The 144,179-nt window shown below is 45.2% G+C and overlaps 4 protein-coding genes across 4 annotated transcripts; 1 reads left to right on the top strand and 3 right to left on the bottom strand.

Moving 5' to 3' along the window:
• Nucleotides 1-31,023: 31,023 nt before the first annotated feature.
• LOC146179085 (sodium- and chloride-dependent glycine transporter 2-like) lies at nt 31,024-72,046 on the bottom strand. Its single transcript, XM_084580108.1, has 13 exons — nt 71,825-72,046; nt 66,149-66,280; nt 64,663-64,841; nt 62,857-63,044; nt 58,784-58,916; nt 56,088-56,222; nt 53,276-53,382; nt 50,460-50,584; nt 48,552-48,664; nt 37,535-37,772; nt 36,721-36,821; nt 36,260-36,415; nt 31,024-31,359 (listed from the first exon to the last, which is right to left on the bottom strand). Exons 1-13 carry the CDS (start codon nt 71,991-71,993, stop codon nt 31,144-31,146), a joined length of 1,992 nt encoding a protein of 663 aa, XP_084436234.1. The 5' UTR covers nt 71,994-72,046; the 3' UTR covers nt 31,024-31,143.
• On the top strand, nt 39,295-43,023 carry LOC146179087 (uncharacterized). Its single transcript, XM_084578786.1, has 3 exons — nt 39,295-39,650; nt 40,443-41,127; nt 41,753-43,023. Exons 1-3 carry the CDS (start codon nt 39,445-39,447, stop codon nt 42,440-42,442), a joined length of 1,581 nt encoding a protein of 526 aa, XP_084434912.1. The 5' UTR covers nt 39,295-39,444; the 3' UTR covers nt 42,443-43,023.
• LOC146179086 (uncharacterized) lies at nt 43,888-46,977 on the bottom strand. The gene is made up of 2 exons (XM_084578785.1): nt 46,790-46,977; nt 43,888-45,475 (listed from the first exon to the last, which is right to left on the bottom strand). Exons 1-2 carry the CDS (start codon nt 46,853-46,855, stop codon nt 43,928-43,930), a joined length of 1,614 nt encoding a protein of 537 aa, XP_084434911.1. The 5' UTR covers nt 46,856-46,977; the 3' UTR covers nt 43,888-43,927.
• Nucleotides 72,047-84,533: 12,487 nt separating the features above from the next.
• Nucleotides 84,534-106,425, bottom strand: LOC146179084 (sodium- and chloride-dependent glycine transporter 2-like). The gene is made up of 13 exons (XM_084580107.1): nt 106,257-106,425; nt 103,553-103,684; nt 99,835-100,013; nt 98,191-98,378; nt 96,904-97,036; nt 94,756-94,890; nt 93,177-93,283; nt 91,305-91,429; nt 89,380-89,492; nt 88,697-88,934; nt 87,466-87,566; nt 86,993-87,148; nt 84,534-84,749 (listed from the first exon to the last, which is right to left on the bottom strand). The coding sequence occupies exons 1-13, from the start codon at nt 106,423-106,425 to the stop codon at nt 84,534-84,536; spliced, it is 1,992 nt and encodes a 663-aa protein (XP_084436233.1).
• Nucleotides 106,426-144,179: the final 37,754 nt, after the last annotated feature.

Raw genomic sequence — 144,179 nt, 5'->3', positions numbered from 1 at the left:
ATTAGCGACAGTAAAACTGCAATCCAAAATTTCAGTAGGGGGAGGGTAAACCCCCTCACCACCAAAATTTTAACACAAGGAGTGATTGATAGGACGATCAACATCATCTGGACCCCGGCGCACGAATCTGTCAGCGGTAACGAGGCGGCCCACAGTGCAGCTCGAGATCTCTACCTCCGAGCTGTACAGGATGGCTCGGCTCAGGTAGAACATAATAGAGAAGGGCGATTAATTTCGTATCAAGACATTACAGAACACTACAGGCAATGCCGGAGGCGTTTCCCCCCACCAAACACGGCGTTAAATAGAGGTCAGGCAATGGCGTGGAGACGCCTGCAGACTGGAGTATACCCAAACCCAGTACTAAATAAACATATCCGATCGGACTGCAAGGACGATAAATGTAAAAAGTGTGGGGCGAGAGGAACCCTCGACCATATAATTTGGGAGTGCGCTTACTCCCCAGGCAGGGCGCAAAACATTAGCAGTAGGGAAGCCTGGGAAACCTTATTGCGAAGCTCGGACCCTGAGCTCCAACTCACCGCCGTCCAACTGGCAGCAGAGGCCGCCGGCGAAACCAAACCGGCCAGCACCTAATGCGACCATCCCGTGCGGCTGGGCCGCTAAGTCCCCTCCCCCTTACAGGGGGGTGAGACAGAGCGGCCCAGGCGGTGTGGTCCTTCTCTGTTGGACAATAAAAGTTTTCAACAACAACAATGGGCCGCCGGCTCGCGCGGTCGAGCGCGGCGTCGCTACCAAGGAGTACCACGTGATGCGTGACGTCAGAGCAGAGGAGAGATGGGAAGCCGGCTCGCGCGGTCGAGCGCGGCGTCGCTACCAATGCGCTTCCCACTTCTACCGTTAGGTGCGCTGTAGTGAACACGTGATGCCGGAGCGGCGGTATATAAGGGGGGTGCGTCTGGGCTCCTCCCCCCGAGTCTCCCCTGATGGGGCTGGTACAGGTGGGTCACCGCCGCTTGCGGCGGGGGCTAGCCTGGCACCGAATTTTTATCTGTTCTAGGCCGTCATTGCACACGCCACCGCTGGTGGTGGACGACGGCTGTTGTTGCGGCGCGCGTCTTTCTTTCCCTCTTCCTTTCCTTTCTTATCTATATTCTCTTCTATCTGCACGAGGCAGCGGAGGTGGTGGTGGTAAAAACATTTAATGCCAATGATATGAATAGTGGGGGCGAAGCCTCCTACATGGCACTTGGGTGCTCCCTCACTATGAGGAGGGCACCCTTACAAAGCGAATGATAGTCCTTGGAGCGCTATCCTTCTCATAGCACTGGAGATGATCCGGCGCTGGTCTTGAGCAGAAGTTGTGGTCAGTAGAGTTTCCCAGTAAGACTCCGCCACGGTCGGTGATGGGGGATGAGGGAAGGTGGGGCATGTGAGGAGGGTGTGTAGGAAATCTCCTGGTTTGCCGCAAAGTTTGCATGAGGAGGGAAATTGGTCTGGGTATCTGGCATGTAGTAGTATGGGGCATGGAGCAGTGCGAGTTTGTAGTCGTCGCCAGTGTGCGGCCTGCGCTATGGTAAGGGCCGGGGCTGGGGGTGCGTATTCTCTTCGTTTGTCCCGGTAATATGAGAGAATATCGCGGAAGGAGAGCAGACGCTCCTCGGCCTGTAGAAGGGGCTCATCTCCTCCTGCCCGGAATGTGAGACCTCGGGCTAGAGAATGAGCTTCTTCGTTGCCAGGAAGGCCGGCATGTGCTGGCGTCCAGATAAGGGTTACAGGGTGCCGGGGCTGCCAGAAGCGTAGTAAGCGAGCAGCGGTGCGAGATATGTAGCCATTGGCATAGTTGAGAATGGCAGATTTGGAGTCAGAGATAATTATGTTGGCAGATGTAGAGGTCAGAGCAAGCGCGATGGCTGCCTCTTCTGCCTCTATGGCCGAATTGGTGATGATTGAGCTGGAGGTTAGAAGTTTTGCTTGATTGTCGGCTACCGCCAGGGCCATACGGTGGCCTGACGTATATTCCGCTGCGTCCACATAGACCACCGCATGGTCCTCGCTATACTGTTTGTGGAGGGTCCGAGCCCTTGCTATTCTGCGGTTCCCATCTCGCTCAGGGTGCATGTTCTTGGGGATGGGGGGTATATTGAGGTTAGAGCGGAAGATAGAAGAAAGGGGAACGCCCTTGATAGTGTGTGTAATTGGGTTTAGGTTTAATTTGGATAATAGAGCGCGGCCAGCCTCTGAGTTCGATAGACGGTATATTTGTGCCGTAAAGGTGGCTTCTGTAAGTTCCTCAAAGGTGTGGACACCGAGTTTGAGAAGCCGATCGTTGGATGTGCTGGGGGGAAGGCGTAGAGCCATCTTCGTGCAACTCCGCAGGAGCGGGTTTACCCGGTCTCTCTCCTTCTGTCGGAGGGGTAGGATTGACGTTTTCCTGTTGCTTTGGGCGGTAGAGAAAGAGCTCTGATTTTGAAGGGGAGCAGGTCAGGCCGCGCTCCCGTACGTATGTGTCTATGGTAGTTAGTGCCAATTGTAGGTGCTCTTCTATTTCGGCGTCACTGCCGTGGTTTGTCCAGACAGTGATGTCGTCGGCGTAGAGGCTGAAATGGATGTTGGGGATTTGAGCTAGTTTTGGGGGTAGGTGAAGAAGTGCTATATTGAATAAAATAGGGGAGAGGCCGGCACCCTGGAGCGTACCTCGTGCTCCCAGCGTGATGCTTGGGAGGCGGTGGTCGCCGAAGGTAAGTGTGGCTGTGCGGTGGCTGAGGAAATCTCGGATGTAGTTGTACATCCTGGCGCCGACTCCCAGGGTTCTAAGGTTCTGTAGGATAGCTGAGTGTGTAACGTTATCGAATGCCTTAGTGCGGTCCACACCTAGGATAGCTTTGGTGTCGTAGGTTTGGGAGTCGAGAATGTGCTGTTTGAGCTGTAGAAAGACGTCCTGTGTGGAAAGCCCAGGACGAAATCCAAACATACAGGTGGGCATAAGATTGTTGCCTTCTAGGTACTGGTACAGCCTAGTCTGGAGCACATGCTCCATGACCTTTCCAACAGAAGAAGTGATGGAGATGGGTCTGAGGTTAGAGGTGAGCAGAGGTTTCCCATGTTTGGGTATGAAGACGATTTTGGCCTCTTTCCATTGCGGTGGGAGTGTGCCCGTTCGCCAGCACTCGTTAAAGTGTTCAGTAAGGGCGGCAACAGGTTGAGCGTCGAGATTACGGAGTGTCTTGTTATGAACCCCGTCTGGACCGTGGGCTGAGGATGTGTTAAGTTTCTGGAGTTCAGCCTTAACCTCTGCTTCTGTAATGGGTTGGTCGAGGAGGTCGTTAGGGGGGCCTGCATAATCGGGGTGCGTTACAGGAGGGTATGTAGGGAAGTACTGATGTCTAAGTTTTTGGAGAAGTTCCAGTGGAGGTGTATCGGAAGAATGCATGAGTTTGGTGCGGTTATGTCTTTGGGTAGTCTTTGACTACGTGGAGTCTATTAAGTGTCGGAAGAGGTTCCAAGTCCGAGGTAGACTCATGTTGCCATCTAGCTACAGAGCCAGTAGCAGGCCCGTGCATATTTTTTTCTTTCTTCCTACAGCCACAACAACATTTTCCTCCCCTGACCCTGATGAGGCTGGTACAGGTGGGTCACCGCCGCTTGCGGCGGGGGCCAGCCTGGCACCAAATTTTTATCTGTTGTAGACCGTCATTGCACCCGCCACCGTTTCGGCGGTGGACGACGGCTGTTGTTGCGGCGCGTGTCTTTCTCTCCCTCTTCTTTTCCTTTCTTCTCTATTCTCTCTTCTGTCTGCACGAGGCAGCGGAGGTGGCTCAGCGACAAAGCCAGTAGCAGGCCCGTGCATTTTCTTTTCTTTCTTCCTACAGCCACAACAACAACAACAACTTCTGCTAGGCACACACGGGGTTGAGGTGCCTCCTGAAGACAGGGCTGCCCGTTGGAATGAGAAACGAAAGCTGCGGCGTGCTACAGAGACCGATGAAGAGCGTGAAGAACGTCTAGCCAAGCGGCGTGCTCAATATGCAGCTCGGCGACAACGTTCTACAACTGAAGAACAAAGCGAGGCCTCATAGTGTATTTATTGGATTGAGAAAAATAAAGGAAGAAGCAGAGTAACACATGAGTTGTTATTGTCTATGAAATGGCTAACCAAGTATAGACCAACACCGTGTTTACAAACAAAGGGGGCGCTCGCGGCGCCGCAGCCGACTGGGGATGAAAAATAGGGTTAGCGTCCATAGGAATACAAGGAATCGAAATATTCCAAAGCAGGTTTCTCGTTTCACGGGGCGCCTGTGATGTCGTTATTCGGTACAAAGCAACTATGAACATCCTAGAACAGATCGTCAAAATATGAAATCTCATTACCGAGGCGAAGTATTTTTAAAATACCGCGAAACATGTTGGGGTGCGAGTTGGGAGGGCGACCTGTAGAAATACATGTAAACACAACTTACCGGAACATTTTTCTCATTTCTCAGAGCATCAGAAGTGGTGGCCGGTTGTTAAACTTTGACCAGCGCTTTGAAGAAGTCTGCGATAAAGTATGACGCGTCATTACGGAGGCAGTCTACGCTTAAAATTCCCCGAATAACCTGTGTTATGAATCCAGACACCGCCAAAAGGCAAGCTGGGTGTAGCGAATAGCGCAGTTTTGCTTACAGTCTGATATGCTGCCGCATAGGGTAAATAAGCTTGATAATACTGTCGCTTCAGTGATACGTGCTAGACAGAATTACATTTAAAAAGCAGATGTCAAGCGCCATACGAGAATATGAACCGAACGAGATTCGCGCATTGCAGCAGACGACAGCGTAGCTGGCGATATCCACCGCGGCCGCCTCCAGCTCCGGAGCGTTTGCTAGCGACAGCGAGCGGTGCATGGTCGTCTGCAACTGTGCGCAGTCAGTTTATCGTGGTGCGAGCGATCCCGCAAGTCGTCAGACTTGCATTACTTGCAAGATAATGTAGTGTGCCATGCAGCATGACGTCGGGGCGTCGTACAAGACGTTCACCAAAAAATGAGAAGGGTTCAAAGCTGCTGAACCGAGAAAAATGTTGCGGTAAGTTGTGCTTACATTTATTTCTACGGGTCGCCCTCTAAACTCGCACCCCGATACGTTTCGCGGTGTTTTAAAAATGCTTCGCCTTGGTAATGAGATTTCACACTTCTAGGATCTATTCCAGGGCGTTCATGGTTGCTCTGTACCGAATAACGACATCACAAATGACCCGTGAACTTAGAAAACTGCTTTGGAATATGTCGCTTCCATGTATTCCTATGGGCGCTAAGCCTATTTTTCACCTCCAGTCGAACCACGCTGGCGATAGAAGCGCCACCGCATCGTGCTTACGTCACAGATCGGTGTTGGTCTATATATCTTCTTAATCCTGACAGTTCGAAAACACAGTCAAACACAACAATAGCAAAGGCAAGACACGCGTTCGAGGGGACTGACGCGGAACTAATAACTAAACTCGTAGACACATATGTCGGCGATACAACATCCCTCCCTCTTAGGCAATACGCGGGCCTACCAAACGAGACCCTCGACGCGCCCATCTTAGAAGCGGAAGTTAGAGCCGAAATCCTTAGCTTAAAGACGCGATCAGCTCCCGGCCCCGATGGAATAACAAATAAAATGCTACGAAACCTAGACGACGCTTCCATAACGGCACTCACCAACTACATGCAAGAAGTATGGAGTAGCGGTCGTCTTCCCCAGTAGTGGAAAACTGCAAATGTTGTGCTAATTCCAAAATCTGGCAAGCCCCCGAAATTGGAAAACCTCAGACCTATTTCTCTAACCTCATGCATTGGAAAGCTTATGAAACGCGTAATCAAAACAAGGCTAACTAATTTCATGGAGAAAAACGACCTGTGGCCGCACGAGATGGTCGGGTTCCGACCGGGCCTGTGCACACAGGATGTAATGCTCCGATTACAACATGACATAATTGACTCGAAATCCAGAGACGCGAAGGTAATTCTAGCACTAGATCTAACAAAAGCATTTGACAACGTAAAACACGAGGCAATTCTCGCGGGACTACAGGAATTAGGAGTCGGCGAGAGGACATATAATTACGTAATGGATTTCCTGACAAACAGGACGTTGAAACTAAAATTTCAGGACCTAGAATCCCCCACTGTCCACCTGGGAAGTAAAGGAACTCCGCAAGGCTCGGTGCTCTCCCCCTTCCTTTTTAACGTGGTGATGAGAGGCCTTCCTGCCGCTCTTAAAGTCATAAAAGACCTGAAGTTCAGCATTTACGCGGACGACGTTAATCTCTGGATGAACAATGGCAGCGATGGTAGCATAGAGGAACGCCTACAGGCGGCGGTGGACACCATTGTGTCCTACGCGGCCGAAAGGGGTCTTTCGTGCTCTCCGCAAAAATCCGAACTTTTCATATATAATCCAAAATCAATGAGGTGCAAGGGCGACTTTAACGTAGAAATTAAGGTCGACGGCAAAACCGTACCAAGAGTCCAGCAAATCAGAATCCTCGGACTATTTGTTCAAGAGGACGGGTATAACGACGGAACGATAAAAAAACTCACTACCTAAGCGACGCAACTAACAGGAATATTTAGGAGGATTGCATTCAAAGGCAGAGGCCTCAAAGAGAGAAGCCTCTTGAGACTGATGCAGGCGTACATAATAAGTCGGATATGCTATGCCACACCGTTCCTCAACATCAGGACCAATGAAAAAGATAATATAGACGCACTCATCAGGCGTTGCGTCAAGAGGGCGCTGGGTCTACCCATCTCCTCTTCTACGGAACGCCTGATAGAAATGGGAGTGCATAATAGCTGGACGGAACTTGCTGAAGCGGTGAGAATCGCCCAACATGAAAGATTAAGTAGGTCGCGCACGGGTCGAACCATCTTAGAATGGGTGGGTCGAAAAATAGATAGAGGCACAGCCGACAAGGTTGCCCTACCGCCACAATGTCGCGAGAACATCATTGTCCGCCCCGCAACATGCACCCGGAATACCACAAGGAGAGCCGGGAGAAGAGAGCAGAAGCACTGGTTAAAAGTGCAAAAGAATTCAGAGTAAAAGAAGTTGCCTACGTAGACGCTGCAAGCAGCCTATCAGGGGCGGCAGTCGCCGCGGTAGTCGATGGTAGCGGCTCACCAGTCGTCTCCGCCACCATCCGAAGTAGAAACATAGACACGACTGAAGAGGTCGCAATAGCGCTCGCTTGCATCGGAACGAAAGGCTAGATTGATCTTTAGCGACAATAAAACTGCTCTCTGGAATATCGGAAAAGGCAGGGTCTCACAAGAAGCCGCCCGAATTCTAAAAGCTGCAACTAAAATCGATCGCAAAATTACCCTAATTTGGGCCCCAGCACACACGTCCGTCCCCGGCAACGAGGCGGCCCATGATTTAGCCCGAGATCTCTATTTCCGGGCAAACGCGGAGCCGCCCGACTGCCGGGCGATGGACGAACGTTTGCAAACCTATAAAGAAATAATCGAAAATTATAGATTAGGAAGACGTCTGATGCCGCCACCGGATCCTAGCTTAAACAATAAAGAGGCCATTGCCTGGCGGCGATTACAAGCCGGAAATTTCTCGAACCCTGTCTGGTTGTTTCACACCCAGATAGAGGAGAGAAAAAACGATAAATGTAAAGCCTGCGAAGCGAGGGGGACCCTCGACCATATAATTTGGGAATGCCCTAAGTCTCCGGGCGCTAGGGACAACATTAAAAGTAGAGATGCCTGGGAAACCCTGCTGCGAAGCGACGTCCCCGCTGACCAGCAGAAAGCCGTCCGCCTGGCGGCTGAGGCCGCGAATAACCAATGTATATTCGCCAGTCCTTAGTCGCGGAGGTTCCAGCCCCCGTTCCTCAGGCCTGCGTGCCAGGAGCGGGGAGTAGGGGGCCTCCTAAATCGGTGGAAATTAAAGTTTTAATCAATCAATCAATCAATCAATCAATCAATCAATCAATCAATCAATCAATCAATCAATCAATCAATCAATCAATCAATCAATCAATCAATCAATCAATCAATCAATCAATTGGTCTATAGCCAGGCAATGTCTTGTCTATGAATGGCTAACCAGGTATAGCCAGGTAATGTTTAATTTTGTAGGCTAGTTTGCTTCGCATCCTAGGCTTAACCATAAGCTAAGCCAGACCAATTTTTATTGCTAGCAATAAAAATTGGTCTGGCTTAAATCTCACCCAAGTGGCAGCTTGTACTTACGTAGGACCAAATGATGGCCCGTACTCACAACACAAGTGACTGTTTATGCGATTTTTACAATAAAGCCTAAAAATAATCGAAAATGCTACATTTACAACCATGCATGCTGGTATACTTATGCACTTTGCATGCTTTCAGAGACGGTGCGTTTGTAGTTCGCGTATGTGCCTCTTGGATGGAAGTTTTAATTGGACGCTGCTCTTCAGTGCTTTGTTGTGTTAATATGAGTAAAGCAGACATCAGGAAACAAACTTCTGTTGCAAATTTTGTTTGCTTTACTCTTTCACGAAAAAGGCATTGATCACTAGTATGGGACTGAAATTCCCGCGGCACGTGCTTGCTGAGCTTTACACAAATGTTATTGGCAAGTTTCTACTCCATTTGCGGGCCCTGCGAGCAAGTTTCGGGAAACGCCCGAATTTCCGCCTCCGGTGGTCCGTCGGATGTCTGTGGGACGCGATTCGGAGTCACAAACGATAGTCCGACGGATGTCCGCGGTACGTATGTCAAACATAAGCGGATTTCCGTCAGACGTTCGAAACTCCGCAAAAGGACTTCCGTCGGTCGTCCGTCGTACATCAATGGCCGTTTTGGTATCGTTTGGTTTGTAGTTGGAAAACGACTGTGGTGGTAAAACTGACCCGTAATTATGGCACGCGCTTTCGGAACGTGGGCAGCTTGTTTGAGACCCCTGATCTAGGGAGTACTAAGTTGGCTATCCACCGTCATATCACATTTTGCAACAAAGAAAAGCTCATTTCTTAGCTTTGAAGCGCGGGAAAACTCGGTGCTTTTTCCTTACTACTCAAAACTGAGCTCATTAGAAAGGCGTGAAGCTAGAAGGAAACGCGACATACGCTGATAGCATGTCAGATAAATTATTTTGATTCGTCACATGGTGCGAGGAAAGGGACAGTCATTGTTAACGGCGTAGTCTTTATTGCTGAGTTACTGAATGCGACCTAGCAAACGGAAGTGGGTGCGTGATACGGTGAAGCCCTTGTATATATATCACCCATGAATGCATCATTTTTGGAGAACTTTTTCGCGTCTAACGCGCTCAGTTTCGGTTTTGTGTCGAAAAAGCAAAAAGAGCTATATTTCCTTGCCTCGCCAGGTTGGTGCAGTGGTAAGAAGCGCGACCACTATCCGGAGTTCCCGGGTTCGAACCCGACCACGGCGGCTGCGTTTCGATGGAGGCGAAACGAAGTGGCGTCCGTGATTCCCAGGTGGTCGAAATTACTCCGTAGCCCTCCACTACGGCTCCCCTTTCTCTCTTTCCACTTTCACTCCCACCTTCATCCCTTCCCTTACGGCGTGGTTCAGGTGTCTACATAGTAAGTGTGACAGATACTGCGCATTTCTATCCCTGTGAACCAATTATATATTTCCGTGCGCTATGAGGCTATAGAAAGTTTGTTTTTCCATTTCGAAAACATACGGTGCCGTCGTGCCCGGTTTTTTATTTTATTTATGCATTTCACTTTTGACAGCAGACAAATACAGTGTCTGATACAGGGACAGAAGCTAAAGGTTATTGGTGCCTGATGAGGCCTTTGTCCCGATACAGTTCGTAGTGATCCTGTTACATTAGATAAATCTTTTCTTTTTTTTTTTCTGAACAAGACAAGTCATATAACGCGACACTGTTCTAAAATTACAAAAACGCTTCACCTGCACCATAAACACAAAACCGCAGATCAGACAATAGTTGCTATTATCTTAATTTCCATCAACACATAAAAAAGTGTAACTTTTGTGTAATAGCGCAAACAAAATGAGATGCATTGTATTTGCAGGCGGAATAACACTCATAAGATTCATAACGTAAGATGAATACGAACACACGGTCGCCCTTAGAAAAGATAGAGTGAACTTTCTGTGCTACAGTAGTATTCTATAAAACGCAAGGAAGTTTAATTCTGTGTGTATTTTATGCCAGCAACAATATCGCGTGCAAATACACGTGCTGTGCATTCAATGGGAGGCATTTGATAGGTCATTATTTGCTTTCCACAATTTATCCTTCCTTCTGGTGTTTAGAGTTTTCGTTCTTTATACACTCACCGAGAGTCGCGTGAATACCATAGCAACAAGCAAGCGAGCGAATCAGCTTCGAATGTAATGATAGGTCACTATATATATATATATATATATATATATATATATATAAATCTGAGTTAGGACGAGTGCTGCGAGAGCAGTTTCGGTCGACATCACTGATCTTGCACAGAAAAGAACTGGCAAAAAAGGGGGAGTAGATTTCTTGCGATTGTTCTTTCAGATCAACTGGCAAGATTATATGCTGTCTATTGTATACGCGCTAAGCAGACGTCGGGCGTTTATTGGTCTTACGTTAATCATATATGAGGGAATTGAAGTAGGATATATTTTAACACCGTTTATCTCCCTTATCGTTGGTGTGCAATACAAAGCTTTGTACAGTCACAAAGTTCAGACATGCAGCTGTTAGCCCCGACATGCGGGATAGGAAAGCGGCCCCCGCGGTCGGGATTCAGTCCCACATCCTTGGGCACAGTAGTCGAGCGCCCTAACCACTGCACCACCACAGCGGGGAAAACCTTCTTTTACAGCGCGGTTCAGGTGTCCGGAGAGAAAGGGCGACAGACACTGCGATTTTCATGTCCTGTAAATCAATATACAATTCACAATCTGTTCATGGGCCGCTAAGCCACCGGTCTGCTCATGATTAATACTGCGCTTCGAATGAAGCGACCTATCATTCTCCATCGGGCGGCTTGCGATCAAGGCCCTGGCAGTCGACGTCGACCGCCGACCCTGGGCTTGAGTTGGCGAGCGCCTCCTTGCCTTGGACTCATAAGGCGACACAGGGCCGGCTCTAGCCGGTCTGACACTGACTCGGCCTTGGCCCTCGACGTCGTCATTGGCGGCGTCCCGTGCACTCTACTTTCTTTTTCTCTGGCTTTCGCAAGGTTGGCGCCGACGGCGGGGCGGTGGCGGCGTGGATATCCCGTCCTGTGAGGCGTCTTGGCTCGGAAGTGACGACCACGTGACGATGCGTTCCTTCTGCCGGGTGTAGTCCGGATTGCCCACGTCATCGACGAGACATTCTAAAAATGCGCCGGCCCCCTGCCAAGAAGTTGGGAGGACGAGTGAGGCCTGTCGTCGAAGGGGGAGAGAAATAAACCGTGAAAGAGCGGCGAGAAAAAAGAGAGAGAGGGAGCGAGAAGAGATCCGGAGCAGAATAAGCGCGGTACTTATATAATGGACAGGCGTGCGTCGTTCTGAGGCGGTGAACGCCCAAAGTGCGGATGCGGAGCCGACGCCGCCCGCGCGATCACGTTTTCTGTTTTTCTCTCCGCTGGCTTTCTGTGATGTAAATACGCTGGAATATAAGACGCAGAGACAACGAGGGGCCTTTATACTCTTCTGTCTTCTGAACAGTTGAGGGAGCGGTGGGTGGAGCGACAGGAGCACTGATGGACCAGGTGGTTCGCTACAAAATAATCTAAACGGGAGCGCGAAAGAATGGTGCTTGTATTAATGAAAAAAAAAAAAAAATCGTCTCACTGCATTCCACCCTTTCGACAGTTCTTGTGGGCGGGCTTTGAGCGGAAATATACGTTTGCTTGGAACCGCCGTACTAATGAAAAGTAAAAGCGCGCTTAAAAAGTACCCAGAGAAAATTCAATCACGCAACAATATAAATAAAACCTTGTGAGCAATTAACATCACTTTTACACGAGTTCTGCTAATTAAAACCTGTCTGGTTAAGAATCAGAAGTGATAGCTAGCGAACATTCTTGTTGCTGTTCTTACTTGCTCCTGGAATGAAAATTGCACATAGTGGGAACTTGACCATGAAGGGGGCGGCGGTGACATCGTAGTGGTCAAAATATTTTGCAATAAAACAGTGCAATGCGTAAGACGGCCGTATTATTATAATGCTTTGTAGGATGGACAACGGAATTTGAATGAGGGGCGCTGTGTGCAGGGGATAGGAACATTTGCAAAATGACAGAAGGCAAGTTGTGACAGAAATTGGAATTTAGTAAAACGTTCATTACTGCAGCCGTTTCGTTTCTGAAAGAAAGTTTACTTATGGCGTAGTTCCCATTCCTGTTACCGGGGTAGAGCAAAGAAACTCCAAGGAAAAAACAACTGCTGTAGACACACCCAGGCCGACTTGCTGAAGTGATTATTCCAGCAAGCCTAGAAACGGCGGGAAAACAGCATAAAGGGATCAATACCTTTACGTTCGCTTTAAGCGCAGAAGGGGTACAAAGCAGGACTGCCAGGTGAGACCGGGGGACTGGGGGAGGAGAGAAATTACGAAGTGCTACAATCATAGTCGCCTAAAAAATCCTCAAGCTTAGGTTGCATGCAGGAAACTTCCGTCCTCTCTATCTTCTAGCAGTTACAGTTTAAGGGACACTGCGGGCATGCATTGTGCATTAGGATGTGTATTATCTGTGATTTTCATGGAGCCATATACAGTATGCAGCAGACATGTTGAGCGAGACCAAATTAGCCCTTTTTAAGGCGATAGCCTTTAATGGCTCATGCTGCCGTGGACAAAGTGTGTCCCGCTTTTGAGGCGTTCTGATTGGCCGAGGCGGGAAGCGTCCCTGCCATTTACAATGGCATACTTGAACGCGCGCTCTGTGCAAAGTGGCTGTTCCTGGCCCTACGGGGCTGGGACTGGTAGGTCAACGCCGCTTGCAGCGGGGGCTATCCTGTCACCGAATTTTGCGGCGGCTGTCGCATGGCATTCCTTGGCGCGCGTTCAAATGTGGGATTGCAGATGGCAGGAATGCTAGAGATGAGATTTCTGGAGGAAAGGCGCCGTATCTGTCACACTTTCTCCGACAAGTGTGCGTTTGGACGGTAAGCCATCGCTCCTATCTCGTGGCGTTAATAGGGCCGCGTTACTGTGTGCGATTGCAGATGGCAGGAACGCTAGACAAGAAGAGGTCTCAGGCTTTCGCCTTTCACTACTTTAGTCGCTGAAGTCCCTCGTAATTTTTTTTTCGCTGTTCGCCCTTATTCAGAGATCTTTAAATATGTAAAGAAGACAAAGAACAGAAAACGCTGTGGCATCGCCATCACCATCGCTTGTCTCCGGCGCCCATCTCTCGCGCTGAAGCTGTGCCCTGCGGCTGGCAATTCGACCCTGCTGTGCCCGAATTACTGGCAGCGCTAGATGTTCAAACCATCTATCAAATCCACATTTCAAATACTAGATATAATACAGAAACTGTGCCGACACAGCCGCTAGAAGGAGTGGCTACAGCTTGCTTAGACAAAGTGCAAATGAATATCAGCCGCAGTTAACCTTGCCGCGGGCTAATAGTTAGCTGTGAAGTGCATATACATTGTCATTTCCACGTTACTCATTTTAAGCTGAGCGTACACTGCAGCTGGCTGCTTCTTGGGCACCATGCGAAAGGATTTGTGTACGAGTATGTAGTTAGCACACTTGATATTCATTCTTTTAGGTTGGTTTTAAACAAGATTTCAATCCTACCTGTGTCAAGCCATTAAAACTTGATATTTGATTTTCAGTGCTCATCATCCCACGCTTTCGAGGCATATAGTATTGTTTTTCTAGCGCTGAGGTTGACAAAACTTTATTGAGAATAAGAGTAGATGATTGAGACAAGATAGCTAGCGTGCTGTAGGCCGTGCTGACCTTTGACGACGCCTGCACATTCGACTGTCTTGAATTATATGTCTGGGTCATCGTTAGCCTTAGCCAACGTTTTTAGATTAGGTTGCCTTAGCTTATCCCAAACTCCTTTAGAGGGATCAGGCAAGAGTTATAAGGGAGGCTTATGGATTTTGCGCATCCAGATCATATGGTCGAAGTTCTTTCTCGCCACAAAAGCGGCAGAAGATATTCATTACTGAAAGCACTAATCCCGAGGTTCAGAATTTAAAGTAAGCTAAATTGGTTTAAGGAAAGGTGCAGTATTTGTCACGCACTTACCGCGGACTCCTGAACCGCGCCATAATGAAAAGGAGGGAGACGGGCGTGAGGAGGAGGAGGAAGAACAGTTATTTCCGCCGAATATGGCGCGGCAGCCACCTCCGGGTCCGCACACAGGTGTCCGGAGAGGCAGTCTGTCGCACCGCGGCCGGAGGACACCCTGCTCCGTCTAGGAGAAGAGGTCTTCAGCCTCGGCCGCCAGGCGGACGGCGAATCGCTGAGTTTTTTCGTCGGAGCTTCTTAGCGTGGTCTCCCATTTATCGCTAGTTTTAATCGCGTTGCGCCCTGGGGCGCGAACGCATCTCCATATTATGTGATCTAATGTTGCCACGTGGCCGCAAAATTTACAAATTTCGGTTTCTGCACCGTTCCTCTTCCGCCCTCTGGCACCCGTCCAGCTCCTCCACAGGGGCGAAAAGAAATTTCGAGCTTGGAGTCTTTTCCAGTCGTATGATTCCTTTTTACTCAGGGATCTATACGGTGGCGGACGGGCGTGAAATAATAGACACAGATGAGCCGTATAGTGGAGGGCTGCAGAATAATGTCGACCTCGTGGGGATCTCCTAGCATGCACTGACATCACACAGCACACGGTTGCATTTGTGTTTCGCCTTCATCGAAACGCGACTGTCGCGGTCTCGTTCGAACTCGGGCACTCCGAAGGAAGGAGGGAAGATGGTTTGGTTGGTTTGTGGGGTTTAACCTCCCAAAGCAACTCAGGCTATGAGAGACGCCGTAGTGGAGGACTCCGGAAATTTCGACCACCTGGGGTTCTTTAACGTGCACTGACATCGCACAGTACACGGGCGCCTTGCTTTTCGCCTTCATCGAAAAGCTGCCACCGAGGCCGGGATTCGATCCCGCGTCCTTGGGAACAGTAGTCGAGCGCCGTAACCACTGCGCCACCCGGAAGGAGGGAAGAAGGAAGAAAGGAAGGAAGGAAGGAAGGAAAAATTTATTTGGCTCTGTGCTGTTTTTTTCGGAAGTTTTAGGGCATCCTCAGAGATGTCTCGTTATTGTATCCCCAGCAGTCTTCTCTGTCGACCTATCCACCTCCTCTGAATAATTAACCGGGCGTCTTAATCACTGAACCACCATGGCGGGTCAGAGCCTAACAAGATCGCCTAACATGGTGACTATTTGGGCTAGTTGGCGCGAATTAAACATTTCAAACAAGCGAAAGACACAGAAATACAAGAAGAGAAGTACACGGTGGTCGAAATTACTCCGCAGCCCTCCACTACGGCTCCCCTTTCTCTCTTTCCCTTTTCACTTCCACCTCATGTACTTCCTTCCCTTGCGGCGCGGTTCAGGTGTCCACAGAAACAAGTGTGACAGATGCTGCGCCTTTCCCTTCCTGTGAACCAATTTTAAGTACACGGCACAGCGCTGTCCCGTGTACTACTTCTGTTTTTGTCTTTCGCTGGTTCAATATGTAAGATCGTCTAACGCTTGCATGTCCGATTCCTGTTTAGGTGTGCACCGAGGAGTGAGGAAGACTTTGCGCTTTTCTTCCCTGCAAAAGAAGCTAACCAAATACTTTTTAATTCAGTTTAATTAGTTTGCTGTATAGAGTTTAACGTCCAAAAGCGACTAATTTCATGATGGGCACCGTAGAGAGGGCTCCGGATATTTGGCCACCTGCGGTTCTTTAACTTTTCACTGGCAATCACACAGTGCATCAGGTGCCTTGCACGTTCTGCGTAAATTGGAAATGATTGTATAGCGAAAGAAAGCGCAGTATCTTTTACACTTCTCGCTGGAGGCCTGAGCGCGCCGTATGGGAAGGGAAGAAGGTGGAAGTGAAAGAAAATTATGCCATCGTGGAGGGCCCGCAATAGTTGGCATCACCTAGGGACGTTTATTTGCACTAACGACGCTGCGCCAGTCTTTCAGTGCTAAAATAGTCAAGCAAAACCATCCCAAGCAGTGCTCTTGCTTTAAGGCTAAAGTCTGTCTATGCTCATGAACGAAATCTCGTGCGCGAGAGTTGTGCGCGGGATCTGTGAATGGGATCTGTACATCGGATCCAAAAGTATAAAAAAAAGCTTAGAAACAGGATCGTCACACTCACGAAAGAAATTCAACACCACACCGCAGAACTAGCGAGACAGCAGTGGAGCCATATTTGTGAAAATGTGAATGGCAATCTAGGCACGAGGCAGACGTGGAATCTTCTGCGGCATCTCCTTGATCCGGAATCCAACAAAGCTACCACTCAAAAGGAAATCACCAAAATTTTAAACATAGACCCAGGCACGGATCAAGATATTATAGACACGCTACAGCAGAAATACTTCTGCACAACCCGTGAGACGAAGTCCCTGCCCAATTATAAAGGAGAGCCTAACTCCATCCTGGATGCTGACATAACATTGGCGGAAATAAGAGCAGCCCTCTTTAAGGTACGTACAACATCCGCCCCAGGAGAGGACGGCATTAACAATAAGACACTCAGAAATCTAGACGACGCTTCTATCACAGCCCTCGCGGACTTTGCGAACGAGTGCTGGAGGGAGGGAAAACTCCCAGCGTCTTGGAAACATGCCATCGTCAAATTTATCCCAAAACCTGGCAAAAAGCTCGCGCTCGAAAACCTCAGACCTATTTCGCTTACTTCTTGCATAGGAAAACTGATAGAGCACGTCATACTAGACAGACTCCAGTCCCACATGCAAAAAGAGAATTTATATCCAAACACTATGGTCGGCTTTAGACCACATTTATCAACACAGGATACGATGCTAAGACTAGCAAACGAAGTCCTATCTCATGAGCAAGAAAGGAGTACCAGGGCAATCCTAGCCCTAGATTTAGCCAAAGCCTTTGATAACGTTAAACACAAAGCAATCCTAGAATCTCTTTCACTGCTGAATGTAGGCGCAAGAACGTTTAACTACATCAAAGACTTTCTCTCCGATAGGACGGCTAAAATTCAAATTGGCACTATCAAATCCGACACCTTCACTTTAGGAGATAGAGGAACTCCGCAAGGATCGGTCCTCTCCCCCTTTTTATTCAACATAACCCTAATCAAAATGGCACACGAACTCGCAAGAATCCCAGACCTAGAACACTCTTTGTACGCGGACGATATCACCCTTTGGACCACCAAGGGGAGTATTGGCACGATACAAGATACGCTACAACAAGCGGTAGACATAGTCGTAGAGGAGGCGCAAGCCGCGGGACTCGCGTGTTCCCCCCAGAAATCTGAGTTACTCATTCTACACCCAAAGCGTCAAAGAAAGAATAAAGCGCCTGCGATAAAAATCTACGCGGAAGGTGCAGCCATCCAAGAAGTGGAAACACTAAGAATCTTGGGAATGCTCATACAGTCAAACCAAAAAAACGACACACTAATTAAGAAACTGAAAAACACCGTGAACCAAATTTCCCTCCTCCTCAGACGAATCGCGAATAGGCGTGGAGGAATTAAAGAAGCTGAGACCAGGAAACTAGTAGAAGCCTTCGTTCTTAGCAGAGTTATCTACTCTACACCATACGTCACCCTCACAGTTAGAGAAAGAGACGACCTGGATTCACTAATTAGGCAGTCCTATAAAATTGCGCTAAACCTCCCTCGTCATACCCCAAATGAAACACTACTAAAGTTAGGAATTCATAACACCTTAGCGGAAATGGTGGAAGCACACCTCACCGCACAGTACGAACGACTGTCAAGCACTGAAACGGGACGTTTCATCCTAAAAAAAGCAGGAATACAATATGAAGGGACCCGGGCCCACACTTTGCCGATTCCAAGACACGTGCACGAGCAATTAATAGTCCGTCCTCTGCCTAAAAATATGCATCCAGAATATGATACGGACAGAAGAAGGGCTAGAGCACAAAAATTACACGAAAGATTTTCAGTACAGAAAGACACGGCGCACGTGGACGTGGCAGAACATGCGGACAGAGATGCCTTTTCCCTGGCAGTTGTCGATCATCGAGGTTCTTCCCTCGCATCGGCGACAATCAATAAAACAAAATTTCCGGAGGAGGCCGAAGAGGCTGCCATAGCTTTAGCCATTACCTCCACCACTGCCAAATACATCCTTAGCGACTCTAAAACTGCAATTCGAAATTTTGCAAAAGGAAGGGCCCACTCCGCAGCCATCAAAATCTTACAAAAAATCTCCCATACCCGCCTTATCACATTGATCTGGGTCCCTGCCCATTCGGACCATCCTGGGAACGAGGCAGCGCACCAATTTGCCCGAGGATTCGTAGTTAACCGGGAGGTGCGCTGCCCTGAGCTCAGGTCGGCTAGGGAGCGGATGACAACCTACAAAGAAATCACTACCCACTTCAAGAAAGAAAGACAAATCTTCCCAGAACCACATCGATCACTAAGTAAAACACAACAAGTCACCTGGCGCCAGCTTCAAACAGACACTTTCTTTAATCCGTACATGTACTCCATATGGTTCCCAGAGCAGTTCAGCCCTGTCTGTTCTCTCTGTGGACATCAAAAGGCAGACACACCACACATCCTATACTCATGTAATCAAGACAAGCCATCACAGAGTCTGCAGCTCTCTACCCAATCTCAGTGGGGGGCCGCGCTGCTCAGCTCCGACCCGGAGGTTCAACTCCGAGTCACGGAGCGAGCCGAAGAGGTCGCCGAACGACATCGTCGGTCGGCCACCTGGCGTCCGGCCTAGAAGAGGAGCCCACCGCGGGGACGGGAACGCCAACCCACCCCGCGCCTACGACCTCTTCTTTAATAAAGTTTACCTCCTCCTCCTATGTCACTTTTGATAATAACGGATGTATGAGGATGGAAATTAGGAAGGAAAACGATTGATGGTGATTAGTAATGAATAAAAGTTATACATTAGATATCGATACAGTTAATGAGTAATAATAATTGCTAATAAAATGATCACAAAATTACTACGGAACGACCAGTATGTCGAACGACTTGTAATTGCCGCACTGGAAACGAGTAAATATGCTTAGCTATGAGTGGTAATGACTACAATGACTAGGCATGACATCATGACTACGGAACGACCAGTATGTCAAACGACGACTTGTAATGGCCACGATGACGAGGCAAATGATAGGAGAGGTAGGCTTTCGCCGTTCTCCTGTTAAGAGATACCTAAAAGACCCTCTAACTTTTTTTCCAGTGACATACGGCAAATGTTATGCAAACTCGCACATTCGCGTACGAAAACCTGCAGTATACCGATCATGTGGGTGCTGCAAATTAGCTGAATTTTCTTCTTGACTATTGCTGCATGTCCGAACATTGTATGCGCAATTCATTGTTCTGTTAACGAGAGGATGTTTTGGCTGATCTTATCAGATTAAGACTACGTTTTATACGCAGAAAAAGTGGCCATATGGCGTCCAAATAAGCTTTTCCTTATTTTTATACACACATGCTAATTTTAATACACAGTACAAGAAACAAATCTAATAGCTGAAAATCGGAGATGCAACGGTAATTAGGCTTTACATTCCAACAATTTGTGCAAACGAACGTGTGCAGTCGCTTTTAGTTTAACACCAACGCAAAGCGTCCAAATAATAAGAAAACGCGCCTCTTCCGCCATGCTAGACTTATTAACTCTCAACTCGCTGGGACAAATACTATTATACCGCTTAGAACTTTGATTCAGGTATACTCAAAGGAAATGGAAACTTTTACTGTTCCACTTTACCTTCCATGATATATAATAACCCCAAGGGCTTTTGTATTTCTATTAATGAGACTAATACTATACCACTTTGTGATCGCGACGGCTCTCTCATTCATGATCCCGAACTAGCTAATGTATTAAACGACGCATTTTGTTCCATGTTCACCCATGAGCCTCAAGCAAGTATTCCTGATGTACCGTTTTACAATTATCCTCAGATGGTAAAGATAATAATCAATCCTAGCAGTGTTACTAAAATAGTTGATTCGTTAAAAAATACGTCGTCTGTTGGGGTTGACGATATTAATGCCAATATTTTGAAGAACATTTAACACATACGTAGTTTAGTCTTGTCTCTCATATTTCAGCAGTCACTAACCACTGGTTATGTTTCAGCAGACTGGCGGCTTGGCAAAACAATTCTTACATTTAAGAAAGGGAACAGATCATTTCCAAACAACTATCGACCCATTTCCATCACTTGTATCTGTTCCAAAATCACAGAAAGTGTTATTTATACAAGCGTTGCTAAATATCAATCAGCTTTTAATTTCTCTCATCCAAATCAACATGATTTTTCACGAAGGATGTTCATGCGGCACTCAGCTCGCTTTGTCCTTCATGAATTACATTCTTCCATTGACCAGAACATCCCTGTTGGCGCCTTGTTTTTGGACTTCAAAAAATAATTTCACAAGGTCCCTCGTAAGTGTTTAATACTTTAATCTCCACCCGCCTGTGTTGGAATGGATCCGGGGATACCTAACTAATTTACAACAAATTGTTTACGCAAACTTCCATTTCTCTTCGATGTCTTCCGTCATCTCTGGAGTACTCCGAGGACCTGTTCTTGGCACTCTTCCCTTCTTAATATATATCAACGGCTTACCTTAAAACGCCCCTTCCGAAATTCGCCTATTTACTGGCGATTGCGTCATATGTCACCAAATAACTAATCTTGTAGATGTTTTCAGCCTGCAAGAGGATCTTAACAAAGTACTAGCGTGGTGCGACTTCTGGCTCATGACGCTGAATGTAAGACTTCCCATCTTTATCTCCAATGCCGCCGTAACTATGTCGTTCCTATAATTATATCATTAACGACAACTCCTACAATTACTTAGGCGTCCATATCTCTTATGACGCAACCTGAACATATATCAACATCACTAACTCGGCTAACCGGTTGTTGAGCTATTTGCTTCGCGATCTGGCCCTTGCACCTCCTTTTCCTAAATTACTTTCCTGCAAGACCCTAGTCCGACCGAAACGAATACGCAGCGCTATTTTCGAGCCTCATCATAGTAATATAATTACAGTCCTCGAATGCATCAAAAACTGAGCCACTAGATTTATTCTATCTGAATACTCATACAGCAGCACTATTACAGCATTAAAAACAGCATGGTCTCCAATCCCGCACTTGTGATCCGATATGGCGAGTGTGTGGCTAATTTTTTGGCCACTTCGGCATGTCTTGATGCTGGCGGAGTGGACAAGTGTTCCAGCAGTGTTGCAACGGCGTATCATCGATCCTCTTGATATTCACATCGTCCACAAAAGCGCGCTTCTCTTGCTTTTCCGTAGTCTCGCAGCAAGGCCGCAGCTGTGGCCTATCTTCTGCCTTGATTATACATCGGGCGCACGTTTCGCGGGACTGGGGTGACTCTGATGCCATCCCTGCCGTTTTTCAAGATTGTTCCCTTGCCGCCTTGTTGGCGGTGGTAGCCGATGCCCAAGCCTCTCGAGTATATGTGTCGCCCAGCTACGGTGGTCGTCACCCTTTCAGTTACGATATGTGCTACATCTCTTCAAGTTGGTCCAGCGTGTTTTTTCATTGGTAACCCCACTACTCTTATTGAGCGTTATTGAGCGGCAAACTAAATAAATAACAAATAAATAAATAAATAAATAAATTTAGTCGCAAGTAAAGTGTGCACAACTAAACTGTCCCGTGCAGGACTATATTATGGATAACGGAGTTTTGGCAAATGTATATAAGAAAAACTGACCACGTGTCGCCATCTCCTAGCCGATTTTCAGGACTTACGCAGGATATGCGAGTTTAGGTAATGTTTCTTCAATATGACTTTGGTTCAGTGTCAGGTGCCCGAATCAACCGATCTAAGAGTTGCGGTCCCTGGTTTGGAATGTGGGGATCGATGTCTGCTGAATATGCTGGTGTGGCATGGACATCTAGGCCACCCAGGTACCCTGGAGTTCCTTTGAGTGCCTATAAGAATAGTTCGCCTTACTGGAAAGACCGTGTGCCGACTCTTCAGCGATACGCTGACTTTTATCCCTCATGGTCGGTCTACATTTAGCAGGAATCTGTTTCTAGCCAATAAAATTTATTATGTACTGCAAATTATACACTGCGTAAGACTTTATATTCAGCGTCTACAAGCTCAATATTACTGTAACCCTACCACTTGCTTTGTCAGATAGAAAAAAAGGATACACTAGGTGCGATTCTCCTGTGAGGGTACAGACCTCAACCTGCGACCCCAGGCAAGGCCTCCCGCACCATAGTGTTTGGGGGGTTTTGTTTCGGAGAGCGGGCTTTTCGCAGCCAAGAGGCTGGTGCAATCCGACTTGTACCCATCGGGGCGGGGTCGCAGTGCATCTGCACCACGTCCGCACCACCATAGTGGGTCGAAGCCTGACGCGAGCAAGTCTTCTAATATCTCACCTCTAGTTTTCTGTTTTCTTCTTTGAAGATCCCCATGCGGTGTCCCCATTAATCAAAATTCTTGCCCCCCCCCCCCCCCCCTAAGTGGCGTATCTCTCTCTCCAGGTGGAACCAGAGTAGTTTCTGATTTTAGACTTCACTTCATGGAGGCTCGAAAACTTGTTGGAGAAGGCCGCTTTACAGCGGTCCAACTACACCTGATAGTTGACCTCCGCCAGTATCAAGAAAAAACTGCCGATCAAATTGTCCTCGCACTATATGTCCTGCCCATTTAATTTTGCTAATTTCGACTTGAATGTCAGCAAATTGAGCGATTTCTCTGACCCACTCTGCACGCTTCCTATCTCTTAGTTAATGTTAGTCCTACCATTTTCCTTTCCATAGCCCTCTGTGTTGTCCTTCCTCAACTTAAGTAGAACCTTTTTCGTTAACCTCCCTGTTTTAGCCACATAGGTAAGGACCGGTAGGATACAACTGTTATACACTTTCCTCTTGAGTGATATCGTAAACTACTAGTCATAATGTGTGAGTATACTTCCAAATGCGCTCCATCCCAATGTTATTCTTTTAGTTATTTCCCTTTCGTGATCCGCTTGAGGGCAATTACCGACAAACACATACATAAAACTGCTGCAGTGTAACAAGATTTACCCCGAAGTATACAGCACCTCCACGTGCAAGGTCTGCAAGACAAACACAGCCACCAAAATCACAGCTTCGAGTTCGCGGCTCTGTGCATACCACGAGCGGACGCAAACGACACGGAACAGCTTTTTGCGAATCCGGAACGGGAGAGAAACCGCGATAACGGGACTTCCACTCGCAGAGCAACAATTATATACTTCCTCAATGATAACACTTGCTGGAAGCGTCACACGCGCCGCATTCTGGTCGTCACTGAAACAAGCATAAACACTATTGTGGCTTACATATACATGCACCGCTGGATCAGTGTGCGGCCTTCGTATCAGATGCGTCACCGCGACGCGGGTAATGTTTTGGGCTGGCGCCACATGATATCACGCAGGGTCTTCTGTTGTCGAAGCGAGTTCAATGATTTCCGCCTACAGCGCGAACGCATATTTTGATGCATGCTGTTTGCAACGGGGGTTGCGGCCATATCGCTGTTATCACTTCATGACATAAAAAGGCCCAGCACTTTGTTTGCGTATGTTTATTGATCGTCCCACGAAGACTGTTCGTTGGATGACTAAAGCGGAAGAAAAGACGGAATGACCTCACTTAAGCGGAAAATAACTCATGTTAACAGTTGTTTTCTTCCTAAACATGCACGTGAGCAACACGGAACGCCCGTGTGGAGACTTTAGAGAAGTATCGACTTTCCTGGTTTTTGTTTACTGCGTTCGAAAGCATTACTTAACAACCGTTCTTACATTTCATGTTAAGCTGCCTGAACGCAGCTATGTATACGATCAAATTGATGCTAAGAAGCATTCATTCACAACGCCGCTCTGCGCATTCGCGCTATCCCCTGGTTGAAAACAAACCACCAACCCCAGGTGCGCATGCGCAGTTCTTAACCTCCGTGATCGGCGCAGCTGTAGGGGATCTCGGAGGCTATGTGTAGTTAATATTTGTTACAGGCGTATGCAATAGATGGCGGCAGCTGTCAGAAACACACACCGTAATTTCGCTGGCGGCTGCATCTCCCACTCCCAAGGACATTTTCAACCAGTAGCAGACAAATTTTCAACACTCCCAGAGGGCGCCACATTCTGTTTAAAGGGCGGATTAACAGATGCAGCAGCTAGGACGCCGGTACAGGCCGTGATTGACTTACAGCCAGTTGAAGCTTGAGTAGGAAGTGTTGAGTGCAATATCGTTGGTTGCTTGAGCATATATGACTTAGATGAGGTTTTCGAGGCATAATGGCGGACCAGGCTCGTAAATGCTTACCGCGTCCGTAATCGCGGTGGTGTATAGATGCAGTTCTTTCAGACACAATTTGCAAAGTACTCGGACCTTCATAAAGGCTACGGTTCCTACTGCCGTTTAAAAAGTTGCCAGCTTTTTGAGAGGTGCGCATAATGAGAGGTTACATTTTCGTCTTCTTATTGAATTCCGTCTCCAAACGACCATTGGTTATTATGCTTTGCGTTGCATTGAATACCCATTTCTTCCTTCTTGATTTTGGCTAGGATATCATAAACTCGCACTTGTTGCCAGGCCCCCTCTACCCTCTTGCAGTAGTTTAACGCCACTATAATAAATATGCAGGCATTGCGAAATCAGGGGGTAGACGAGCCGTACGTGAAAGTGCTGGAAGATATATATAGTGGCTGCACAGCAACCATAGTTCTGCATAAAGAAAGTAACAAAATTCCCATAAAGAAAGGTGTTAGGCAAGGAGACACAATCTCCCCAGTACTATTCACAGCTTGTTTAGAGGAAGTATTCAGAGACTTGGAATGGGAGCAGTTAGGGATAAGGGTAGATGGAGAATACCTCAGTAATCTGCGATTTGCTGATGACATTGCCTTGCTAAGCAACTCGGGAGATGAACTGCAAATAATGATTGATGACCTAGACAGGAAAAGTAGAAAGGTAGGCTTGAAAATCAATATGCAGAAGACTAAGGTAATGTTCAACAGCCTCGGGAAGGAACAGGAGTTTACATTAGGTAGCGAAATACTGGAAGTAGTAGGCGAATATAACTACTTAGGACAGGTAGTAACCGCAGATCCGGACCATGAAAAGGAAATAACAAGAAGAATAAGATTGGGATGGAGCGCATTTGGCAAGCACTCGCAGATTATGACTAGCAGCTTACCGGTATCGCTCAAGAGGAAAGTATACAACAGTTGCATCTTGCCTGTACTCACCTATGGGGCTGAAACGTGGAGGCTAACCAAGAGAGTTCTACTTAAGTTGAGGACAACCCAGAGGGCTATGGAACGAAAAATGGTAGGGGTAACATTAAGAGATAGAAAGCGTGCAGAGTGGGTCAGAGAAATAACGCAAGTTAACGACATTCTAGTGGAAATTAAGAAGAAGAAATGGACATGGGCAGGACATGTAGTGCGAAGAGAGGATAACCGATGGTCGCTGAGGGTAACAAACTGGATTCCAAGGGAAGGAAAGCGTAGCAGGGGGCGGCAGAAAGTTAGGTGGGCGGATGAGATTAAGAAGTTCGCAGGGGTCAAGTGGATGCAGCTAGCACAGAACCGGGTTAAGTGGAGAGATATGGGAGAGGCCTTCGCCCTGCAGTGGGTATAATCAGGCTGATGATGATGATGATGATGATGATGATAATAAATATTCCCTTCCCAGATCTTTTCCCTGCCCACGATTCAAGTTCAGCCCATCTGGTGATCTGTCAGGCCCAGGTGTGCATTGGAGAGAAAAAGGTTTTATATATAGGCTCCGGAAGCATCGCGTGGTTGCGCTTCTGGATGGATGGATTATATATAAAAGCATCCCCATAGACACGAGGTGGCAGAAGTTTCCACTATGCTCGGCTTTTTTTCTCGGATACATTGAATGTTGTTATAAATCTGTTAACTATTTTGACATGTGAGTTAATAAATTTTTATTTCTAACTTTGTAACCTTGTGTAACCTTTATGATTTTCAGCCACTCATCTTCCGATTGATTTTTGCTAACTTGCACCGCAGATCCATTCACCCGACCACTGTGGTCGGGTGAATGGATCTGCGGTGCAAGTTAGCAAAAGTTAGCAAATGGCCTCAGGGAAAGTGACTGCTCCTGCATCGACATATAGATGCATACCATAACATTCGAGTACAAGATGTTATTTCTGCAGATTCGCCACACCCTTCATCTGCGTTATAGTGAACCTGTATAACCTTCTTGGTATATTATCTTTTTGTAGCTGGGTGTTCTAAGGCACCCAGATCTACCTTCAGAGAGTAGGACACTGCCTCTCGAGTTATCAAAGAAATACTGCTTCCTGATCTGCCTTTTCCAAATTCGATGTATTTCTGCACTGTGCTTCTTTTCCATATAATGTATCTAATTTTTAATTTCTATGTTTTTTATGTTTTTTACCGGCTGTTTGACGCTGTTAGTTTCTTCATCCGTGTGCCCTGCATACCTACTGGTTACTTTTCTAGTTATTTACCTCCACCTTGAGTTCATGCTCTTTAGGTACAGGTATTTAAATACTTTAGCCGCCTTCCTAATACTGTCCATTTTTCTCAGGCGTTCCTCATATAATGTACTCTGAGCTTCGCGTGCTTTGAAAGATGTCCAGCCCGTATAACTCTGTACCGCCTCGTTTGTGGTGTTGATGAGGTACTTAGTGCAAACCGTCCAACAGCTCTCCGATTTATTTCTAATCTCGACTGTACCTAGGCCCAAAACCGCATTTCTGAAAGTGAGCACTGGAACCATAATTGCTTTATAAATACACCTCAGCACTACAATCTGTTGTATCCACACAAAGCCCTATGATTTATCGTTCCGGGATCTTTTCGCTTATTTGCGATAATGCACTGTTCGTGCTTTTTCATGTATGTCAGTCATTCGTTTACCCATACCCCGAGATTAATATACTTTCACTCTGGCTATTTCATATAGCTTTGAATTTTAAGCACCTGGTCGTTTGAAGCATTGAAAATTTGATCCGACTTAATTGCACTAAAACTGAACATTATCGTGTTCACAAGATATAACTAAGTTCGCAAGTCTTCCTGGCTATCTGCGAACAGTACAATATCACCCGCATGGATTAAACCGGAGAGGCGCTGACCAACTTTTCCGCCAAATATACACGCTGCTCCCGAGGGGAGCGCCATCTGGGGCAGAAAAATAGAAATTGGGAATACTGTGGTCGGGGAATCAATTTTGGCACGCCGGACGCGAAGGATCACGTGACAACAAGGACGAAGTTCTCGGCCTTTTCGTTCATTTTTTGCTTATTACGCAAACTTGCTATAAGGCCATACTATAGAAAATCATCTAAAGCGAATTATTTTTGAACAGAATAGCTGTGCGAATGGCTTGGGAGAGCTTTGTTTCAATAAGGTATCACGCCACACTTGAAGAAAAATAGCTTTTTGAATAAAATTTTGCTATTTGATGTGGTTCGGGACATCAATTTGGTGCCATCAGGGGGTTCACAGCCTCGAATAATTAATGTGTAATTTTTAATACTGGCAGCGATAGCTCGAAAGCAAACTGATGTAGAGCAGAATGGTTTGACATTTGAGCCGATTTGTCTTCTGAATACTCAATGACCTAAAATGAAGAGTCTACATTGACATTATGGAAAATTATCACCATGAACATAAAATATCTGAACATGAAAACTTAGCAGTGGACTTCGGTAACCTTCGGTCAATGCGTTTGTTTATATGTAGCAAATGAGCGTGAAAAGCTTCAGCAAAAAAAAAAAAAATCTAATTCAGCGTAACTCTACTAATGTTGGCGAAACACTACGAAAGAACAAAAACTTATGGACTTTAGCGACTAGCGCTAATTAATTTAATTAATCAGACATTAGGTAACTAACTAGTCAGTAAGTAGGCAATTACGTCATTGCCTAATAATGAATTAGTAGTTATTTGGTTAATTAACGAATTACATAATTAGTCAATAATGTATCAGCAATTAATTTGTAATTGATCATTGATTGGCATATGGCGATATAAGGCACGCATTCGCGCATACTCTGGTGGTGCTCTGTGATTGGTCGAGACCTCTATGACGTCATCCCGCCTGAGCCGCAGCAAAAGGATACATTTTGTCCACGACAACATATTAAAGGCTTTCGCCTTAAAATGCATTACGAGAAAAACTAGATTTCACGTTCTATGTACGCAAGAACGCAAATTCCTGGACAGCCGAAACGCTGCACACGCGCAATAAAGCTCTTCTTGATTGTTCTCTTTTTGCTCGTGCATCTGCTCACTTCGTTTTCTGACTTGTTTTGCTCCATCAGAGGAATGAAGAGATACTTTTTCGAGACGACAGCGATCTCTTATGTGGCAAGTTTTGCCGTAAACTGGTCAGGTTCAATTCCCTGTCAAGACCACATTGCACTCGAGAAATTGATTCACAGCCGGGAACAGAGTTGCTTTCGACGTGCTCAATAATACAACATCGCAACACACGCGGCACGCTGAATCTAAACAGATGCAATGACGGTGATGCAGCACCTCCTTGTAAGGGTTTGTAGTGGATTTATCACAACAGCCAACCGCATTTTTGAACACATTTATAATGCGAAAAAACAGCAACAAAATACTTACACATAACTAATGTAAAGAAAAATATATAACTGTGAAAATGAAGCCTTCATTTTCACTTTCACCTGGAAGAATACAGATAGTGGCTTAACCTGTAACTTCTGAACATCGCATGATATAATCCCTTCCGCACAATGTGCAGGAAGGTATCCGGTATTCCATAAAATGAAAAATGGTAAATGCGACGTTTTGAAGCATATTGGCGTATAAAAGGTGACGTCACACCTGTTCAGCGATTTTAGCTCTATCCTTCGTACTGCTATTCCAAAGGTCATTCACTCGCGCGCTTGATCTTGAGCTGCTAGAGCGAAGGTGCGGTCAGTGACGTCACTGCACGAGATCCGCTTCGGGGATGTGCAGCTGCAGCGCTCACTCGAAGACACTTTTTGTGACACCACGTGATTAAGCAGGGGCTAAAAATGCTTCGCCAGCAGTTGGTTGCTGAGAATCTCCACAGGTAAGATGCGTGCCGGCCCCAGTGCGCCAACGCTTCGGCGCAGGTGCCCGGCAAGCGCAGGACAACAACAACGCTTAACCAAGCTTTCGCTAGGATTAAACCTCCCGAATTTGTGTTGGGGGTTTAGGATTTGCATGCGGTCGAGGGCAGGTATACAACACTGCTGACCAAGAGTGAAAAGAAGTCAGCTGCAGCACAGCAAATTATTTTTGAACAAATTCAAGTCAAGACTGCGCTCACAATGGCACTTATTCTGAGAGTTGTGGTCTCTTGGCCGCAAAACCTATTTAGAAAACATTTTTTTTTTGCAAACCGCTCATAGTATTTTGTAATCAAAAAATAGAACGAGCGAAAGATGATAGCTATATAAAAAATCTCTGAACAAGAGTGCAGAGGAGTTGTATTCGTCTGGGTTAGGCTTTAAGCTGAGGCTCCCCCCCCCCCCCCCCTTCAACCTTGTTCAGAGCTGTTTAACCCCAAATGTAAATTTGAAGACATTGTATAAGGTTTATATTTTGATGAGTTCTTTATTACCAGAACGCCAGTGCAAATATGGTCGATTGTCAAGTAGCTTTCAGGGAACCCTGCCTGCCGGATTGAAGGATTGAGATATAAAATGTTCCAGATTGTATTGTCAAGTAAGTGAATTTCGCACGTCCTCTGCACAATCTTTCATATGAACTAGAATCAGGTTATTCTTGGCGCAAGATGCGGTTAAGCTCGAGGTCTTTAGGCACAACAGGTAAAGTAGGCAGTGTTTCTGGGCCAATCTCACACCACGTATGAATATATTTTCTCTCAATTGAAAAATATGGTCGTTATGGTCCATTACGGCATAATATCTGTTCTGCAGCGAGATCCTGAACGTCTCAACTTTCATCTCATTGCTCGATGAACTCTTCAATAGTTGCGTTCATTCTCAGTATAAACCTTGGCTAAATCATGATTATAACAGAGTCATCGCATCACACCCTGTAGATACGTATACCAGTCCTGCCCGATGCCAAGGTAAAAGCACAATACGTGTACGCATACCTTACATTTTTTTGCGATCCCATCTTCTCGAAGTTTCTTTCTTCATCACTAGAAAAATGCTGTTATCAAAAATTTTGTCCTTAGACGTAAATTATCATCGTAAAATTTATGGTTCATAGTAATTAAGGCAGATGCCATTCGAACACAGGATAGACTGAGATGCACGTTAAGTTGAAAACCGAACTATAGTTTCAGGTACATAATGTTCTAGAAAGCGAACATTTTCAGTTTTTCTTCTCAACGCACTCGCTGTTGCTTTTCGCACCCTACCCTTCGCACTGTGAGATCTGGTCATATTCGACAACGGTTCTTTTGGAGCTCGTGGTAAAATATAACAGACCAGATAAGTTGGTGCTAACGTAGGTGGCGCACATGCGGAAGATCACACCCAACTCTTTAATAACGAACAGTTGTTGATGCTCCGTCGAATCGCGCACAGACTGCTCGCTAACACTGTAATTATAGTCAGTTTGAACGCTGTGAATATCGGAGCAAAGCGCGACATCGCTTGGGAAGTCACGGAATGCCCCATCAATATAAATAAAATACAACCGCGCGTGCGACCGTACACGCGATATATAAGATAGAAATCGGGCCTTGCGAGCAATTTATCCAGGTATGTCATACGTATCTGCCGTTATCGGGGTGGTTTGGCAACAGTGGGAGAGAGTATGTCACAAGGGCAATATACACAATTCTGGTGATTTGCAAAGAACTGAGGAAATGCAATATTTTTGCCTAAACTTCACCGTGTGGAAACTAAGAAATGTTCTCCAAGCCGAAAGAAAAATAAAGACGCTTCTGAAATACGCAAAACTATAGCCAAGACAAGTGCGGTAAAGTTTCCGGGACACACAAATAATGCCGATGTCGAGGCTTTTGTGGCGTGAAACTAGCAAGACATTCATCCAATGTCGGGGCGGAAGACGAGTGGGTCATCCTGATCTATGGAGATGTCCAGTGCCTCAGTGGCATCGTACAGGACGCCCTGGATCTCGGCTCCACTGGACTCCTCTCCCGCCTGAATGCCTCGGTCTTCGATCTCTTCAAAGTAGGCATTAACCCGGTTCACCGTGTTCGGCTCCCACTGGTATTCGGGTCGAAGAGCCTGAAGAGGGAACTGTGAGAAAAAATTACACGCAGTGCAGTATGGTGTCACATCTTGCTTTTGATTCATTATTGCTTGAATTATAACACTGACCTCTGTTAACTGATTCCTAATTTGAATTATTGACTTCTTGTTTCTTGCAAACTACAGCCAAATGTCTTCAACCTAAATATTCAGTGAAGAAAATAACAATCCACTAGCAGGACCAATGCATCGAAAGAACCATAGCGACAACTATGAAACTAAAATTCGTAGATAACCATTCGTAAATTCCGATGTAGCTAATAGATACCTGCATTTCTGCATTGCCGTGTAGCTCTAATGAAAGTCTGATATTGTATCAAAGCCATCCCTTCCTTTTTATCTTTTATATACTTTTGCTAATCGCTTCTCTCTTGTACTTAACTTCACTAACTTAACTCTGATAACCTGTTCTGCCCGCGGGACCATGTAATGTCCCAGTATGACGGGCCACAGTAAAATACTAATTATACCTTATCACCCACTCTCAAGCGCTTCCTATTGGCTGCAAAAAAAAACTCTGCAGCTTTTCCAGAAACATCGCAGTGGAAAAACATTACATCCAGACCGAGATTCTAACGTGGGACCTTCGCCTGCCGCCGCATTCATACTAGCAGCAGAGCTAATCAGGAAGTAAGAAGGTTGAGACATTGGGACAATCGCGAATCGATCTACATCTCAATGCTGGTACATACGCTATTAAGGATATCCATGGTTTGTTTTGTTTCGGACATGAGCTTGTATCTGAAGTGTAGCACAAATATGATGTTGAAAGGAAAAAAAAAGCAAGTGTTGCGCCTCCTTGAAGTATTCAGCTGAAGTAACTGAAGTTAGTGTGGACAATAAGAAGAAATAAAAATAACGTTGCCCTGGCTGGTTTTGCTAGCCAGTTCCAGAGGAACGCTTGTTAAGGGAAGAATAACGTTTTTGCTCTAGACAATTGACAAGCGGCTCACACAACCGAGCATGTTTTGGGGGAAAACTAAGTACTAGTGTCACCATGTGCTCTGAGAGCACTTTTCCGTTCAGGAACCTTACTCAAAGAGCGCCGGAGTAGCTTTTAAACATGGTGCATTGTCTGGACAGTCTTGTTTACGTATACACCATTTTATCAAAGTCGCTGCCATATTGTGAAGATTGTGCCATCTAGTGGCTAAGTTGAGAACAACTGCCATGATGGTATGTGCAGTTGCATTCGCGGAACAGGGTATCCACACATCGGCATTTGAGAGCATTAGCATTCAAATTCTTGTGTTCTGAAACTGCTTCAATGAAACAAAAAAAGCTTTCCAGCAGCAGTTAGGGCACTTTGAGGGAAATGACTGGAACTGACGCACCAGATGGGGTCAGACGTATAAAATCTTCGGGAAAAGGAATACAAGCCTGACTACCAGTTTTTTTACGTGGTACAGAGTGGTGGTAGCGTACCCCTGGCAGTGAAGCAAGCAATGGAAGACTGCATTGATCTTATTGTTATCTTTTAATGATTTTCAGAGATGGACCACCGTAACAGTTTGAGCAGAGGGAGCAAATGAAGGCAACTGCTTCATAATGACCGTTTTAAGAACAATGCTAACCGCGCTAAATTTGTTTGGTAACGATCATGTAAATACTATGTTTACCTCTCGAGCGGCTACTGTGCGTAGTTCTAACAACTTTACGGGGGTTTATTTTAAAGGGATTTATTATCCATTTGGGATCCATTCGGTCGCAATTCTAGCATCGGTCACTGCTGTTGGCTGACAAAGCAACGGCCGGACTTCAAGCGTCTGTAGCTCTGACTGTTTGGTGACGGGACCTCTGCAGTGGCTGATTGGTTTGTGGGGTTTAACGTCCCAAAGCGACTCATGCTATGAACCTCTGCACTGGCAGCTGTATGACTCAGACTGGTTTGCCGGACCGTCCGTCGGGTGTAAATGGTCATCGTCGATGTTGGAATCTGCAATCTTGGAAATTCTGTGACTGGCCGCTAGCTCTTTTAGTCTGATGCCGCCGTCATGGTGACGTTCGGCCAGATGAAAGAAAAATACGGACAATCGTCTCTTACAGAATAATTACCCGTAATGATCTGGGTAAAAGTTGGTTCTATGAGTAATTATTTGTGGCTAAACTGTGGCTTAACTCGCATATTTTAAGGAGCGACTGTTGTTATCATGACCACATTCGGATTAATAAATTATCTTCTGCGAAAATTTGCGAGATGCGTTTTCTGAGAGAAACAAAATGTTGCAGTGCTTTTGCTCGTGAAAATCTATTAATCTGTTTCGTTGTTTGTAGGGGGAACATTGCATGCATGTTCTTTCAGACCTTTCATATCTTCATAAATCTCAAGTGACTGCGCTGAAATAATTTTTCTCTGCCAGGGGCATCTCGCAAATGTTTGCTGACTTTAGTATCATCTGTCGATTTTCCACATGTTCTAACCGTGCTTTCTCTACGAAAAAAGCGTTCAGGGCACGCACGAAACGCTGCTAAGCAGAAATACTAGGGTTAGTGCTTGATATTCAAAGGGGCACGCGTCCGAAATAAAGCGGACCGAAAGAAGTTAGAGATGGGATATCCGAACTCTGGATATCAAGCAATGATCCAGCCGAGCTGTCAGGCTCTGTGGTGGTGGAGATTGCCATTGATGTCCTTGTCAACCGTATATCAGCGTGCTAGTCGACCTCGGTGCCTCTCGACGGCACCACATATATAGGCTACTATAGACCTCCCTGTTTATTTTTTGCTCATTACTGCTGTCTGATTAAGTTTATTTTGAGCTGGACCACCTACTAGCTCCATATCTATCTTCGTAATATTTCGAACATATATCTCTCTTCATAAATAAGCCTCGCTTGGATTGATTGATTGAATTCGTCATATGACGCAATGGTCTAACCGATCTCGCAATCGTTCTAGTTGTGCCCTTTTTAAAGATTGTATGGTTGTCCATGCCAACTCCATATGAGACAGATGTCTAACCAATCTCGCGGCAGCATACATTACTATAGTAGTTCTTGCCAGCTCCATATAAGGCAATGCGAACGCTGCCTCTCTGTCGGTGCCACCCGTTGGTCTCACCACTGAGTCCGGAATGTACGCGTTGCTATGTATTCCACACTTCTCCGCATGTGGGCTTCGAGAGAGCACATGGGTAACGAAATCAGCCTGACATGAAAAAGGAGTGAACAAGGGCTGAAAGGAACCTCAGTTCGCAAGCCGAGTCATTGTTTCGACGAGGGGACGTTTATTTATCGGGGTAAATTTACCTTCAGTTATGCATGATTTTGTATTGGTTCGGCATTGCCAAATTGTCTCCTTGGACACATCCACAGAGTTTGCTTTTGAAGTAATTTTCCTACCCGCATTCTTAGATTTTACCGTGATCGTGAAGCCTCCTTCAAGCGGCCGCTGGCAAAACCTCGTCTCCTATTTGTTGCAAACCAGAGCCAATGCAAACAGGTATGATTATTTGGCTGCGGCCTCAGACCACTGCGTTATCTCGGTAGTCGGTTTCTTGACGTGCTAGGTTGCCACACTTTTATGCTGTCATTCGGACGTCGTCGTCTTCATCTCCTCGGTTAAAGTTGCGATAAATACCTCAATTAGGGCTCCTTCCTTCTAAGCAACACCTGAAGCACCTACCTAGAGAAATATGGCAAGGCGGCAAACCGAGGCTACACGCTGAAAAACTAGAGTAAACGAGTGATTAGTACGCTTCTTCCACACACACACACACACACACACACACACACACACACACACACACACACACACACACACACACACACACACACACACACACACACACACACACACACACACACACACACACACACACACACACACACACACACACACACACACACACACACACACACACACACACACACACACACACACACACACACACACACACACACACACACACACACATTACCAAAATTTGGGGATGACCATTTCCATGTTGAGCATTTTGGGTGATTGGCAGCTTCACCACTGGTATTACAAAAATGTGGCAATGATCATTCCCATATTCGAGGATTGCCATATTTTATTTTTAGCTAGTTTGTCAACTTCCAGGCTTCGGATTTATTTTATATTTGATTGCCTCAAGCTCGAGACAAGCCCGTTAATTGCGGCTGTCTGAATTAATGCGAAAACATTTCTTTTCCTCATTAGTGGCACGGACATTATTCGTGGACCGAGTGCGTGCACACGAACTGACATTAAAAAAAAAGGGTCACCGCCTCTGGTTATCGTAATCGCGCCAGAACGAACAGATAAGCTTCATTGGCCCAGAGTGGAGAGCACTATACTGTAACAGTCGATCACGCCTCATGTATAACTGCAACACACTCTCGCGCTATGCAGTAAACATCGCCGTCTTCATTAAGTTCGCACAGAAACACACTACGCTCTGGGCGGTGAACAGCATCGTCTTCATGAAGATCGATCTGGGCCGCTCTATTAATTTAACCTAGGTAAATGTGCCATGTACACAAGCCATCTGAGCGAATGAGGCCGTGGTTCGCTAGCATAGTGTCGGGCGAGCCACCCGAGCGGCGTGACAGAGCTAGCAAAATTTTCGCACTTTTGCACCTAAGCAGACTTTAGTGCAGACCTGGAAATGTTTTTCTGAAGGTCTCAAAAAGAAACAAAGCTTTCTCTTGCGACATTCAAAGACGTTCTTGTAGCACGCAGTCTACAATCTGCGTAGAACAGAGTATGCTCTCGTGAACCTTTGTGCCCTCCCTAATTTGTGCTGTGTAAGATTTGGAGCTTAAGTTGCAAAAGGCTGATACTCTACGTAAATTGAACGCAGTAAGCCACCACCAGATTGCCGCTTAGCTTTTAAGTAGCGAGGTTTTCAGAATTTTAGGTCTACTCTAGACACTCGGATACTCACCTTAATATTCTCAACGACAGATGAAAAAGCGCCGATTGGTATCTGCAGCAATCCAGCGCAGCCAACGATCCAGGCGAGCGCCTGGTACTGGCTTGGTATGGTAACGTTGAAGAAAACGGGAGTCTTGATCGACCTTATTGTGTGAATGCAGGCGACCTGCAATACGAACGATAAAAAGCGGGCGGGACATTCAACAGCTCTATAACGTGGTGAATCATGGCACACGCTTAATGTGTCCGTGACATAAGGCCAGAAACAGTTGAGGCAGATACATTATGCCCGTTTCATTTGGCGGAATCATAAGAAAACATCAATTTATTCACTTGTCCGCTCATTTGAAATTTTCAACAAACTCTACTGTGCTGTGATGGCGTACATTGCAAAAAAAAAACACACACACACACAAACTCTTCAAAAGAATTCAGTAATTCCATGCAGATGATGAAGTTGCCTAAACATACCACTAGGGCGAGTGGGCACACAATGGTCCAGCATGTCCTGAAGTAGACGTTGGGAGCTCGGGAAAGCATGAACTCCACATCAAACGAGAACCGACGTATGCCTGTGGAAAAACGATGTAGACTCTTGAAGTGCAGAGTAGAATGCAGGACATATTGTCAAAGCAATAAACTTAGATGATGACTTTAGCAAAAGGACGGCCCAGGACCACTAACGCGGCCAGTTTGGAGCACCGCCCTAGTGAAAAAAAGCTACGAGTTACAATAACCTCATACAGATTTCTCATACTAAACTCATAAAAATCATACAAATCTCATATTATCTCATACAAATATCATTCAACTTATGAGAAATATATAAAATTATTGAAGAGTTGTATGAGTTTAGTATGAGTTTCGTATGAGAAAACTGTATGAGGTTATTGTGACACAGTTTTTTCGCTAGGGCGAACCAGACTAAACCTTTAAATCCGAAGTTTCCAAGGAGGATGTTTTCCTCTTTGATGAAGTGACTTAGTTTAGTTAGCTCGTAATGAGGACTTAGCGGTAAGCAAATATTGAGCCGGAGTCATCAAGGCGAAGCGCTTAGGCAGCGGGTCACAGTTGTGAACTAAGCCCCTTTACCTAAAATCGCGAAAAAACTTCGGGGCTAAGCGACAAAGAGAGCGGGGAAAATGGTGTGCGTCCGATTGGAGTGCGCCCGATTAGCCAAGGGTGCAGCGAATTGATACATGAAAAGCAGTAGGGCAGACGATAGAGGAAGGAAAGTGAATGGAAGATGAATGTTTCAAAGGAAAGCCGACGGGAGGTATCTTACCGTAGACGTACATGATGAGCACGATTTCGGCGAGGGGAATGAACTGGCCGATGATGCCCTTGACGGTTTGCTCCTCCAGCAGTTTGACTATGTAAGTTCCGCCCTCGGTGATGGTGGGGAAGCCCGACACAAACATGCCGATGCACACGAAGAAGGCCACCTTGTTAATGTTGTTGCGGGCACGCACCTGGGGAAACAGGTCCTCGGCGCACGCGATCACCGTGCACACGCTGAAGATCTGTTGGCGCGCGTGGCGAAATGCCAGTGTAGGTGCCACGTGCATGTGAGCGTTATTATCTGAGCACTATGCAGTACTGATACCATATCCTGATAATAGAGAGTTTTAGCTTACCGTGATCCGCGATCCGTTACCGTGATCCACCATCGCGCATGGCGGATCATGCGCCAATGGGCATGCGGTTCTGGTCATGCGCCAACCCCCTTGACGCCTATAGATGGCACCACATACTGGATGTCGGCACACAGACCTGCCGCGTCGGGACCAATCAGCTTGAGCGCCCCGCCCACGCGCGGTAGAGAATCACGGTGGCGGATCGCGGATTACGGTAATCTCTAATATTTTGGACCGTGAAAATCTACAAGTTTCATCCCCGCGTTTTACCTGTTGCCGATTGCTTTCTAATATCGAGTCCGCGCCCCATCTCTGCCCCAGCCGTCTGGGCATCCATCTATACTCCGTTTCATACATCAGGTGCAACGCAGCGAAAGCTACGCAAGTAGTCTGCAAGAAAAAAAAAAAAGAGGCGTATAACTACGCACTCGTTTTGTGGCCGAGTGGTTCCTGCGGAAACGGGCTCTATTCCGAGCATACACGTTTGCAATAACTTGCTTCGCATGCCTAGACATTTTCGCAGTGCGGATCTTGTAGAAAAAATGTGTACCGAAGTATCAAAAAGAGATGCGCAGCGCTGAGGGCACAGCCAGCGCCATCTAGTGGCACAGCTGGCAAGGTTGCGGGGCAGCTAAAACGCGACACGAACGAAAACGACATAAAAAACAAAAACTCACCAAATCCGATCCTTTCTCTTTTAAAAAAGCGCTACTTATGAAGTTGATGGCAAATGTAAGATGCATTGCTTGCAGACAAAATAACTATTATTTCCTCTCTTCAAGAGCAGGCACTATTTTTCATCGCGGATGCGGAGAGCGCAAACAAGAGCTGTAGCTTTGGCAGTGTTGCACTTGATGTATGAAACGGAGTATAGTATGCGAGTGGAGCGGTGTTCGGCTCTCTGTGTCACAGGGTATTAACATGGTTTTCAGAAGGTTTTACCTGACCTTGATGTTCTACTGCACAAGAGTGAAAGAAGTCCAGCGTTCTTGGACATCACTTTTGTTTTAAGGTTGCAGTGGTGTATTGTTAATAACGAAATAAACATTGATCGGAGTGTTCCGACCTGTCAGTGCGTAGAAAGAAAATATTAATTTTATATTTAATTACTCGCACAGTAGCTCTGCCATAAAAAACAAACGCGGTGTGTATTTGACAACAATTTGAACGATGTTGTGGAAGATTGCAAGGCAGTAACTGAACGCGCAAGGCCGCATACTTCATGGAATTGCAACAAGTTTCGCCAACACAGTTCGCAGTCACGACAGTCAGCCATAATTCTTTCAGAAAGTTTTTACGTGTAACTTAAACACGTTATTTATTTTTCTCAATGTACAAACTAATTTCGTCCAGAGCTCCTTTGAAATCCCAAACATTGATATACGACCTTTTTCGCCAATAGGGGATATGCAAAATTACTTCGACGTCGGCCAACACTGGGTGCAAAAGTCGGGCCGCCATCTTTGTTAGGTCAAGCGCCGGCTGGTACGGAGCATATTGCATTGCCGCACGTATCACCTTGCAGCCGGACAGTCCCTGAGTAGCGTGCGACGTTGACATGGCAGAACAACGGCGTTTCCCAAATTCTGACCATGCGATGTGGAAAAACGACTTGGAAGCCCTTTCACATTTGTCTGAGGGCACGTTAGCAGGCTTATGTGCGTCGGCAGGTCCGTCGAGTCGGCAGCAAAACAAGTCGTACATCTTTGCCGTCGAAGCCTATACATTGCCTTCATCGGTGTCGACTAACATTTGCGACTCAAGGTATGTATGCATGATATGAGCTACAATTTTTAGCCAGCATTGCTCCTAGCCAGAAGCCATTTGCGCGAATGTGGGCTACTTCTGACGCCCTAGTGACACCCCCGTACGACCGTGTGCTCCGCGTTTCGAGATAGACGTACGCCAGTTTAGTCTGAGTTTAAGCGGCAAGAACGGCAAAAAAAAAAAAAAGGCAAACAATGTATTCCATAGTTCCTTAAGCAAGCTGCGCGTCGTGCTCGCAGCTACACACCAAACTTGGTGGGACATCGCGTCGTGGCCGCGGCTCAGCTGACATGCTGCAGTCAGTATTATGCGCGAGTGTAAAAAGCACGGGAAACAATACTTTGTACGCCAGACTTCACCCATTATTCTTTCCTCGGATGAGCGTTCGTACTATCTTTGTGTCTGCTCTGCAATGTGTATGGCGATAAACCAGCTTCTCGTTGGCATTCTTCCCATTCATTAACGCATGCCTTGTGCCGCAGATGTAAAAGCAATGCGTTGCTTCGCCGTGGCTTGCACGGACTTTTTTTACGTCACCTGCATACTTATAGCGGACACATACAAGAGTAGGACTGTGGCTGAGCTGTAGTAGGAGGGACAATAATTTGCACGAATCGTATGAAGGACATAGCACGAAGCAGGGTTATCATGCAGTTCATGTTTATTAACTGATATCTTATTTACTGATAAAATGTTCATTACACAAAGGTTACAGAGGGATTTTAAGTTGTTGTCCAGTGGACATAAGAGGCAAGTCATTCTGTGTACTTAAAATATTTTTTTTTACAGACTTGGCATCGTCTACGCGAGAGCGACATGCTTTAGAAGCCAGAAAAAAACAGGCCGGCCTTACAAGGTTCATCTGGCATTTCAGTTGAACAGTTCTACAGTCACTGACACAACATGTGAATGTGCTGCTGGGACAAGCGGATCGTGCAGCCATATTCTTGCTGCCCTGCGGCTCATGATTTTGTTAAAAAAAAAAGGATTTAAAGAAGCACCACCAGAGCTGTCATGCACGGAGCTCCCTCAGCAATGGAGGCGCCCTCGACAACATAACATCAGGCCAATGAGTGTGCTCGACGTCGATTGGAGGAGCCCTCGTGAAGATGGCACCCTTCTACCAACACCTGCAAAAGTGTATGATGCACGAGCTAAGAAGTTAGAGGAGCAGCAGCAACTGGACAGTTTTCACAAGTTGGGTGAAAGTCTCAGTCGACTTGGAAATAATGAATTTGCAGCTGCCCTGTGCACCGCAAAGGGACCTTTTAAGGATACCAAACTAGGGATGGCACCTCCTGGCTCAGCACTGTCCTACCAGCAAAAAAAGCTGCCTGCAGGCTTCAAGACATGGAAAAATATTCCAGATGGAAGTGGAGTATTCCTATTAGTCCCAGAATTATTCCTGTTCGACCAAGCTGTGCCGCATACATTTGTCGACAGATTCAGTGCAGATGAATGGAGTATATTGAGGGTGAGTGGAGCTTAAAGTACCTCGCCTCACTTCCCCCTAGTGCAGTATTGTTAACTGTAACCCTGTAATATGGCAGGCTTATATACTGCAAGCATTCACAGCACTGCACTCTTTAATAGCTGTATAGTCTACTTGTAGAGATGCAACCCTGTAGAAACAGCACGGTTTAATCCTGCATGAAGACAGTGTACTCAGCCACAGTGAGAACACTAAGGACATATATCATGGAACTTATTTCAAGTTGATGGGGTAACAAAATATGGTATGATTTTAATTATTTAAAGATAGTTAGAGTAGGACGTGCGAAAGCTGTTTGCCCATCGATGGACGTTGATGGAGACAATGTAGAATGCACAGAGTGAGTGTGTTTCAGTTTAACATGCGGGCTGATCAGCCGTAGTGATAGCTACGACGTTGAATAATTGTTTCCCATGAGAAATTCCTGGGATCGAAATGTTCTGCTTTGACAAGTTTTTTTTTTTTTTTTTCCCCGAGCTTGGCAGATGAAAACTATAACATTCTTGGTTGAGTTTGCCCGCGTGTAGTTTTCACACTAAAATGTGGCTCTCAACAGCCAGCTGCTGGAACTTGTCGCTTTATGCTTTGTTCTATTTGTTTATTGCAGGAAATGCAAGTATCCCCTGAGGATGCCAGGCGGCTAGAGCTCAATTCAAGGCAACAAGCACGAAGTGAATGCTGGAAGGAGGGCCGGTTGAACAGGTTAACTGCGTCGTGCTTTGGGAGAGTACTCAAAAGGGACCAGTGGACGGACAAGGGCCTGCGGAATCTTATTGAACCGAAGGACTTGTCCCGTGTACGTGCTATTCAGTATGGACAAAGGAATGAAAGTGCGGCCTCAGACCGGTATTGTGTCACCATGTGGAACCTAGGACATCATGTTACACTGCAGCACTGCGGCTTGGTAGTACACCCAGAATGCCCATGGCTAGGCGCTAGCCCCGACAGGCTTGTGTATGACCCAGAAGAACAAACATACGGGGTCCTTGAGGTCAAGTGTCCATACTCTTTAAAGGACAGCGAGCCAGAGCAAGCTAGGTCGGCAGAGTTCTGCATGACATTTACTGAAAATGATGTACCAAGTCTAAAAAGAGACCATGAATACTACGCCCAAGTACTTGGCCAAATGGCTCTGACAGAATGCAAGTGGGGGGACTTTGTTGTCTGTTCGGAAAAGTGGATTGTCATAGAGCGCATTTGCTTTGATGAAGCAGAGTGGACACGCATGAAGGCAAAGCTGGATAGCTTCTTTTTCAGTCATATGCTGCAATATGTTGTAAGTAGGAGGAGCCTTTAATTTTCGCATGCAGGCTAAACAGAAGTTATCAGCCGGACTGTAGCCACACAGGGCAAAGGCCTCTTTCTTCGCGTTTGTTTTCTGAACCATTCGGCACGCTTCCTGTCTTTTTCTGAACCATTCTGCACGCTAACATTAAGAGACAGCAGTCTCTTAATGTTACACTTTAAAGTAGCGGTGCGCTAACAGAATACAAAAAGACAGCACAAAACACAAGGGCAAACTTGCTGCATTTTCATCTTCACCTACATGAATGAGGATGAGACAAAAAACTGGGAACGAAAGTACAACCAAAAGCTAAAGCACCTAACCCTCCTTTTCTGATCCGATAAAAACAATAATCATGTTGTGTCAGGCACCAAAACAAGTTGGTGGCCTGTGCTGAAGGAGTGGTTTACAAGATTCCACTCTCTTGCGGTAAGGCCTATGTGGGTCAGACTGGCAAGTGTGTGAATGGGAGGTTGCGACAGCACAATACGAATGTCTCGTAAGACGTGGAAATATAAATATCTTCCGATAATTTCACATATGGCTCCTCTAAACCACGATTTCACAATGCCTGCCAAGGTTTCAACGGTGTCAAGTGCTTTTTTTGTAATCTATGTATAAAGATTGATTATATTACAAGCAATTTTCTATCACCTGATTGATAGTGTGGGTATAATTCATTGTACAGTAGCGTTTACGAAATCCTGCCTGATCTCAAATGTGAATATACATAATACTTAGAGCTGTTTTGCCTCCATATTCAAATGCTCTGAATATGAGAATACAAAACGTGCAGTGAAAATCCACAGTACAGACCACAATATCACAATGAAAAAATTATGAGAAAAAAAACCCATATCACTAGTCTTTGCAACGCCAGAAATATGAACACAACAATAAAGAGCAAAAAACTATAGCAACGCACATTAACAGAAATGAATCTTCTCACCATTACATACAAAACATGAAAATATAAGTAGCGTTCCAGCATGACCTATTACCTTCCATACATGACCTCTATGCAGTTAAATGCAATGTTAATCACAATTTCTGATATGCAGTCCAGTGGAACACAATAGCTAATCTAGACGAAGTGCACGAACTTTCATGATAATGGGTGCAGTTGCATGTTAATCCTGATATTTCGTTCTTCATATTCTATTTTGTTATCGACATTAATGAACAGGACAGTCGAGCATACAACAACACAAGCTGCATAGAGTGAACTGGTTGTACAAAGCTCGCAAAAAAGAAATAAAGCAATACAAAAGACAGGGTGGAGCACTGCCTCTAGTTTCATAATAAATGCTCCATCAAGCATGGCACTCATGCAACATTTAATGGTTTTGTCATCCAATCAACTATGTAAAGAATTCATCACCCTCTGAATGACACGGTGCAGGAATGGAACTTTGCACGAGTTGGTCATTCTGTGCATGTGGCTGCAAACACCAAGTAGCTGACACTGCTGGATATGCAGCGGTGCATCATATAACCTCATGTGGAGTCATCAAACGCCCACAAAACATCTGTATTGCTTTGACGCTGAATTAGAGCAGTTTGGAAATTCGTGAGGATAGCTGCTACTGTCCAAATCTGATTAATAACTGGTGCCAGAGTAAGTGGAATCGGTCGGTCAAAAATATGGTACCCTTTGATCCGCTGTATTCTCCGCTCCACATGTATCCTGAGTGAAGCAATCTCTTTAGTTTCTTGCACCTGGCCTTTTGAGAATGTTCCACCTCTTAGAAATGGGGGTATGTTTAGCTTCACACCCTTGCTTTCCAAGAGATCCTCAATAACGAATCCCTTGTCTGCCATCACACCATCATTCTCTTCAAAGTCCAGCTCTAGAAACCCACTCCTTACGACACACTCCCTGTCTGAAGTGGACCCTGTGAAAAGCTCAGAAACAAATGTTACAAGTCCATTAGGAGAAACGCCTATCAGCCCTTTAAATGTGTTTGAGGACTTGTATGAGGAGTAGGTGCTTGACTGAAGTGAGAGAGATGATGGCACCTCACAACGGATCTCAGTAGCATCCAAGATTACCCTTGTTGATGCATAATCCCCAACAAATACAACTGGCATGTAGTCATCGACCACTTTCCTAGATGCCCACAATGGCAAAGTGCCCAATTTACCATAAAGGAAATTCAGCCATGATGTGCATATCCTAGACACTGTTGACTGCGTAATGCCAAACCTATGTGCAAGGTCAGTCTCAAACAATCCCAGGCGCAACCTAACCAAAACCAAGAAAAGCTGGTTCTCAGTGCTGAGCTTTCTCTTGCGGCCCCTTGTTGCAGAGGATCCCTCGGCACGCAACACATTGCAGCCACCATCGCCAGCCTCCAGGAATACAAGGAGGGATGTGAAGTGCTCATAGCTCGGCAGCCCGGTATAGAACTGAAGAGCTTCATCTGATTGCTTGAACCGGTCGATACAAAAAGGAGATGTTCTTTCTTTTTCTACATTGAGCTGCTGAGTCACGCTATCTTTTTCTGATCGCAGCTCTTGAATTTCAGCCCTTGCTGATTGCAGCTGCTCTCTCAGATGGCTGCATTCATCACGAAGTTTTCTGATATCCTTGTCTTGTCTGTCAATCACAGCGACCAGATGTTCAACTTTTTCATGGTGCGCATGATCTGCACCAGCATGCTCAGACATATCTCCAGTCTGCACATCCATGTTGCCGTCGCTAGAATCAGGTGGAGTCTGCTGTGGTGCATTTGGCGTTAAATCTTGCACCGGCAGCAGTTGATCCTGCAGCTTGGCGGCTTGCCTGGCTGGCAGTGCTGCACGCTGCTTCGGGGGCTTCCGCTGCTTGCGCTGTTTGGCAAAGTTAAACACAGAAGGTACTGCTGTGTCTCTGAGGATGTTGTGACCACTAGCCACTCCAGGAATGTAGTCACACACTCGAAAGTGTTTCGAGCATACTTTCGTATACTCAGACACTTTAAAATTCGGGCCTTCATCTCTCTTGATCGCGATGATCCACTTCTTGCGAAGCGCGATATCCTTGGGGAAACGGTGAAAAGACACCTATAAAAAAAACACGAACAACTGTTACTTAACCTAAATCTTGAGGTAACATGATGACCTAAAGTTCCTTTAGCTACAATGAATAACAAATAACTTGTTAGGAGCTGCTTTGATTCCAGTCACCACATGAAACTTGCTTACTTTGAAAAAGTCAGGGAGCACCTGTGAACAACTGTGTATTGATGCTAACATCGGACACGCACTCCCGGTCAGTGGCATAGAGTCTCAGGTGACTGCGGCCTGAGTGATATCAACTCGTCATTAATATAAAGTCATGAGCAGACTTGTCTAAAGCCCTGCAGTTACCAGCAAAGTGAAATCATAGCATAGCTGCAGTGCTAAAGGCACTGTGTTTCCGCCTTTCTTGCCTGTCTTATACAGCCTCGCTAGAGCAGAGTCCGAGCTTCAAAACTAGTAGCCTTTGCTCCTCAGTGGACCGCTCGAACGCTATAGACAAGCCTGCTCACGCCGCTTAGGCAATATTCGTTGCACGATTTTACAATGATGTCTGCACCTGTGCAGAACGTACACAAATGAATGTAAGCTTATTTGCGTGTGTTACCAGCTTTCGCCACGAAGTAATGCTGGACGTATTTAAGCGCGATCGCGGGCACACAGCAGTTCGAAGCAGCCCACAATCTTCAACGCGACCGGGTGCAGAAATAATCGAGCCCTAGCGTTTGGTTCCGTGTGCGGCTCTTGCAGCTGTTTCTACAGCCAGAGGCGCTTCTTCTACAGCTAACCAGCGGAGCACTCGAACGGAACGCTCTAGACAAGCCTGCATGTTCACGTCGCTTAGGCAAGGTTCGTTGCACGATTATTTTCGATAATGTCCGCACTTGTGGAGAACATACACAAATGAACGTAAGCTTTTATTTATGCGTGTTACCAGCTTTTGCCACGGAAGATTTCTGGACGTATGAAGTTCATTCGCGGCCACATCGCGCATCGGAGCCGCCAACAATCTTCGACGCGACCGGGTGCAGAAATAATCGCTAGCGTTTGGTTCTGCATGCGGCACAAATCAGCCGTTTATACAGCTAAGCCCTGCTAAGTTGCTTGCTGCATCAAGCCTGAGAACTATCGCGGCACCGTGGGAAACGCGAGATGGACGCACTCTGCATCCTGCGCGATAACTAAGCGCCGAGGAGGTTATCAAACGGCGCAGTCATTGAGTTTCGCTACAAACACCGGCTAGCATAAAACTAGCTTAGTTTACACACCTTGGCTCATGCGCCAAGAACAATTGCGGTAGCTCTTCAGACGCGGCCATTTCATCACGGAGCAACAACCGCAACATCGAGCAGCACGTACCTTTTTTCCGTCGCTATCGATGATTCCTCGCTGTTTACATAGCGGAACGCAGCAGTGCGACGGCATCGTCCAGCGAGCAAAGAGAATTAAAAATCGTGTAGAACACAAATATGCTCCGAACAAGCAGCACGCTGTACCAAGATACACTGCGTCGACGGCGACTGCTGGCTGGCGGCTGCCGTCGGCTACGTTCCTTGACCCAACAAACATGGCTGACATGGTTACTTTTGCTATAACTAGATGGCGCTACCTATTTTGCATATCTCCTATTGGAAAATATATTCTATCGCGCATGTCATTAACACTGGAAAAATATGCATCTATTATGCTCCAACCTAACGCAAAACAAAATTTAAACCATCTCGAGTGTTACCGCCTAAACCAACCTACATAGTTTTTTTTATTATTTTGTCTTTTCAAATCTCACAAGTAATTTCTGGTGCCCTATCTATCGCTATTTTTTGCTGTACTGTTTTCCCAATGTTGCGTCATCTAATTCACAGCCCCGCTACCCAGCCCCGCACACAAGCGGCAATGTTTATGTGGGCTGGTGTTTGTTTTGTACAATCTTGATATGCATAAAATACGTATTAAGGTAAGGCAAGGTAAGGTTAGTTAAGGTAAGGTAAGTTTTATTTTCCAGTCAAATACATGGCTGAGGAGAAGGAAAAAAAAAAGCCACAATTGCTGCTTGACGAAAGCTCCCAACCCTTATACTGTTTCGGCTAGCGGTTGGGTGAAAAAAAAAAAAAAAAAAAAAAGCAGGCATCGCGCAACAAATAAAAGTCAGCACTTTTGGCTCCTTACAATGCACAGACTCGAGGGCCATTCATAACGCACAACTAACTTCAATGAACCGTAAAAAAAAGAACAATTCGACCTCTGATAGTGAATAAACAGCAAAACGTTTCACAAAATGCACTGCACAGACACGCAAAACAACAGACTAAAGGAACAGATTTCGGATGTAATTGGCGGTTACAGAGCGAATGGAACCATTTGTAAATCCAAATTTATTCAGTAGAGATGGCAACACTAAAGGCCGTAATTGGTTTTCGGACGGAATTGGTTATATTTATTTCGAACCTACTGGTAAGAATCATATATTGGCCCGACCGTTTAAACTTATTGTTTTAAAAGCTGCTCTGCGGTCGCTACATGCAATAAAAACTGCCATAAAAATCAATAGGTTATCTTCTTGACCGTAAACAGCCAAAAACTGCAAATGTCGCAAAATAGAATCAGCCAGCATGTTGACTGTTAAACGCTCTCTTATAATATGCGATGATATTCGCCCATAAAAATGGATTGGCTTTGATTTAGGAGTTCACTTCCCAAAGAGATTCAGGCTATGAGACGCTGTAGTGGTGGGCTGCAGAAATGTTGACCGCCAGGGGTTCTTTAACCTGCATCGACATCGCGCAGCACACGTGCGCCTTGCTTTTCGCCTCCATCGAATAGCGGCCACCCCGGCCGTGATTCGATCTCGTAACTTTAGTCTCAGATGTCGAGTGTCCTATCTACTGTACCACCGTGGCAGGCTCCCATTAAGATTCGGCCATTCAAAATCTTGCTTTGGTGCACAATATCTGGCTATATGCTTGCATAACTGGTGCTCTCGTGCAGATCGAAAATGTATGATCTATTGCACCCCTCGGCTGAGGCGCTATGCGCGATTGAAATTGGATCATCTTTTTATTTTTATAGCCCGAACGCTGCTCTGTACCATGAAATATCATTTCGCATGTAAAACCAAAATTACCATTGTGTCGATCGACATCAGGAACAACCCAGAGTAGAACAGGCCTGACCAGAGGCGAGGCCAGCTGATGCCCTTCACAACCTCAGGAAATATGACGAAAGGGAACACGTATGCTGCGAACGAGAACAGCGCAAACATCACCCTTGGGCCACTGCCACCAACGAAAGCACAATACTGTGCAATAAATTTTGTCACACTTCGATTCGCGCCATCATAGTGGTCAGTTGAAGGAAGAGCAGGACAAATTTAGAAGCTTGGATTCCGCCCTTTATCCCTGAGCTTCACTCATGACAAGTCCGCAAGTAAACTCATTATACGGGCTGTTTCTGGAAGCCCATCATGCCTACTAACTTGGGATAGGATTCTTTTCTTAAAAAAGAAAGCATATCTTATCCATATCTAACACTGGCTTTTCAGAAAGTATCTCAGGCATGTGCCTGGATTATCAGCGTATATTTATGAGGTGCTGGGTCCCGAAGTAACAAGCACAATAAATGGTGCCCTGGCGAACAAATAAAAATGCAGAGATGGTAAATTATACGAACCTGTTTTTACTATTCAGTATCTGACTTCTCACAGCCCCCGCCTCCTTGCTACTTAGTTTTATTGCGACGTCATTAGAAGTCTCGTCGGAACAAATATTTGTAAGCTATAAAACCTTTTCGTGATTTTCTTATTGGAAAGTGACGTCAGAAGACTGGTAAGGATCTTGTTAACTGAAAAGAAGAGGCGTCATAAGACCTTCATGGAGTTTCTGGCGTCCTTTTGGGACTCAAGCTTATTACCAAAGAAACGCCTGGCTGAATGCGTACAGACGTGCAAGTGTCCATTAACAAAACTGCGAAAGGACGCAAGCTTGAGGTTCAGATATCCAGAGCGTCTGATGGTCTTGCATTGCAGACGTTAGGTGCTCCTGTGAATTTGACTGCTCGCCCACACAACTGTGCATGCACAGTTCTGCGCAAAGGCCAATCTACCCCAGCTTGGTATCTCTTCTTGTCCACTGCCTCGCTATACGCGTCCAATTAAGTTCACTTCCATTCGCTAGAAAGTTTCTGGTGATATTTCGGGTGAAACGCTGTTGCTGAAAGTTTGAAGAGGGGCTCAAAACCCCATCACTGGGGCAGAGTTTTACCAATTAAAAATGATGATATGCGTAAAGATGAAAAACAAAAGGGCTCGCGACAAACAAACAAGGTTTACAATAATAGATAAAAATAACGCTTGTTTTTTTTTTTTATAAAACATGTTTCCACAAAGACCATAATCAAATCTGAGGGAAAGCTCGTACCAGATGCCTATCAGATAATGCATTCAGGATAATGAACAAACGGTATAGCAATTGGATGTGCGAAAATTGTCAACCACGAAGATGATGGTAATATCCTAGCAAGGTGGCTGCATTTAGGGCTAAGTATCTCTAAACCGACACTGCACAGTGATAGTACATTTGCTGTAATTACAAGTCATGAAGAAAGAAAGATGCAGCGCAGTGGATAAAACAGCCATAGTTATTTCCTCAACATATGGTTAGCCGTGCTGAAATCGAATGTTGTTAAACGAGCCAATGCATCTCAACACCTCGTGCTGAAATGCATGACCTTCATTTGGAGCCCAATAAAACAATATAAGAGTAGGGTTACCAATACAACCGAGGAGAAACCGAGCATTTATTTCTAATCGTCGACTATTGGCCGACTCATAAATAGGTCTCAGAAGGAGCACCCTTGAATAAAAAGCAATGGTAAAACTCCCAGCTCCACTGACGGGATTTCCTTCAGCACTACGGGCAAAACGGTAGCCTTAGAAGCAAGCACTACATTTCTTAGAGCTTTTGTTTCCACACTGGGACGTTTTTGCTTCTATATACGTCTCGGGAAATAGCCTCTCATTGTACAGTGTACGCACTTTGTGTGCCGAAGTCGTGCATGCAGGCTCCTACGCTTCGCGCCAAGTAACCGCCAGTACTGAACACCAGGAGGCAGCAAAGTAGGTTGGACACCGTCATCACCAGAGGTAGCAACAGAAAACCCCTGGAAGAGATGGGAGCCAAAACAAACATCATACGAGGGCTCATTATCTAAAGGCAACTTAGATTTGAAAAAAAAAAAAGGGTTTTACTTTACGAGACACAATGACAATAACTGACCCAACCAAAACGACAAGAAAAAAAATCAACAAGGCTTATCAAAGTTTAAAAAGAAAGTAGAAGTTGACCGAGAGTTCGTATGCGGCCTCCTGAGAGCTGATTGTGCGCGTAAATTTAATTTTGATTTCCGCAGCCGACACGCATAAGTTACTTTTAGAAGCCCGTTTTCACGCAACGACAAAAATATTAGTTAAAGGGCCACTGTCCAGGGAAGGCCCTTTTAAGCAAAGGAGCCCAGTGTTTCGATCAGGTACCGGAGATAGTCTGTGCAAAATGCTACAGTGACACGCGCGCCGCAAAGCATCGAAAATACAATTCAAAGCTCTCTCATGCTCTCCTCTGGGAAGCCAGCTTCCCCGTTTCCTGCGCTGGCCTGACGGGCCACAGCAATGACGTACGTACCGGGAACGATGTCCATTGGTCCTTCTCGCTGACTGACGGGAGAAGGAGGGGTGTCTACCGCTCGCAGCGCGCTTTTCCCTCGCCACGACCAGACAATCCAGCGGCGCGCGCTCCCTCGACCATTTTTTTTTGCGCTCGCGGAGAGCCACGCCCCACCTCCCGCCAAACGCGGGGGAGGAAGGGGAATTTGTATTGCGGAGGCTAGACGACCTCGGGCAGGAGAGTGAAAAACCTTTGCGAGGGAACGGAAGGAGAGAAGCATGACAGAATCGGGTGATTGCGGTGGCTGTAACTGCGTTATTATTTACTCTTTTCAAAAACATTTCTAGCGGCGAAGTCTCACAGTCACCGGGGAAGAAAATATTTTCGACCGGAGGGTGGACAGTGGGCCTTTAATTACCGCAGTAAAGGTACCCCTTTCTTCATACGTGTGATCAATATACGCTGTTCGTGAAGCGTTGTTCGACAGAACTCTTGTAGTAGTGGTGTTAACCCGTGCTATTTTCTTAAGGCAATATTGACGTTAACAATATTAATGCCAAAACGGGGACTGCCTGTGTATTTAACTGCTCCATGAAGGTGTCGGTTAAAAAAAAGATGCCTATCCAGACCGTTGAGAACCGAAACATAAGCTCACATTGCGATGACCTTCAAATGCATTTTCTTCCACCAGGGTTATGGTATCCGAGAAGGGAACACCAATAATGCACCAAATGTAGTCCACAACTGCTTTTGTTCCACTGAAATCCGCTTTTAAAAATCTAAATAAAAATGTAAGCTTACGGGTTATTCGATTGAACGAAGGCAAGTAGCTGTTTAACATCTGAGAATACACAACATTTATAAAACAAGCTACAGCTGGGAATACAAAACACTATTAGGAAACAACACATCAATTAAGAGAATACGGCAGACGAAGAAAAACAAATGCCAGACTGCTTCAAACCTTCAACAGGTGGTCATTCTTATGAGACGATATTTAATGAGAAAAGAAACATTAAAAACAAGAACAATGAAGGCAATGCTGCTTTCTCCGTTCTATTACATAAGGCGGAGATGTGAATTTAGAAATAAATAGAATTACCAAGAATGATCATGGGAATCACAAACACTTTCAGAGCGACAATTGGTCGTGCTTATAGTACTCACGGTGCACATTGGGCAAATACTTTTTGTAGGTAAGAGACTCGTTCTCAAGATATGCAACAACGGTGAGCAGTCGTCTTTCCAATTTATATGATTTTACTGGAAAGTTATATGACCATAATTGTTAAGACTGCGGAAACATCGCTTGCTGTTCGCCGGACTAAGTCTGTGAGAACATTCTGCTTGTTTGCGATTCTGTTTACTATACTGCTGAGGAGGAATAGGATTTGTTTGGTTTGGTTTGTGGGGTTTAACGTCCCAAAGCGACTCAGGCTATGAGAGACGCCGTAGTGGAGGGCTCCAGAAAGTTCGACCACCTGGGGTTCTTTAACGTGCACTGACAACGCACAGCACACGGGCGCTTTGCTTTTCGCCTCTCCCGAAAAGCGGCCGCCGAAGCCGGGATTCGATTCCGCGCCCTTGGGAACAGTAGTCGAGCGCCGTAACCACTGCGCCACCCCGGCGGGGTGGAGGAATAGGCAATTGCGCATAGTTTGCATAACAGCGAATACAAAGCTAGCAGAAAGGTTTCCTTTTCTTATTTCCGGTAAAAATTTGAGATAAGATTACAAATCTCGCTGCTTGGATGCTTAGTCGCAAATGCAGAGCCGAGTAAAATGGTAAAATGTGGTAGTATAAACAACAGTTGAGAGACAACGTATATGCAGCTGTTCACTCTAATAGAGAGATTTAGCTTACCGTGATCCGCGATCCGCCACCGTGGCTCTCTACCGCGCGTGGGCGGGGAGGTCAAGCTGATTGGTCCCGACGCGGCAGGTCTGTGTGCCGACATCCGGTATGTGGCGCCATCTGTCGGCGTCAAGATGGGTCCGGGCATGCGCAGTGGAACGCGCGGTGGCGGATCCCAGTAGCGGATCGCGGATCACGGTAAGCTAAAACTCTCTAATGACGACTATACCACCGCGTTATCATCGTCATGTGAAGTTTATGAAAATCACGGAGCGCTTCTTTTCAATGTTCAGCCAACAAATTTACATTACAAGAGCTCTGCCCAGATGTCGCTCACCACTGCAGTGTGTACGTGTCGAAAATGTTGTACGACGCCATGGTCTGCAGCTGGCCAACGCCGACGGCGAGTCCGGTTAGTACCGAAAACGCCGCGCCTCCCCATGCCTGCGTAGGTGAGCAGTGACGACTGTTCAACATGAACATCGTCAATGCTATTTGTTTGAAACCTGTCATTGTCCTACATGAAATGCATGCGCCATAATCTTGGACCAGTATTGGTTTCGAATCTTAAAGATTTGAAGACTGTCGCGCCACTTTTGGAAAATCAGGCAAACTGCTTTGTAGGGAAAAGAAACTAAGAAAAAATATCAGCCGTTGAGCGGACGTCTCGTATTTACCGCCACACTCTGATCGCCTCCGGAAACAGGCACGGAGATGCGCGCGGAATTCAATACGCAATTCTGTAAATGGAACAAGTTAATACATACGGACTATACGGACTTATTCGCTAAACCCCAAAAAGTGCTTATTTGTGCACAACGTTCTTGGAAGAGTGCAGGAACTAAACACATAACAGTCCACGAGAGGTGTTACACACGGTCCACATCGAGTGCAGATTTGTTGAGGAATTTTAACATTTATCGACAAACACGAGACTTTTGACGAAAATTAGCAATGGTGTCGCCGTTCCAAAGGCGCGTCATTTTGATCACAAAATTGTGGTTCAAAAAAATATGCCTTGAGGAAGCGTCCGCGAGATTACATTCTTCTACTCAACGAACCTGTTTTAGAGAATAAGTGGGCAGGGTGATCACGATGGAAATAACAGATACGCGATTGCTCGTGCTATAGTAAAACGCAAAAAAAAAAAAAACACATTTTTCACGTGCTGCTTGGCTTCTGACGCTCGATAGAAAGGTACAACGACCCATTGTTGACACTCCCTGAAAAGCGTCAAATCTTCAGAGCGTTGCAGAAACGACAGTTGCGAGCTTGCTACTGCTAAGTCAATGTCAACTGCTAGAGAGATGCAGAACCCTGTTTTGCTGAGCGCAAAAGCTATTTTTTTCTGAACAACTATGCATACAGTTTTAACTAGCTTAATGGTACGAAAATGCATGTTAATGAAATCAGGTTTAATATTGCCACAAAGGATGTGACCTGGCAGGGCATGTAGGCTGTTTATTTTCGTTACATACTAAGAATTTAAGGGTAAATTTATTTGTAAGATAATATGTCTATAAATGTTGTAATTTTATAATGAAGTGACAGCAGTGAGGGAATTGCTGAAGGCTGAGAACTTTTATCCTAAATTTCTCTAGGCATTACTGAACTGCGTATTATGGCGGCATATCTGAGTCTGCTGCGGAGGTTAAAAATACGCAATGGGGATCTGTACTCCAACTGAGAGCAAACAGTAAACAGCATGTGTTTTTATGGCTTCATTGGCATTTCACTGGCAGCAGAAACCTTACCGATTCCTCAGAAGTAACAGAACTGAAATAATTAAATAATGTTATTAAGAAATTGTGTGCCTAACTAAGAACATTAAGGCTTTTCGGTGACTTGGGAATACTGTCAAGGAAGCAAACAAGGTGGAATTGCTTTCTGCGTTTTCAAGCCTGGGCCCGGGCTCATTTGAGTGGGCTGTTGGCTTTCAAGTCTCTCTTTGCCTTTCGTTTCAGTTCTATTGCATAGCCGCGCTATTCCAATTTTAGGTGTCGTTATTCGTTACTGTGTACTGTTATTTGGTAGCTTTCTATATTTCCTTATTTTTAGCGGATTTGGGCTGGTGTTTTACCTTTCCTACTTAATTTTATATTAGTTGCGTTTTCATTATTCTGCACCGTTCTAGAAATTTTTTACTGAACAGCGCTAAAGGCGGGTCATGTGTAGTCATGACGTCACAAGTGGTCGCGCCGATTAAGAGAGAGATATGTGGGAAAATTGTGGAAGCAAAATCTGACTGTCGAGCCCGGCACGCTGCATTACGCGATCAATAAACGCTAGTTAGATGAGTGTAAATGATCGCCTTTTACGACCATTCGTCTCTCAGCGTGTTGATCATATACAGCAACGAGCATACCTAATGAATACCAGTAATGTTGCCAGTCCAACATTATCGCGTTAAGTTTTGAGTCGGTATAAGTGTCGTGCAATTATATTTATGACTCGCTTTACGAGAAATTGTCTGTTTCATCATTGTTTTACTTGTTCATTTTGACCAAATTTGTCTTCCATTCCACTGCCGTTTGTAATAAACGTCACCTCTGCCGTATTCTTTTCCATTTCATGCACAATTCCCTTTGTTATTTTTAACACCTATCTCAGTTGAGCGGTTCATCATTCGCGTTCGGTATTAAATTTTTGCTTTTATATCAGGGTTCGTAGACAGCGTCATGACTTGAGCATCGCACCTGACCTCATCGCCACTCCGCTTTTCGTCATTTAAAGAATGAAGCTTCAATTGTGCTGTTGCTTTTCTACAGACTACCTTATTTCCCTCATTGCTTCCAATTTTTCTTCAGGGACACATTGGCGTGACCACAGGAAGCGGGAAGTATACAGCGATATTCGTTTTCTTGCAAGAAATACCAATTTTTTTATTTCAGCGCCATCGCAGTTGGTGAAAATAGTGTACTGAAGCATCACCCATCATTTGCATTCCGGCGTTCACAATAGTTCACAAACTCTCCAACCTAAAACTTCTTCGAGAAGAAAACCGTGGTGGACATTTTTCGGGGCACATCTATTTTATCCTCAGTGCCCGTTAAAGGAAAGTAGTCGGATCGCTTAAGTCCCTACTTCACGAAGTGGTCCGCGTGGCTCATTTATATCGATAGTGATTCCATAAGACGCATCGTCCTCACGTCCAAATCGAATAGGGCCATCCAGCGAGGGTAGATGAGCTCCACGATGGCCGACCTGGCGCCTGGTAACAAGAACACTCTGGCCGTCACTGTTACGATAAGCACCAGCGGAGCAAAAGCCAGCAGGGGCGACAACTGCACCGTGAAAGAGGACGTCATCAGGAGGCTTCCAGCTAACAGTGACAATAAAAAAGTATGTAGATCCTCTGTTGACAATCTTTCCTGCGGCAGACTTTTGGCAGTCTGTCTGCAGACTGCATCCTGGCTTTCTAACTCTATTGATGATCTAATTACATTTTTTAAAGTTTTTTTGAGATAATCATTAAGGTAGAGAGTCTCATTCACAGTATATGGATTGTCTTTAAACTTATATAACAGTCCCCAGGCACCCTTTGATATATAGGTGGGCCTTGTGTTGTCTATCGACTATTGAAGATACACAAATCGAAGTTGCACATTGACACAGCTTTGGATTATATGGCAATAGCTTTAGGTATGTAAATAAACCCTGTACGGAGCCTGGGGCTGTCGTCAGCGCATGTGCGAGGTGTCGTTCCGCTTTGTGCGACACATCACGTCTCGCGCGTATGCGATTTTTGCTTCCGGCTACGCGTTGTGCCAGTTATTGCTGATTCACAGAACCAAATACTGTAGATACCTCTTAATTATACACGATTACAAATGCTAATAGCGTCAATGCTGAACGGGAAACTACAATCTCACTGCATTTTTTTTTCTTATTTATAGCGTTCGGCTCGGAGTTGCTGTTAGGTTTCTTGGTGACATTTAGCAGAATCAGCGCTCTGCTCTCGCCATAAATATTGCTTGATGACTCGCGCTCTCTTTGTCTATCTCATGTCTAAGCCATCTCATGTAACGCTGAAACATACCTCATCGTCTGGGACTGATTACTATACTACATTTGTATTTCTGTATGTTTTTGAGCGATTATCTAAAGAGGTAATAATACAATGTGAGCGGACGTAATATAGTCGATCCGTCAGAAGTGATGGCAAAAAACTGAAGAGGGACGACGAGTGACGTATTTGCAATCCTATTGATTCGTCGTCCTCTTATGCGCGATTTCCGGTTCCTAGTAAGGATGCGTTTAGCTTTAGAAGATGACCTCTCGTGTTACCGCAGGATGTACAACATTGAACAAACGCGCTTTAAACAACTAAATGTAATAGCCGGAAAAATTTTCTATGCTGTGGAACCGTACTAGTTGTGAATTGTTCCTGATTTCTGCCTTTTCTCTGTGACTGAGCCACATGCGTGACATTTGGGGAAGTCGTAACAGAGCACTACAGGTTACTTTCAACTACGTGTGTTTCCTGACCGTGCACTGGCATCACCGATTTATAGACGCTTTCGCAGAGCATTCAACTAGATGCAGCATCTGCTGCAGTGATTGCAATTCAACGCCTCCTTCAGGTAGCACAGATCATTGAATCGATAAGATTCGCACGTGGTAAAAAAACAGTCATGGCCCTTTCGGATTTATTTGTATGCGCGTAACTGAACATTATCTTTCTGGTAATCTATCAAGGCTATGAGTTTTCCTCGGATAGAAACAATCACTTTACAGGGGAAAAATATGACATTAGTAACATTTTAATGACGCCAAATACGCTGCCTGACTCACGCCTCCAGCAACGAGAGCCGAAGTAACTGAACCTATATTTAACTGGTTCAGTTCAATAGCCTTTTATGAATTTACTGCGTGACAACTTATAAGAGCGAGTTGGGGGAGGGGAGTTCCTTCACCATGCGTGACAACTGTTGGGAGCTTAGTATCTGGATAACCACGAGCGTCAGTAAACAACTGCAACAACTGCATCAAGTGTCTTAACTACGCGCGTCAGCTCCTCTCCGCACGTTTCAAGCGTATCCTCTCTGCATATTTCAAGCGTAATCTCGCTAGAGAATGTAGATGATTCGACATTTGTGTATCACCAGTGTTTTAGACTGTGCCGCCAAGTATGCGGTCTTCCCTGTATACCTTATACTGTCTGTTGCGTCTTTCATTTTACTCGTTACTTTTTAGGAGGAGGAGGACATGGATAGAGTGAGAGACAGAGACAGATGACTTAATTAAAAAAAAAGGAGGAGAGTGAGTGAGTGGAGTCTTCATTTCAAAATCCCGTTGGCCTGGGCTGCCGCTCCTGCCTAGTTTACCGGTCCACGCTGGGTCACTAGTTCTGAGCATAGCGGAGTGTCCTCCTATTGCGCCTCCGGATTTTATGTGTGTATGTCTGCGGGTTTTCAGCCCGTGCACCCCATGTGATATGGTAACAGGAGTACTAATATCACCAGCAGTAATGTCAGGAGCAGCAGTCATAATGAGAGTAGAAGTACGGTAACAAATGCGGAAGAACAAAATTTAAAAGCAACAGCAGTGGTATAGGTAGAGCCGCTTTTATTAGTAGAAAGGATTACTAGTACCTGCAGAAATATTAGCAACAGTAAGAGGACTGGTCCGAATGTAGCTCAGGAGCTGCAGTTATCAGTAGTAGTGACCACAATAACGGGACTGGTAGTGTTTGTAGGTACGTTTAGTACCGGTAGCAGTGGTAGTCAAAAGTACAAAAAGAAGTGGCGTTTCAGCATATAGGCGCAAAGTCAAATGTGCCCAGTCGCCATAACTGAAGCTGCATTACCGCAATGGACTAAGGTATCTCATAGGGCCAGCTTACCTTTCCGACTGTAGCGACTCCGTGGGCCGAGCAGACGAAAATGACGAACCAGGTGAAGATGTAGCAGACCAGCAGCTCCCACCGGATACCGCCGATTTCGTCAATGCCCCGCGTCAGCTTCAGCACACCGTGACTGACAAAAGGTAGGCAGGAAACGAGAATCAGACGTTCGTTATTGTACAGTTGGAACAAATGCTGTGACTCTGCTTACATAGCCTATCAAGTGAGCTTGTATTACGCTCCATATCACACGTGATAGCCGAAGAGTGCGCTTAAAAACAGGTCGCTACTATGAGTGCTGAAGTCTCTATCCTCATTGAAACGCGAGTTTTATATGCTCAAGTAAAGTGTGTGTCACTTTGGAGGTAGCCTATAGTACTGCTTCAGTAGGTGATAAATTTGGTGTAACCTCTAAATCGGTTTTTGAGTTTTTGAGCGTGCATTTTTTTGTGTTACGGAGCCGTGGAGGGAGATAAAATTTAGTTACAAAGAGAATGCCGCACGATATCATTAGAGGATGTAGTGCCCTTTTTTCTAGAGCCGCCGCCATAACAAGGTTTATCAAAATGTCTCGGTGATCAGGATGAGCTGATTTTAAGTAGACGTTGCCAAAGCATTCACATTACAAGACTAGAAAATAACCTAACATTTTATCTATGCTCTTGTACACCAGAATGCTCCCTAGCTAGTTTGAGTTGAACATGAGCATTCTACTAAATCGAATTCGCAGATATAGTTGCATTTTAATTTTATTTTATGAATTATTTAGCAAATGAACTTAGTTTGCAAGTATTCATTGCACTCTGTCTGAAAAAGGCTTCCAAAACGACGTGGAAATTAAGTGGCGGTATGCACGGTGCATTTCGCAATGCGATTTTTTTTTCGACAAATTTACAATAAAAATGTTTAGAGGGTGTTTTCTATTAAAACCACGTGTTATGTTTTCACTATAATATATGCTATGACAGTCGCAGCAATTAGTGTGATGACAGCAATATTTGTAATAATTTCGAGATAGGACGTGAATGAATGCTGATGACTAGCTCGCCCAGCGATGCCCGATCCGAAAAGGCACGCCGGGCTAGGTCGCATGTTGCAGTGAGGTGATTACGGCATTCAAGTGGAGGCAGATACATCGGTTGAAATTCATGCAGCTTAACTAGACTGGCACATACATTCAAATTAGTCAGCGAAATGATGAGACACTAGCCAGAATGCTGCGGAAAAACGATTGCATGATAATTTTGATCCGAAACAGGCAAATCTGAAGCCACATGGAGTCCGTTAGAGATGCTTTAAGAGCCAATGGCGCACCAGAGACATTAATAAGGGAAGAGACCTGGCAGAAGACTGCCTGTTGTACACGGCGTTGTCCCACTAGACATCGGCGTTTAAAACAGACAGGTGCTGACAAGTCTTTCTTATTGGCTCTTAAAGCGTTTCTAATGAACTCCATGTGACTTCAGATTTGTCCTCTTTCATATCAAAATTGCATGAGACTCGAACTTTCGACCTCATGCAAGGAATCACAGCTATGGCGCGAGAGAAGGATTTGAAGCGAGGGAGGGGTGATCAGCTATGGCGATAGCTACGAGATTCCTTATTCGTTTCTCGAGGGTAAATTCGTGTTTAGAATACGCTACTTTTCCAACCGTTTTTTACCAGTTTGACTGCTGCCATGCTATAGGATTCAAATCCAGTTTGACGAAAAGCGATCGAACGATCGGGTGGGCGGTTAGACCTTATGCAGTTGTGCTTTCACACTAGGAGAGACGCTACTAACCGAACAGCGCGCTATAGCTGTGAAAAAAAAATATCGACATGCACGGTGCAAGGAAACAACGCCCTGTCATACATATATGTGTTGTAATCTTAGCTACTTATGTTGCTAGAGAATAACCTAGCTTCGCGTCTAAGCATCTGAGAGGCGTGTGAACTGTGATCCAGGCCACCGAGATCCGGCTTTTCATCTGGATATTTAAGAACTCACTGCACATATAGTTACTACCTTAAAATTCCGAGCAAGCGACCCCACGGAAATCGAATTTATTGCTAGGGTGGAGATGGTATCCCGGAACGGCACCAGAATTTTAAATGGCGATCACAAAAGCTCTGCCCTAGAAATATGTAGCGTAGTGCACATGAGTTTAAACGTTTTTATTTCTTATCAGGCTGATGGGGCTGAGAGGTGCGAGCCGATACGTCGGGGCACTACCGTCGAGTGTTCTTGAAAAGCCGCCACTGAACCTGATGGGCAAGCCGCCGCCATCAAAATATTCTCTCAACGCGCCATTTAAATATGTCTGCGATTGACTTATATTTCCTTTCGGCGCCAGCTCCTTCAGTAGACGGAGGCCATCTTCTCTTTGGCGCCCTCCGCCACCCTCCACCCTCCGTCAGTCTTTGGATTTGGAAATGTGCGCATCCGGGTGAGTCTGCGCAATCAGGGTTCCGTTTTTGTAGTGAAACGTACACTAGGCTAGTCTTCGGGTAAGCGTAGCTAGTGGCTACTGTGCATGCGCGGTAAACATGGCAGCTAGCTGCCCCGAGCCACAGAAGAAAGGAAGAAAGAAGAGGGAGGAGAAGAAGACAGTTAAATAGAGCAAGGATATTCATAAGACGCCAAGAAGAAGACAGGAGAAGAGATAGAAGAGGGAAGAGAAGAAAAAGTTCATCAAATGGAGCCAAAGATTCGGAAGACGCCAAGAAGACGCGCCGGATAGCCGATAACACCATAAGGTTTGCAGCAGGGGCATTGGCGACGAGAACGCTTGAGTTAGACTTTGTGAACAATTCGATTTAGTAGCTTTCACTAAGCATATCCGAGCTTAAACGTGTTTACCGGTCAGCACGTTTTGGGGTGTTTTTGAAAGTGCAGATTCGACTGGGAATTCGGACTGGATGGGGGCAGTCCAGTGTTGCCTGCGCAAGGCAAATGCGATGGGATGGTGTTGAGGGCGGGGATGGGGAGGGCGCTTTCCCGGAATAATGCGGAAATGTGAAATTAGCAGTGAAGTTAGAGGAGGGCACGGGCGGGGGTGCTTGATCAAAATTTTGCGTTACGCTATCGTGTTTATGCGTGAAAGTATAGATAAACAACGGCTTCACGTCTCCTATGCTTCAGAACGTAACATGACTGCCGCTACAGAGAGAACTCCCGCTACGCGTTTAAGGTAAGTGTGTTATATATTTTTAAATGATTAGGAATGCTTTCTGTGCCAAATTTAGTTGACATGAACATTAACTGATACCGCGCGCTGTGTCTGCGCAGACGCTGACGCTGTTTGCGAAACAGTAGCCCGACGAAAGCTGACATGTTTGTCCATACCAATTTTTCGAAATTTGGGAGTATACACAAATACTTCAAAAAATTCAATAGGAGGACATTAGATTCTGGATTTAAAGATTTAATATATTCATAGATCACTAGCAGTGTTTAAAGTTTCGTACGGGCTTGTTTAAAAAAAGAACATATTTGATCCGCATTTATTAACAAAAAATTAGAGGGTCGCATTAAGAGCAGACACAAAAGCACCTTCAGCACCAGTATTTTCATTCCATGAATTTCTCACATATATATTTTTTGTTTACGTCCGTTTCTCTCACCATCTGTCTGACCTCGTTGGCAACCTTAGTTATAATTACGACATTCCATTGGAGGTGCGTACTTCGTCGGTACAAATCTCTATCGCAAACTAGACGCCATTTGGCTATTATATGAATGGTAAATGGGAAGCAAAGTGGCATGACGTAACCATCCCTGAACAAGCTACAAAGAACGATTGCGTCACAATTTTTGTACTGAGGGACGTGCGTTTTCTTCTCGGCGCGTTTGGATCGATGCCGAGTTTTATTTCCCCGCGGATTCCGGCGTCAGCTTTTCGGCACAATCGAGCCCAGTGTGCTCCCGCGTGATGCCTACGATATCCTCCTCACGTATGATAATCTATATTAAGGCCGAGTAAACGTCCTGTGGGCGTCCAGTGCGGATTTCATGAGAGGTCTTTTGCATTTTCTTCGAGCGAGAAAGGGACAATAAACGGGTGCATGGGATATAGTGGTGGTTAACTCACAGGTAAAACGCGTACTCGGAGTGTCCTCTTGTCTCGCGGCACTGGTCCGACATCTCTGCTAGGAACACAGAGGTAGGAACGCGAAACCTATGGCCGCACACAGCGATCCAGGTGATGTTGTCCGTGGGCTGGAACCCCTGGTTTTGGCTGATGTTGTACAATCTTGCCCTCTCCGCGTAACACTGGCGCTGAAAGTGTGAGCACAGCTCAGGCCGATGAACAAGGTTTTAACCCGTACGACGTAAGCGTCACACAGACGGGTTGATTGCGTTTTAATAAGCAAGCCCCTTGAGAATAAAGTTATCATCACCATGCATTTGGAAGAAGGCAAAGAGGCATTGTCCTATTGTAATCAGGTATCTTTCGAAACTTAAACAGACTAATGATGCGTTCCATTCGTAGAGGATATACTATAATTAGTGTTTTCCGTACAGGAAGCAGTCGCTGATACACTCAGACCTCCAAACTAGGCTGTTTTATAGCAGTCAATTATGCCCCGTGTGATACGTTTCAACATGTTTCCCGACTTGCTCTGTAATGAAGAAAGCACGGAGGAACACGCCATGCTCTATCTCCACTCTTGCATGCACAAGACTAGTTATAGTATCCTGGGGCCACCCTCCACCTACCATATTCCCCGACTATTCCCTTTCCCCTTTTCCTTGTCAACCGCTCTCTCTCTCTGACAGACGCAGAATATATATCTAACCACTCTTCCTCTTCCCCACCAATGTTTCACACGGCGCCGACGGCGCCGACAGCGCCGGACACTGCGCGATAACGCGTGTCCTCCTGACAAATAAATAAGACCACACCATTAATGATGCCCTAAGTGCTAACTTTTTAAGTGGCTTAGGTCACGTGGGATGGGATCGTAGGGTTTGTAGCTGCTGCACCATTGTGCTACCCAGAGGTTCTGACTTCATTGATGGGCCTGGTCACGCTGTAGGGAGACGGAACACCACACCAGTCGTGACTTAGAGCCGCGAGACAAAATGCGCTTCTCTCTAGAGTACCAGATGTCTGCAGTTTAGGAGCAGAAACAACAAAAACATATCGTCGCTGGCGATATCGGCCCTTAATATGCCAACGTGGCGAAATGAGCAACACTAAAATTTCTGCAAACTGTTAACAGACACGAACTGTGTTTCTGTTCCTAATTGAAGCGTCTTGAAACACAATTCAACGCGGTTGTAAAGTGCAATGATCCCTACGGGTCTAAAAAAACTGCACGCTGCTGCTGTCAAGGCCAGTTTTATTTTTTTGTGTCGCGATTAATGCCGTCCTCAGATCGCCTGCACTTTGGTCATCCACCTAATTTGAAAGTAATATCATTCTGTGTTCGCTTTTGGTGATTTATCGAGACACGTACCTGGCTTCTTTGGCAGGAAACCACAGGTAACATAAACAGCTAGCCTGCAGCTTAGCAGCAGATAGAAGAGATTGTGATATAGGATAATGACATGCTCTTGGTTTAGTCCATAGCCACTAGGTTTCGCTCACCGAACACTGTTCGATTCACCGTAAATTGAACACCGGTTATCACGCGTTCAAGAAGTAATCTTGTAGTCGGCCCGCCAACATTACTGAGAATATTTCACCCTTATCGAAGAAACCGTGTCTGATATCAACAGTATAAAATATACCTTATTATTTGCCTTCAGGTGGTAAATTGCCCCAGTATGATGGTTTGGTTAGCTTTATTTCGATTGATTAGTGTGCTGTCAAGGGTAGTGTGTCGATGGAACGAGAACAAAGTAGGTCACTGCTGTGGCACTGGTACCACGGAACTGGCGGGGTACGCACCGATAGCTCGACATCCCTCTCGAGGCAGTTCAGCGGACTGGCTCCCCACCAGGTGTAGCACCTCGCCCATGGCAGCACTTCCTGGAAGGCCTGCAGAAAGTAGTAGAAGCTGCAGCCGTCCTGGAACGCCCTGTATGCGGTTAGCACGAACGTCTTCAGAAGCATGGCCATGCCGACGCCTGCAAGGAATCAGAGGTGTGCGATGTCATACCAATTGATACTATGATAGGAAAAGAGTGGCAGTGAGCGAAGCTTGTAGGTTAGAGTAGCCGCTGGCAATGAAAGGTAAGGGTGCCAAAAAAAGAGAAACTCAAGCTGTAACTTCTGTTCAACAGAGGAAATACTCGGCGAGTTTTTCGCATGTAGCTATTCGTTGCAAGAGCTTATATAATAGCGCTAAAAGGAACAGACCTAAGTCGAATAACATACCGTTTTTCGTAAATATAACCATTATCTTACCAAAACACCTGGTAATACGCAAGTTGAAGAGCCCTGTTGGAGCTGGTTCGGCTCAATGAACGCTGAAACAGTCGTGGCAATAGTTGCACATCCCAAGAATATGTTTCTTTCTTTCTTTCTTTCTTTCTTTCTTTCTTTCTTTCTTTCTTTCTTTCTTTCTTTCTTTCTTTCTTTCTTTCTTTCTTTCTTTCTTTCTTTCTTTCTTTCTTTCTTTCTTTCTTTCTTTCTTTCTTTCTTTCTTTCTTTGCATTAAATATCCTGAGCATATTCACTTGAACTGCGCTCACGCCGAGCATTCCAGCATAGCTGCACTTTAGCATGAAAAGATCCCAATCAGCCATCCCTTAATCTAAGCCCGTGATCTAAGCCTCTGATTGATTGATTTATAGGAAGGGAAAGGCGCGGTTACTGTCTCACTTGTTTTCTGTGGACCCCTCAACCGCGTCATAAGCGAATCTCCTCTGCCACTTCTAATCTGGGCTGGAGGCAACATATATAGTACGTTCTAGGTTTGGTTTGGTTTTTAAGTTTAACCTCTCAAATCAACTCAGGCTATGAGAGACGCCGTAGTGGAGGGCTCCGGAAATTTCGACCACCTGGGGTTCTTTAACGTGCACTGACATCGCACAGCACACGGGTTCTACTATACATATATAGGCCAAGGACCTGTAAGAGAATAGAGTACCGCTTTAACAAGAGCAACGCAAGCAATGCACAACAGTCAAGACGTGTACAGTTCTGAAATTGTCCGTTCGGAACTTGTAGGTAACGTTGGAGAGCATATCAAGCTGCAACTTGGTTCTCCTGGCTGACCCCTGTCTTAATACCGTTGAGAAAACGTAATAACACCGCATATTTCGTTCGCACTACGAATAACGCTGAGCAAAGTATCCAGCGCAGCAAAATTATGGCCTAGTAATGAAGAAAATGAAACCGTCGACCTAGGTTGGGTGCAAACTCACTGGGTGTGTTATGCAGTCACGGAAAGTATCGTGCACAAGTAGTTTAGGCGCCGGTGCAGCGTCACCTTTTCCGATGGGCACGCAGCTCCACATATCGAGGACTCCTCTGCCCCGGAACTGGCCGATCACCATCTCGAAGGCAGCCATTGGGATCCCCAGAAAGACCAGCACGGCCGTGTACGGAATCAGGAAGCAAGCTGCGTTAATGCATGCCATTCGCGCCACAATCTGGTTGATTGATTTATAGGAAGAGAAAGGCACGGTAACTGCCTCACTTGTTTTCTGTGGACACCTCAACCGCGCCGCAAGGGATGGGAGGAAAGTGGGAGTGAAAGTGGAAAGAGAGAACGCGGAGCCGTAGTGGAGGGCTACGGAGTAATTTCGACCACCTGGGGATCTTTAACGTGCGCTGACATCGCACAGCACACAGAAGCCTCTTCGTTTCGCCTCCATCGAAACGCAGTCGCCGAGGTCGGGTTCGAACCCGGGTACTCCGGCACAGTAGTCGGGCGTCTTACCACTGCACCACCCCGGCGGGGCTAAAGCGCTGTTAGGGAAGGAAAGTGGAAAGTGAAAGTGGAAAGAGAGAACGAGGGGCCGTAGTGGAGGGCTACGGAGTCTCCAGCGTGCAGCACAACGCGGGCTGAGACGAGAGGCAACACACAGAACGTCTTGCGTCTTATATTATCGCTTTCTATGATATACAGAGATTCTGCATTATGTTAAAAAGCGCGAAGTGTACGATTTAAAACTCTAAAGCGGTACATCAGGCGGTGAGAGATACCGTACTGAAAGCCTATAGAATAATGTCCACCCCCTGGAGCTGTTAAATTGCGTGTAATATACTTATGTTGATCGTAAATTGTAACCAGCCTCGAAGCAGGCAGTTCTGTCATTTTGCCATTTCGACCATCTATCGCATTAGCGCAGCTTACGTGCATTTGTGCGAATGTAACGGGTTGAGGTTCTTGCGTCCCAAAAGGACGCAGGTATTGAGAAGCTTCTCAGTGGAGGGCTCCACATAACTTGGACCACCTGTTTCCTAAACATCCACTGAACAATACACAGCACACGGACGTATTGTGTTTTTGGATCCATCAAAACACCGCCACTGTGGCTTACACGAAGGCCGGGTGGGTAATTGAATAATAAAAAAAACGTTAAGGTTCAAACTGAGTCTCAGTCTTGCAGTGTGGTATCGCTTATAATATAGCTATCGCTCGAGTTAGGCGGCGTCATCTGGGGGCCAATGCGTAAAATGGTTGTGTTTTATGCGTAGAATCCGCGCTGAGTTCCACCGCAACAGCAGGCTTTATCGCGGAAGCCGGAGGTTTAATCTTACTTGTGGCACACTGTCGGAGCCGCCTCGATAAATGGCGGACGTTTTAACGCCACGTAAACATGGTATAACGAACGGAAGCAACCGTGGCGATGTCTCAGAACCTAAGATGCTCGGCTACCGAACCCCAGTAGACGGGTTCGAACTCGGTCGGTTCGAAGTCGGCCGGTTCGAACTCGGCCGGTTCAAATTCGCTGTCATTGATAATTTTTAATTTTTAGTATAAAAACACTAAAAGTTGTCATTGTCCGTCATTTACCCGCCATGGGCTTTATCACTCTTTTTTTTTTAGCTGCCGAATCTGGAAGACCCGTTGGGAGACTCGTGCGTTAGAGCCTGTATAGTTTGAATCACCCGCTTCACATCACCCGTTTGTGATGTCAAGAAACACGTTACCAAATCAGAGCGACGGCACTGACGTTGGACGATTTTAATAATAATAATAATAATAATAATAATAATAATAATAATAATAATAATAATAATAATAATAATAATAAAATTAATAATAATAATAATAATAATAATAATAATAATAATAATAATAATAATAATAATAATAATTGGTTCACAGGAAGGGAAAGGCGCAGTAACTGTAACACGTGTTTCTGTGGACACCTGAACCGCGCCGTAAGGGTAGGCAGGAAGATGGGAGTTAAAGTGAATAGAGAGAAAGAGGAGTCGTAGTGAAGGGCTACGGAGTAGTTTCGACCATCTGCTCGCCAAAGCAGAAAAAGATCAGATTCCGTGCATTAATAAAAAAGGCTAAAAATATATGCGGAGGGCAACAGCTACTCATAGTAGGGGACTTCAATGCACAATATCAAGCATGGGGTTACAGTAGACAATGCTCCAAAGGCAGGCAATTATGGGAAGATATTCAGGAGCAAGGCTTCACATTGAATAACAACCCATACAGCCCGACGAGGATAGGAAATAGTGTACGCAAGGACACGTCTCCGAACCTCACACTTTCAAAGAACATTGAAGGTCTAGAGTGGTACAACTTGGAATTAAACCTATGCAGCGACCATTATATCATAGTAATTAATATAGAAAGAGGGCCGAAAGCGCGAAAAATCAAGAAAAGCAAAATCACTGAGTGGGACAAGTTTAGAGACTGAAGAACCGCCGAGGAAATTCCACCAATAAACAATATCGAGGAGTAGTGTAACAGGCTTAACCGAGACGTCCAAAAGCACACCAAAATTGTTCAGGAGGAGGATGCTCCAGAGGTGGTAGACAGCCGGCTATTGCCCATGTGGGAAGCCAAACAGAGTTTCGAAAACAGACTTAAGAAACAAAATTGAAACAGGTGTCTTAGAAGAAGGATAGCGAAGCTTAACAAAGAAATAGAAGACCACGCACAAAACCTATGCGAGCAAAACTGGGGAGATAGGTGCAATCAAATAGAAAACGAAATGGGCATGGCTAAGACATGAAGTATAATGCGACACCTGCTAGACAGGCTAGGCACCATCATGGAGGCAGCGATGATGAATTCCTTAAAGAACTTAAACACAAATACATCGGAGAAGTAAGGAAAGATAAATTAGAAACCTACAACGGACACCCAAACCAGCGACTGGATTCACCCATAACGGTAGCTGAAGTGGTAGCAGAAATCCGTAGACTAAAGACAAAATCGGCCCCAGGGCCGGATGGGATAACAAACAAGATGCTAAGGAACTTGGATAACGACTCGGTAGTTGAGCTAATTTCATGCATAAATGCTGGGAAACAGGGGAAATCCCAGAGCAATGGAAATTTGCTGAGATAGTGCTAATACCCAAACCCGGAAAACCTCCGGCGGTAGATAATTTGAGACCAATATTACTTCATGTGTAGGTAAACTATTAGAACATGTGATTCAGAGGAGACTGGCCAGATACATGGAGGAGAATGAGCTGTGGCCCCGGGAAGTGACAGGGTTTAGACAACATCTTAGTACGCAAGATATTATGCTCAGGATACACCATGATATAGTAAAATCAAGATCAAAAGATGGTAAAGTAATTTTAGGATTAGACCTGAAGAAGGCATTTGACAGTGTAAAACACGATGCTGTTCTGCAGGGCCTCATGGAACTAAAGGTAGGGGAAAGGATGTATGAATATGTAAGAAATTTTCTAACAGACAGAAAAAGCAAAAATAAGATACCAGGGGATAGAATCTCAGATATTCGAACTGGGGAGCAGGGGCACACCACAAGGAGCGGTGCTATTGCCCACACTTTTCAACATAGCCATGCGTGGACTTCCAGAAAAGCTAAAGAAAATAAAAGACATAAAATTCAGCCTATATGCGGATGACATAACCATTTGGACAAACAAAGGCAGCGATGCTGAAATCGAACAAAAATTGCAAGAGGTGGCAAACAACACTACAATATGCAAAAGAGAGGGGCATGAAATGTTCCTCAGAAAAATCGGAGTTGTTTATATACAATCCGAAACACCTGAGGCAAAAAGAACAAGTGGACGTAAATATAGATGTGGAGGGACGAGCAGTCCCGAAAGTCGAGCAAATGAGGGTGCTAGGAATGGTCCTCCAAACGAACGGGTACAACGGAGAAATGATAAAGAAACTGGAAGGACAGGTCATACAAACGACAAACCATATATTTATTTATTCATTTATTTATTGTACCCTCAGGGCCAAAGGCAATACAGAGGGGAGTGGGTTAATTAGGATACAGAACAATGCATATAACACAGTGAATAGTTAATAAAAAAGGAGGCCTTAAGGAGAGTAACCTATTAAGGCTCATACAAGCTTTCGTAATAAGCAGGGTCGGGTATGCCACGCCATACTTAGACCTGAAAAAGGCCGAAAAAGACAGGATCGATAGCATGAATTGAAAATGCATTAAAAGAGCACTACACCTCCCGGCGGGTACCTCCACGGACAGGCTAATGATGCTGGGAATATGCAACACCTTAGATGAAATAATTGAGGCAACACTAGCTACACAACAAAGAAGGCTAGAGATAACTAAGGGTGGAAGGAACATATTGAGGGAAATACGTATACAACCGAAGGAATACTGGGACACGACAGAGAAAATGAGAGTGGAGGTTCGGAAACGGATCCATATCCCCTCATTACCAAAAAAACATGCACCCTGAATATAATAAGCAAAGACGAGAGAAAAGGGCCGAAACACAGACACGGAGATTCGAGACGGCAAATTCAGGTAGAATTGCATATGTAGACGCTGAATACTGCGGCAAAGGAAAAATGAATGCAGTCGTACTCAATGGCAAGCGAGAAATGGTTACAGCAGTTAATAAAAACAAAATCGATACAGACAGCGGAAGAGACTGCAATAGCACTGGCTCTTGCTCAGACCGAGGCAAAATACATAGTCAGTGACAGCAAAAGCGCAATCAGGAGCTACACCGCTGGAGTAATAGCAAAAATTGTGGGTAGAATCCTCGATCAAAAGCGAATAGAAAGAGGCGTCACCCTTGTTTGGACGCCAGCCCACGCAGGCGTGCCCGGAAACGAGGCGGCACACAAACTAGCCTGAGATACACACCGGGCTGGAGGAGTGCCACCGGAAAGGCAAACAAGAGGACCTGATTAACTATAGCGAAATAACAATGCACTACAGACTGAGAAGGAGGGCCCTACCACCACCATACTCCACGTTAGGCAAAAAGGAAGCAGTAGCAGGAGAAAGCTACAGACAAATACATACCCGAACCCAGTTCTTGTCAACCATATATGGCCAGAAATACGATCAGACCTATGTTCACTATGTAAGGAATGGGGATCTCAAGATCACATAATATGGGAATGTGCAAAGTCAACAGGCAGGGCTGAAAATATAACTAAAGACGCCTGGGAGACCAGACCCAAGAGCCCAAAGAGAAATTGTTCGACTGGCCGAAGATGCCGCCAGAGTCCAAGAACTACCGGCCTGCAACTAAGGCGACTGTTCCACCTTCCAGGTCTAACCCCCGAAGAGCGGGATAGTCACTCTGTTGGACGAATAAAAGTTCTCTCTCTCTCTCGACCACCTGGGGATCTTTAACGTGCGCTGACATCGCACAGCACACGGACGCCTCTTCGTTGGACGATTTTGCTAAGTTCTGAAGTTGAAGCTTAGCTTCCGTACTAAAAAACTGCTTGCGGTTAGAAGGTCGAATTTCTCACTAGGCAGACGTTGAAACAATGAGTTTTGAAAAGGATAGGCACCTAAACAAATCCGACGCTTTTCAAGTAAAAATTCTACCTAACCAAGGTAATCTAATCACTGCAGCTTAGGTCTTTTTTGGTCAGGTTCTCTGGGATATGAAGACATCGATTGGACGTTTATTTTGAAAGACATTATGCCATGGCACGTAAAGCTGAGCTGAAGCGCGTTGACGCTCAGGTGAGCAACCCCTGCACTCACCTCCGCCGTGGCTGAGGACGAGGTAAGGGAATTCAGTGAGGCACTGGTAGCTGCAGCCGATGCAGATGCAGATGCACAGAAAGGCTCGGTTGCTGGAGTAGTACTCCTTGTCGGGGGGATACTCCTCCTGTTGTTCGGCAGTCCCAGAGCCTCCCGTGCCGCTGGACATCCTTCAGCCGGCACCAGCTGCGCCCGCGGAAAGCGATGACGGAGTCCAAGGAAGAGCCGCTGTGTGCGAAAAAAACAGCACCATCACACGATGCAAGCGATGAAAAAGAAACACTCTGTAAATGTGAAAGGCGTTTTCCGCCGAACATTTAAGGCAGGTGCGAACTGGTGACCACCGCCTGTTAGGAACCATACCTCAACAGTTACGTTTTTGTTTTGACGGTCCGTAGTTAGATACGATCTATGAGATCCGTTCTAATTTCCATTACCTGAGGTTATTCAACTCTCACTGACTGGCAACTCTCTTGTCAGAATAATAAACATTGCTTTATCGTGCTCAGTAAAGTTTCCCGTGCATTCTACGTCGCTGTCGCTATCTGAAGTCGAGTTGAAAAACCCGAAAGATATCGGACACACTCTCCGCACACGCTGAACCATCTCGGCTAGGCTTACCACTGGTGCTACGAATACCGATCCAAGCAGTTTGCTCGCAGCTGGAGCTCAGTAGCGGGGCTCCTTGTATGCCTCGGTGAACGCGGAGAAGCAGTTTAGGTAGAATGTAGACGTTGCAAGTGAAAATGAAGGCTTCCCTCGTTGTGTGGCAATACTTCGACAACGGCGGGGTACGCAAGGTTCGCAGATCTTCACTTCTTCTGCTTGCGAATATCCTCCTCGTGGTTCTCGAGCTGCACGCAAGTTCTTTCTTTTTCTCTTTTTCTGGGTGAGCAAACATTTTCCTCTCTCAATGTGGACCTAAGTGCAAACGCTTATATAAAAATGTAAATTCTTTCACTAACTCCTCTTAACCGAAAGCAAGGTTGTTGTGGTGGTAACCGGCGCCGCCGAGGTGTTGTGTCGGTAACCAGCGGCACTGAGGTGACTGAGTGGACATCCGGGTACCGCGTAGAACATGGACTGGACGAGGTGCCTGTGTTTTTGGCATTTGGTTGGACAACCGCCAGGCTGACCGCATGTATTTGGGATTAATAAACCTTTTGTAATATGCAACAAAGGTGACAGCTTAAAGGAAGAGCCTTAAAGTGCGCAACTGAAGACCATACTATTCCTGCTGACCCCACCTCTACCGAACCATCTACACAGAGATCTAATGTCCGCCGAGCACCCCATTTGGAAAAACATCTATCTCAGCGCACTTCCTGGATGTACGCCGCGCGTCATTCGTGGGGCGCTTACGCTCGCGGCATTTTACCGATCCTCCGCCGAGCCTTTGTGCCGACATTGTCTGGATCCATCGATGCATGTCCTTTCTTTGGAGTGCGGGAGACCGCGGAACACATTTTTTCCCGAGTGTATCCTCCCTGCCTCACTTCTGGATCGCTTGAAAGAACTGTTTGAGCTACCGGGAATATCATATGCCACCGTCAGGTATCTCAACCCGCTGCCCAGCGAAGCACGAAAGCAGTTCGTGCTGACTGTCGTTGAAATAAATTATCAAATCTGGATCGTTAGATGCCGAGCAGTCTACAGCGCGAAAACACCCAGTCTCCTCGAGGTGAAGAAGAAAATTAGGAAGGAGCTGTGGTTCTATCTTGAACGCGAAAGACGCCAGCTCGGCAAGAGAAAGTTACATGAAGAATGGGGCCACCCAAGATAATATTCAAAGACGAAAAAGGAAAACTCGAAGTCAGATATTAGAAGATACTCTCGTGTCAGGCTTTGACCCACCGAGGTGGCACGGACGTGGTGCACTGGCACTGCGACTCCGCCCCGGCGGGAATAAAGTCAGATTGCATGAGCCCCTCGGCTGGGAAAAGCCCGCTCCCCGAAACAACCCCCCCCCCCCCCTCCCCTGTGGTGCGGTAGGCCTTGCCTGGGGTTGCCATAGGATGATGATGGTTGCTGGTTGAGGTTTTTACCCTCACAAGAGGACTGCACCTGGTGCATCCTCCCTTCCATCTGACAAAGCAAGGTGACAGCCAGAAAAAGCAGAAGATGAAATTTTCCCACAGTTAATAGTTAATAGTTAATAGTGCCATGCCCGACACACGAGCAGTGGGAGGCGGCCCTGACCAGCGACAACATGGACCAGCAAGCCTGGATTATCCAGCTAGTCCGCAAGTCAGCTGCTGCCAGCGGAGCCCTGGACTAGGGGCACCGACCACCCAGCTCCTGCGAATTTTTACTGATTATATGCTCATTAAAAGTTTTCTCACTCTCTCTCTCTCTCTCACAGCAAGATCGGCGAATCGCACAGCCTGAAAACGAAAAATGAGATGAAAATGTAATGTATTTATGGACACGCCAATCAAAACATCAGAGAACCGAGCAGAAGAAAGTAAAGGAATGAATACCGAAGGAAATCCTCCACTTGGATACGCACCATTATCTAAGGGTACAACGAATATGTCGTTGTGACGCGTTAAATGATAATTTTGGTTGCCCGAGGATCTTTAACGAGCACTTGCACATTGCTAGAAATGAACCTCTTCTATTTCATCTCCATTAAAACATGGATGTCGCGGCAGCGATTGCACCGCTGCCCTAGGTCTGTAACCAAGAAGTACTTTGCTTTGGGCTAGTTGGTTCATGGTTGAAGTGGATTATGAAGACGGCGCGAAAGGGACGAGGACAAGGAAGGAACACCAAAACCGAATGCTAGACACTGCGTTGAGAGTTCTTGGCTTTGTCGATGACAGCTAAGGCGGAGAGAGCTTAATATGGTCATCACACACCACAAGACAGCACATGAAATGTGAAGAACGTCGTTGTAGATAGATCTTTCATAATGGGTTCCTTCAAGCTGAGCTTCCCACATCTTGGTTTTCATCATGCGATCTTGGGGCCAGTAGAGGGGCGCCAAAGTAGCTAAGTAGACGCACGGCATTTGCACAAGAAAAACATTCTCCGGAATGCAGTGATTACATGATGAAATGAATTTCGCTATTACGGTGCCGCCTTCTAAACCGTCCACTTCTGTACGTATTTTGTGGGAGCTATTTCGACCTACAGTGTCATATTTTAATGCGGGATGCTTAAAATGCAGTTGCTGATTATCGGACAGTTCTCATCTAAGATTAAGGAAGAGTTAACCAAGGAGCAAAACAGGAAACCTTCTCTCATTCTCGCTGGTCAGAAAGCATTGGAAAAAGGGGAAGGACAGGGGGTGAGGGGAAGTAAGCAATAATTTGGCCGTTCAAAACAATGACTACATTAAGAGGAAAATTACCACAGCGTGAAGTACCCATTTATTTAATTACAAGCACAGGGCTGCCCAATGTTCTTATGCAACCAGATTGACGAATATACGCGAGATATGAATTATTCATCTCAAGCTCGATTAGTCATCAAATGTCAAATATCAAGATCAATCTCAAGCTTAAAGTATATAATACGGCAGTGAGCGTATCTGGCTAACTCGGCGAATCTCTGACGTGTCGATATTAGCTATAGTAGGAGGTTCAGGGAGAATGTCCCGATACACCGACTTCACCAGGACTGCGCTTTTAAAGCAACCTGTGCAGCAGACCAGTTGATATGACAGCCAACCAAATGCGTATGGTTGCTTCAAGGTGGCGTCTAACCACCTGGATGCTGGCGTCTAACCATCAGTATTGGCTGCACGCTCACATTGATTACATAATCACAGTAGAATGAAACGCAGGGTGTATTTGCGCTAACACACGCGAAAATGACGGAAGAGAGCAGGCCTTGCGTAGCCCAGTGGCCTTCCAACTGAAACCGTTATCCCGAAAAATGTTTCTGCCAAACGCAAGCAGACGTGTCTGCGCGCACGCGACCTCGTGGGCGTGTGTGTGTACTCCCGTTAATGCGCGCGTTTGCGGATGGTCAAGGTGTACGCGTTTGTGTGTGTGCTTCTGTGCGCCTGTTTGTGTGTGCTGCCGCATGTGTGTCCTTGAACTTGCGCCTTTGACAATTACTAGTTACTACAATGTAATAGGCCCCCCGGAAAAAGTCTGCACATTCATTCTGGTAACAAAAAGTGGTTTTGTAGGTGGGAAAGTCACTGTAATCTTGCTATATATGTTCGCGCCATATATAGCGCTTTAACACTGCAATTTCCCACCATAACAAATGCCAAAATTCCTGGAGGTACACACAAGCAATGGCATGCTGTAGCCAACTTGGCGGCTCTTCTATGGCAGCATGCACTCTCCGCACCAAAGCACACTGCTCTAGGAATAAAAATGTTGATGATCATGGTGATTAAGCATGACGGTCCATATTTAGATTTTTTTTTTATTTGGGGAGTTTGCCATTAGGCATAGTGAAAAAGGAGCGGGGAGTAGGAGGAAACTAGAAGAGTACAAGCCGGCCTCCCTTAAATAATCACATAGGTTGCCGATAAACTGATTGCATTAACTACATAGGCCCTCTAAATTGATCAAACCGCCAGGCACATCACAGTTTCATGAGGAACCGACCATAATTCTTCTAGTTCGTGACGATGATAGTGGCGATGGCAATGACGGTGCAGTTAGTGGTAATGACAAGGATGACAGCAGCAATGATAATGAAGCGACAGTTAGTGATAATGATAATGATGGTAGTAGGGATGACAGAACGATGCGGTCAGTAAAAACAGTCCTGCAAATTGACCATTCTCGCTCTTAGGCAAACCTAAGCTCAGTCATGTAATTTTTGCTTTTGTTGTTCTTTATCTGTGTGGACACATTCAATCGCAGGGGCATTCCAGTTGAGTGTGTTTGCCTAACACTTAATAATTGTTCCTACAGAAACAGTGCACTAAGAGTTGGAAAGTTAATATTGAATAACTTAACCAGTATGGTGCTGAGTACAAAGAAACAAAATAGTGACAAATTGCGGTTGTAGATACCAGCCTGAAACGAAAGAAGAAAAACACGGTAAAAGGGCGATATGCACATAAATATAGTAAGTCTAAGCATGGCTAGAGAAAGGAAAGTTTAGAACAAAGTTGACAAAAATACCGAAGATATCAGGCATGAGGAAGCTATGGCTTCCTCCTGCCTGATATCGCCACAGACTACTGTAAGTCTTGATGCGTCGAGAAAAACAACATGCAGGAAGTCAGGCACGCGCTGGAAGTTCATCAGTCTTATACGGATAGTCTCGCAGCTTTGAAATGTAGGTGGACGAAAAATGTTAGACATCTTGATTCAGTATGGTGTGACTGGAAAACATGTCTCCACGATTGGCACCGTTCTGAATTATTTCTGATCTGCTCAGCCAGCCTTCTCTGTAGAGCTAATTACGTTGCAGTTCCACAAGTGCGAGCTCACTGTTAAACCCCAGTACTTAGTCTCATTTGAGAAAAAAGTTTTCTTCTTTAAATAGCAGAGCCTTTGTGCTGATTTAAGCTTTCGAGTAAATCAAACGTACTTGCTCTGATACACGTTAAGCTGTTAACCCAGCGCTGATATCAAGATGAGTTACTGTGATGGTCATTGTAATGTTTTAACCTGTGTGAACAGTTTTTTATTCCTCGGGACAGGACGCAAATACTGCCGATCAATCGATGTCTGTAAATTATGCGACTATCAATATTATTTATATTGATCCGGAACTTAAGTGTGCCAAGCACTGACAATTGGAAAATATTGATAGAATAGAAACCACTGCCGAATCGACACCACCGTTCAAGACATTTTGAAAGCAATATGATGACAATTGAAAATGCTATGTGTAGGTTCGATTAACTGTTGAACACACGAACAAATGATGAAATTCGTAATCGTAGTGAGCAAGACAGTTATTCTTTTAAGATGTTTAAATAAAATAGTTCAGGGTTCTTGTAGCATGCACTAGTTAGGGGTGTCTATAAAGCATATAACTTGGTCCTGTTACCCATCCTCATTTGCGGACACAACTTGACCTTATACAGAACCCTAATATAAATCCTAGTTAGGAAGACACGTGTTAGATATCCGCTGTTGATATTCAAAAACAAATTTTTCGAGAATATTTGGAGCCGTTTTCTCTTGCGTTGCCCTTCCTTACTTCCTTGACATATATAAAAAATGTATGTTAGCAGCCCTTTTCACAACTGGCAACCCGAAGAGGCCAGTTGAGCAGAGTAATCGAGCCTGTTATCCACAGCATACGAAATCTGCCGTATGAGCCAGTCACAAAGCAAGGATGGCTGTCTCTTTAACCAGAAGAAATACATCTATCTTCTTCCCTTTACATTATTGTTAATAGCAGTAGTGATCGTTACTCATCATGTGAGCACATGTTTGTTCATACATGTCTCCGTAAAAAATCTGGTGTTCAAACATGTATTTTGATGAGAAAATTCAAGTTTTCCTTATTGTATTCCCGAATGCCAGCAGATGCTGAAACTCGCATCAGTTTTAGTGAATGCTGCTGAATATTTTCTCGTCGTCAACCAGGGTCGATCGAAATCGAACCTACCGGTACCCTTTGATCTTTGGTCATACACCTCAGTCGCAGGCCATGCAGGTGCGTTCTTACCAACGTTGGATCTTGAGGCACACTTGAATCGGGGCTTTATATCCATTGCCGGGTGGTTCTTCACTTACTAGCTTCAGTGGGTAATGTTATAGCGCGAACTTTGTCAGTTTGAGTTTCAAGTAGCAGTCTGTCCGCTTTACAATGGTCACGGGTGATCATGTATAGGGATGTCGGGAGCCGTGACGCGCACCATCGAATCACAACTGGGGACTAAATCCCGGTGTTTAATCAGGGTATTTGTATAGGAGGCGATGACCATGTGCTAAACACCACGATGGAGAAATCCTCTTCTGATCAGGAGCAATTTGTTTGCTCTGGCAACTGGGATCAGGTTGCACCTCAGACATGGTTAGGAAAGTGCAACGATGCGCGGCTTTGTTTCAAGATGAAATCCTTTATAGGCCCATGTGTGTGCGTCTGTGCGTGCGTCCGTCCTCAGCAAGTGTCACACAGAACCTATCAATCAAATGACGCAATCACCCACCAACGAGTGACGTTCTGTTTAACCTTGAAGAAAATTATCATCCTCCACCGGGGATCTAATTCCTTCCACTCGGATCACGATACGAGCGCCTTAGGCAACTACACCATGCCGGGTATATGAGAAATATATCTGAGTTCTTCTCATATAGCGTCTCTGTCGTCTTTATAGCAATGTACGGGTGCATCGGTGATGCCTTTAACCCTGTTTACAGGAGGACGCGTTGCGCATGCCACCTACCGCCAGCTCTGCCACCGCAACAAGCGCGCGCCATCGCCAAGCGGAGCTGTTATCAGACCAAAGGCTCTGGCCTTATCCCTCTTAAGTGATGTTAACTGCCTCGAGAATTATATTTTTTACCAGCCGAGATTTGCTCAACACGAAGATCCCAACCGCTCCCATCCTGCAACTCAAGTAGGTGCTTGACCTCTACGTTAAAGCTGCCTTTACTGATGCGCTGTATTCAGAATATCGCATATCTCCCGCATTCAAATTCGGAAGGCATTAAGTTTGATCCCCAATGGCACGGGATACAAGCTGCTGTTTTTAGCGTTATAGAATTTCCCCAGGCCACGTGCAAAGTTTTTCTGGGTTATAATTCTTAGGAAGAGAGTCTTAGAGTAAATCGTTCCTTGAAGGGGTGACTGGCTTAAACATCACCGGCGGAAAGATATTCAATTAAATATCTTTTCTTTGCTTAAGGCTGAAACTTTACCGGTGAAAAAGGCTTTATTTAATTAGTCATGTGCCGCAATCCCCGCGATACATTAGTGGTGCGGGCGGAGTCTGACTTTGGACTCCATCTTACTTTATGACCACCGCAATGAGCGGTGCTTTAAATGTTTCTTTACAGAATCTAAAAATAAATTTTGTTTTGAACATTTGTCAACTCGCATCTTTTGCAAATCTTAAGGTTTTTCCAGTATGTTTTGATCTCTGAAACTGGAGTGTAAACACTGTTACCAAGCCGCACGTATCCCTTCCTGACTGCCAAAAAAGAGCCTTCTGCCTGTACTGAAAGGCAGATGCGTTGCGTTTACTGAAAATATCGCAAAAATGTAAGATATTAATTTTTTACAAATAAGAAAATATTATTCTTTTTGTCTTGACAGTTCGTTCCTAGATAATAATAGGTACAATAATTACATTCAGAAAATTTTGGCACGTACAGAAAAAATAAATTTCTGCAAATGTATTTGTAATTCACTGTGAACGTTTCGAACAGTTTCGCATGAACGCAAATATTTTTCTCAATATAAGTTTCAATGGACGTTCTTTCGCCAACACTATAAAGTGCCATATTTGTTCTGGAATGCGCCCAGACCTAGCGTGTCTCGTGCTGAAGGGTTAAGTCGATAACTGTTTTTTTTCTTTTATAAGTGCTTCTGCTAGCCTTTGTCCCCCTCAAACACTCTTGCGGCACCTTTCAATCGATCAACGAAAGTTTGGCGAAAACAAAGGCGACTGCCCTGCCCTCCAGCGACAAAGGCGCAATTCGCCCTAGCATAGAGATGACAGGACTAGACTTGCAGACATGGAACACATACCAATCAAGACTTGTGGAAGGAAACAATTCATTGTAGCCCACGTCTCGCCAAAGCAAAGTGAGGCATGACACGAACTTTAATACAAAATTTGAAACTAACACGGTTTTTGCGCTCGGAGTCTAACCAGAGTCCCAGGCTCACAGGCTCAGTATAGCTACGAAATCTCATTTCTCTTACTGCAAATTTAATTTGAATTGGATTGAAAGCTTATTTCTTCCCGCATATTACAGTGAGAAGAGGAGACACTGGGCAAAACGCTGCAGATGCAGCATGAAGTAGAATTCAGTGCCCCAAGAATACATCGAAAGTAGTGTGTGAAAAAAAAAGAACAACAATATAACAGTGATCGCGTGCACAATGAAATAAATGTGCACATAAGTAATATCAATATACTTTACAATACACCAAAGCTATTTATAATGATACTACAACAAACTCGAATATGCGTATGACAGATAGCTGATTCTTTGAGTTGTTTTGTATACATAATAATTTGCTGCTAATATGCTAGGGTAATTTCCCAAGCTATAGGATAAGGACTGCTTGCGATATGAGGTATGGCAAAATGGTAGAAGGCAGGGTAAGACTTCGTGTGTTGTATACACTGTTGTGTATTGATGTAGATAAAGGCTGCAAGCAACCGTTGATTTGTTTTAACTGGATTTTTGTACGCACATAATTTTAACGGGTGCAATATATCGACAAAATACTATATTGCTTAAAGTAAGGAAACGTAAGGGCATTTCATGGTATATTTGCAGTCAATCACGTAGCACCTTTTTGTGCAACTAACAGCTTGACTTATGTTTTGTCCTAACTTATGCAGTAGGTAATAATTAGAACTATGCATTATAGATAAGAAACTATGCTTGTTGGAAATGTGTATCAATATGACTCGGTTCAGTTTCTTGCCAATAGTATGTTTGTCCCATCTCACGATTTCCATGGGCCCCACATAGAGGCATTTATAGTGTCCACAGCTTCGTGTTACCTAGCATAAGATCAAAATTCATTGATAGGTTTGTTCTTTGAACGGAATATAATTGCATTAGCTTTCCTAACATTCACTCAATTCATTCCCCACCATTCGCGCAAATATTCTAAAAATTGATTTCCATAAATAATAGTTCTCTTTTATTATCACCGGGCAAAAGCATTGTGACATCGTCGGCGTAAGTTATTTTAGAACATTTCAAGAGAACTCTCTTAAGGACGACTATTTTTGACAGGGCCTCTTTACAGCGGCATGCGTTCAAAAGAGGCTACGGAAGGCGCTTATGTGATGTAAGCATCTCGTCGTGACTTTGGACACGTTTATTTTTGGCTTCTATTTTTATTTTTAGCTATCTGGTGTCGCAACCAGCGAATGGATCGCTCATTTGCTAATTCCGCTTTTATTTAACTTGGGCCATTTAGCCTTCCTGGCTCAATGACATAAGGCTGCCGAAGGGACAGCAGATGTGCGCCCAGGCTACACCTCTGGTACGTCACTGCAGTGTAGTGCGTCACGTCTGGATTAAATCATAAAAATCTACAAAAAACTACCGGCAGAATTTGTGCAGCGAGTTATGCGGTCCTCCACACATCATGCATTAGCCGAAGGCTCGAAACACCTGTAGGCTTCCATTACATACATTACTGTCTTGAATAAACCCCCCAAAATTTGGAACACGCTCAGCTCACACATATTAAAATTCTGACTTGCTGTGTAAACCGTGAAATGTAAATTAAGTGTCTAGTCTTTATAGCGAAATAGATATGAGGGCGACAGAAGGACATCTGATGCAAGTTATTTTCATCATTATTGATAAGTGCATGTTTGCAAAGCGTTTTTTTTGGAAAGAATATTTGCACGTTCCTTATGCAGGTTGGCATTTCCTTAATTTTAATTTTTGTACCTTTACTCTGATTGAAAGAAAAAAACAAAAAAAATACGACAGTCATTACTTCACGAAGCAGGTATGTCGAGTGGTTTGAATACAAGGCAACACGGTGTCAATTTCCTGCTGAAACCGCTAGAGAATAAAACCATGAAATTATCTACATACATCTGGCAGCAGTTCTCTCTATTGAGGTCATTGTTTTGCATGTCTTTGGTTTAGAACACAACACTCGATTACTCTAGAGTTAGTAACCAGATAAAAATAATTAACAGAGGCTCTATAAATCAGAGAACCAGAAGCAGATCTCTATGCAGCGATATTGTATTATAAATTGCACCTCTTGCGTCGTTCGTCAATGTGCGCTCGAACAGGTCAAAGTAGAGGTATCTTTTTCTCTGACAGTGTGGACCTAGGAAAAAATAGATTTAGCCATTCCTCAAACTCGCTTGAATACAAAGTGTCATCAGATGATTCTCAGCTGTGCGACGGATAGCCCAGCGGTCCTCACATTTGATAAGAGGAAAACAGTTTGGAGTCAAGCAAAAAAGGTAAAGCAACACATTGCAAAACGAAATAAACTATCAGCGTTGCGCTTAGATATAGGAGTAAAAAGCGATTTTAAGATTATCAATGCTTTCGCGAATTAAAAACGTGAAGAATATATAGCTGCCACAAAGGTAACAAAACGGACATTAAGCTCCTAATGCCTTCAACTGTTCAATGCTATTATCGCGGCCGGTGCTACGCGAAAAGATCTGTAATTTTTTTATTCAGTGATGATGACGATGATATGGCATTTTTATGAATAAGTTGTGAAAAATAAAACACTTGCTTTGTTGGAACTGTTTATATTTTTAGAAAACAAAATAAAACAGGTATTTGTTTCTACAAACCCCTTTCATTATTAGCACACACACGAATAGGTACAACTACTAGCCAACAAGTGCCGCTTGTGGACACATTTGTTGATAGTTGTGAAATGTTGCAACAAAGTTGAAAGCCATTACTTGTATTGATGCTGATTTAAACTGATCATTGCGGGGATGTTTTAAACATTAAAGCACCTTTTACATGTAAAATGTACGCTATCTGGCAAAATAACTGGGCATGAGAATAGCCATTCCATCGTTGAACACAGGTTGGATGAGATGTGGCATACTCATTACAATGCGAATGCCATTAGGAGGAATGCCATTAGTTTTTGCGTGTGTATCACCATGTCAATGCCGCAAACATTTGGTGTTACTGGGCGACAGAGGTAGGTATATGAAACACTCATACAGGAATGAGAAGGAGCACACAGAAACTTGAGCGAAACGTGTGTGTTCAAGCAAAATTTCCCCCATGAAAGGGCAAAAAGATGACAGATCTTCGTACCACGCTGTGCACGTGCCAGAGATAATTAGCACATCCCCAGAAGCTCTACAAACATTTTTCGATCTGGGCAGGGAGCGGCACTTGCAGGGCATACGGGAAGAGGACAGAGCACGAATCGAGCTGCCATCCGCATTTATAAAAATTCCTCCGGAGCGAGCAATCCCGTTTTTTTCGTGCTTTCTTCGGCTACTTTGTGTCGCATTTTAAACACATCGCACTTTGATATCAGGCACTGCAGCGTTAGAAAAAAACTGTACAAAAGCCGATGTATGCAGTTCTTCACCGCAGACAATTGTGTTACATTAAACCGCAGCTGAGAGCATACTACGTGATCAAACATGGTGTTATCTTGAACAATCTGCAAATTTTCAGAATAAAGCGCGAGTTCAGCGCTGACAAGACGCGATGCACGTTTACCGAAATCTGCAATACACCGAGCCATATTATACACCATATAAAGATAAAAAAGGACTGTGACCAGTCGGCCGAGGTACACCGCAAGTCTCCAGAGATAAGCTAGCAGTTCGAAATGTCGTTACAGCGGTGATATAAACAATTTGGGCAGTCCCCACTAAGATAACTAAACGCAAGCATCAACATTTCACTAAGCGAGAAATAACGAGTGTTCGTCATGAGTTACAGAAAAACGCAGTCTGAAACACGTTGAATATACGCAAACGTTAAACACTGTGCAAGAGAAACTAATTCAAGCCCCCTGGAAGCCAAAAAAAGTGGCAGGAGCAGCAAGAAGAAGTTTCTCGGAAACAAAAGTAGTAAAATGACGGTGTTGAGTATCCTGCGGCACGCAGCGGGCAGGCCATTCATCCAATATCGGGCCGAAAGACGAGTGGTTCGTCCGTGTCGATGGAGACGTCCAACCCCTCGGTGGCGTCGTAGAGGATGCCCTGGACCTCGGCCGCGCTGGATTCGTCCCCCACATGGATGCCCCTGTCCTCGATCTCTTCGAAATATGCGTTCACGCGGTTCACAGTGTTTGGCTCCCACAGATACTCGGGCTGTAGGGCTCGTAACGGAAACTGTGACATACCGCATACGGTGCAGAATCAGTTCACTTTCTGCCTTTTACTAAGTGGCTGATAGATCGCGGCTTCATCGATCAAAATGACACCACAGGTTCATTTTGATATCACACTATTCCAATCGATGACATTTTAATTTGACTGACTAATTACCTAAATAAAAATTCAATGTTTTGTTTAGAAATACTATCGGGTAGCTTCAAACCAAAACCGTTGAACACAAAGTATTCAGAAAACACTATGACAACACTACCAGTCTATCTAAATGTGCTGTAAGGAGAGTGATGAGCGATCGCTGGCGAAGACGCTTTGCAGCAGCACTTATGACTTATGAAGCCTTTCTACGAATTCGTGAACTCCGCAATATGCTCTTTCATCTAGTTACTCCCTCTTTATTCAGCTTGCCTTAATAACTCGGAAACGTTGACCTACCTGCTTGACCCTGTCATCTCGCAGTGTATCCGCGTATAACATTATCGCTGTCCTACATTGTTACCAAGATGAGCTTGTATCAGAAATACAGCTGATTGGTGATGTTTAACGAAGAAAGTGGTCTCTGTCAGGAATGTACACAGCTGGCGTGTGCTGTTCAACTGCTAATTTTGCGAACGAAGAGCAGTGCACTGTTTGTTATGGGTGAGCAAAATGTCACTGCGATTGACAATAATGAGAGCGACCAATATGCAATTACGGAAATGCTATATTTTGGAGGAAAAAATTACGCGGGACTTCAGCGACTAAAGTAGTGAAAGGCGAAAGCCTGAGTGGCACATTCTGCAACGAAACTGGCATTACCCAATCAATTACTCAATGAGTCATTACCTAATTATTACTTAAATAGTCATCAATTAGGTAATGAATCGTTCATTAATTAGCTGAATAATGAATTACTTAATTAGGCATCAATAAGTAATTAATTAATCAGTCATTAACTACTAATTGATCATTGATTGACATATGACCATATAAGGCACGCATTCGCGCATAGTGTGGTGGTGCTCTGCGATTGGTTGAGAGCTTTATGGCATCATCCCGCCTCGGCCAATCAGAGCCGCCGCAAAAGCAGGACACATTTTATCCACGACAGCAAGAGCCATTAAAGGCTTTCGCCTTAAAGGCTGATGGGGGTAGGGAGGAAGGACACTTCACCTCCGCCTTCACGGGCATGACGCGACAGCGTTAAACCTTCCGCCTGCGGCTATTTATCCGGTCCTCGTTTGAATGCATCCACTTTGTGACTTGCGCAATCCCTAATCCCTATCTTTGCGCCTGTGTTATCTGATGCTATTTTGCATACAGTACTAAAGAGCTGACACACTATGTGGAAGAGCTCCTTACGCAAATGTCAATCCCTATAAATCACACGCGCCTGCGTGGTCTGGAGATAACATGTCCCACTCGGAATGGTCAATCCTGGAAGGATGGATCCACCTCAACCTCTCATCTAAAATGAGAAGTCAGAGTTGACAGCTCCTGTCAAAGCAGCCTATCACTTGGTCACGTGACGCCGCTCATCCCTACTATCGATCGGTACGCGACCAGATTCTGCCAGCTACCACCTGTCAGCCATGCCCATGAATTTTACCTGACGACACTGACGCCGATGCCGCTGACAGCATCGATAACGCCGACGTCGGTTTAGAGAATTGTGCCTTTACCGGTCTGGCGTTCAAACGATGTACTACGGCCTAGTCGTGTTCACGTGGAACTGCCTGTCCGTTCAGCAGAGTAGCTGAAGAGTATAGCATGAACTCAAGCAACTCGATGCAATAGAAAAGCATGTACGTTGAAGAAAACAAGTTGCATGGGCGCCTCACAATGCTTGAATTACTCAGAGACAGTAAACTCTATAAGCTAAGCTCAAATCGCCCCTGCCGACATACAGAATACTTTACCACTCCCACAATGTTGATATAAAAAGTATATGCAGTTGTTTTCTCCAGAAAATTTCGAAGAAAATCTCTGAAAAGCAAAACGCGGTTACACCTTCCAAAACCAGAAATGTGTTCTCTTCTCTCTAGCCTCTTATCAATACCGGCTTTAAGTACAGCCGGGGGAATTTTTCGCATCCCACAAATTTCATAAGAGGGAGTAAGCTTTGGTACGTATATGCTTTAGAGCAAGCTTCTGAAGGCCCACACATTAGGTTAAAGCTAATACACCTCACCAGTTGACCGCTTATCCCCCACAAAACGACACTTGGACAGTGCGATGACAACTGCAGAAACTTGGTGGCTCACCCTAATGTTCTCCAGTACGGACGAAAAAGCGCCGATGGGTATTTGCAGCAGTCCGGCACACCCAACGATCCAGGCTAGCGCCTGGTACCGGCTTGGTATGATAACGTCGAAAAAGACTGGCGTCTTGATTGTCTTTATCGCGTACACGCAGGCGAACTGCAATGGGTACGGGGAAAACGGCGTGAGTTGCACAAATCCTGAACAATTACGCCAAGCAATGGGCACATGTTTTTCAGCCTAGTTACCCGGAGAGCTCATGGAGACATAAAAACTATGCGTACTTTTTCTCCCGTATCCTTTTATTAAAAAGAAACGACCTCTTAAATGATTTTCACTTGGCTGCTCCTTTTATAGGACAGTGTTGTCTTTGCCCCAATATCCCGTGTTGTAATCTCGTATGTAGAAAAGAGAGCGTAACTTGCTCTCAGAGGATCCTGTGATCTCGTACGGCAGATGCAGTTGCGTCAGCTTACCGTCAGGGCAACTGGACATGCTATAGTCCAGCACGTCCTCAAGTAGACGTTGGGAGGTCGGGCGAGCATGAACTCCACGTCGAATGAGAATCGCCGTAGACCTGGGCGACATGAGGCGAAGTTGCGATTTGTAATGCATTACTCAGCATCGAAGGAACACATACGACACCATGTCGTTATAATAAAGTAGAGTTATGCATTGTAGTGACCAAAACATATCCTGCATATATTTCGCCGTCAGCTGAGGCTCGCTCTTTGCATTTGCATAGTTTGGCGAATGTATGAACAGAACAGTAAAGGATTATGTTGGATATTTTTCTGCGCGCCACCAGGGCCATTTTTAATAAAAACTGGGTACTTGCTGTGTAGTTTAGAAGGAGTCTCTATACCAGTTAGTAGTAAAATAAAGATTCAATGTGTCACCTACAGGCATCGTGATTAGATTATGTCTCAAAGCCACAGGCAGGTGAAGCTCCATGGCTAAAGTCCCAAAAGCGTAATTTCTTTTTTTAAAGGCAAATGTACTAAGAAAGTACAGTTTGTTTCCTCTGTAACTGTTTAGATGAGCTCAGTTAGATTCAAAAGTACATGCACCCACAGTCGGCGACAGCAAGCGTTAACCAACATAAATCAAGGCGAATCGGACCGACACCCGATGAGAGGCGAACCAGAATCTCCGCATGGAACGACAAGAGAATATAGAACTGAGTAACAAAGCGACATGGCAGAATTGCATGCTCTATATGCAATTCCTTGCTCTTACATGCAGCGAAAGCTGGCGCCGCTGTATATCCCAGTGCTTAAAGTGCTTTGCGAGCAATGCGGATGTTCCAAGAATCGCTGTTGTTATGCTACCTACAACAGAGCTACGCGTCTGTGCCAAGAAATAGGAAAAAGAGAAATGTTAAAGATTGCAAAATGTGTGAATGTTGAAAGTGCTGGGTGTAAATTGCAACAAGAAACCTAATGTCATTCAGCATGTAAGCGAGCAAAAAACAGGCTCAAAGTGAGAGATTGACTTCTTTGACATTGGCCATATACAGCACTACGCCGTAATAATATGTTTTTGACTGAACCTACGATGATTTGGCAATGTGTTGGCTTACAGCAGCATCTCCTGCTTTTTCTGTGGGTAATAGTTATGCCCAAATGAGTCGATTTATGCAATGCTGTAACGGAGGTAGTGGGGGAAATAAGGTGGAAAGGTCAGGTAAATGCAGTCGAAACTTACCATAGACATACATGATGAGCACGATTTCTGCGAGGGGAATGAAGTGGCCGATGATGCCCCTGACTGTTTGCTCTTCCAGCAGTTTGACGATGTAAGCGCCGCCTTCGCTGATGGTGGGGAAGCCCGACACGAACATGCCTATGCACACGACCAACGCCACCTTGTTGATGTTGTTGTTGGCGCGCACTTGCGGAAACAGGTCCTCGGCGCATGCGATCACCGTGCACAGGCTGAAGATCTGTGTGCGTGCATCGCGAAGAGGCAGTAGTAATCCTTGAATGATAGTTTAGGTAGCACATGCATGTGTAATGATTTTTATACATTCATCAATATTGCATACATATATGATGCAATCGCGCTCTTAAATATCCAAACCAGACGCAGCAAAGCTGTGGGCCAGTTGTTTCAGCGTTGGCCACACATGCAGAAGTTGAGCGGTTTGATTTGCAACGTGAAAAGCATATAAACAGGATTTCTTGTGGATAATTACTTATACCTCACATGTTACTCGACTACAACGGTATAATGAAATGAAAGTTCATCCCTGGTGAAGCTAAAACAGTTTAGCCATGCGAGTTCTTCAGTAATGCGCGATATCAGAACAGAATCCCCGACTCGATTCTATCAGGCGTCATAATAGCTTCGTTGCGTCATGGACATATTGAGTTTACGAAGAAACTGACCAATCCGTCGATGGACATCAGGAAAAGCATAGAGTAGAAGAGTCCAGACCAAAGGCGAGGCCAGCCGATTCCCTTCACAACCTCAGGAAATATAACGAAGGGGAACACGTACGCTGCGTATGAAAAACGATGCAGACAGAGTTACTTGCGTGGCTGCCCAGACGTCACCCTGACGTCACTGCCATCTTTGTGCCCCCTTTGATACACGTGAACATCGCAGCCAGTTGTGAAAAGAAAGCGCTGGTCTAAATGAAAATCACCGATTCCACTTTTCTCTGTTATGTGCAAGTCTAAAGAGGGCTATATATCACTCTAATCGTGAACTAAGACACTGCAAACAGCGCACACTGCTAGCGACCACAATAGACACGCACAAACAGTAAGCCTTTCCTTCCCTATATCATTATGACAGGGGTTTATACAAAGCATATCAAATATACTTCCTGCCACTCCTACGCCAGAATGTCGGCAAATTATCTGGATTAGAAATGCATGTCGTTTAACGCTGGGCTCCACAGTTTCTGGCCACCTGGCGAAAGTACTGCCAACAGTTGGTTTCCCGTAGTCTGTCCAGTGTTCTTGCCCTGTTTTTTGGTAGTCGTCGTCTATGAATGAAGTTCAAATTTGCACATGTTATATGTTGAACAGGTCGCTCATCGTAGTGCTTGTCTATAAGCAGGAGTAAGCCGCTTCTTTTTTCCCCCACCCGGTTGTATACAACGTATGCAGAAATTTGACGACAAAAGATGCAAATGGCAAGCAGAATAAAACGCCGTTTCTAACATTAAGTTAGTCTTAGCTGATGTTAACGAATAAAAAGCGTTACACTGTCGCATTTTAAATATTCTTAGTTAGCCTTACAAGTATCCCTTTTCTTTCTGTTAAACTGCTTCTGACCGTCCGCACACTGAAGAGTCCAGGTGCACTTCTGTGTAATGGTAATTCTTGTTCTCCGGCCCTGTTGTACAAGTGCACATAGGCAGGCGCCTCATTTAGTCAAACCATCCAGCCTCTCTGCACAGCTAGTGCAGCGATAAATGGCCCCCAGTAGCTGCACACTTCACCAAATCAAATCTGCTCACGTCTACAGAAAACACAAATGACATTGCATTGAATACATTGTGATATGGCTATCAATAATTCCTCTCATTGGCGACCTTTAATTGTGGATCCTCCTTCATGTATATGTAGTTTGATGCTCGCATATGTATCAATGCCTAATATTCTACTTTTCTTTTCTCTCACTCACGCTCTCTGTCTCTCTCTCTCACACACACACGCACACGCACGCATGCACAAAACCAGTATACAGCTACAAGCGCTACCAGACTGTAAAAGACCACTCGGCATAGATATATGTACATAGCCCATTAGCCAAGCAGTACGAATGGCCCTCCGTGTCTTGTTATAAGGCCTCTGACGTGCAGATGGGAACCAGGTCACCCGGTAAATTAGACTGTCACCTCACGCTCCCACCTCACAGTAGCTGCCTAGTTGAGAGCTCTTGCCACGTAATAACAAGTGACGTGGCACAACCTGCTGGAAAGTCATTGCGCGGCGATGCCACCTGAAACGGCCACCTGCCAGCGTTATGGCCGCGAGTTTTCGCTCACGAAGCCGTCAAAAATGACGCGAGATCTTCCGGAGAACAGGACGTTTAAAGTTATCGCCTTAAACAGGAGCGTCCGTGCTCTTTGTTTTTTTAAATGCATGTAATGGCGTCAACGAATAAACACGAATTTGTGGAAGCTCCATTATGGTAAGCGCTACGCTAAAGTTCCAAGCTCTATAACTGAATGCGTGTTGCGTTTTGTGCAGCAGGAGAGCTCAAGCGTTGCATGGATCAAAGTCCCAGCTTTTATCTGCCGCATTTCTTGCATTCACTTCAGACCTCAACCTATGACTTCATATTGCACCATACGCACTCCCTGTGCCGAAATCCTGAATGCAGACTCCTAAGCTTCTAGCCAAGTAGCCGCCCATACTGAACACCAGAGCGCAGCACAGTAGATTGGACGCCGTCATCACCAGGGGCAGCAAAATATAGGCCCTGGAAAAGATGGAAGTGGAAATGAGTCCCATTGAAGAATTCAGTGTCCTAAGTTCTACCATTGCAAAATAGTTTCACTCTGAGTGAAAACACGACCAGAGCAAGGAATCATGGCGTTTAAATCTAAAGTGCAGCCTGATGGGAGCTGTGCGAGAAAGACATTTTAATTCAGGCCTTCTGTTGACGGCATCCATGGCTTATTTTTTTGAGTCAGTAAAGCTTCTAGGTATTTATAGTGCTCGGGTAAGCCTTTATTTATGTGAACAATATAAGCTCCATTGCGCACTCTTGTCCCGGACTGTTTGAGTAACGTTATCCTATGCCTTCCCCTGAAATGATATCTGTGCTAATAGTATTTATGACGCTATGAGCTCTGGGTGATCTTTAACTGATTGGAGGACGCCTATCCAAAAAAAATCAAGCATGACTTTTGGACGAAGATCAAAAGTAGAAGGGTGAGGTGACTGCCAAGCTCAATAAAGTGCCAAATATATTTCGTAACTGATAATAGGTGTCTCTTCGATGAATCTTCGTTGAAATTTAAATGAACCTATTTAAGAGAACCCGATGACCCAAGTGGCACCAGTTTCGTATTTCCAGGGAAGGAAAAAAATATCACAAGTGAAAACACATTAGAGTGCAAGCTATGGAATGAGATATAAGATAAGTTGACGACACAGCTCGTCCGTGATAGTTAAGAGTGACAGAATATAAAAAGGTGTAGCTTACATTAAACAATGCACTAACAGTAACTATTACTAGAAGATAAAAAAGGCATTCGGAAGCTGCCGCATCACATGAGCGATAATTGATATTAACCACGAAATAAAACCAAAAACCGAAGCTCTCTTCTCTGCTATGTTGTGATAAGACGCATAACTGAACTGTTTTTGGCATGGACGGTGCCATCTGTATAAGGCACCATTGGAACTTGCTTCTAATTTCATTCAGCTGTTCAGCAGTTGTTGCTGTGCATCCAGGTAAAATAAAGCGAGTAATTCAATTGAGAAAGTTTTGTGTCTTCTATTTTAGATTATCCTGGCATGTCCGTACCATGTGGTACAGGTAACCGTGATAGTGAATCTATACGCGCGTATATATCTACACGTTTACCAGACATGCTGCAAGCAGCCAGAACTTTTGCCGCCAGAGGTGGTAGTTTTTGTCTTGCTCAATCGGCCATGATACTTGTAGACTTTAGTGGGCCTGCTGCACCGCTCATCATTTACATGTCTTATGTCATGAAATTAGTTTGTTGTGGGCACAATAATAAATTATATCATCTTTATCATCTAGGCCGCACACACATGAATGCCAATTCTGTTAGGAAAATTCTGCGCATATTTACGCTTCTATATGAACTTTTATTCGAACAGATAAGTATCTGCTGATCTGAATTATAGCATAGGGAAATCTATCGTAGGATGACAGAGGTCAATGTAAAGTAAAAAGACCAAACTCCCAGCACAAGCAAGAACACAACAGGGTTAAACGAGGCAGCGCATCAACCAATATGGGAGAGACACATTTCCTTTGATGATAATAGCGACAACTATGACATGTTATCATGTAAGGCAAATCAAATCAATCTATCAACTGCTTCTTCTCGGCAGTCCTTTGATGATAATAGCGACAACTATGACATGTTATCATGTAAGGCAAATCAAATCAATCTATCAACTGCTTCTTCTCGGCAGTTGACTCAGACTAATCCAGGTTACAACAGCTCTGCCCATCCGACACTCACCACTGCAGTGTATACGTGTCGAAGGCGTTGTACGAGGCCAGAGTCTGCAGCTGGCCAACGCCGACGGAGAGCCCGGTTAGCACCGAAAACATCGCGTCTCCCCATGCCTGCGTTGGTTAGTGGCGGCGACTGTTGGACATGGGTACCGTTGAAGAACTTTGTTTCAAAAACCGTTAAATCCTTACTTGACGTAGATATGCCAAGATCATGTGCCAATAATGAACCGAAACTTTAGGGTTAGAGTGTCACGCCAATTTCGGCAATCAGACGAACTACGTTGACGGGAAAAGAAACTAAGGCCACCGCTGCTCGTTGACTACACAGCTCGTATGAGCCACCAGAATCTAGGCGCAAGTGCTCGGACAGCGATTCAGAGTTGCGTAAATGATACGACTGAATAACGCTCATAGAAAAAAACAACAGGAGAGTGGTGTTAGATGATGATCACTGTTGGAAGAGCACAGCTACTTTATCAAGAATTGCAGCTACATCAAGTACAAAATTCACTTCCCCAGCGTTGCTTTTGTGCGGGAATAGTACAACTGCGATGTTAAAAACCATCGATGCCGAATGTGACCTTAGCTTTTAAATCCTATAAATCAACAACGTATTTCTTAATATTAAAGTATGAAAATGCACATTTATATGCACATTTAAATGCTCGTTGAGTATTCTTTCACTCACTGAGCGCATTTTTCCCGTTTGTGTCTGACGACGACGAATACAATAACATAATCTCAGTGTCGATACCGCGCGCAGAGACGTCACTTTAAAGACGCAATGTTCGAAAGCCACTCAATTAAGTTGAAAACTTAAAAACAGGCCAACGTCGCTGTAGGCGAGCCGCAGTTTCGGATTACAATGTTGCTCCTTGAAATTGAGAGTAGTAAAGTTAAACGGCGGTTTCTGTTTGCTGATCACAGATTATGAGCACGAGCGAAATTTGCATACGCAAACACAGTTTTGCTTCGTTTTTAACTTCACATTGTCCTGTCGTGCTGTTTAGCTATGCATTTAACAGAAGCTGGATGATTTTATTACAATGAAGGAGTCCGAAGTAAACTCTTTATCAAAGCAGCTGAAGGCAATGAAGTTGGCAACATTGGAGCCACAGCTTGAAACACTGGTAACTTAGCCGAGGGGGCGCAGTTGTCTAACTCAGTGGCCAGCGAAGTTATGCGCTCTGGGCTTGGTTGGAAATTCAGTTCCTGTAAGGAAACTTTTTATCCACGAGACAAACTCTCTATAATGAATGATTTCTTCTGTTGATTATGTCCGGAGCAATAAAAATGCACTCTACAAGAAAACGTGCCATGTGTCAGCCAGTATGAAGACAGAGTTTATGTGTCATTCCTTTCTTTGAAGCGATCTTATTTCTATATTAAAATCTTCGCAGTTAACGAAAAGGGAGTTATTCGGGGACGCCTATGATAAAAACGATGTCTGAGGTTAGGAAACGTCGCACTTGTCCTTGCGGTTCACATAAAACCGCAGTTTGAGGAATGAACTCCGTAACATCGAGAAGTGGACTCCCTAAATATCCCGGTCTTGGGAATGTGTTAAGATGCATCCAGCTCACGGCCGTGTCGAATAGGGCAATCCAGCGAGGGTAGAGGAGCTCCGCGATGGCCGAAATGGCGCCAGGCAAGATGAACACTCTGGCCGCCACTGCTACGATCAGCACCAGCGGAGCAAGGGCTAGCACGGGCGACAACTGCACACCGTGAAAGAGAAGGTTAATGCCCGTCATTCGCCAAACTAACGCATACACATCCAGCCCATATACAGCCCTCAGACCATCTGCTCAAATTCCTTTAATTCAGCGCTATAGCTTACTTAACTGCCTACAATCTGTTTTCATTACTGACAGTCTAGAGACAACCTGTTGACAGGTCATATTTCCGCTTTACAGTTGCCTAGCCCATCAACTGGTCCTTTCTTGTGCACGCGGAAGTGGCGCAATAACTAAGAAGCGCTGCACACCGGCGCATAAATTTTAAGGACATGAAAAAAACCCTGTACGAAGCCCAGGGCACTTGCGTGAGACTTCGCTCGGCGACATCAAAGCATCTAACACAACTCAGTGAGTCGAACACAACGAAACATTTAATAGGTGAAAAATTAGTCACGGTGTATACTGTTTTCCGATTTCGTATTCGGCTCGGAGTTGCCGTAATACGCGTGATTCAGCGCTTTTATTTGACGGTTGTTCCTCTCAGATTAAACCTTATTTGATGAGCAGCATCCTGCTTGTACATTTCACATTTAAACCCTGCAAGTTGGCGCAGGAATAATGTCTATCGTGTAGCATACATCGCAGCGTATATTTTCATAACTTTTTACTCTAGTAACTCCACGTCCAACTCGTGAAAGAAACAAAAACAATTCGTTGTGCAGAGGCTCTAGATATACCATCGTTGATCACGGCAGAAAACGCAGGAGGCAGTGCAAATAATGTGGCATTCCTATTCCTAAACGCACTTCCACTTTACAACGTGATATCGATAAAGGACACTTTACACAGTAATCGGCGTCGGCGTTATGACGAAGAAATGTCGGGCATGGCACTGGAAGGTGGTAGCTGATCGCATAGTCGCGCACACAATCGTCGACGGGTTTTGTGGCTTAGGAACACGGGATATCAAAATGGTGGGAGGCACTTGATGATTCAGGTGGCCCATTTGTGATGGAACTGAAATAAGAATCCAGCTTCCAGTGCTTTTGGATTCCTAGTTAGCACGCTACACCAAGGCTAGGCGGTCATGTTCATATACGGCTTGGTTTAAGAGGGGCTTTATAAGTTTTGGGTGCCTTACGCTGTCACTTCATACGATTACCGGCAAAGCTTAAGTGTACCTGTAATTTTTCTTTGTTATACCGTGACAAAAGCTGAAACTTTGGCGAACCATATCTATCAAAAAAGCTCACAGAGATGTCATAGGTCGCCTGTGACGTCTCCCTGCTTCAACTGTCTTCAATTGAGTAACATATTTTTCGCTTATTCGCCAGTTTCAAGGCTCTGTCCCTAAGGATACCTTCTTCCCTGCCCTCCATCGACCGTTTATTGCGATGTTCGTCCATCACCGCAAATAAGTTTAAGCTATACTATGGCTGTCATTAGTGTTTCACCTTCAAAAACATCGAAACGAGTTAGCAAGTCCTACCCAACGGCTGACGCCACCTCTTGCAACAGGTGCGAACTAATACTAGCGGCATAGTAGTAGCAGGAAGAGCAGAACTACTATTTGTACAGAAAATTAACCGTTATAGCAGTGCTATGAGGGCCATCGGGCGTAATAAGAGTAGAAGAAAAGGCCTGGTATGGTGGGACTAAACGTAGAAGTAAAAGTGAAAGCTTTAGTGCCAATCATAGTGGGTAAAGTAGTGATAACTGCAGCAGTATCAGCAACAATGGGCATAACTGGAGCGGAAGTCCAGTAGCCAAATATTATTTATAATTATAGCGAACAAAGCAATTGAGAGTAGCCCCAGTAGTCGTAGAGGTAGTGTTCGTACTGGAAGCTAGTTGTAACAGAGGCAGGACTACAAGCAGCAGTAGTATAATGCTTATAGCTACAAGGCCAAACACTTCAAGTCCTCACAAGCGAATATGCTTTACAGTACTACACTTATCTAGCTCATAAACGTCCGTGACGTCTTTCTTGCCTGCATCACCATTACGCTAAATACTCTTTTATGTAGCTCAGTCAACCCGGAAACAACTCACCTTTCCGACGGTGGCGACTCCATTGGCAGAGCATACGAAAATGACGAACCAGGTGAAGATGTAGCAGACCAGCAGCTCCCACCGGAGGCCGCCGAGTTCATCGATGCCCCGCGTCAGTTTCAGCACGCCGTGGCTGCCGAAAGAACAGCCAAGGCGAGGGGTTACGTGTTCAAGTAAAAGATTCTTATGCATTGCAACAAATGCTGTTACGCACGAGTTGCTTCCATTGCCTAGAAAATTCGCTTATACTGCGCTTAACATCGTATAAAATTGCAAAAAAAAAAACACATTAGTTGTGTTTTAAGTCTGGTTAAGCCAAGTTGAATTGCGATAGCAATAGGGGAAGCTTCTTTTGCCTGCTGCATTAGTCCCCTATCACGCCCTATCAGTGTAAGGTTCTACATTATTGAAGACACAAGCTCATCCTTAAAGAGTATGACGCTAAAGCGTAAGCTATCAGCTCACATATAAATGAGAAGGGTTCAATGCTGCTGAACCGAATAAGGAGCGAAAGCATTAGCTGCGGGTGACCGAGTGTTGTTGTTGTTCGTCTTCGTCGTCTTCTTCCTCTTCTTCGTCGAAAGGTCAAACGTGACCCTTTCTGGCACTACACGACAGGTCGAAATCTGGCGTAGTATTGCTATCGCAATAAAAGGCGCCACGAGACAGGTCGCAACTGTGGTCTTTGAGCTCTTAAACTTCACCAAAACGGAAGTTTTATTTATTTAAAGTGGACGTAACTAACCGATAATATATATGGTTAGTGAGCTTCACTCACGGCTTGACAGTTGTTTTACCTGGTACTTAAGCAAGGAGCCATCCGGTTTTGCAAAATCAGCCTGGAGAGCAGCATGATATTAAGCCTGCGTTAGACGCAGGAGGCTTTGATTATGGCTACGTATGATCCTGAAAAGTAGATCCGTCTTAACATGCATGTCCCCAGCGCAGCGGCCTATGGCCAGGGTACTCGAAACTGTGCTCAGTTGCTCTACGCGGCCAGCGCGCCTGCCAACTCCGTGATGTTATGCAGCCTCCTCACGTCACGAACCCGTCGACCGATCAGCGGATTTTATGGGAGGCAATACCGCATGACGAACTTTTCCAGGTGGGGCCTTCGTTGGCTTGGTAACAGTATCTCTAATACCTGTCTTGCTTGATGAACGTAATATTAAGGTCGAGGAAACGTTTGTAGATGTCTCATACGATTGTGCCCATGAACAGACATTATAGGATTTACTGAGGGGCCGCAGCGGAAGAATATTGTTAATCCACTGAAGCGCCACTCACACGAAGAACGCGTACTCGGAGTGACCTCTTGTCTCGCGGCAGTGGTCCGATATCTCGGCTAGGAACACGGAGGTCGGCACGTAAAACCTCCTCCCGCACACCGAGAGCCAGGTGATGTTGTCCGTGCGCTGAAATCCCTGGTGTTGGCTTACGTTGTACAGCTTTGTACTCTCCTCGTAGCACTTGCGCTGAAAGTGCAAGCGCAGCTTAGATGTACGGCGAAAGGTTTTAGTGCGGCGGACCACATGGCCGTTTAGTAAATTGTGAGGCTAGTTGCATTAAAACTTTCAGCTTTAAAAAAGAACAAATGTTTCGAAGCGATTTGAATTCTGCTTCAGGACGGCCGGCAGAAGTTCCACGTGTAGTCGGCTCGAAAACGTCGTGATCTTGTATAAATAAAAAATATGGAATGCACTTTATGTCTGTCTTTAACAGAATGACCCGACTGAATTAATGGTTCCTATCTGTGGCTTTCCCTGCGGAATCCCTCGCCCCGTACATACATTCCACTATTCGCTTAACTACCGATCTGTTAATGCAAGCCTCTATCATCTCACACACACTCACTGTCGTAAAGTCGAAGTCTCCCATAATGTATATAGGAACACCCAATATAGTTGCAAAGCCCAGCATTAACCCATTGCTACGAGGATGCCTGTCTAGCCTATAGAGGTTGCGTATCTAGCTCGGGAACCAGCCGATTGTTCGCTTCATTACCATCTCATAAAAGCTACAAGAAATAGCAGAACCTGAAAACTCAATGCCATTATGTCTTGTAGCTTCACGTGCTCACAATCACTGACCGGCCAGGTCCCGTGCCAACTGCTACCACCTGTCAGAGGCATGCTCACGCTTGGAAGTTAGCAATCTCGACGCCTGCAAGGCCAATGCTGCATGAGTTCCCGGGGAACAGTACTTTTAACGCTAACTCGTTCGAATGTTTTGTTGTAGATCGCTCACCGGTTTCAATCATTATTATGCAGAGTCACGTAGAAAATGTTTTGTTTGCATTTATCCTTTCCTTTTCAGTGCTTTTTTCTTCCGACTCAGTTCTGCTCTCGGTCCGTGTTTGGCGAGCAACATACTTTGTACGTATGAGTTAGAGTACAACAGATTATGCGTTAAGACATCACAAAGGCAAAGGGAAACAAAAGAAACGATTGGAAAGCGCTCACAATCTGCTGCATGCCAATGCTAGGTCCATGAAAGCAATCGTAGAAACAGTATGGCTGATAATGTACACAGAAGCCTGTAAAGCACCTATTATCAGGTTCTTTCCCTCCACACTTGATTAAATCTTGAGATGTCAAGACAAATTATGATCCAAGATAGTTATAGAGAAGCGTAGCCTCAGGGACCAATGATGAAAAAAAGCTTTTTTTTTGCCTTTTCAATTTACGAGCGCGAACAGCCAGCATTGACAACACTGGCACTTATTTTTTATACCGCTTCCTAGGTATAAGCACTCTCCATTTTTAGAAATAAGGAATTATCCACACAGTCGGTCTTGAATTGGTCCACGTGTTTGATTATGTCAAATAATGTTTTGACATTTTATGTATGACATATGTTCAGCATTTATTCCTTCGAGCACGTAAATAACCTTCGAGCTACGAGACACGAAGTGGCCGCCATGGTAATTACCAACACTTCGACGTCCCTCTCGACGCAGTTGAGTGGACTGGCTCCCCACCAGGTGTAGCACCTTGCCCATGGCAGGACTTCCTGGAAGGCCTGCAGGAAGTAGTAGAAGCTGCAGCCGTCCTGGAACGCCCTGTACGCGGTCAGCACGAAGGTCTTCAGCAGCATGGCCATTCCCACGCCTGCAGACAAGAGGAGGCAGCGGACGGGACATTGAAACAAATGAGGACACCAGCACAGCTTACGGATTTAAATAGATATGTGACCCTTTTTCTTTATGCTTGGTTAGCAATTAAGGAAATGTCCCAGTGAACAATAAATGAAAAGAATGGATGTCACAAAATTGGCGCACGTTTTCGTTGAGTCAGCGCCGCACGAAGGAAGCGCGTGCGTGACGTCACGTAGAAGGCACAGAAGTTAAGAGAAACGTTTATTTTTCCGCGTTAGAAGAGCTCTTAACCTTGCGCGCATCGGCGTCACCCTCTCATCACCCGGAGGCGACGGTGAGTCACCCGGCCGGAGAAGCAACCGGATTTCTCTAGATGGTTCGACCGAAGCTGATTAACGACGACGCGCATCTCGTTGGGAGGAGGGGGAACGATTGTAGAGTTAAAGTTACATGTATGTGCGCGCCTGCCTCGGCGTATTGTAATAGACAGACGTGGCTTGCCCTATTTATTAAGGTCGCGAATCTTCAGCAGCCAGTCAGCCAACAGTGTGTGTTGCAGAGAATGTTGCTGTGCAACTGGTCGGCTCCCGGGGTCAACCCGCTGTTCGGCAAGCCGGCGAGGGAGCGGCGCACTTCTACAAAGTGACCGCATCGTGACTCTCCAGACGTCGGCCTGCAACAGTGCTCGGTGAACAATTTGGTGTTTATTTGCTCTGACTCTCTTGTGTCTTGTTCAGTGTTGTGACGCCTTTGTGTTTATGTAGATGCTCTTTAGTTGTATGTTTTGCATTGCCTTTCTGTGAACCTCTAGTCCGTATATTCTTCTTAGTGTGGATTTCTCTGTATCATCTCTTGGTCTGTAAAGTTAGTTTTGCTTCTTGACTCCGACCCTTACTTTGGCTTGAACCGGCGAAAGCTGGGCACCAGACTGCCACCCCCTCCTCTGTCACTGCAGGTAGATGACTTCCGGCTGAGCTTGCCACGCAAGTGGAGGGAATCTCCTTTGAGATCGGAACAGCTGCTCCCACACGCTCCAAGGGTGTGTAGGGGTGTGCGCACCAACAGTGGCGGCGCATCGTCATTAGATTATAATTATTAAGAGCGACATTGGAATAGGCCGACTAATAGCTAACGCCCAAAAACAATACAGTTATGGCATAGTAGCATTATTATCTAGTACGTGCTGTAATGGCAATGTGATATGATATGGTACAGTAAGGTGCTGTACAGCAGAGCACGCTATGGTGCGGCAAGGTGTGTGAATTGGGCTGACGTGGGGTGGGGTGTGGGTCGACGTGGTGTGGAACGTAGGGTTTAAGTCTCCAGTCAGCACGTGGGCTGCGATAAACGCTGTAGTGGAGGTGTCCGAATACGTTTCGATGGAGGTTTGTGACATGCACTGACAACGCACAGTGCACGCCCGTTTTCGGAGTCATACAATATTTACTGTAAAGACCGCGAGCTGCGCAGTGTCATAGAAATAGTACATTACGAACAGAATCCCACCGAACTTGACTAGTAGCACACAGCAACGCGGTGTAGTGAGCAATATATGCACGCAAAAAAGCCAAGCGGTGTTTTCTGCTTAGAAATTCAACAATATTCGGGAGGTATTCGCAAGTACTGACTAATGATAAACATAGTCTAGTTACCTACATTTTGCTCATTCAAGGTATTTATAGTGCGACAAAGAAACACAAAAGACAAGCAGAACGGGACAAGTGCTGGTCCCGTTCTGCTTGTCCCTTGTGTTTGTTTGTCGCGCTCTAAATATCTCGAATGAGAAGTATGAACCAACTCGACCAACAAAAGCTTTAGTTTTACCTACATTTTGACTAATTGTAACACGTTTAGCCAAAGTATAAGGACTAGGAAATGGCAAGAAATTGACAGATTGCAGCCACGTTAGTGTAGAGCGTATGACAAGACGAGGGATCACTACAGACAACTGCAAACCATAAACAATCTATGCCTGCAAGTAATTTCATGAAACACAGTAGATCAAGAGCAGACCCCTGCTGTAGAGTCTTGTCACAATTTTCATAGCGTTAAAAATCTGGTGTAGGTTAAGGTGAGCACAAATGAAGCATTCAGATCATTGCAACACTGCAATAACATGGACCGGTATTGCGGGGTGATTCGCGAGTGCTTAAGAGGATTTAGCAAACGTGCCCACGTTGAACCGAAGTGCAGCTTATTTTTGTGAAGGTCTGTCCTTGCACATTCTCTCTCCCGAAACACATGCAAGACATTGAACTGCAACTTAGGAGAAGACAAATGATTTTCTCTCATTTGTACAACCATAATCAACTCGCCAATATTTAGACAGTTACAGTACAGTCTCCTATCATGCTCATGCACGCAAATGAATACCCTCAATAAAGGGTAGATCTAAAGCCGTCTATTCAAGTATAGATTTTTCTCTCTTATGCTTGAATGACAATCACTTTAATTTCATTGAACTGTATCATCAACCTCTCTATTTTGATTCCGATGGCGTTCAGAAGAGACCGCATACCATCTCTTAACGAAAAACAACAACTAAACACTCAACTCTCGCCGCAGAGTCCGCAGACTGACAGCTTTACCCCCTGCCAAAGGAGGCGCTTCACTTCTGAGGCTATTTGAGCAGAGTGTGCAGCTACTAGAGAAAAAAGAGTAGCAGGTAAACACCATCTTATGGAGCACAAAGTATGAAAGGACGAGAGACGGGATTTGGCTCCGTAGCCGTGCAGTGTAGCATTTATCTCACGCCCACTGAGCTTGAAACTAAGGAGGAGCTCTGTTCTCGTCGTTTGGCACTTTGTTATTTAGAGCTCCCGTAAGGGCTATGGTGCAAACTTCTCCACCTGCTTATTTTTTAGAGAATACATCACTTACTACACAGTTAACGAACAAAGAAGGCATTGTCTTTTGTCCTTTAACGATTCCTTCTAAGCTATGATACTTGGTGTTTTGATTATTTACAATGTCTCGTTGCAAAAGAGAAAGGGTCGCATTTCCAGTTTTCTATTATTAGGAATTAGCTTCAGTATTTCGGCATTAACGTAAGCTCTGCATAGGTGTGAATGACAATGATGTCCAACTGATCAGCAATAATTTTCCAATTCTTTTAACTGGATGGGTTATTCGTATAATTAACAAATACGTAAAATAATGTAACACAACTACATCAGTATCGATACAAGTTTGCCGCAGCAGGTAACAGAGGAAACGGATTGGGACGCAGTTCGTGCACGTTGAACATGCCAGTTAGCGAAGCTGAAAGATGTGTGAAAGGGTGTAAAAATGGTACGTTCGTTCTCCTTCGCTTGGCCGTAGTACCGTTGATGAAAAAATGTGATGAACGTGCTATTATTTGTCTAGATCAAAAATACTGCGAAAGCACACTCATTAAGGCAGTCCTCCAGACTAGCTATAGAAATGATGGAACTCTGACCTGAAAATACGCCGAGGACATTAGTACCCGTTAGACATAAGCAGTTGGAACATGTTCGAAGCGCTGATCGTGAGCACCGATACTGAGCGCGATCGATGCCGATGCAACGTCACCTTTTCCGATGGGGACGCAGGTCCACAGCTCGAGGACTCCCCTGCCCCGGAACTGGCCGATCATCATCTCGAAGGCGGCCATTGGAATCCCCAGAAGGATCAACACGGCCGTGTACGGGAGCAGGAAGCAAGCTGCGTCAGTGCCCTTCATTCATGCCACAATCTGCAGCATGCAGCACTACGGGGGGCGGCCCCGAAATACAATGTCGCGTATCTTTCGCCTTGCTTATACGAGTCGAACACGTGAAATGTGCACGTGGTTCTCCAAGAAACGGCGCAGTGATGATGTTTCCTACTGTTCAGTTCAGTTCATTTTATTTCCTTTCAAGTGAAAGTGGAAGACGAGACAAAATGCGTGTAACCTGACAAGGCCTCGTCTCCCATGTGCAGCTCGCAACAGGCAACACGTTCAGATGCATACAAAGGAAATTGTCTTGATTAACAATACATAAAATGAAAAAAATAGACATATAAGATACATATCAACACACAATGCAGTTTGCAGTATAACATCACTTAGCGGTGAAACAAACACATAAGCGAATATGTGACAGCACGAAGATGACAAGAAAAATGCAATAAAAATATGGATCTGTGTTTGACAGGAAATAACATGACGACATAGACTGTAAGGAAAAAACAATCATGAAGAATGAGGTACATGAGGTGTCGCCTGTCCTGCCACTGGCCTCGTAACTGTAGTCACGCGGAGCACCAATTACAGGCTAGCCTGCAATGAGGCATTGTGGTCGTCCGGCCACATCTGTCATCTAAATCACCTAGGGCCAGCTTTGGTGTAACTGATAAAAAGTAATGCTTATTGATACAAGAATGTTTATGCCGTTATTATAGGTTTCAGACTTACAGTGTGCGGCGTGAACTTAATGACATTCCTTGGCTCACATTTGTAGTGACGGTACACTGCTTCCGAGAAGATTTCGTTTTCATAATATCTGCAGTATGTTCTATTCATGTAATCGCTTTGTCTGAAATAACTCAGCTATCTTTAAAGTTATTTGCGCCCGAAAAGGGAATTTTAAGATTCACTTCCGCACTGCACGACGGAACAAAGAAAAAGGAGCGTGTTTAGATTTATTTCACTCGTGAAAGCAATAACCGAAGATGTTACCTACGATTTTTAGAATATATCTTACACTGAGTTTAACTTTCGATCACCACTTTTTGAGACGTCTGAAGCGCTAGAATGCAACCGAATGAAGAGAGCAACTTATTACCTTGTCCGTCAGGTAAAACGATAAGCCCCGTGCATTACGCACTATACAAAACAGTGTTTGAAGCCGCCGTAAGATATCAGATATTCTACAATTCTCTAAATTTACTTAAATAACTGTTTCCAGTTGGTAAAGACAGGAAATTTTCTATCATGAGGTCGTTGAAAAAGTGGGCGTTTTTTGTTCAAAGCTGTCGTAGCCAAAGCGACGTTTGTCTTTTTACTGCCGTGTGGATCTTAAGGCACGAAACTTCTCTACTGTCGATAAGTCTTGTACGTGTTGCAGAAAATAAAAAGCCTATTACAATTATTGAATTTCATATGAAACTGAATTATTCAGCCATTTACAGCCCGAGAAAAGTAACTGATAATACAGAACAGTAACGGATTTAAATAGCGTTACTTTTCGTCGGACTCTAATGCCATAACTCAAACTGCAATAAACTACTGCGGCTGCCTTTACATTTTTTTACATGCAGGTGATTTTAAACAAAAATTGCGTTTCTATGTTGACCCTGATTAGGCAACGTTTCTTCATGAAGACATTATCTGCTTAACTGAACATTATCTACAAGTAATTGCTAGAGTGTAGCGCGGTGTTATACCGTACAAACACCTTCAGCACCTGCTCATAGTTGTGCAATGCTTCCATGCCCGTTTCTATTTCGTCTATGACGCGCCGATTTGGTTGAACGGTTAGGACGCTCAACTATTGAATCCAAGAACGCCGCGGGACCTATCCCGGCTTTAAAGGCCTCTTTTCGTAGAGGTGGAAAGCATGGCGTCCGTGTACTGTGCGATATCAGTGCACGTTCAAAACCTCCCAGTGATTAAAATTTCACGTTATTTCGATATCACAACGATATTTTTGTTATTGTTGCACTCTGAAAAGGCACTGCACGGTCGCTAAAAAGCTGGAAAAATTGTCTGGGTGTTTTATTTATTTTATTTTGGAGCAGAAGAGGCGGTTTTGTTTTGTGTGGAAACATAGCGAGGCCGACTGAATTCATAGTCTCAAACCTGGTGAAGCTCCTGACGTAATCAATAACTAGACATCAGCACGGCTTTAAATTAGAGAATTTCAAGACCCGTCAGCAGAAGTTACATGAAGAACGAGGTGCGTGCAGGGCACTACATGCAACGCGGCCATACGCACCGTCGTGTGGCTGAACAATTTGACACAACCATATCGTATACTAAAATCGGCCTCTGCAGCTTTTCCTGGTCACAAGTTGTGATAACTTGCGAGCAGTTACCGTGAAAAAATAATTCGATAAGCAGAAACGTTATTGCTTGAAAAAAAAATCAATTTCAAAATTACTCAAATTGTAATTACGAATATTCGATTACAAAAAATCAATTACTTAAAACTTTGATGCTGATGAATCTATTAGGCGGCTAGCCTAAACGATGTCACGCCATTACAAATAGCTGAAGCACGTCGATGCTCACGAGAGCAGCCACTGCACTCACCTCCGCCGTGGCTGAGGACGAGGTAAGGGAATTCAGTGAGACACTGGTAGCTGCAGCCGATGCAGACGCAAATGTACAGGAAGGCCCGGTTGCTGGAGTAATACTCCCTCTCGGGTGGATAATCCTCCTGTTGGTCGGCCGCCCCAGAGCCTCCTGAGCCGCTGGACATCTTTCAGCCGGCAGCTCCTCTCGTGGAGAGCGCTGGCGCAGTCGTTGCAGCAGCGGCTATGTCAGAAGCAACGCTGTCACACGACTCAATCGTAGAAAACGAGACATTCAGTAACTGTGAAAGGTCTTCTCCGCTCAATTTCAAGGGCGGATACATACTGACAACCCTAACCTGTTAGAACGTATTAACCTTCAACAGAAAGGTTTATTCGTACTTGGGATTTAACGTCCCGAAGCTGGAGAAGGCCTACGGGATCCGTATCAATTATCATCTAGGCTTATTTGACGCGCGTAACACAACACAGAGCCCGGGCTTTCTCAAATAACCAGCTGTCTCTCCGAATAAATAGAAATATTAGTCTACCTTCTTCGGTAAAAGCCCCCTTACACAATGCCTCCTCGGAGGCTTCTTAAAGTACCGTAAATAAATAAATGAATCTAGCTTTAAGCAGTAAAAGACGAGAGAGGTCCGATCGCGCTCTACTACAGCGTCCTTGAAAACACAAATAGCGGGCAATGATCCGGCAGGCGATAGTTGGCGGGTGACATTACCGCACACTGACTGATTGACAAGTTGAAGTCCAGACGCGTGGACACACTGCGCCGTTTCTCTCACTTCTGTGCCAAACCCACACTAAACGAGGAGGGTCTCTTCCCATCGCTCCCCGTACACGCACTGTCGGTATCTGAAACTATGTGCTAACGTGCCGAAAGAATTCGTGCTCTATTTGTGGAAGCTCAACCACTCTAGCCAGGCTTACCTTTGGTAAGACGGAGAGATCCAGGAAGAGCTCTCGAAGCTGCTGCTAAGGTGTGGGGCTGATTGGGTGATCGCAAAAGAAGCCGTTCAAGGAGAATACGGACGCTCCAAGTCGAAATGGAGGATTCTCCTGGGTTTACACAAAGATTCGACAACGGCAGGGTCCACCAAGCTCGCGAATCTTCACTTCTTCTGCTCCGGAAACCTCCTCGTGGCGCTTGAGCTCCATTCAAGTTCTTCGTTTTCTTCTCCGCTTAGTATATGCGTTCCATAAATAATAGTAATGAATTATTTTTGAGTAAATCATACACATTCTGCTGGATGAAAAACATCATTGATGCAGGAAGAGAAAGGCAGGTTCTGGGACGTATAGTTGGAGTACATTTATTGCCCTTTTTTATAAATATAATTTGACTAGATCGACATTTAAAACCCTCAACTATCATAACGCTTATGTTGAAAGTTCAACTAATGTTTGCGATGCGATGGTATATTATGGTGGACAAAAAGTGTACCAAAACGATAAAGTGAACTGGAATAGAAGGCTTATTCTCGTCGCCGTAGAAAACGCATGCGAAATTTCTTTTCACATACTCTTTTGCGACACGGCTGGAATAAAAAATACGTCTTCTTAAAGGAACTGCAATGAATATGAAAATAAATTCGTAAACAGACCATGGCATCAAAATTCCAAAGTATACTGCTAATCGATTCTGTGCGCGAATGCTGAGTGGTATCACTGTCTTATGATTAAGCGCGTTGCAGTAAGGATTTTGTTCTTTTCAAAGGAGCGACTCCTCCTGCTAATGCTCCCTGGTAAAGAGACAGAGCCCGTTCATGAGTAAAGAATAAAGAACTTGATAACAATAATGATAGCAAGGGTAGGAACTGGTGTGCTGCAAGATTACATTTATTGCTAGCAAACTGCCTGCCAACAGCAAACGAAAATGGCATTCTTCTTTTAGAAATATATCAGAAATCAGCTTCACGTCGATAAGACACATCGTAGCTCCAAATATGATTCGAGTTTCTGCGAGCCGTGACCGCTGTTGCACACTACCAAGTGCATGCAGTCTCTCTGATCGCATTACACCTCCACCTTTATCTTAACTGAACGCTACACCATTGTACAACCACTAAATAATGTCATAAGGCAGAAAACAATGCATGAAACGAAGCACTGAAACAGACGCGGCGATACGTTTGTGCGCAGCAATAGCGCAGCAACAGTTCTCCTCTAGAGTGCCTCGACGCACGATCTCTCCGACGTAGAGGCAGAGGGGGCCGCGCATCGAGGCACCCTATAATCCTTTGACAGTCAGGGCCCCCTATGCTTTTCATTGCTCTATCGACGACTTCGTCCCTAAACCTCTGCCCCATAGACGGCACACTTTCCAGTTCTAGCAGACAATAGTTGTTTTGCGGATGGTAGGGTAATTTGAAGAGAAATTGAAGTAGGATATACTAGGGGGGACTTCCTGTATATAGAGTGTCACGCGAAGAAAGAGGGTGACATTCCTTGTTCTGCACGCCGGAATAAAATTTATGGCCGAGTCAATAATTTCAGCATTTATTACACTTCTAAATTCTGCAGGTTCGAGAAATCATCAGTCACGGACCAAAGCAGTGTGTTGGGTTTGTTCGTGAACTGCTAGCACACGGCTCATTCAATTCCATCATCAGGTTCGGAGGAGTGGCGGATTTTTCAGCGCGACTTGCAGTCTCGTTGTTTTTATTCTGAAACATTTTGAAGGGAAGATATGTGCAATCTCGGCAAATTGAGGAGGTAGCACATATCCTATGCACTGATAGGTCTTTTCGGAATGTCGAACGTCCAGCTAAGGCACTATGTTGCTGAGCCGACTGCCAGAGAAATTGGCATGGTGGTGAACAGGGCAATAACATTAAACCCCACAATTCATGCCTCGTCCGAGCTCAATATCTCTCTTGAGAAGAAGCAAACCATCTGCCCCAAGTTCTAAATATGCGTGGACGTTCTGCCAGCCAGTGGAAATAAGATACGATGGTGGCCAACCCCTTCGGTAAGTGTGTATACATGACCTCCTCAACGTTGGAAAGTCGGCCCTAGGTCCCCTGCATTTACTCTGTGTTCTCTCCCCGAAATCATGAGGCTTACGCCTTAAGCGACAACGTTCTCCGGAGCCGTGTCAGTGTAGGTAAAGCGAGCGTCTCCTATTTCCACCTAGTTAACCATAAAGCATGTTCCGAGTCGGTTCCAGTGCTTCGGTTCATTCACGACCCTTTAGCCGGAGTTTTTTTCGGCCGCAGTGTCTTATTCTTCTCCAAATACAATTCAATATCTAGCTAATTTCAGCAGTCTTGCACAAGCACGAAAAGGTAAATGAGGTAACCTATTAGTGTTTCATCATTTCGACTGGGACTGCGCGCCATTATCAGCCAGGATCTCCTTCTCCTAATATGCTACCATGTGACTATACAGTACCGTATTTCAGCTTTACTACCCACCCCACATTTTCAATATGAGGGGATAGCCGTCATCGCAAATCATTAGTGCGAAAACAATGTCAGGAGCGCAGTACGGATTTGGCCACTGTCATTTTGAAGCCCCTACTTAGCTCTGGGAAAGCTTTAGACAATGTCTGCCCAAAAGGAAATGAGGCCTCAGCCAGACTGAGTAAATGAAAGTGTGGGTGTTGTAATTTATTCGAAACAGCAAATTTTCGGAAATGGTCCTACTAGGTGACTATGGTAACACTTAGTATAGTACATTATATATGTTCAGAATATGCCTTCTTCTCCCAAGGTGTGACGGTGAAACAACCTTGTCCGAATTTGAACGCTGACAAGTTTAGTTTCGCTCAGGTGAGAATTGGAAAAAATAGTTTATAGCCTTTTCGACTCTGAATGGACATAGGTCAAGTGAAAGTTTGGTGGCCTCTCCCCCTTTCCAAGAAAAATAGCAGATTTTGTCATGTTCGATAAGTGAGTTTGTGCACGGCGACAATCCGCCTGCCCCCCCCCCCCTTCCTCCCACGCCTATCCCCAAGAACATAAACCCATACATTGTCTTTGCCAAATTCGACAACTGAGGTGGTCCACGTTCAAAATCGACTTTACCCATTATCAGTATAGGTTCGGCCCACCTCCAAGATTTGGTTTCGTCCCAACACAAAATTTCGGGAGGAGATACCTTGTATATTATTCGTTGGCAGATGCATATCGTCTTCGAATTTGCTGGAGTGATATAAAGAACTAAATATTGTGGAGACTGAGCTATCCTTGGTCTCTGGGGTCCAATTCCTAGTGCCAATAGGTCAGTGATTCGTTCCACCATCGGACAAACAAAAATCCGCCTGGTGTGTCAGAAGGCCATATGTGGCCCTTTTCTGGTCCATGACCCCTTCTCAAGGATTACTCCCGAGAATAGGCTGACATAGTTAGGAAGAAATGGGCATGGGCGGGACACGTAGTTCGAAGAGAGGATAACCGATGGTCGCTTAGGGTAACAAACTGGATTCCAAGGGAAGGAAAGCGTAACAGGGGGCGGCAGAAAGTTAGGTGGGCGGATGAAGTTAATAAGTTCGCAGGGGTCAAGTGGATGGAGCTAGCACAGAACCGGGTTAATTGGAGAATAATGGGAGAAGCCTTCGCCCTGCAGTGGGTATAGTCAGGCTGCTGCCGTTGTTGTTGCTGCTGCTGCTGCTGCTGATGATGATGATAGGCTGGCACCACGCAAGGGAAAATCTTTGAACATTGGAAACCGGTTGGTACCCGGCGGCATCAGGAGGCGGACCTGGTACCTTCCGAATGTGAGGCGGATGCTGAATAACTTGGCCACCGCTTCAGTTGTAGCGGCTCACCAATTCTTGAACCAAGTCTAGAGCATAAGCCATCGGCAGCGGCACCAGTCTCTGCTCTCCCTCCCCAACTCCATCAATTTAGCTCGTTTCAGTACTTGGTAAGCTCCTCGGAAACGGGCTAGTCTCCGTCGAAGCGGAATAAAGACTTGTAAGGAGTTCTTAACCTGTATAAAGATTTGTACGCTCGTTGAAGATTTATGTCGTTGACGCTGATGCGGAGCGCGATTCCCAGTTCGAATTTGTTTATTCAGATGGGGTTGACACCGACAAACCTATGTGACATATGAGGGGAAGTTGCATCTATAAAGCATTCCCTCTTCTCCTGCCGGAAGTTCGCACTTAAGGGAAAGATTTACCTGAAGGACTCTCTCCAGGTTAGACCTCTATCGGTATGAGCGTCATGGGTTTGCACGGAGTTCAATATGCAGGATTGTCCATTATTACATAATTGAAAATGTCATATGTTAAACTGGCAACTCTTCCATTTTTTTCGATATTGTCTTTTTCCACCAAGAATCCCGTTTTGTTATATTGCTTTAAATTCTCTTCTTTCGGTTTTCATCAATACATTTTTCAAAATTCCCAACTGGCGCTATTAACCTCGTCTTAATCACCTGTGAAAATGTCTATGTATACGTCACTATGCCATGACCAATACAACGATGTATTGATGTGCCATGTTTAGAAAGACCAAGAAGAAGACGAAGAAGAATAATAATAATAAGAAGAAGATGCGAACCTTTTTACGAGCACTGGAATCTCTGTCTGGAGTGGCTCCTCCCATTTTTATTACACACCAATCTCTGTTTCTAGATTATCATTGGCCGCAATATAAGCAACCACAATTTGTATTTACTCAGTCCTTGCTGTCCAAAATTGCAGTTGCGCTTATGTCAGTAAGACGTGTTGGCAATGTTCAAGCTACTTCCACACTGTGCTTTGACCAGTCGTTGCCACCTAATGCAAAACACTTGACTACCACGGTAATAAAGGGACACCTCGAAGATTATCTATTACAGTATCCACGACACGTAGCTATTTTCACAGATGCCTCACAACGAAATGAAAAAGCAGCAATAGGGATTTACTCCCAAGCACTTGATTGGAGTTTTTCTGTACGGATCCCTGATTACACACCAATATTTACTGATGAATTGCTTGCCATTGGTTGGGCCCTTCAAAAAGTTCCCGGTAATGTTACTCACGTAATCATACTCTCTGACTGCCTGTTAGTCTTAGCAGCATTAGAAAGTCCGAAAATGCGTCTTTTGAAACAAACCCTGATGTTTTTCCTTCCGATACAGTTACAGGAAGTACGTTTTCAGTGGATTCCGGGACACTGAGGCATCGCTTCTAATACAATGGCGGATTATTTAGCAAATTCAGCTCTTCGTGGGCCTGTTGCCGATGTTATACCAAATATTATCTTGCTAATGATATCCCGTTTTGAACGACTTCAAACGTTAAACTCATTGAGCCATGAGCCACTCCTTGCGACTACGGATTTTAAACATTTAAATTTCTATTGGAATGTCCGATGTTGTACCTCGAGGCAATGTGAGGTTTCCATTATGCTCATGCGTTGTAGAATTCTTTCCCTCAATCTTTATTTATGTCGCTCTGGATTCACGCCGTCGAATCTTTGTGCGTCATGTAATGACGTGGAAACAATTGAACATTACATCCTCGCCTGACACAGGTATGCTACTCAGAGAAGAAATTATCTAGAAATATCTCTTACTCGCCTAGGATTGCCATTTAGAGTTCCTGTCCTCCTCTCCTTTGGTGCAACCGTCAAAGGGTATTCCCTAAAACCGGTGTGTGAGTTACTCCACAATTATAATATTGCTACTGGAAGATTTGTGTGTTAGCGATGAGATGTCTGAATTGTATTTTTCTTCTTATTATTATTTTTAGTAATTTACAATTTTATTCCTTTTTTTCATTGCTTTCTATACATTGCCTCAAAATTTCAAGTTATTTCAGCAACACTAGCTCCTAATTATTAGGTTATCTATATCATACAGCCAAATCGACATTATCAAAAATATTATGTCACCTACAACGAATTCTGGCCAATCCCCCACTGTGGGTATGTGCCATTACAACGAGGGAGAAGAAGAAGAAGATTAGCAATCATGGCGCACCCTGCAGCGACTCCGGAGGCCACCAGCTCGCCCCACCCTACACTTCGGACCATTGTCGTCCAGGGAATAAGCAGTGTTTTAACAACCAAGGACTCCAGGCGGCGACTCCTGCTCACCAGCTGTGTCCTTGTGATTGTGGCCGCAACCTTCGTAACTATCATATCGCTCGGCGTCTACTTCAGCAACCGCTGGAACAAACAGTTCGGTCCCGTCAAGGCCCGAGACAATTCCTTCTGCTGCCCTGATGACGCCCATGATGCTGCCCAATACGTGAACGTCACCATCAATCCTTGCCGCAATTTCTTCGCCCGCGTCTGCTCCGACGTCATCAGATACGGCCTCTGGAAGCGAGCCGAAAGAATGTCCGAACTTGAGAAGATAATGGTCACAGGGTCTCTGCCAAAAGGACTACAGAAAGCCGACGCCGCAGAGTTCCTAATTGCCTACTACAAGTCATGCCTTAAGACTTTACAGAACCGCCACAGTTTTCTTTCCGATGTGGCGACTAAGCTGGCTGAGGACAGCTGGGATCTTCTCAGGAGACCTAACGCCAGAAACGCTTTTGTTTATGCTACCATAACCTCGGTAAAGTATCTGCTTTCTTCATTCCTTGATTTTGACTATAATCCAGCCACGTCTCAGATTTACGTCAGCACAAAAGATCGATGCAACGATGACGTCCTTTCTTCACATATGCCAAATAACTTCACTGCTTTGGAGAATCTATTTAACAGTTCAATCCCAATGTTTGAAGTGGCGGAACTTCACGCAAAAATATGCGGAAGGTTTCTCACACTCAGCGACGCAGAGAGGTGGTATTCTTCCTTGAACGAAAGTGACGCTTTTGATTCCGATGTTTGGAATTACGATCACCTGCAAGCGGCTATGAAAACGATCGGCTTCTTTTCGAGCAAGAAAATCGAAATTAGCGTTATCGGCGGCAACAAGATCCGAATTATGCACGACTTATTCTCAAGCGCTGAATACGGTGTGAAAGATGCCGTCAACGCTGCGTATTTGCTCTGGCATAGTATCGTGAGCGCAAATGAACAGTTCTACTCATCGTACAACGGCTCTTGGCCACGTGTGTTCGAAATCTGCAGCCGGAGCGTTGTCACTATAGAAGAAATATGGGATCTATTTACGGCGGAAATTCTCACCACACCAGAAAAAGACGAGCAGGCAATTGCGATTTTCGCCACCGTCAAGCAAGCTGTCTACTGGGACTGCAGTCGCAGCTACATATTCGACGGTGATGACGCTGCAGAGTTGGAGAGTCGCTTTAAGGCTTTCACCCTGCTGACGCCGGCAGCTTCAAGTGCGATGCCTGTTGCGCTTCCCAAGCCAACGGCCAACTTCGCCGAAAACGTTTTGCGAGGCCGAGCATTTGACTTCCAGGTTTCTAGGGCCCGTCTGTGGGGCCTGCATGCTACAGGTGTGATTGACGCCGGCGCAATTACCATTCTCAGCGGCCAATACTTTCTACTGTCGGCTGCCTTCTACAGTGTCATTCGTCCCAGCTCTCCTGGCTCACAGCTGACGAACATGGCTACCTTGGGCTTTGTGCTGGCGAAAACAATTTGGTTGGTGGCACTATACGGCGTCCCGTGGAACTCCAAGACTCGAGAAAATATCGAAAAACTGAGAGCTTGTTTTGTGAGAGAATATTTGGAGAGTGATGGAGATCTCCACATGACGTACATGACTTTGGCCGCGGCACTTGGCATGTCGTCACTTCTGAGAGCGTTCGACCGCTCTGACTGGAACGTTGGCCAGAAGGAGTTTGGCGCACTCAAATGTCGCACGGCCAACTTTTCTACACAGTCAACACCTACGTGCGTTGCCCAGAAAAAGAGGACCCGGAATTCGTTCGGCTCGTTAACGTGCCGCTAATGTACGTTAATGACTTCGCAACCACATTTCACTGCTCTGCAGAGTCACAAATGTCTAGGCCTGGCCTTTGCTCTATTCACTCTAAGCTTGGACAATGATAGCTTATGAGTGTGGTTGTGCTGTACCACGCTAAACTTTTTTCTGTGAACTTAGCGACCAGTGCCACAATGACATTCCTGTGTGCTATATTAACGTTGTTGTTCTCGTATAAATTGAGATCTTTGATCCGTCCTCCTCGTTTCCGCTTGATCTACTGTGCGAAGTATACTTGCTTTTCGATCTACAATAACTTGTTTCGGCATCTGCGGTGTGACGCGTTGTCTAAATAAAAACCTATCTGGAGCTCGAGAAAATGCATTTTGTTCCCAAAAGCAAAACTGCTATTGTATTAAATTATCAGGTTTCTATTCGAAAAACGCATAAATCTAGTTGTCCAGAACTTGCCTTCAAGAAGATGCCATAATTTTACATTGCACTTTGTCTGGTTCTTTCATTGGTCAGTATTATAGCACAGGTATGTACTGTTTCGTTTTTCAGTTATTGCAAACCACAGTTTGAGCAGCCCGCCTGGATGGCGCAGTGATTACGGCGCTCGACTACTGTTCCCAATGATGCGGGATGGAATCCCGGCTTCGGCGGCCGCATGGAGGCGAAAAGCAAGGTGCCCTTGTGCTGTGTGATGTCCAGAAATGTGGCGCAACAAACACAATCACATGCGAAGAGATAAAACACACGCGCACACTACCAACTGTAATATGGATCTGAACACACGCTTCCTCTTCACCACTCATCTTCTTCTACACCCAAGTACATCTTCTCATCATCCTCTTCTTTGCCAAGGAGATAGTAGCACTTTCTTCCCCGCAGAACATAAACATCGCCCAAGCATGACAGTCACCAATTATACACTCACGTAAATTTCCACACACCTCGTATTTTCCCAAGCAGCTAATACCACAATCGTCCCGGTGTACCACAATCATCATCGAAGCTGGACAGTCACAAAGTCCCTCACATAGTCACATACTAACAACCAACCACCACACATCTGCAGTAAGACATGTCCATCCAAAACACATCACTTGTGAAGCCCCCATTTAATGAGAAAACTAACCTGCCCAACCGGTCTACGACGCAACGAAGTACATGAGAATGAGAAGTACATGTACTTGGAGGAAAGGAGGATCAATAAACAAACATGGCCACAATACCATGAGAGGTGTCTAAGAATAACAGCTTTAGGCCCGATAATAAACTCGATTCTTTTCATTACTTAAGGAGATTCCTCAATAAAAGTAAATTCTTTTCTACGTAAACTCAGCGAGGCTTCACTAATACATATGTCTTCTTTCTTCTGTATCCAGAACGCCTCTAAAATTTCGCGCGCCATCTTATCCCGACTCTTCCCTAAAATATTAAGCATGCTAAATAATTGCTCACACTCTCACTTCTGACAGTGCAGGGGTAAATTTGACCCCTTCCCATTTTCTATGGACTTCTCATGTTCCCTTATTCTATCATTGATACATCTTACAGTCTGTCCAATATATTCTTCACCGCAAGTAAGTGGAATCTCGTAAATCACTCCCACCACACATCCAATAAAACTCTTTACATGCTTCTTATCGCATTGTGCTTTCTTTCTCCTCCCTATTAATACACACGCCCCACCCAGTTTTTCTGGCACAGAAAACACAGCTGGCACCTCATACCTACCTGCCACCTTTTTCAGGCAGTGCGCCACTTTATGAATATAAGGTATTACTTGTGGGCATTTATTTCTCAACTTATCTGTAGTCCTTCTTTTCCCTCTCATTTTCTGAAGCAGAGGCTCTGCTACCCCACAAATAATCGTAACCGGGAAACCAGCCACCTGAAGCCTTTGTAATTGGTTATTGAAGCTATCCTCCGCCATATGCTCATATGATTTTAACAGGGCCGACTCCAAACAAAGGGAAGCTATCGCTCTTTTAGCAGTCTTTGAATGGGCTAAACTATATGGAAGTAGCTTTTTTTTAGCCCTGGGAAAATACTTCCAACACGCCTCCCCATCACAAATTTTCATATTTAAATTTAGAAACTGCAACTTGTTGTCCATAGGTAGTTCATGAGAAAAAGTAAGTATTTTCCTTGTATTCTAAAAACAGAAAGGACGCGTTCCACACTTTGAATCACTGTAGAGCCCTTATCCAAAATGACTAAGAAATCATCAACATATCTAAATATTTTAAAACCTGAACCACTAAGGGATGCATAAATTGCTCTGTCAACAGAAAATAAGAAGATGTTACATGTCTTACTGTACATGTGTGGTGGTTGGTTGTTAGTATGTGACTGTGGTGGACATTGTGACTGTCCAGCTTGGATGATGGTTGTGGTACACTGGGACGATTGTGGTATTAGCTGCTGGGCAAAGAAGAGGTGAGTGGAGATGTACATGAGTGTAGAATTGGTGACTGTCGTGGTTGGACGATGTTTATGTTCTGCGGGGAAGAAAGTGTTACTGTCTCCTTGGCAAAGAAAAGGATGATGAGAAGATGTACTTGGGTGTAGAAGAAGAGGAGTGGTGAAGAGGAAGTGTGTGTTCAGATCCAAATTACAGTTTTTAACGCCTTTCATAACTTCTTAAAAGAAACAAAACGTCTGCCTTGCTAATATGCTTTGAATTTTAAATCTACATATAAATCTTATTATTCTCCTACTGCTTGCGTTAGTATTTCCTCTTTTTTATTTTGGTTTTTCATATTTACATTTCCTTCTCTATTCCCTAGCATTTATTTCTATTTATTTTTGCGGTGTAGTTATACATATCAAAATATAATATTTCTGCACCCCAATTCTTGGCCGATCCACCTGTGTGGGTATGTTCCATCAAATTAGAGGAGAACAACAACAACTACACTTAGTAGTGCGCGCGTGTGTTGTGTCTTTTCGCACGTGATTGTGTTTGTTACGCCCCATTTCTGAGTATGATGTAGCGCCAACTTGCCCCTCAAGCTGTTATTGTGTGATGTCAGTGCACATCAAAAAGAGCCCCAGGTGGTGGAAATTCCCGAAGTTCTTAACTACGGCGTCTGTCATAGCTTGAGTCGTTTTTGGACGTTGAACCCCACAAACCAAACCAATCCAAACAGTATGAGCGTGCCAATCTTCGATGGCGTAGCGGCCGGCGGGGTGATGGCGAGATATAAAACAGAACGGATTTAAACAAGGTTTCAGTTTTGTGATATTGCAGTGTGTCAAGAGGGAGAAATGGGAGAAATTCAGTACCTCCTAGAATAGAATGTTAAGGTATGAAACGTCGCCTCGAAGCCAACACATCTTTAAAGTACCTAGAGACAGCCTCGGGAGGGAATCGTATTGGATGTTCAGTTCAGTTCAGTCGTTCAGTCGTGTCCGACTCATCGTGATACTATGGACCATGTCACGCCACGTTTTCCGGTCTCTCACTATCTTCCTAACATCACATAACTTCATCTGCAGTGCCTCGAGGATGCCATCTAACCATCGCGTTCGCTGCCTACCCCTTCTCCGGCGACCCTCAACCTTTCCCAACATCAAATCTTTCTCCAGCGACTCCTCTCTTCTCATCAGATGACCAAAGTAGCTGGGCTTTAACTTTAGAATTTGACCCTCCAATGAGCAGTCAGGGTTTATGGTCGACAATATCGACCGATTTGATCTTCTGGCAGTCCAAGGAACTCTCAAAAGTCTTCGCCAGCATCACAATTCAAATGCGTCAATTCTTCGGCGGTCAGCCTTTTTCACAGTCCAACTCTCGCATCTATACATCACAAATGGAAAGACCATTGGATGTAAGGCCCGTATAAAATATATATGCTCCCAAAATAAGCGTCTGATTTCTTAAGTGCACCTATGAAGACGGCCGTATATAAACGCAAATATATTCTTAAAAAACCCCGATCAATATGTGTTGTTATGCCGGATATGCTCCAGTCGATGCGGAGAAAAACTGCACACGTAGTTTGAAAGTCTGTCAATGCATGGTATAGTTTCTAGCAAATGAAGCTGTTTAATCGACGCAGATTAGACAGTTACATAAAGAATGCAGATCACAAACAACATAATAATTGAACCGCGTACCCTACTCTACAGAGCGCAGTGCCGGCGACACCCTGATCACTTCCGTCGTCCGAAATCTCAGTGCTTAGGAACACCATGCTTGTCTACAGACATTTCTGAAGATCACTCCCTGTCACCTCCTTGTCTGAATTTATGAAATTCCAACAAGTGGTATATGCCGGCTCCCCAATCGAAAGCAAACAGTTTTCAGAAAAAGAGTCGATAAAATTTTATTTCAAAGTAGCTGTCCCTTAAGTCATCTCGCAACTTCTTAGTTTGTACTTCGTTGCTTTTGAAACAAATAATTATTCTAATGCAGACGATTTAGGGCTGCTTGACCGAAACCGCAGTGCTGTATTAGTCTCAAAAAAGTTCAGTTAGCAAACATTGCTCCATAATTATTTATTATGCATTAGAGAGAGGAACAAAATCTCAACATTTAACTCATGTTGAAAATTGGCTGGTCGGGAATGCTTGCACCCTGGTACTTTATAAGCGGTTTTACTGGCCTTAAAGAAACTGAAACGTGATCAGTGGCTGGCGCATATGCCTAGCCATTTACGCAAGCAAGATCGCAACTGGCAGAGTGTTCCTGATAAAAGCAGCTTTCGCTCTACAATACGAGGGTGGGACGCGCAACCCCTCGGTCATGTGAAAGATATTCAATTTTATCTGTAGTCTTTTCTGGCCGGCAAAAAAAGAAATAGTACCTTATATAAACGATACCTTACTGAAAAGGTATCTTTGAACTGTTTTTCAAGCCGACATACAGCTTCTGAGTTGGCCCTTTCTTCTGAAGTTAACAGTTGTAGACGTTGCTAGTTATTCTTTACTTAAGCTCTTAGAACCGAACAATACTGCAATACTGCTAACTACTATGAGGCATTAAAGGCTTGCGCTTTAATAAAGGAGGGACAAGGATGAAACAAGCGCTGACGGTCAACTGGGTTTACTGAAGGACGGTAAGGGAAATGTATACACAAAAAACAAAGCAATGAAGCAAAAAGAGAGTGGAAAAAGTAGCCATAAAAATCAAATCTATGTCCCATGGGAGAAGATAATACGTTATTTCCTTGTCATTTAGTGTCACGGAAGGATTGCTGATGCATTGGTCATGATGCCTGGGATGTAATGCGCTTCCATTATTTCGCGTTTCAGAGTATCTTTATGACGGAAAAGAACTTCGTTGTTCTTGCTTTCAGGTACACACTTGCGCGTGGCGGAACTTTGTGCGCGGAAGCCCGCCATTTTGTTCTGATTTCCTTTCATGTTCCCTTTTGTGTTTACATTCGTACTTGGCACAATGAGCAGCAATATGACTAAGTGGGTCACTTTTTTGTATGTTTTGGTTCCATAAGCGTTTTGTTCAAGTATCTGCCTGTCTGTCGGATGTAGACGGCCCCGGATTTGAAGGGAATTTGGTATACCCCGTTTTCTGCACATGGTACAGGGGGCGAAACATAGCGTACCTGGCAACCGTTCTTCTTTGCTCTCTTTACCTGCGCAGCCTGCTGGCACACGGAACTCAGTTTGTTGGGGGCAGAAAATACAACTTCGACTTCATACCTGCCTTCTTGAGGCCGTGTGACAAGCCGTGCGTATAAGGTAGATCTGTTCATCCTCTTGCCCTCATTGGGTTGGCATTCTGCACGAATTTGATCAGGTTTTCCCGATGCCCTAGAAATCATGTCATCCGGATAACCATTTGCGCATAACCTGCATACTTGCATTGTAATGCTATCAGCAATCATAACACGACTTTTTGAAAGCAGATTTCAGGCACGATACCGCTATACCCTGTTTGATAATCTTCGAGTGACCTGATGAAAAGTTCAACAATGGTTTTGCAGACCTCTGTGAATAACATCAGAAAACATATCCAGATTCAAGAAACAAAGCCAAATCTAAAAATTGAAGCCGGTTACTACTTGGAACCTCGGTTGTGAACTTGAGGCCGAGTCCATATTCACTGAAAACCTTCAAAACATCAACGAGCTTTCTTGGCAAACTGCTATCATGGGCAATAACCAAGTAGTCATCTACATACCCAAATATACGAGTGACCATGCCTTCCAACGTCTTGCTAATATTCAAGTTAACATTGACAAGAAAGATATCAGCCAGAATTGCTGCAACCCTCGATCCTATGCACACGCCGACCGCTTGCACAAATGACTTCCTTTGCCAATCAACCGTGGTCGCCGATAAGTAAAATGACATAATTTCTAATAAACTTTTAACAGCATTTATCAATAAAGGGGCGTTCATTATTGTCATCGGAAATGCACCTTTTCACAGCAATCATGAAATCACGGTGTGGCAAGGAACAATGCAGGGCTACGACATCAATTCTGAACATCATGAGTGTCCATGGAGTTTTCACTTTTAGATGGTCCACCAGCGCTTCAGAGTTCGGCACCAGGAATGGGTCGTGCCCTTACTTATTAACTCAGGTAGCGTTCGTGTCCGAGTTTTAATGGGCTCCGGTTCACTAACGTCCCCAAATGTTAGGCTGGCCAACCGAAGGAGAGTGTCCTTCAACCGCGATGCCTTAAAACATCACTCTCGCATACATTCACACACATGTAAGCTCGTGGACACGCCTCCTGTGCGCATCCAACTGCCCGCAATACGCGTCCTCCATACGCGTCTAACTTTTATCTCTGTAGCATTACAAATAACACTCCCAGACCAGTAAAGGCCCGTGGAACTTCTCTCCCAAGCCTGGCACACGCGCTCTAGTCAACGCGCTATTAATGTTTTTAACGTCCCAATTGTCTGCACATATTTTACGCAAGCCATCCCCTCTGCGTGCCAAGTCCCACATCAAACCATACTACTCTCGTCCTACTCTCGTCCCCTACTTTTCCACAACTGACATTTTTTCTCCGACTTCGACAACCACCTCCGGCGACAACGTTTTCACTCCCCCCCCCCCCCCTTTTCATACCCCATTCGCCACCACGCGGCCCCGTAGTGGTGTATCTCTGCAATTTCAGGAGACAGTTATATTGCCGCGTAAACCCCCCTCTTCATATTCCCCCCTCAACGATAACCTCATTTCTGGACACACCTCCGGTAGTATCTTAATTGAGGGAGGTGCGCCTTTCGCGACCACCGCGTGGGCACATCAGTGCGGACACTTCCAGGCATGACTAAACTGGGGCAGGATACGTGTACACCGTCCCTGTTCCCCAAGGTAGGAATGCTCCATGCCGTCATGAAAGGGGTAGAAGGTATCGCTGGTTGTTGATTGTCCTCTCAATGTGACTCTGAGGCAGTTTGCCCCGAGGTCAGCTGGCTGCTCACCGAGTGGTTTGGGCTGGCTGAGTTTGCGAACCACTGACGCCGTTTAAACAACCACAGCGAAAGCCACGCTGCTTTACGCGAAATGCTAAGCCCGTGTATTTTCATACCACGTGGCTTCGGCTTGTGCTGACCTGCTTCCGCTGGCACTAGGAGTTATCGACATGCCAGGAATCCAAGATTCATCGCTCCTTCTCCTAGGCTACTTCGTTCTGGGTCATTCGACTTGCCACTGCATTCAAGACAACATCACATAAACAAACAAAACACGTACGTACGTACGTACGTACGTACATACATACATACATACATACATACATACATACATACATACATACATACATACATACATACATACATACATACATACATACATACATACATACATACATACATACATACATACATACATACATACATACATACATACATACATACATACATACATACATACATACATACATACATACATACATACATACATACATACATACATACATACATACATACATACATACATACATACATACATACATACATACATACATACATACATACATAAACAAAACATATCACATAAACAAAAAAGCACGTAAACAAAACTCAACATCACATAAAACACACCATACATTCAACGTTCATGTGGCACGCCATCGCCAAGAAACTTCTTGCGTGCGGCTGGTGATTGCTGCTTTTGAATTCTAGTCTCTCGCTACTCAGGAAATGCTTCAGTGCGAAAGCACTGATAAGCTCATCAGCACCAACCAAGAACTTTGTAGCAATCGTTCTTGCTTGTTTATTTTTGCTTCTGCTTTCTTAGTGAAAACAACCCCGAGTCGGAGGTGACTGAATCCGTTCGGATTCGAACCCGAACACGCGTTCACGCGTTCAGCAGCGGAGCGCATGAGCCACTAGCAGCCGAAGCGGGTGATTCCACTCGTTGTAATAAGGTTTAAGTGGGTAAAACAAACGTCCTTTAACACGCCGGCTCCCAGGTGGCGCCTCATACACAGTTAAAACTGCAGCTTCATGTGTTTTCGTACTATATTCGGTTGAGTACAGACAACCCCAGCCAATTTAGTTTTGCCTGTAAAAGACCCCGTAGTGAGAATCCTCGTTCCACAGGGAGTAAAGCTCACGCTATCTCGGGCGTAACAATTAGGCACTGCCGCAAAAAATGCTTGTCTGGAAGCAGAACGGCACAGCGCATTGCAGAAATTGTGAATTGTGGTTCGGGCTAAAAAGGTAGCCATAATCGGGCACACTGATTTTAAGGTCGTTGAGGAAATGGGCTCTATTGAGTGGTCTGAAAAAAGTGGTGGTTTTTGGACTAGTGCGAGAGAGACTTTATTGAGGACAAAGAAAAGTGACATTGTGTGAAACTAAGATGACACGCACACACACACACACACACACACACACACACACACACACACACACACACACACACACACACACACACACACACACACACACACACACACACACACACACACACACACACACACACACACACACACACACACACACACACACACACACACACACACACACACACACACACACACACACACACAAAATAACGACGTGCGCTGTGCAGCGGCGACTTCGAATAAACTGAGGTGAGACTACATGCTGCTTCTTTCTTTGAACATGTGTCTTTGAAGCCGGATTCAAGAAACGTAATATAAGCAGCAAATTAAACGCGAACAAGTTAACTGAAATCCGGAGACAAAAAAGAAAAATCTATAATGTTTTATAGATTATATCGTAGTGAGGTCGGTTCGTGTTTGTAAAGGGCAGTAGTCTCGCTAATTGAAATTAACTAGCTGTAATACTGGCTTCCTCATGGCTAGGCTAAACTCATATTGGTGTTTGTGCTTTGTTTTGTTTATATTTCCCTAGGGTGATGTGGCTCGTTTTTCTCACTTTCTCTCCTGCATGCTTTTCTGATTTGCGCCTTTATCCACACTTCTAATAGGCTGTGTTGTGTCAGAAGTTCCACCAACGCCTGGCGTATTCAAGCACATCTTAGAATGCAGTGACGCCATCTATATTGAGTTGGTATGATGTCAGACACTAATAATCGCCATGACTCTGAGTAACTTCAGTAGAAATAAACATAACTATGCCCAATAAATGTTAATTATCACGAATAATTATAAATTTTTGCTTTCATTATCATCGATCTCTTTCTGATTGCCAGTTACGCAATACGTTTTGTGTTCGCACTTTCTGGTAACACGAAGCGTAAGGCAAGAAAGGCTTCTGCCATATTAATCACTATTTCACTGAGTTTCCGATCTAGCAGGTGGCGGGCAAAAGAGGCATTCCGTACGCTCTTCCCACCCCGGTGGTTTCAGCATTTGGGTTTACGGCATCGTCGGCATGTTGTGCGTCGATGAGACTTTTTACGCTGGTAAGACAGCGAGACGAGAAAAAAGTAAACAAAGCTGCGTTGCCACGATGACAAACCGAAGAGAGCGGCGGGAGAAAGTACAGCACAAATCCAAGCGCCGTATGATTATTGGGCGTTCACTGAAGGAAATGCTTCCAAATGCATTTCGTTGTAGGTGAATCAGCATTCCTCCCTGTCGTACTGTGTGGTCTTGCGTATGGCTTCACCTGGTACGTAATTATGTCAGGGTACATACGATGCAACATCCATGCAGCACACAGGGTGCGTGATCTCCCGCAACTTTGTTTCGCACTTGTTATCGCGGTTTGGAAAATGTTTGGCTTTAGTCACTGACCAAGCGCCTAAAGAACAGAGAAATCAGATAGTGCGACTCCTCCTTCCACAAGATGTGAAACATGGAGAGACGGTTGCGCTAGTCCTCAGCGGCGCCATCATGATGGTGCCTTAATATGTTCCTCCAGTGAAGCAGAAAAAAAAATCAATGATGTTTAGCTAATAATAAGCTCACAGACAAATGTTACCAAAAATGAACCACTTTAATGTGAGAAACGCTTTAGAAATGTTCTGTTGCCGCCATCACGAATCGTATATTGCACTTACGTGAAAACATATCAGTCGTCGTGTTAGTTCAATCATTGCCTGTTAAAAGGCGTTATCATAGACCATGTCAAGAAAAAATAGCGCAGAGACAGAACAAGGAACAAGCAAGGAGTAAATACTGCCCTGGGTTTCGTAATAAACTGTTGCAAGTTAGCGCTCGTGTGTGTCCTTGCTTGTTCTTTGTTCTGTCTCTGCGCTATTTTTGTTGACATATGTTACCAACAAGCCCAAGGTACCACCTTAATAGTTATCATAGAGAGTTTAAGATAGTGAGTTGCTTGTATATTTGCTTAAAAGCGTTCAATTCTAAAAGAACGTGCTAGTAGAACACGAAGACATGATGCGAGAGAGAGAGACATTTTGCAGAGAAGGGTCCCCACACGATCCCATCATACTCAAAGGTTCATGCCTGTAAGGTAAATGACGCTGGCAGCGCGGCTGGCAGCGGTTTTCTGCCTTGCGGGATCCGTGGAGAGCACTAAGAAAAGGCGAATATAACAAATACTTATGTGAACTCTAGCAACCACGTTTAGCTCTACATACAGACAGAACTTGTGTTTCAGCCTATTTCATGCCTCACTATTGTTTCGGCTAGCCGTGTACTCTGCCACAAGGTTTAAAAGATATGTCTTCCGCGCTTGCAAGCCTTGTGCTGCTACCTCTGTGCGAGGGCGGCAGTTTAATGTTTCCTGAATAGTACCTTATTCGCTAGAGGGCAGGAAAGTCGCTTTAGGTTTCGTCTCGGCTTCGATGGTCTCTTTGACGCGTCAGGCTTGTTTCATCGAGGATTAAGGGTGTTTCAGGGCGACGAAATTAGCAGAAGCGCTGATGAAAGGAATAAAAAATTACCGGCTCAGCCATTCACCATGAGGCACTACGGCTTTGGTTCCGGATACTCCTCATTTATTACACACACAAAAAAAGTATGGCGAGTCAGCGCGCTGGCGGAAAAAAAACTTCCTTGCGTATTCTGGGGGATAAAAGTGTTCATGCTAAACACTTTAACATCTTCTCAGTGCAAAACAAGGGCCTTGAAATGTATACTACAAAATTACTTTTTCTGTGCTTGGAACGTTTTCCTTATAATAAAGAATACATTAATTTGGTATCACATAGCAAAAAATTGTCAAGGTATGTTGAATATTTTCTTGCCATATATCCATAAAGAACATGTTACATTCGTCGTCAACAGAAGATACTTCCTCCACAGTGAGTGATACTTCCGGCTTGGTAACCGTGCTTACTCTCGGATAGGAAGGAACACGATACTGAAGAAAAAAAATCATTCCTTACTTGCAAATGTAGGAATTTACCTATATCCGGCCTTACATTCAATTCTTTGCTTTCGTAAGTAGAAATTGAACACGGCGCTCATTACGAAGCTTTTGTGAATGTAGTTAAACGAAGTAAATTATACCAAGAGAGATTTACCCTGAGGCAGGAAAAATGTAATTATTTCTATATCTTTACAGCCGGTGAGATAGAGGTAGTGACCCCTTAAAGCAACAATTTCCTGGAAGCCGCTTTTCCTTTCCAAAGAATTTCACTCCAAAAGTACCTTGCACAGGGCTAGTAAAAATTCTGCAATGTTAAGAAACCGCCATGAATTGCGTGCGACTGGAAATGAAACCCAGCGCCTCTCGAATGCGAGAGGAATGCTTTATACTGAAGGAAAGCGCTTCAGTAAGAGCAACGTTGGTGTAGAGTAGAAGAATCCGACTTGGTTGCAAGATGGGCATGGCTGGATTTCTGTACTACGTGTTGTGCCAAAGGGAGTATGACCCGATGCTCACGTCACCCGTTTCGTGATCGAGAGTTGCCTGCTCCCTTGACGGTAGCGATAAGACCGAGTCAGCGTCGAATAGATGAACGAAGGCGTCTTTATATACTCTATCCAGGGCATATTTACAGCAAATCGGCAAAGGGGCTAAGGGCTACCAGCTAGACACAACTGTAGTTGCACAGCGACGGCTGGGGATACTACGACGCGTGCCCTCCTTGCGAGCGGCACGCTGCTCGACGGACGCTAATGTAGGTCTCAGTCTCCAGTTGTTGTTGAGGCTGTAGGAAGAAGGAAAAGAAAATGCACGGGCCTGCTACTGGCTCTGTAGCTGAGCCACCTCCGCTGTCTCGTGCGGACAAAAGAGAGAATAGAGAAGAAAGGAAAAGAAGAGGGAGAGAAAGACACGCGCCGCAACAACAGCCGTCGTCCACCGCCGAAACGGTGGCGGGTGCAATGACGGCCTACAACAGATAATTCTGTGGCAGGCTAGCCCCGCCGCAAGCGGCAGTGACCTACCTCTCCCTGCTATGGTGGCTAGAAGGGGGAGGTGACGCCAACGGCGGACGGAAGCCGCTCCTCCATTTCAAGCCGGGTGTAGGTGGCGCTGTTGGCCGTAGTGCGATGCATGGTACGCGCCGCTCGCCTTCAGCCACGGTACTTAAACATACGTATGCCCGCCGTGTGTGCAACGCGTCGGCCTTTCAGTGATGTTGTTGCAGGTAATGGTTTAGCTCATTAAACTCTAATCGAACCTGATTACGGCTGACAGAATTCAATTTTAAGCCGTGGTGGTGCAGTGGTTAGGGCGTTCGGCTGTTGTGCCCAAGGAAGAGGGATCGCATCCCGGCCGCGGCGACCGCTTTTCACTGGAGGCGAAAAGCAAGGCGCTCGTGCTCTGTGCGATGTTAGTACAAGTTAAAGAACTCCAGATGGTCAAAATTTAGGAGTCCTCCACTACGGTGTCTCTCATAGCCCGAGTAATTTTGGCACATGAAACCAAACAAACAAAGCAATTAAAATCGATCGGCTGGTACTCCAATACTTCTGGTGCGTAGAATACGGGCATATCTATCCTTTCAGGTCCAGGGGTTGAAGGGTCTTGAATGAGTCCCGTTGGATCGAGATAGTGCATGTCGAAAGTAGAAGACAGACCAAGAGAATGAGTCTTTAAGGTATACTGCGCACACAAAACACAAGGACGAGAAAGGTACACAACAAGCGCAGGTGTTGCGCTTGTTGTGTACCTTTCTCCTTGTTCTGTGTGCGCGCAGTATACCTTGAAGATATGTCTGACCGACTCGCCCAACAACGCACTATTTCGAGAGAATGAGGATGGAAGGATGTTTCGACTCTGTGCGGTCGCATTTTTTTTTTCCACAACGTTGTTTGCCCCAAGGCATAAAATATTATGTAAGAAAAAAATTACAAGGGGTAATAAATGAAAGAAAAAAGGTTGGCTGTTCTTTGGTCGATGTTTTCCACCTCCTTCAGTTTCAAGGATACGAAGCATCAGCATTACTCCTAAAAAATGTGATTGGGGATCCAAACAAGCAAAACGAAGCATAGCAAAAATTTATTGCACATCGTAGTAATAGCAATGTACTGCACATCATAACATTCAGGGTAATTCAAAATAACAGATACATTTACACATGCTTCTGTGTAATTGGAAAGAAAAAAAAAACATTAAACATTGATTATCAGCACTGCATCCATCGCTTGGCACTAAGAAATGGGGAGGCAAGGATATCACTTCCCGCTAAATAAAAAAAATATATTGTTACGGACTTGTTCTTAAACAGAGCACGGAGGAAGAAAGAAGGAAGAGGAAGAAGAAGTGTGCGCGCCCGTTCGACCTTTGTCTTGTGGCACTTGTGTCGTTCCCGCTAGCCGTGTGTACCTAGCGTACTGAACCGGCTACAACGTCTCCGTCGCGACGCTAAGGGCGTAACATTGTGGGGGAGAAGCCGGGTAACGATCCCTGGCTCTACAGACAGCACCGACACAACTGGAGCCTCGCCGGAGTCGTCGCCTTGCGGGCCTCGAATCGCAAACCAGCGCCATGCAATCGGCCGATGACCCGCAAGCAGCCCGTGGTGACGCAGTGATCCAGGCTGAAGACCGGCCTGCGGGCGCAGCGAACAGTTCTTCGCATCACTATCGGGAGCCCCGAACTTTCGCGGGAGCGGCAGGCGAGGACGTTGACGAGTGGTTGACCCACTACCAACGGGTGAGCCGCTACAATCGATGGGACGCCGCCGCTAAGCTCGGAAACGTGGTTTTCTTCCTAACTCATACCGCGCTTGTTTGGTTCGAAAACCACGAAGACTCTCTTACCACCTGGGACCGTTTCGTTACTGAATTGCGGCAGTGCTTCGGCGACTGTCTTGCACGAAGGAAGCGAGCGGAACACACGCTTACGCACAGAGCTCAGCTACCTGGGGAAACATACACAACTTACATAGAGGAGGTCCTGAAGCTATGCAAAACTGCAAGCGCTAATATGACCGAGGAAGATAAAGTAGGACATCTTCTGAACGGCATCGCAGATGATGTTTATAATTTTCTAATGGCCAAAGGTGACCTGAACGCCGTCTGTGATGTAATTCGGCATGTTCGCACATTCGAGACATTGAAGACTCGTCGCATAACGCCAAAATTTGGGCGGCTCGCCAACGTTCCATCTGTGGCGAGCATTGAAGATAACTTCATGGACTTGTCGTCGACGATCCGGCAAATAGTTCGCGAGGATCTGCAGCGGTTTGAGCCCCCTGTACGGTCTCCATCATCTTTGCCCTCTGACGTTGTCGGCTCTCGAGGGCCTCCCTCCTTGCTCCCTTCGATGCCCGCTGTGAATTCTATCAATACGGCACACGCGGACGCTTGCTCCAACAGCCCGACGCGAAGGTTCAATAGCCCTGGTCACCCGCCTCGCTACGACTCGCGCCCGACTAACTTTTTGTCGCACTATGATCAGCACTATGAGTATCATCCTCAACCACCACCTGCTCGCTATTTCCGGCGTCCAACCCGAAGACCTGAAGATGAGTTTCGCTACCCAATGCACCCTGTCTTCTCGGAGCCCTCCAGGGAACAAGTTTTTCGTCGCACAGCCCCCGTGTGCCGACGCTGCGGCATTGAGGGGCACATAGCTCGATACTGCCGCAGCCGCCCACTCACCCGTTGCGATCGGCCCGTCCAAAATGCTCCGACACGTAACCGTTTCTACGACTCTAATTGGCAATGGCCCCCATCTTCGTATGAATATCCCCAGACCAATGGACCGCGCAACCACTCTCCTGCTTCCGAACGAAGTGTCTCACCACCACTGGCCTCTTCTGCGCCGCTTTACGTCACCACGGCCACGACGGCGGTCGGCATCGCCTTTGCCGGAAAACTAGTCAGCGCGGCCGCTGGAGGTCAGGCCGCTGGAGACTGTGCGCTGCCTGAAGAAATTCCTCCATCTGTTGTTATGTTAAAGAACACGGTCTATGTGCTTGTGGATGGTGTGGCGACAATGGCTTTAGTGGATACCGGGGCAACCATTTCAATAATGAGTTTATCGTTTAAGAAGCGGTTAGGACGCAAAGTTATGTTTGTTTGGGACAGAAATGTGAATTTTCATGGCGCGGGTGGTGAGGTGTTGTATCCCCTGGGAATGTGTAGTGCTTCGGTGTCCCTGGGTGGAACGGTATTCGCAGCGGAGTTTGCAGTGCTTTCGCGATGCACGCATGACATAATTCTAGGTATTGACTTTTTGAGAATGTGTGGCGCTACGGTCGACTGCCGCTCTGGGGAACTCTGCGTTGATGGTTCCCTCCCTTCTGGACTCTTAGAGAAGCCACACGTCCGTGAGGATGTGTTCTGTGTAACAGAGGATACCAATGTGCCAGCCTTGTCTATGGTGTGCGTCCCAGTTTTGTGTCCCAGCCGTGCTTCCGACACCTTCGACGCTACAGTGGCACCGCTTCATTCTAACTGTGCAAAGAAATACATTCTGGTTCCTCACTGCCTACTGTCGGTGGTCAAGGGCTGCTCACGGCTGTGGGCCATTAATTGTTCTTCGCAACCAGTAGTTTTGCCTGTGAATATGAAGATTGCGACCTGTAGCCAAGACGACGCCCCGTCGGTGGCTTTGGTTACTGATGCACCTGGCGAAAGTGCTGCCGCTCCAGCCCCTGACTCGCAACTACATCGGATGATCAGCCGCTCTCTAACCAGGGACCAGCGTGACGCTTTGGAGGCCTTACTGGTCAAGTATTCTTCCATATTTGATTTTTCCGAGCCTAGCGGCTCACGGTGCATTCCCGTGACACGTACCCGGCATCGAATTGACACAGGCTATTCACACCCAATTCGACAGAAGCCGTACAGAGTGTCACCAACAGAACACCAGGTCATCAGTGAGCAGGTTCGGGATATGCTGGAAAAGGGTGTTATTCAAGAGTCATGCAGTCCCTGGGCCGCCCCTGTAATTCTGGTGAAGAAGAAAGATGGTACATGGCGCTTTTGCGTCGACTATCGCCGTCTGAATGCTGCAACAAAGAAGGATGTGTATCCCCTTCCGCGGATCGATGACGCCATAGATTGTCTGTAAGAAGGAAGAGGAAGAAAAAGTGTGCGCGCCCGTTCGACCTTTGTCTTGTGGCACTTGTGTCATTCCCGCTAGCCGTGTGTACCTAGCGTACTGAACCGGCTACAATGTCTCCGTCGCGACGCTAAGGGCGTAACATTATATATTACATTCGACCTTGAATAAATATGCAACTTAGAGAACCCTCCTAAGTTTCAGCACTTTCATTCTTCCCTGCTTAGCGTTACGCTTACAGTTCTGGGCCTTAACATAGAAGTGCTGCCTGGTAAGAACGTAAAATTGGATAATTTTGCTTAGGAGGGACATACTGATTTTTTTTTTTTGCGCTGGAGTTCATCTGTTCGGCGAAGTTAGGCTCTCACATTAACATGTCAGCAGCGCAACACATCTGGTCATAAACGAGAGATCACGCTCGCAGCCGCGAACAGACAGGAACGCTGTCGCACCGTCCATACACCGCGCGCGAACCTGCACACGCGCGCGATCGCGTGACTGCATCGCCAAGCTCACCGCAGCGCCACCGCGGCCTTCGCGGCAGCGCTTGAACCAGAGGATCGCGCTTTGTCGGCGGATACGCCGGCGCTGGCGCCACCTCCCCCTTCTAACCACCATATCCCTGCCCCATCAGGGGAGTATTAGAGGCGGTGTGTTCGCTTATGTAGGGAGCATGAAGCGATGCATTCTGGGTAATCCGCCATGTTGTTGTCGTTGGTAGCAGATGGCGGAATGCGCAGCCAGGCTGAATTGAGTGAGTACCTTGTCGTTTTCGACGGTGCACCAAGCAAGCACGCGGCTTTTCGTGCGCTGCCCTTACGTGCGTGCAAGATGCCCCCATATTCCTCCTGATGAACGCACGAGTCGACGCTGTGCCCGAAAATTCGGATGCGCTATGAAGAAATGCTAAGTTGTGCAGCCCGGACCTGTTGCGCGGGTGATTGACTGCACTATGCGTCTGGACCTGTGGTCCCCTGTCGACATCACCGACATTCATGATTTCTAGTTCTGACGACTAGTTTGATACGTGCCCGGATTGGCGTGGATGGCCCGTGCGAGCCATTCGCGTCGGCGTCGCTAGAGGGATCCTTTACCTTCTCGCACTAGTGCAGACGTATTTTTGGAATCGTGAAGAACCCGCAGTTGGCCTGTTTGATCACGCCAGAATCGCCTGCACGCACTTCGCGACCATGTAGACGAGGCTCTGTGGCAGTGTTGTGCTGCGTAGTTTGCTGATGACAACATCATGGCGGATTACCTTGCGTGCATCGCTTCATGAAAGCTTCCTATTGCCTGGAAAAGTAATTGGTACGCAGAGTGTCCAATCACGAGGCAGCACGTGGTGGCGGCTCGAGAGGTCCAATTAGAGAGCTCGCTAATCGCTCGCTACAAATCTGCCGCGGTGCGAAGGCAACTCGCCTCCAGGGGACCAGCGCCCGGGCGCAACACACGCAAGTCACAGCTGAAAAAAAAAAGAAAACATCCGCTCAACGTTGCACTTTCCTAACCTTGGCTGTGGTGCGGCCTGACCCCGATTACCAGAGTCGGCAGCGCACTCTCTCACCAGGAGACGATTTGGCAACTGTGGTGTGTAGCACTTGGTGATTACCTCCTATCCATATGCACTGAATAAAAACAGGCGTTAGTTTCAAGCGAGGTCCATAAAGTGTGGGTCGACTGGAGCGAGACACGGATCCCGACGGCGTCCTACATGAACGTTCATGATCACTGTAACCCCATCCTGATGGACCGGAAACCACTACAAGAAGCTCTGGTATCGGACTGCCAAAGTTTACGAGCTGACGAACCACTCCGACGTATAAATATAAAGCCCTGATTTAGTCGGGGCGTACGGTACAACACTGATACTAACGCACTGCGTGGCCTATGACTGCGGTGTCTCACCAAGGATCAAAGGGTCCCAGTAAGTTTGATTCCCATTAGCCCCAGTGGACGACGAAACATACTCAATAACGCTTACAAAGTTTTAGTGCCTGCTTGCATTCGAGACTATGGCCAGGAATTTATGAATTTTCTTCATAAAGCCTGTTTGACCACCCTAAGCTTCCCGTACAGCTGTATGAAAAGCAAAACATTGCGCACACGAAGTGTAGCGATCATTACCACGACTACTAACAAAATTCGAAAAATAAGAAGAGGTAAACATTTATTCTGTTTAAAATGCGGTTCATTCTCGCTTTGTGATTGGCGTATACGGTAGATGGTGTAGGCTGTTAGATTACTCCCTGAACTGACCTGATCAAGTTGCTCATTATGAAAAGTGCTGCTAATATATATGCAGTATATATGCCATGGAAGTAAGGAGGGGCAATGCAAGCGCAAATTTTTCCTTAAGATTCTCGAAAGATTTTGTTTTGAATATCCACCGGGGTTATTTAGTGTCTTCATTAGTGGGATATACATTATCGTTCCACAAGAGGTCGGGTTGTGTCTGCTCATAAGGGGGGGGGGGGCGATAATTAGGTGATTTGCTTTGTAGAGATCTCTAATAAGTGTTTCCTGTCAGACCACTGAGCACAGCTACAAAAATCTTATTTAATCATCTTAAAAGAATAACTTTCTCGTTCAGGGCTCTAACAGATTTCAATTGTTCGTGTGTACAGTAGTTATTCGAACTTGGAAATAATATTCTGTTTTCATCACCGATTTGTAGATTATTTTCAAAATGTCTTGAATGATGGTGTTCATTTGGTAGACATTTCCATTCTATCAATGTTTTCCAATTGTCAGTGCTTGGTACACAGTAGATTCAAATGAATATAAATTGCATTGAAAGTCGGATAAATTACACAATTCGATTTTACACTGATACTTTTGCACACCCCCTGAGAATTAAAAGAACAGCTGACACAGATTAAAAGATCAAAGTGACCATCATAGTAATTAATCTTAATAACAGCGCTGGCTTACGAGTTTAACACGTTTCAGAGGAAGTACATTCAATTAATTCGAAATCGTAAACCAGCACTTAGGTTCTACTAGTTAATGAAGCAAAATAATTTCTCAGATGAGGAAAAGTACTTAGGTATATTAGTAACCTCACAATTGTTGTGGAAGTGCAACGTAATTAGCTCAAAGGGGAAGACTAGCTAAACAGATCGGAAGAAGATAAAAACCGAGCCAATCGTAAAGACATGTTTCCTCATATCAATATGCCTATATAGTTTCATCGACGTACATTTAAAAGATTCAAGAGCATCCGTCTATGAAGAATGAAATGCCATCGCGTAACTTCCGTCCTGTACATTCTATTTTCGACATGCCGTGACTCCAGGAAATCTCTAATCATGGTATCATCATGATTGGTATGTGTGTAGACTTTGTACAAAACCCTCGTTTCGCTAACTATGCTTTAGGTTTTGTATAAATATGGGCATAGCGTACTCTTACTTTCTACTTTTATCTGAGGCTATTCTTTACAATCACAATTTGTGCACAGTCTGTTTCCTTGCATTCAGCACCGGATTGCTCAAGTTATCGTATACGTTCATTTTCGAATTCCACACTGAATTGCTTCCGTGGAAGCAATAAGATGAACTATTTCGGCAAACCTCCCAAATGGAATGGCCTGCGGTTCAGTGTGGCTACTTATATAAAGAATAACAAAGGCAATACTTCCACGTCAGCATCTGGACATTTCCTGTATCGCTCCATCGTATTAGACCAAACCTATGCACAGCTGTCTGGGTTTGGTTCTGACGTTCTGGCGTTTTTTCCTGCCTTCTAATATTTCCTTTCTTTTCTCATCAATGCAATGCGGTAGGGGCAGCCAGCAGTCTACCCTAGAAACGCTTTCAGCGAGCAAACATTTTCCACTGATGCGCTGAGGGGCGCGTCGAAGCAGTGGCAGGTTGCTACCAATAAGAAGCAGGGCGCCAGCCAGCGCGTCCTCTGCTGGACATACAAGTGAAGCTAGATTGCCGAGAACAATTCGGAGCATTATTGGCATCGCTTCTACCGTGCGCTGCAAAATAGGAACCAACACAGGAGGCTATCAGAGCAGTATTTGGTGTGGAATGCATCGGGAATGCAGTTTAAGCCGTAGCGTATATTGCGACCTTCTTTTTGAACGACAGACGATACAAGTTCACAAGATCATATAAAAGCCACAGGCTTTTGAAAGTGTGAAACAGAGGGAGAGCGATATGAAGCAAACATACAGTGATCTTCCCATCAAAGAAAGGGCTGGTCATTTCCTGATTTAATTTCCTGAGCGCCTGATTTCATTGTAACTGTTAGAGGAGCAAGTTGTCGGGCATACGTGCGTACCCAAACAAGCGTGCAGAAGCACACACAGAAACAGCTACACTTGAACGCACGCGGCCAACACACACACATAAGGTCACGTGCGCGCATGCGAACGCAGGGCCTCTTCTCTTCCAATATCTTAGCATGTATTAGCGTAAAAACACCCGGCGATTTACTCTACTCTGATTATGTGGTGATTGTGAACGTGCAGCAAACTTGATGTAGGATGGCATCCAGCTGGTTAAACGTCACGTTGTAGCAACCATACACATTTGGCTGGCTGCCATACCAACTAGTGTGCTGCACAGATTTAAAAGCGCAGGCCTGGTGAAGTCGCTGTAATACGAAAACCTCCCTGAACCTCCTATTGTAGCACATATCGGCACGCCAGGAATTCGACGAGTTAGCCAGGCATGCTGACTGCCGCGTTGTTTACAGTCGAGGTGACAAACGCTTTTCCTCCTTTGTGTTCGACGAAAGCAAGTGAGGTTGAGGTGATAAATTCATACCTCACGGATATCCTTCGATCTGGCTAAAGAATAAAGAAGACCATTGGACAGCCCTGCGCATTTTAGTTAAATAAATGGTCAATTTTCGCTCTGACAGCTTGCCTCTTAAAGGGACCGCCTATTGACCTTTTCACCAATTCTTTTCTTGCTTCTTTTGAAACCTTCATTTCAGAATAATGAATAACCAGCTGTTGGGGGGAGAAACACGGAAGAACCAATTGAAACATATTTTTTTTTTTCAAAACGTAGTCACGTTTTCATGGTGGGAGTCCACGTGTGCAAACACTGAAGTTGAGGACATGACATGCAGCTATTCTAGCAAATCTATGCAGATGTGTGAACACTACTGCCGGATACATAACATGTCATATAATTAAGATATAAATATTATGTTAAAGCTATAAATGAGATTACAAAAGGAGCTTGTAATGTAATGAAAGGAATAAATAAACGAAATAAGGCCGAAGAGATTTATCGCTGATACCAACAAGCGTTTTTGCTTATAGCAGCGCTGCTGATGCAGCGTCGCAACAGTTGTGGCGGGGTTTTTGATTGTGCGACTTTGTGTTTCTAAAGCACTTGAAAAGCAAATCAAGGAAGAATATCGACTAAAAGTAGATGTAATTTATTGAAAGGGTAGAAATAGGCCGCCTCACGTTGAAATGAACACAAATACATGTCTGTATGACGCTGTGGCATGGTCAGCATAAGCAATTCTGACGCTGTTAAAAGATGCCATGTTAGTAGCAACAAAATTACGCAGTATTGGGCTGCCATCAGCTAAAGCCTGAAATTCCTGATCAATTTAAGACATACATCACTTGTTAGGCAGCGAGTTCTCTCTATACTGCGACCGAATGGTAATATCTACCAGAATATGCTAATATATTAATGCTCGCCTCTGGCAGCAGACTGCCCTTTTAATGTGGTCATTGTGCCGGACAGATAATTATTTCTTACTTCATCTCACCGTCTACCCTAGTCCTATTTCCTCTACCTTCTCTGATGAATAAGACTGGGAAAGTGTTTCGTATTATGTTACTCGGCTTGTCCTTCCTTCTTGGTGGGAACTGTCCGACAATAAGCAGTATCCCCAACTGCATTCTAATGTTCGGGCATTAAAATATGACTTTGTAATCGAACATAGCTTCCACAAAATACGTAGGGAGGAGCGAGGGCTTAAAAGGTGGCAGCGTATTCGCGGAGTTCGTTTCATCATGAAGTAACTACATATTGGAGAATGTTTTGTGTGTAGTTTGAATGCCGTGTGCGTAAATAGGGACTTTGGCGCTTGTCCGGAGAAACAAACATGAACACTGCACTTAGCAGCAACATGCTTATCGAGGCACAGCGCAATGACTTTCGCTCATGAGATGAAGGTACCTCATTACATCACCTTTTGGGCCTTTGCTCATTCAGCAAATGTTGATTAACTCATACAGGCAGTTCCTTCCGATTCACAAGGCAATGTTCAGCAGTAAACCATCCGCGTCCTCCCCAAGGTGCCGCAGATATATGACAGCGAAAAGATATGCTGAGCTCCGTGGACCTGCCGAAATGTCTCTTTATCGAATCCATACCAAATGTTCGCTCTACATTTCATATCTGCCGATCCAGGAAATGTTCCTCTGTAGTCTCTGCCAAATTAGATTCCGTTGGCTATCCGCTTAACATGTGTGTAGGGATGTTTTAAGTTCGTTTCATTTCAGGCATCCAATACTTCAGAGCCCAAAACACCAGTTCCTTGTAGATGCTGAAAACTTTCGATAAATTGGTTCCAAGAGCTCAGAATTAACGTCCGAATCAGCAGCAACCTCATTATCGCACGCCTAAGAAGCATAGCACATAGTCCACTGCGCGCCGCATTCCTCGATGAAGGCCAGCTTCGAATAGCAACAGCCGAGTGCAACGAGACGAAGCCAGCCAGGATACAGCATGAACACTTGGGTAATCAGGAACTGCTATCGTATTTGCCAATTTGCATTCAGAAAAGACTGCTTATGAAAGCACTGCACACAGCCTTTTACTGTCTACGTGAGCGGAGTTCTGTACGTGGATTTGGGCATACATGAGGGGATCTACAGACAGAAAAATTAGAGATGAAAGTAAATAAAGATCGTTTTAAATTCAGCTCTTTTTACAGCTGCAATTTTCGGGAAAGACAAACCTATACATGCTCTCCTTGAAAACAAATACGTTATTGTAGCGTAAGCATTCGAATAGCCGGACGGTTCTCTCAGTTAACTTTTGCTACCATGAACTGGTGTTCGTATGCTGTTATATAATGTTATTGCCTCCGCCTTATGTAATGCCCTCGGGCCTTTAAGGCTTCAGTAAATGAAATAAATGAAATGAAAGCAAACTGAAGTGAAAAAAGACGCTCGCCATTTCTGCGAAAGCTAATTATTTTTCATCAAGGGATGTGCAGGATGTAAGTAATGTTTACCGATTTTTTACATAACTGCTCATAGGCGTGAAAGTGGACAAAATAACATCTCGAAAAGCCGTTCATTTGGAAAACCAACAACCCTTTTTCGAAATACTCTAAATGTGCATTTCTCAGAAGAGAATAATCAAATGTAACCATAGGCTGTAGCTCACGGCCAAAGGCTATAGTGTGGTGCTATCAATAACAAAAATGTGCGGACATGAATAATTGCTCAAGCTATCCATTTTAATAATTACGGCAGCCAGATTAAATAATTAGTAGGCCCAGTACTTATTTTTTAAGCCAGTGAGCGCAGCGGTGCAGCTGTACAGTTTTTTTACCGCACATGTCAGTTGTAACTGTTCTTCAATGTGTTTGAACGACGAATTATAACGTACTTGCTCATTATGCTGCTTTAGTTAGGCCGAAGTCATTTCGGTGCGTGTTGACCACCAAATCATATCCGCCACGTAATGTGAGCAAAGGCATTACAGATGTCAACTAGGTTCAATACCCTAAAAGAGAGGCTACAATTAGGAAGGCCACCATATAGACAGATATAAAACATTCAAATTTTCGACTGTAAGGATGTGTGACGATGTGTTGAGCGTGCGTGCGTGCGTGCGTGCGTGCACACACACACACACACACACACACACACACACACACACACACACACACACACACACACACACACACACACACACACACACACACACACACACACACACACACACACACACACACACACACACACACACACACACACACACACACACACACACACACACACACACACACGCACGCACGCACGCACGCACGCACGCACACAGGCACGCACACAAACGCTTTCTCTCAAACACACAAGCACATTATATCTTTCTCACACAAGCGCGCGCATGCCTTTTCACGCACCCACTGAAGCAAGATACAGTAAAGCATTGAAATATTTGGTGACTCACAAACTTTCTGCGAGGCTTTAAGGAAAATCAAGAGCGCATGTCCTTTTGTCCCTTCTGAGTATTCCACAATAGTATTCAGCTGGGCAACATAAACATGGTATCTAGAAATAATGAGAGGGGAAATTGGTATTTTTGCCACTGTAGGCATGCTCTTTCTTCAAGAAAATTAAGGAAAGAAGAGAAGTAGGATGCTATTCAATGGCACCAATAAGGCGAAGAGAACAAACACGGAATAATGAATAGGATTTGGTGCATAACGTTTTCAGGACCCGTAACGCAGGCAACAGCGCATGCGTATACATGGCGGGACAATGTATGTAGTGACCGTGATGAATGCAGCGGGTAAAATTGTGCGTGTGTTCAAAATAGGCCCCCATATTTGTATCTCTATAACGTCAAATCCTTCATCTAGACATGCTTGTACATTTGAATCACCCATTACATTACGAGACAAGTAGTTGCCAGCTCATACAGCGTATGCCACATCTGCACCGATAGCGCGAAACATAGACAAATATAAAATAAAAGATTATGACGAAGTTAAGAAACTGGCGCACTGAATACAGACTACGTAACTAGTACGCTCCTGAAAGGCGGGAATGACAGCAATAATGGTATAATCAGTCATGCCACGAATAATATGACAATGCGCGCAAAATAGACTGATGCTAACCGGTATTCCATGGTAAGCCTTAGCCAGAAATGACAGAAGGAACCAATAATGTGGCACATCGAGAGAAAAGAAGACCCTCATCAACGTGGTATAGATCAATTGGTCCGTGTTTTTGAATGGAGGTAACGGTACTTCATGCTGGAAAGGTGAAAGGCGCGTCATCTGCTCTCACCAGCAAAATCAGACAGTAGACGCATCTTAATGGCTCGGAATGTTAAGGGTACGTCCCCAGTTGTTAACTAGTCAACACTCGTTACTTAGAACAGTATACTTGCTTCTTATTTTTATGCCTTACAACAGTGCATCGTCTCCCTTAATATGCTTTATCCCCTTCCTGAGTTTAGAGTATTCTACGACAGCGCAGCACATTCAAAAATACGACGCACAAAAAATGTCCAATCAACGTTATTGCCCCAGTGCACGTATCAAGAGCATTCCAGGACCGATCGCGCATAGAAGAAACTAATCACTAGGCAAAAGTGAAGTAGCTTATTTATCCGCGCTTTCCCAAAATGTATGCAAAAAGAATGAAGCTCAGCGAGCCCGTGGAAACCCTTGACTATATATATCTAGAATACAATATACCCTGGCCAATACCGCGCCGCGGTTATTTGCCATTTTGACTGAGGTCATCACCATTATTATCATCATTATCATCGTCGTCATCATCATCATTATCATAATTATCATCATCACAAACAACGGCAGTAGGATATTAAGGGATGTTAAGGAAACAATAGGAACAGTGACTTCTTCCTGGTTTTTCTTTTACGCCATATTGTACACCTCATTCTTATTTCCCGCTTGATTTCCCAATCTTTTCCACTGATATTCCTGTTGAAGTAATCACGTGATTGTAGTGTATTTTATGAAAGAAAATGCCTCACAAAATGCCTCAGTACGTTCTGGAAAGAACGTATATGCTTGCATTTAATCTGTGCACGTTCCTCGGATAATATTAGTTGTTGCTGACCGCCGAAGCTCTTTGTTCGCAGTGCTCAGCATAACACGACCTGCTAACGCTGGGAGTCGAAGGACGCCACGTTCGAGGGATCTATTGATTGGTTTGGTTGGTTCGTAGGGTTTAATATCCCAAAGCGACTCAGGCTATGGAAACCTCGTAGTTGAGGACTCCAAAAATTTCGACCATCTTGGGATCTTTTACGTGCACTGACATCGCACAGCACACGGACGTCACTCTGTTTCGCCGCCATCGAAACGCTGCCGTGGGTGGTCGTGATCCATCTCGGGTATTGCGGCACAGTAGTTGGTTATCTTGCACCAGAGCGGCAGGGCCCCTTTTTGGGAAATGTGTCCCGCGTTTCTGTTAAATAGTGACAGGCCCACAGAAAAACGAAGTTACATAAGGGAAGCCTTTTCTACGCAGCAATTGTGACAAAGCGTTTGTTATATTCAACGTTGTTCTCAATACAATCATTGGCCATAATGTTTCTGACCGAAAGTTTTTCGTAGAACGATTATAGACATGTACTGCATGCGCACACTGCATTTAGTGTAGTACTTACTGCAACCAGATCGGCGGTACGGGCATTCTCCTATACTATACTGTTGGAGAAGCTTTAGAACATGCTGCCTACAGAATATTTTGCCGTCATATCTTCCCAGTGATATAAGAGTGAGGTATACCTTCCTCGTTTAGGAAAGCACCGAGAATATAATTCATTTCTTGACCGCTATTTTTCACACATGTAACATATGTGTTGCATTGGCTACTAACCAAATATGGACTTAAAGTAATGAAAGCCATAAGTTATGCAATCTTATTTTTTCTTTGCAGTTGATAAGTTACCCGTAGCTAGGAATGGCTGGGGCCAAGCTGCTTGCGTTTAGCTCATGCTAGCCGTTCTGTACTATAACGTAGAAACCACTCTCATCAAACCGGGCATTCAAGCTTTTGGTTTAGGTGTGCATACGGGCGACAGGCAAATAAACGTAACCTAATTACTATGGCAGCGAAACACAATCACTTCTTTAGTACTGCCAACGAAACACAAGCGAGACAAAAGACACAAGTGGCATGAAGGGAGCTGAACAACCAGATACGCACTTTGTGGACTGCGAAGAAACTTTAGTACGAAGAGAGATGAAGCGGAGTGTTGGGTGCATGCGAACGCAATGCAATGCTCCCTCAAAATCGTTGGTACAGAATGTTCGCCTTAAGAACACACCAAAATTCTTTCTCGGCTGACCGAGCCAACTAGAACTAACTTCAGTGGTAAGGAATGTTTAGTGAAGAAAACGGTTGCCCGAGAATGCATCCACTCAACGCGGTCCCGTGTCAGCTGCGGCCCCCACCTTATCCCCAGCACACTTCCGAATCCAATACGCCGAAAAGGCTCTCCTACGGCTTCTGCTACACCTACGCTCTCTTAGAAATTTCTCCGTTACTTTCAGGACCCATGTGTGAAGCAACCTTCTCACTACATGCTCAATGTCTCTGGTAAGACAAAGAACTCTTTAGGTATTCCTCTCGCAACCACCTGCACCTTCAGCTAAGCATGAGCTCTCGTGACAGCCGCTGCGAGCAAGACTCTAGCGAAGAGGATAACAAAAGGGGGAACTTTGCCACTGTTGCTTCAAACGGTACAGAATGTTAGCCTTGAGAACACACCAAAATTCTTTCGCGGCTTAACGAGCCAACTATAACTAACTTCAGTGGTAAGGGATGCTTAGTGAAGTAAACGGTTGGTCGAGAATGCATCCACTCAACCCGGGCCTGTGTCAGCTGCGGCCCTCATTTTTGCTTAAAGTGATATCACAAAGTTATATGTTTCTTTTCAACCGATATGACCAATGTTTGGAGCAAGGAATCTGCATAAAAGTTTGCCTCAAACTGAAAACTCTCGAAGACACTAGTCGCATATGCTCCAGGAATATCTCGGAACTAAGGTCATCAACCAGAAAGAGACTTTCTTTGCTGCGCACCAGCGTACATGTAAGCACCTACGTCTGATCGCTGTTTCTCAAGTAAGCGATAATGTAGGAGCTGGCAATACTCCAGCCTTAGATTCCACACTCTCTTCCATTTCATCTCACAATATTTATCATGGGTGAAAAGCGTACACTGCTTGTCATGGGCCTTCTCCACAATTCTTTATGCGACTGCAGGCTTCACACGTCAGTATGCATCGTGAGTGAGACAGGCGAAGCTTGTGCCTGTGTGACACATTTTCGAACTTGTTTTGTTAGATAGGTTTCAGCACGCAAATTTGTGCACTCGAAAGAGTTCCTACCTGTTATACCTGATGATACCTGCAAGTCAGCATTAGGGTGCAACGCTAGAAACTAACGGCAACGGTTTCGACATGTGCCCCGGAATAGATTTCGCTTGACCGTTCGTTTATTTGCTCCTCTTATTGATTTCGGCATCAGATGTATCTGCAAGCAACGATTTCTTTTTGAACAGTTGCACTGTCTAGCTGGTTACTTTGGCAGCTCGTCTGCCTCATAGCTCGCATTTGATGTCGCTTAA

This window comes from Amblyomma maculatum, chromosome 9 (assembly GCF_055883805.1).
Source record: "Amblyomma maculatum isolate TAMU_Amacu chromosome 9, ASM5588380v1, whole genome shotgun sequence".
Lineage (NCBI taxonomy): Eukaryota > Metazoa > Arthropoda > Arachnida > Ixodida > Ixodidae > Amblyomma > Amblyomma maculatum.
The sequence above is the reverse complement of the archived record's forward strand: the minus strand, read 5'-3'. Positions and strand labels throughout refer to the sequence as shown.

Coding starts and splice junctions, on each gene's coding strand:
- LOC146179084 (XM_084580107.1), bottom strand. CDS start 106,425: ATGTCCAGCGGCTCAGGAGGCTCTGGGGCGGCCGACCAACAGGAGGAT. Junction 89,493..91,304: donor TCAGGATTTCGGCACAGGGA/GTGCGTATGGTG, acceptor TTTCATACGCAG/CGTACGTGTTCCCCTTCGTT. Junction 88,935..89,379: donor TGATGTCCATCGACGGATTG/GTCAGTTTCTTC, acceptor GCACGCACACAG/ATCTTCAGCCTGTGCACGGT.
- LOC146179087 (XM_084578786.1), top strand. CDS start 39,445: ATGGCAGAACAACGGCGTTTCCCAAATTCTGACCATGCGATGTGGAAA. Junction 39,651..40,442: donor ACTAACATTTGCGACTCAAG/GTATGTATGCAT, acceptor TTTTTTTTACAG/ACTTGGCATCGTCTACGCGA. Junction 41,128..41,752: donor ATGAATGGAGTATATTGAGG/GTGAGTGGAGCT, acceptor TGTTTATTGCAG/GAAATGCAAGTATCCCCTGA.
- LOC146179085 (XM_084580108.1), bottom strand. CDS start 71,993: ATGTCCAGCGGCACGGGAGGCTCTGGGACTGCCGAACAACAGGAGGAG. Junction 63,045..64,662: donor AGAGGGATGTCGAGCTATCG/GTGCGTACCCCG, acceptor TCACACTTTCAG/CGCCAGTGTTACGCGGAGAG. Junction 53,383..56,087: donor TGGCCCTATTCGATTTGGAC/GTGAGGACGATG, acceptor TCACCTACGCAG/GCATGGGGAGGCGCGGCGTT.
- LOC146179086 (XM_084578785.1), bottom strand. CDS start 46,855: ATGCCGTCGCACTGCTGCGTTCCGCTATGTAAACAGCGAGGAATCATC. Junction 45,476..46,789: donor TCGATAGCGACGGAAAAAAG/GTACGTGCTGCT, acceptor TTTTTTTTATAG/GTGTCTTTTCACCGTTTCCC.